This window comes from Aquarana catesbeiana, linkage group LG08, assembly GCF_042186555.1.
Source record: "Aquarana catesbeiana isolate 2022-GZ linkage group LG08, ASM4218655v1, whole genome shotgun sequence".
Lineage (NCBI taxonomy): Eukaryota > Metazoa > Chordata > Amphibia > Anura > Ranidae > Aquarana > Aquarana catesbeiana.
The window spans coordinates 126788697-126932875 of record NC_133331.1 but is presented as its reverse complement, the minus strand read 5'-3'; the positions used below and the strand labels follow the sequence as shown (position 1 = coordinate 126932875).

The 144179-nt window shown below is 43.8% G+C and overlaps 2 long non-coding RNA genes across 3 annotated transcripts; one reads left to right on the top strand and one right to left on the bottom strand.

Moving 5' to 3' along the window:
* Positions 1 to 39349: 39349 nt before the first annotated feature.
* Positions 39350 to 116599, top strand: LOC141105297 (uncharacterized). Of its 2 annotated transcripts, none has more exons than XR_012235556.1 (3): positions 39350 to 39398; positions 57720 to 57903; positions 116317 to 116599. It is a non-coding gene; the product is annotated as an uncharacterized lncRNA (long non-coding RNA). The 2 variants fall into 2 exon arrangements; XR_012235557.1 differs by lacking the exon at positions 39350 to 39398 and adding an exon at positions 54650 to 54708.
* Positions 64089 to 90623, bottom strand: LOC141105296 (uncharacterized). Its single transcript, XR_012235555.1, has 3 exons — positions 90523 to 90623; positions 66028 to 66206; positions 64089 to 64781 (listed from the first exon to the last, which is right to left on the bottom strand). It is a non-coding gene; the product is annotated as an uncharacterized lncRNA (long non-coding RNA).
* Positions 116600 to 144179: the final 27580 nt, after the last annotated feature.

Sequence of the window (144179 nt, the reverse complement as noted above, 5' to 3'; positions counted from 1 at the left end):
GACTTCCTTAGCTCTCAAGGCCCACTTTATCCAGACAGTGTTCCTGCGTGCCCACCGATCACACAGGAAGAGGACGAGGAGGAAGAGGAAGATGTGTCAGTATGGAGGTGGAGCCTGGCACTCAGCATCAGCAGCAGTCTTTAAGGGATCAGTCCCAAGAAACACATGGACTTGTACATGGCTGGGAGGAGGTGGCTGCGGACCATGTCGTCCTTAGTGACCCAGAGGACTCCGGACCGAATGCCTCAGCAAACCTACGCTGCATGGCCTCCCTGATCCTGCAAAACCTGCGTAAGGATTCTCGTATTCGTGGTATCAAGGAGAAGGACCAATACTGGCTGGCAACCCTCCTTGATCCACGTTACAAGGGTAAGGTTGCGGACCTTATCTTGCCATCGCAGAGGGAGCAGAGGATGAAACATCTTCTGGAGGCCTTGCAGAAAGGTCTGTGCAACGCGTTCCCAGAGACTGGGAGGTTACAAACTCCTGTTTCTGGACAACGTGTTGCTGAGGCTTCGGTCAGTCAAAGAAGGAGCGGTCGAGAAGGTGGCCGTCTGACCGATGCGTTCAGACAATTTTTTAGTCCGCACCCCCAAGGTATGATCGGTTCCAGCAACCATCGCCAGCGTCTGTTTTACATGGTGCAGGAATACCTAGGGGCAAGATCTGACTTGGACACCTTTCCCACCGAAAATCCTCTGGGTTACTGGGTCTTGAGGATGGATCACTGGCCAGAGCTTGCACAGTATGCAATTGAGCTACTGGCCTGTCCTGCATCCAGCGTTCTTTCGGAACGCACATTCAGTGCTGCTGGAGGCTTTGTAACCGATCACAGGGTGCGTCTGTCCACCGGCTCGGTCGATTGACTGACCTTCATAAAAATGAATCAGTCTTGGATCACCACTAGCTACCAAGCACCTGATGCTGATGTAACTGAATAATTTTTTTTGAAATCTCAGATCCCTTCAAAGACTGCCTATGCTGATGCTGAGTGACTATCCCTGATCCTCTTCCTCCTCAATAATCACGTTGATAGCTTGTAAGAACATTTTTGGTTCTGGGCGCCACCACCAGTGCCTAAGGCCCAATTTTTCAGCCCCTGTTTAACAGGAGCGTGTAATTACAATTTTTGATGCAATACTTTGCAGCAGGGCTCGTTTCTGCGTTACAACTAGAGTATCTGTGAGGGGTTGCAGTGTTGTGGCACCAGCACCAGTGCCTAAGGCCCAATTTTTCAGCCCCTGTTTAAGAGGGGCGTGTAATTACAATTTTTGATGCAATACTTTGCAGCAGGGCTCATTTCTGCGTTACAACTAGAGTATCTGTGAGGGATTGCAGTGTTGTGGCACCAGTGCCTAAGGCCCAATTTTTCAGCCCCTGTTTAACAGGGGAGTGTAGTTACAATTTTTGATGCAATACTTTGCAGCAAAGCTCGTTCCTGCGTTCCAACTAGAGTGTCTGTGAGGACTTACAGTGTTGTGGCACCAGCACCACCACCAAAGGCCCAATTTTTCTGCCCCTGTTCAACAGGGGCATGTAATTACAATTCTTGATCTAATATTTCACAGCAGGGCCCATTTCTGCGCCCACCAAGAGCGAGTGAGGACTTACAGTGTTGTGGCACCAGCACCACCACCACAGGCCCAATTTTTCTGCCCTTGTTCAACAGGGGCATGTAATTACAATTCTTGATCTAATATTTCACAGCAGGGACCATTTCTGCGCCCACCAAGAGCGAGTGAGGACTTACAGTGTTGTGGCACCAGCACCACCACCAGCACCAAAGGCCCAATTTTTCTGCCTCTTTTCAACAGGGGCATGTAATTACAATTCTTGATCTAATATTTCACAGCAGGGCCCTGTGAGGGCTTACAGTGTTGTGGCCACAACAACACCTAAGGCCCAAATTTCTGCTGAGTATATAGGGCAGGCCCCTACTTTTTTCAAACATCTAACTTACAAACGACTCCTACTTGCAAACGGAGGGAGACAACAGAAAGTGAGATGAAATCTACCCCTGGGAAGGGAAATTCTCTCCTGTAAGAGTTAATATGGGAAAAACATTTCTCCTTTCCACTGATGCTTTCCAATCCTTGTTTCACAAAAAACCCCAAATTTTCAAAAAACATTTGTCATTGGGACAAAAAGTGAGGTGAAATCTTCTGAAGAGGAGGACAGACAGCAAAACAAATGCCACAGGGGTGATAACCCTTCCCTATGTTTTCCAAAAAGCTTAAAAAAGATTTTTTGGCTGGATCTAAACACGTTAAAAATGTACCCATTCAAAATTACAAACAGATTCTGCTTAACAACAAACCTACAGTCCCTGTCTTGTTTGCACCGCCTGTATACTGCTGTTCAGAGTATATAGGGCCTGGTGGCCCCACACCTTTCTTTATTTTAATTTGGGTGCGGGGTTCCCCTTAATATCCATACAAGACCCAAAGAACCTAGTAATGGACTGGGGGGTACCCATGCCGTTTGTCTCACTGATTTTCATCCATATTGCCAGGACCCGACATTACATTAAACCTTCAAGCAGTTTTAAATGAGATTTTTTCCTTTAAAAATGACATTTTGTGCAGGGACTGTTCTAAACACGGGAAACACGCGCCACTTTACAGGCATACTATAGACACCCCCCAGGTACGATATTTAAAGGAATATTTCACTTTTTTTTTACTTTAAGCATCATTAAAATCACTGCTCCCAAAAAAACAGCCGTTTTTAAAAGTTTTTTTTGCATTGATACATGTCCCCTGGGGCAGGACCCGGGTCCCCAAACCCTTTTTAGGACAATATCATGCAAATTAGCCTTTAAAATTAGCACTTTTGATTTCGAACGTTCGAGTCCCATAGACGTCAATGGGGTTCTAACGTTCGTGCGAATTTTCGGTCCGTTCGCAGGTTCTGGTGCGAACCGAACCGGGGGGTGTTCGGCTCATCCCTAACCTTGATATACAAACAGCTGAACAGCAGTGGAAATCTCTGTGGTGTGCATAGTATTGGTGAGTGAAGGAAGTGATCTCAGCCATGTCTCACCCCTGACTTATATCCCTGAAGGGGTCCGGTCCGCTCCGTCCCCAACGGATGGATTGGTGTGCCGACGCCTAGGGTGTCAACTACCAATGGGAGTACGCATGCGCAGTGGACTCCCGTCCATCCAAGATGACAAACTGCACTTGCACTGGTGACAGCGCAACTGCGGAAGCCACCCAATGGGTGTAGGAGCATAGCGCCGATATGGCGGTGGCCCCTTCACAAAGTCCATGGGACGAGGGGGGGACAGCAGGAGACAAGAATCTCCCTTGCCATATCACAGCTTCTATTGAACCCGGGTGGAAGACACCCATTTAGCCCAAAAACTGGCCTGCTGCCACCACCAGCCACTGTTTTCACAAATATATTTCATATACATGTTTTAGCCTTTGACCTTGCCTCCAACAGTGGTGGTGTTCTTTGTCCTTTGTGTCCTTTGCTGTCTCCTCTGGTGGTTGGCGGTTTTTGTCTGGCATGGGAGCTGCGATATGCTAAGGGAGATTCTTGTCTCCTGCTGTCCCCCCCCCCTCGTCCCATGGACTTTGTGGAGGGCCACCTCTGTCTCGGTCTGGTTCATTTATTCTCTTCATTATATGCAAATCCATTGGCTGAGCTATTATGCTACATTATCCATGTATGTACATTAATTTTATTAACCACTTCCCGCCCGCCCTATAGCGGATTGACGTCCGGGAAGTGGTTGTGTTATCCTGACTGGATGTCATATGACGTCCAGCAGGATAACATGCCGCAGCGCGCCCCCGGGGGCGCGCATCGCGGCGATCGGTGGAGCGGTGTGTCAGTCTGACACACCGCTACATTGATCTTGGTAAAAAGCCTCCGGCGGAGGCTCTTTACCACGTGATCAGCCGTGTCCAATCACGGCTGATCACGCTGTCAATAGGAAGAGCCGTTGATCGGCTCTTCCTCACTCGCGTCTGACAGACGCGATTAGAGGAGAGCCGATCGGCGGCTCTCCTGGCAGGGGGGGTCTGTGCTGATTGTTTATCAGCGCAGCCCCCCCTCAGATCACCACACTGGACCACCAGGGATCGCCACTAGGACCACCAGGAAAGGGGCAACATGTGGATGGCCAGGTATGTACCCCAAGGCCATCCACATGTGCCCAGTGTGCCCAGTCAGTGCCAATCAGTGCCCACAAATGGGCACTGATTGGCACAATTATGTTGCAGTGATGCCCAACAATGCCACCCTTAGGGGCATCACTGCAAACAACCAGTGCCGTCAGTGCCACCCATCAGTGTCCATTCATGCCACCTGTCAGTGCCCATCCGTGCCCATCAGTGCCCATCTATCAGTGCCCATCCATGCCCATCTGTGCCAACTATCAGTGCCACCTATGAGTGCCCATCAATGCCACCTATGAGTGCCCATCAATGCCACCTATGAGTGCCCATCAGTGCCGCCTATAAGTGCCCATCTGTGCCACCTATGAGTGCCCATCAGTGCCGCTTACCAGTGCCACCTATCAGTGCCCATCAGTGCTGCCTATCAGTGCCCATCAGTGCCGCCTATCAGTGCCCATCATCAGTGCCCGTCAGTGCCACCTCATCAGTGCCACCTCATTGGTGCCACCTCATCGGTGCCCATCAGTGCCGCCGTATCAGTGCCAGTCAGTGCCCGTCAGTGCAGCCATATCAGTGCCCGTCATTGAAGAAGAAAACATACTTATTTACAAAAAAATTTTAACAGAAACAAAGAAAAACTTGTTTTTTTTCAAAATTTTCGGTCTTTTTTTATTTGTTGCGCAAAAAATAAAAACCGCAGAGGTGATCAAATACCACCAAAAGAAAGCTCTATTTGTGGGAACAAAATGATAAAAAATTTGTTTGGGTACAGTGTAGCATGACCGCGCAATTGTCATTCAAATTGTGACAGCGCTGAAAGCTGAAAATTGGTCTGGGCGGGAAGGTGTCTAAGTGCCTGGTATTGAAGTGGTTAAACATTTATACTGATATTACTCTTGTTACTCAGTGGCTAACTGTGACCACCTCATTTAAAGTCCCATGGCGACTCTTTCTTTTTTTGCATATGTATATAGGGATGGAGGTGTATCACTGGTGACTGCAGACCTTTTATTTTATTTTGCTTCCAGTCTTTCCTTCAGTCCACTCTCTCTGACACACCTCTATCAAGCTATTTTGCTATTTGCATAATTCCTCCTAAGAGCCTGCCCACTCTTTGCATCAGGGCTGAGGGCTGAGGAGTATGAAAGCAGGGTGTTGTTGTATTTTCAGGAAGCTTTATAAAAGGGCCATGCCTGCCCCCTCTGTCAGCCAAGAACTGTCTGCATTGCATAAAAAAGCACAGAGACCTAGTGATGACATCACTCAGTCTAAAATAATGAATGTCATTTACAAAGGGGAAGAGAGAAACCTGGGAAGGCCAAATATAAGCAGATTAGGATTATTATGAATCATGTGGGTGTATTTATGTATTATGCTACTATTTTTACCAGTATGTGATTTACCAATCATGTTTATTTTATTATTTTTTATGTTACTTACTGAGATGAATTTTCCTGTTTGCATGTATGCCGACATGTATCATTAAATATGTCATTGAATATTCATTGATTCATTTTATTCCAGTGCTGTGTTTCAATTAAAGTCCCACAAACTCCTTATTCCCATGTTTCCTTTTTGTTCAAGTAGTAGGGATGGAGACATATGTACTTTACTAGTCATTGTCTCATATAAAGTCCCAAAATTCCTTTTCTTTTATATAAGCAAATTAGGCTTCAGCTGTAATCAAGCCCTACGGCTAAATTTAGGTTTGCATCTAAACTGCCGCTCCCCTGAAAAGTTATCCAAATTCAAATTGCTTTTCAGAAGCGTTTGACAGGCAGTGAGTAGATGATGTGGTGTCTCCTGATTGCCGGTTTTACCCCCTATAATAGCCGCGCCAATGTGCTGGAAACATTGTGCGTTGCACACGGTTGTAGGATGTTTGTGGCACTTCCACTATTCGCCTAAATGGGTTGCATTCATTGGGCTTGCAGCCAACTAAAGGGTGGCATAGCTTCCAACTGTTCCTGATTTCGAGGGATTGTCCCTGATTTGGAACAAAGTCCCTCCGTCCCTCTTTTCTCCATATTTTTCCTTCATTTTGGTCTGATCTATATAGCTGTATCATCCAATTTCTAAATTGCTGCATTTGTAAATTTCACAGGTCAATATAAAGGAATAGTAGTGGTAAAAAAAGCACTTGTGGGTTTAACTAATCATTTTTTTGCATAATTCTCCTTTAAGGGGGATCGGTAGGGGCTGTGTCCTATGCCCACATACTTTTGCTAATAGGTATCCCTCAAAAAAAGAGGGGAAAGGGGATTGGGACTTTGAATGAAGCACGTAGGTATAAAGAATTCAGTTTATTATGTAAATTAACATACAAACACATAATCATGAGTAAGTGTATATGCATTACAATTATAACAACTGATACAATGCATAAAAATGTATATCTATACATACAATGTAGATGGGTTGGCACATGATTTTAAGCGATTAATATAAAAACTATACATACTGACAGATATCAATTGAATCATAGGGACACGGCTTATAATAGCTCTATGCATTTCGTGGATTGATCCACTCTTCAGGAGCATGCGTATTGTCTGATCCTACCCAAGGAAAAAAGAAAAATCATAAAAAAATAAAATAAAATAAACCCAAGTATACGAACCCACTCTCTACCATACTTACAAGGTTGACTATATAATAAAAGTGTGGCACTGTAGATCAGTGCCCCCAAAGGCGGGCATCTCCAACGGGAGCTGAGGTGTTGTGAGTGGCCTGGCCCGTCCACATTGTATGTATGGATATCAATTTTTATGAAGTGTACCAGTTATTATAATTGTATTGCATATACACTAACTCAAGATTATGCGTTTGTATGTTCATTTATATAATAAACTGAATTCTTTATACCTACGTGCTTCATTCAAAGTCCCAATCTCCTTTCTCCTCTTTTTTGACATATAGATAGGGATGGAGGCAATTGACCTTACCAGGTCACCGCCTCATATAAAGTCCCAACTGTTCTCCTTTTTGTAATAGGTGTCCCTTATTCCTAACTCAAGAAGTTGGGAGGTATGTGGGTGGAATACAGTGGCGGCTCGTGCATAAGGGGCACAGGGGAGCCGCCCCCTAATCCATGCTCCCGGCCCCTAATCTACATGCAGGGTGCCGGACGTATGGATTCCAATGTTTTTTTTTTTTTAATTTTTCAAAGCAAATGATTAGAGCCGGAGGCTTCAAAAAGGGTGGGCTTGAGGTGCAGAGCACTGCACCCCGAGCCCATCCAGTTGTGTGACAAAAGTGAATTAATATTCACTGTTGTCTTCCTTATTCTCCTCCTGGCCAATCAGGAAGCAGGTCCTGAGACCCGATTGGCCAGGAGAAGAAGCGACCATATTGGCCAGCAAGGAGGAAGCCACCGAGGATGAGGAGACGCAGGGGAAGCCGCCGAGGAGGAGGAAACACAGGGGAAGCCTACGAGGAGGAGGAGACACAGGGGAAGCCGCCATGAAGCCGCCAAGGAGGATAGGATGCAGGAAGAATCTGAAGCTGCCCAGGACCTAGATGGGGTAAGTGCGGGGCTGGTAGGCGGATAGAACTTCAGATGAAAATTCTTGTAAAGGTCTCAGAACATCCGTTTGTCGTTCGAAAAAACTTGTTTGCGTTTAACATTTAAGCCTCTTTCACACTGGTGGAGTCCGGCAGCGGAACTCTCCACTGATCCCTGCTGAGCAGGTGGATGACAGGTTTGTGTGCGCTCTGCTCATGCAGAGCGGATATGGACATAGCCCGCTCTCCTATATGGGCTGTCGGATGGAAATGAACTGTCTGTCTATTTCCATCTGGCTGTCATCCAATCCAATCCACTATACGGATTAGGAATCAATCCCCATCCAACTGTTTTTAGCGGACAGGATCATATTGAATGTCAGCGGGTGTCAATGGACACATGTCCGTTGACATTTGCCGCTGCATAGACAGCAATGGATGGTCCAATCGGGTCCACCTGTTCGTTGTTCAGGTGGATTTGACCAGACCATCTGTCTGTGTAAAAAGGTTAATCTTGGAATGCATGGACTGTACCAAATGAAAACCACATAAACTAAAAAAAATTTCAAACCTGCTCCTTCAAATTTTCTTGTCACTGTGGTCGAAAACGAATTTCACCCATAGGTGTGCGCAGCCTATTGCATTAGGGTGTGCACTACAAAGCTCAAACCTCTCACTTTTGAGACAGAGAAAGAGACTGAGGACAGAGATTCCTCAGTCCCTTTCTCTGTAGGCTTAGCTGCACCGGACAGTGAATGAATGGAAAGTGCTCTGTGCTGAGCGACTTCCTGGTCACTCACACACTGAAGTATAGTAAACAGAGTTTACTATTCTTCATTTATGAATGAGCACAGTGAGTGATTGATCACTCATTCTGTTTATTTAGAAAAAGAAGGGGTCGGTAACTGATATATTTACTGACCCCTTCCCCTCTCTCCAATCTGAAATGATACCCTGCAGCATTCATTGGGAGAGGAGGGAAGCCGCACAGGATGATTAGGATGTGCCCAGGCACACCCGGCACACCCTGTGCGCACGCCTATGATTTCACCCCAATAATGATTGGAATAGCACGAATGTCCTAAGTCTACTAAGCACAGGTTCAGTCTGTGAGCCGGATTTACTATAGTATAAAATGAGGTGAAAGCGAGTGATATGTAAATCTGATTTTCTTTACAAGAGCTAGTTCTGTTCAGCAGAAGTTTAAAAACAGGAAATTGTCCTTCATATTAAAAGTGATGATAGGATCACAACCATTGATTTCTTTGGGCAGTTTTAGGCGGCATCTGTGGTTCCTGGGTGGGAAATACGCCCACATTTTATGGCCCCAGGTTGTCTAAAGGCTGCATTCCCTCAGCAGCTCTCCTCCATTGTCAACCACTCTGGGTTGTGGTATAGGCCCCTGCCATCCTCCTGTATAATACAGGACTACTGGTTCAACATTGTACGTGAAGATGTCAGGAAAATGTGACCGGTCAGACAGTGAAGTGAAGTAATTTTGGTGGGGTTGTCATATGAAGACAAAGAAGCCTGGGAATTAGGGCCGGATCTAGCCTGTCTGTCTAGGATGCATTAAAAACATCAGGGCAGGTGAGGAGCTTACTGTCAACGCACCATTATCTTATGCTCTTCAGATAGCTCCTACTGTTTTCCTGTCTCTCCAGCCCCCCCCCCAGTGACTTACTGACAGACTGTCACACACTGTGCACAGAATGCGGGGAACCGATGTTTCTTGTTCACTTGGTGCACTTTTGCCCTGAGTCCTAAATTCTATTTATTGCACTGATGAGCTGTGATATCTGCACTGGATGATGATGTAACCCTCTCCTTGGGGGCCATATTGGGGTGTCTCTGCTCCAGATCAGCATTCCCCCTTCACATCAGGGTTGGCAACCATCAGTAAATTTTCTGACAGTTTTGAAAAATCTGAGACTTTTACAACTGTCTAAGTCAATAGTTGATAATCTGTCATGCTGTGTTGACTTTTGTAACTGTTCACCATGCAAATTACTTGTTTTGTGTATTGTCAGCCTTTCCATATCATGTTTATACTGTTTAAATATTGATTGTCTTCGTTTTTAACCTCCCTGGCGGTATGATTATGTCAGATTTTTGAAGCTCAAAGCGGTACATTGTTGCACATGGATATTTGGCGTTTTATATTCTAGGCCTGTAATTCTTAGGAATAACTCACTTAAATCTGTCCAAACCAGAGTCTTGTAGACATCCCGGGTTTGATAAAGTTTAAAACACAAAATCATAAATTATAATATAATAAATAACTATAAATAATAATAAGGTAATAATACATTTGATTCAATAATGTAATCAAATCAAAAACACTGAAATTTGCTCAGTCGCAGAATCATCGATGTTGTCACTTTCAGTGTCTGATGACGAATTTCCCCACGAATCACTATCGCTCAGTTCTGCAAGTGATTCTAATGTACTATCGCTTAAAACTGCTTTTGATGTAAAGGTACACTTTTTGGGTGCCATAGACATTCTCAAGTTTCCAGGCAGAAAGAACAGTATATATAATATAAACTGCAGAAAGGGCACTGGACAAAGCACTAGTGACAAAAGGGAGGTGAAATGATTTGATACAGTAATGTAATCTTACAGTTTACAGTGTATTGTGTGTGTTCTGTATTTTTCACTTTTTTTAATTTGCCACCGGGCTCCGCCCCCATGCATCGTGACCAGGGCTTTTTATCTCAGAAAATAGGTGCAGGAACTCACCTTCCCTGCCCAAATCCCCACCCCCAACCATGCCCAAACCCCACCCCCAGACACACCTTCCTTAGAGGAGAGAAGTACAGCAGTGCCAAATAATTGTAATAAGTAAAGGCTTAGAACTGTATATCACACAAGGCGCATGGTTCAGAAATGTGTAACACACAAAGTACAGGACTCAGGACTTCATAACACACAGGGCTCAGGAGTGTGTATTGTGCAGTTATGAGATCAGTGCATATCACACGAGGCACAGAAAAAAAATCAGTCAACAGGATACTTACATTCAATGCGAAGAGTTCCTTGTTCTCAGAAATATGGAGCATATAGAACTGTGTACAGAGGGCAAGGGTCAGCAATATGTAACATAGAGCCCAGCACAAAGAGAGCAGTGGTAAAGCATAAGTCATATGCAGTCCAGCATACAAAGTGCAGGAGTATGTAACGCAAAACCCATTGTACAGAGTACAGCATTAATAAGGAGTACCATCCAGAGGCCTTTAATATGTAATATACAGCACAGCACACAGAGTATAGCAGTTCTGAGTATGTAATGTACAAGGTGTTACAAAATTCTCACCACTGGACCCTGTATGCTGTGCCACGCAATACAAACTCTTGGTCACTAACTCTGTATGCTTTACTGTCCCCCAGGAAATATCCCTGGTCTTTCCCCTTAAGTATCCCCCCAAAAGTAACCATCAAATAATCACTTCTGCCACAGCCCCCAACTGTCGCTGATTTTGAGGGACTGTCTCTGATTTGGAGCAATGTCCCTCTGTCCCTCTTTCCCCCTCATTTGTTGCTCATTTTGGTCTGATCCATATAGCTGTATATATATATATATATTTAACTTTCAAAAAGTGTTTCCCAGAGCTAAACCTTTCTTTCAAATTCTGAATTGCTGCATTTGTACATTTTAAAAGCCAATATAAAGGAATAGTAGTGGTAAAAAAAGCCCTTGTGGATTTATTTAACCTTTTTCTTGGGTTAATTCTCCTTTAAGGGGGTGTAGCAGAGGGCGTGTCCCATGCCTACATACATTTGCTGGTAGGTGTCCCTCATTCCCATCTCAAAATTTTGGGAGGTATGACTTCTGCTTATCTCTTTGCTTACCTCTGTGTCCCCCATCCACACCTAACCTCTGCAACCCTCATCCACAGCTCACCTCTTCTTTCCCATGTCCACAGCTCTACTCTGCACCCCTATCCACAACTCACCTTTGCCCCCCCCCCGTCAACATCTCACCTCTGTACCCCTCTAACTACAACTTACACCCCAAGCGCACAACTCACCTCTGCACCCCTCTAACTACAGCTTACACCCCCAGTCCACAACTCACCTCTGCAACCCCATCCATATTATTTCTGCTCCCCTTCTGCACCCCCATCTAAAGCTCAACCCCATCCACAGCTCTCACCTTTGCTACCTCCCATGTTTCACCTCTGCCCCTCCGGCTTCCCCTACAGCTCTCATCTCTGCACGGCCTGCCCATTCTCCACATCCCTCACTTTGCACAACCTGCCTTCTGCCCTCTGCAGCTCTTACCTCTGTACAAAGCTCCCTCCTTCCCAGTTCTCCTCTCTGGACAAATTTCCACCCCCCCAGCTGTCCTCTCTGCACAAATCCCCCCCTTCTTTCTCAGCCCTCCTCTTTGCACAAATCCCCCCCGCCACTTTCCTAGTCCTCCTCTCCGCACAAATCCCCCCAACACTTTCCCAGCCCTCCTTTCCGCACAAATCCCACCCACCGCTTTCCAAGCCCCCCTCTCTGACAAATCCCCCCACTTTCTCAGCCCTCCTCTCCACACAAATCCCCCCACCACTTTCCCAGCCCTCCTAGCTGCACAAATCCCCCCCACATTCTCAGCTCTCCTCTCCGCACAAATCCCCCCACGACTTTCCTAGCCCTCCTCTCCACACTAATCCCCACCACCACTTTCCAAGCCCCCCTCTATGCACTAATCCCCCCCACCACCACTTTCCAAGCACTCCTTTTTGCACAAATCCCCCCACCCCACTTTTCCAGCCCTCCTCTCCACACAAATCTCCCCTACCACTTTCCCAACCCTCCTCTCCGCACAAATCAGCCATGCCACTGCTTATTGTTACCTCAGGAAGCCCACCTTTAGCAATGACACACAGTTCCTCCTAGATCACATACAGACAGGAAATAGTTACAAGGAGACTGGAGGCGATCAGCAGTATAAAAAGGTAAAAATCTGTGTTTTCTAAAAGATTAAAGGATAGTCTTAAGCCTCGTACACACAATCGGATTTTCTGCAGACAAACCCTCTGACCTTTGTCCTTAGGACGGTGGCCAAAAACTTGTCTTGCATACAAACGGCACACAATTGTCTGCCAACAAACACAAAAACGTAGTGACGTACTAGAAGTACTACGAGACGATAAAGAGGAAGTTTAACCACTTGCCGACCGCCTCACGCCTATATACGTGAGCAGAATGGCACGAGCAGGCAAAATCACGTACCTGGTACGTGATTGCCTTACCCGCGGGCGGGGGTCCGATCGGACCCCCCCGGTGCCGGCGGCGGTCGGCATTTGTCTGGGAGCGTTGAGAGGCGAGGGGGAGGCCATCCGATTGTGGCCCCCCCCTCGCGATCGCTCCCAGCCAATGAGAAACATCCCCTGCCTCTGTATAGTATACAGAGGTAGAGGATGTGATGTCATCTCTCCTCGGCTCGGCAGTTTCCGTTCCGGCGCCGAGGAGAGAAGACATCTGAGTAAGTGTAAAACACAACACAGTAGAACATGCCAGGCATACATTACACCCCCCCGATCCCCCCCCCCGATTGCCCCCCCCCGATCCCCCCCCCAATCACCCCTCCCTGTCACACTGACACCAAGCAGGTTTTTTTTTTTTTTTTTTTCCCTGATTACTGCATGGTGTCAGTTTGTGACAGTTAGAAGTGGTAGGGCAGTTAGTGTTAGCCCCCTTTAGGTCTAGGGTACCCCCCTAACCCCCCATAATAAAGTTTTAACCCCTTGATCACCCCCCGTCACCAGTGTCGCTAAGCGATCATTTTTCTGATCGCTGTATTAGTGTCGCTGGTGACGCTAGTTAGGGACCCCATATACGCCATCAGCTTTTTATAGCGTCAGGGACCCCCATATACTACCTAATAAATGTTTTAACCCCTTGATTGCCCCCTAGTTAACCCTTTCACCACTGATCACTGTATAACCGTTACGGGTGACGCTGGTTAGTTCGTTTATTTTTTATAGTGTCAGGGCACCCGCCGTTTATTACCGAATAAAGGTTTAGCCCCCTGATCACCCGGCAGTGATATGCGTCGCCCCAGGCAGCGTCAGATTAGCGCCAGTATCGCTAACACCCACGCACGCAGTATACGCCTCCCTTAGTGGTATAGTATCTGAACGCATCAATATCTGATCCGATCAGATCTATACTAGCGTCCCCAGCAGTTTAGGGTTCCCAAAAACGCAGTGTTAGTGGGATCAGCCCAGATACCTGCTAGCACCTGCGTTTTGCCCCCTCCACCCAGCCCAGCCCACCCAAGTGCAGTATCAATCGATCACTGTCACTTACAAAACACTAAACGCATAACTGCAGCATTCGCAGAGTCAGGCCTGATCCCTGCGATCGCTAACAGTTTTTTTGGTAGCGTTTTGGTGAACTGGCAAGCACCAGCCCCAAGCAGCGTCAGGTTAGTGCCAGTACCGCTAACACCCACGCACGCACCGTACACCTCCCTTAGTGGTATAGTATCTGATCGGGATCAATATCTGATCCGATCAGATCTATACTAGCGTCCCCAGCAGTTTAGGGTTCCCAAAAACGCAGTGTTAGCGGGATCAGCCCAGATACCTGCTAGCACCTGCGTTTTGCCCCTCCGCCTGGCCCGGCCCAGCCCACCCAAGTGCAGTATCGATCGATCACTGACACTTACAAAATACTAAACACATAACTGCAGCGTTCGCAGAGTCAGGCCTGATCCCTGCGATCGCTAACAGTTTTTTTGGTAGCGTTTTGGTGAGCTGGCAAGCACCAGCGGCCTAGTACACCCCGGTCGTAGTCAAACCAGCACTGCAGTAACACTTGGTGACGTGGTGAGTCCCATAAGTGCAGTTCAAGCTGGTGAGGTGGCAAGCACAAGTAGTGTCCCGCTGCCACCAAGAAGACAAACACAGGCCCATCGTGCCCATAGTGCCCTTCCTGCTGCATTCGCCAATCCTAATTGGGAACCCACCGCTTCTGCAGCACCCGTACTTCCCCCATTCACATCCCCAACCAAATGTAGTCGGCTGCATGAGAGGCATTTTCTTTATGTCCTCCCGAGTACCCCTGCCCAACGAACCCCCCCAAAAAAGATGTCGTGTCTGCAGCAAGCGCGGATATAGGCGTGACACCCGTTATTATTGTCCCTCCTGTCCTGACAATCCTGGTCTTTGCATTGGTGAATGTTTTGAACGCTACCATTCACTAGTTGAGTATTAGCGTAGGGTACAGCATTGCACAGACTAGGCACACTTTCACAGGGTCTCCCAAGATGCCATCGCATTTTGAGAGACCCGAACCTGGAACCGGTTACCGTTATAAAAGTTACAGTTACAAAAAAAAGTGTAAAAAAAAAAAAAACACAAACAAAAATATAAAATAAAAAAAAATAGTTGTCGTTTTATTGTTCTCTCTCTCTCTATTCTCTCTCTATTGTTCTGCTCTTTTTTACTGTATTATATTCTGCAATGTTTTATTGTTATTATGTTTTATCATGTTTGCTTTTCAGGTATGCAATTTTTTATACTTTACCGTTTACTGTGCTTTATTGTTAACCATTTTTTTGTCTTCAGGTACGCCATTCACGACTTTGAGTGGTTATACCAGAATGATGCCTGCAGGTTTAGGTATCATCTTGGTATCATTCTTTTCAGCCAGCGGTCGGCTTTCATGTAAAAGCAATCCTAGTGGCTAATTAGCCTCTTTTACAAGTAGTGGGAGGGAATGCCCCCCACCGTCTTCCGTGTTTTTCTCTGGCTCTCCTGTCTCAACAGGGAACCTGAGAATGCAGCCGGTGATTCAGCCAGCTGACCATAGAGCTGATCAGAGACCAGAGTGGCTCCAAACATCTCTATGGCCTAAGAAACCGGAAGCTACGAGCATTTTATGACTTAGATTTCGCCGGATGTAAACAGCGCCGTTGGGAAATTGGGGAAGCATTTTATCACACCGATCTTGGTGTGGCCAGATGCTTTGAGGGCAGAGGAGAAACCCCAATTTTTTCAAAAAAGAGTACCTGTCACTACCTATTGCTATCATAGGGGATATTTACATTCCCTGAGATAACAATAAAAATGATTAAAAAAAAAATGAAAGGAACAGTTTAAAAATAAGATAAAAAAGCAAAAAAATAATAAAGAAAAAAAAAAAAAAGCACCCCTGCTCTGGCGCTAAGGCGAACGCAAGCGTCGGTCTGGCGTCAAATGTAAACAGCAATTGCACCATGCATGTGAGGTATCACCACGAAGGTCAGATCGAGGGCAGTAATTTTAGCAGTAGACCTCCTCTGTAAATCTAAAGTGGTAACCTGTAAAGGCTTTTAAAGGCTTTTAAAAATGTATTAATTTTGTTGCCACTGCACGTTTGTGCGCAATTTTAAAGCATGTCATGTTTGGTATCCATGTACTCGGGCTAAGATCATCTTTTTTATTTCATCAAACATTTGGGCAATATAGTGTGTTTTAGTGCATTAAAATTGAAAAAAGTGTGTTTTTTCCCCAAAAAATGCGTTTGAAAAATCGCTGCGCAAATACTGTGTGAAAAAAAAAATGAAACACCCACCATTTTAATCTGTAGGGCATTTGCTTTAAAAAAATATATAATGTTTGGGGGTTTAAAGTAATTTTCTTGCAAAAAAAAAAAATTTTTTCATGTAATCAAAAAGTGTCAGAAAGGGCTTTGTCTTCAAGTGGTTAGAAGAGTGGGTGATGTGTGACATAAGCTTCTAAATGTTGTGCATAAAATGCCACGACAGTTCAAAACCCCCCCAAATGACCCCATTGTGGAAAGTAGACACCCCATTTGCTGAGAGGCATGTCGAGTCCATGAAATATTTTATATTGTGACACAAGATGCGGGAAAGAGACAAATTTAATTTTTTTTTTTTTGGGGTGTCTACTTTCCAAAATGGGGTAATTTGGGGGGGTTTGTGCCACCTGGGCATTCCATGGCCTCCGAAACTGTGATAGGCAGTGAAGAGTGAAATCAAAAATTTACACCCTTAGAAATCCTGAAGGCGGTGATTGGTTTTTGGGGCCCCGTACGCGGCTAGGCTCCTAAAAAGTCCCACACATGTGGTATCCCCATACTCAGGAGAAGCAGCTAAATGTATTTTGGGGTGCAATTCCACATATGCCCATGGCCTGTGTGAGCAATATATCATTTAGTGACAACTTTGTGCAAAAAAAAAAAACAATTTGTCACTTTCCCGCAACTTGTGTCAAAATATAAAATATTCCATGGACTCAACATGCCTCAAAGCAAATAGCTTGGGGTGTCTACTTTCCAAAATGGGGTCATTTGGGGGGTTTATGCCATCTGGGCATTTTTTGGCCTTCAAAACTGTGATAGGTAGTGAGGAGTAAAATCAAAAATTTACGCCCTTAGAAATCCTGAAGGCAGTGATTGGTTTTCGGGGCTCCGTACGCGGCTAGGCTCCCAAAAAGTCCCACACATGTGATATCCCCGTACTCAGGAGAAGCAGCTGAATATATTTTGGGGTGCAATTCCACATATGCCCATGGCCTGTGTGAGCAATATATCATTTAGTGACAACTTTTTGTAATTTTTTTTTTTTTTTTGTCATTATTCAGTCACTTGGGACAAAAAAATGAATATTCAATGGGCTCAACATGCCTCTCAGCAATTTCCTTGGGGTGTCTACTTTCCAAAATAGGGTCATTTGGGGGGGTTTTGTACTGCCCTGCCATTTTAGCACCTCAAGAAATGACATAGGCAGGCATAAATTAAAGGCTGTGTAAATTCCAGAAAATGTACCCTAGTTTGTAGGCGCTATAACTTTTGCGCAAACCAATAAATATACACTTATTGACATTTTTTTTACCAAAGACATGTGGCCGAATACATTTTGGCCTAAATGTATGACTAAAATTGAGTTTATTGGATTTTTTTTATAACAAAAAGTAGAAAATATCATTTTTTTTCAAAATTTTCGGTCTTTTTCCGTGTATAGCGCAAAAAATAAAAACGGCAGAGGTGATCAAATACCATCAAAAGAAAGCTCTATTTGTGGGAAGAAAAGGACGCAAATTTCGTTTGGGTACAGCATTGCATGACTGCGCAATTAGCAGTTAAAGCGACGCAGTGCCAAATTGTAAAAAGTGCTCTGGTCAGGAAGGGGGTAAATCCTTCCGGGGCTGAAGTGGTTAAAATGTCTTGGTACACTATGCTTGTCAATGCCCTTCTCTACAAGGTTACGATGCTCACCAAACCTTTTGCGGAGCGGGCGTATAGTGCGGCCTACGTATAGTAGGCCGCAGGGGCATGTGAGGCAATAGACCACATAATCTAAACCACAATTGAAGAAGTCGGGGATGACATATAGTTTACCCTTATGATGGAAGTCTTTTTGCCTATGTGTAACATGGGCGCATGTGAGGCAGAAGGGCTTCCTACATTGATACATGCCTTTGATGTTAAAGAAGGTTAACGGGGCACTGGCGGTGGGGAGTGCTGTTTTCACTTTGCTTGGTGCTATTTGGGCCCTTATATTCTTTGCCCGTCTGTAGGTGACCAGTGGTTTATCACTTATGGTGGGTTTTAGATGCGGATCCTCACGCAGAATGGACCAGTGTTTGGTGAAGATCTTTTCCATTTGCTTAAATCTGTTGTGGTATTGTGTCACAAATCTGACGGGTTGGGTAGTGTCGTCTGTACTGGTTTGTCTCTTGTCCTTCGCATTTTCACTGAGATAGTATTGGAAGGCATCTTCTATGATGTGGTCTGGGTAACCCTTGTCTTTGAATTTGGCTTTGAGTAGTAGGCCGTGTGTTTCATAGTCCTGTAGGCACGTGCAATTATGTTTTAGGCGGCAGAACTGGCTTTTTGGGATGTTTTTAACCCATCGTGGGTGATGGCAACTGTTAAAGTGTAGGTAAGAATTCCCTGAGGTGGATTTTGTATAATTCTGGGCGCAGATGGTGTTTTCATAGTGGAAGAGCTCCAGATCCAAAAAGGCCAGTTTGTTATTGTCTGTGACTGATGTAAATGATAGACCCATGGAGTTGTTGTTGCAGTGTTGGACGAAGGGTAGGATGGTGGTTTCTGGACCATCCCAGATAATGACCACGTCATCTATGTAGCGCCCGTAATAGACTATGTGGGGCGCATATGGGTTATTGTTGTGTATATATTGTAGCTCCCAGTAGCCCATGGTAAGGTTCGCGTAGCTGGGGGCAAAATTGGCCCCCATGGCAGTTCCTTGTGTTTGAATGTGGAAGTCTCTGTGGGATTCAAAATAATTGTGGGTTAGGCAGAATTCTAATATTTCCAGTAAGAATTGGTTCTGACGTGGGTTGAGTGATGGATCATTGTTGAGGTAGTGTCGTACAGCTTGTAAACCAATGTTATGGGGAATGGACGTGTATAGTGAGACCACATCTAGCGAGAGCCAGCGGTATGTGGGTTCCCAGGAGTAGTATCGTAGCATGTTCAGAAGGTGGATGCTGTCTTTAATGTAGGAAGGTAGGTTCTGTACTATACCTTGTAGAAAATGATCAATGTAGATAGAGAAGTAGCTGGTTACGCTTTCCATGGCCGCCACTATTGGTCTACCAGGAGGGTGTGTGGGGTCTTTGTGCGCCTTCGGAAGGTGGTAAAAGTAGGGCCTTTTGTAAAATTTGTGTTTAAGAAATGAGGCTTCGGATGCAGTAACCATACCATCTGCTTGTGCTCGATCTGTTAGGTTGTGAGCTTCAATAGAGAATTTGGGTAAGGGATCTCCGGAAAGTTTTTTGTATGTGGATGTGTCAGATAGGAGTCTAGTTGTTTCCAGCATGTAGTCTGCATGGTTCTGGACTACGATACCACCTTCTTTATCTGCGGGCTTAATAACCAGTTGCCTGTTGTTAGTGAGTGATTTAAGAGCCGTGCGTTCTGCTGGGGTTAAGTTAGATGGTGGATTGGAACGTGAGTTGGACATTTGACACATTCGTAGTATATCAGCATATACAACCTGATAGAAGGTCTGGACGTAAGGTCCTTTGGCAAATGTGGGATAAAAGATAGATTTCGGTTTGAAATTAGTGTGTAAGATGGGTGGAGAGGTAGGTGGATGTTGAGTTAGAGATTCAATCTGGTCGTCAATGTAGAGATCTTCCAACTGGACTAGGGCTATGAGTTCTGAGGGGCCTAGGGTGGAGGAGTCTTCTGTAGTAGTACTGCATTCAGCGTGGCCATTAGTAGTATCTGGAGTAGTGTTTGGGGTAATGTTTGGGGTACCATTACCTTTCTTAGTGTCTTGAATGTTGAAATATCGTTTAATGGCGATATTTCTAATGAACCTATTGAGATCCAAGAAGGGAGTGAAAGGGTTGGGAGATGCTGTGGGGGCGAAGGTGAGTCCGCGTGCTAGTGGAGATTTTTCAGGCATGGATAAGGTGTGATCAGAGAGGTTGAAGATTTTTACAGTCTGCGCAATTTCTCCCTCCTTTTTGTGTCTGTGTCTCCCCCCTGTCCTGCCTCGTCGGTGAGCTTTCTTTTTGGGCAGGGTTGGGGGGTGATCACTAAAAAAGAGGGGGTAGGGGTGGGAGATATATGTTTATTGGTCGGACTGTAAATGGGGGGTAATGAGATGGCGTGGATACTGGGGTGGTCCATGGTGGGCCCAGATGCATGAGTGATCTTGGGCTGTGCGGTGTGTAGATTCCCAATACCAAAATCCAGAGTGGATGACTGGGGGTCCTCATAAGTACTGTGATCTGATATGGCACTGCCGGTCTGTGTTTCTTTGAGGGTAACCGGTATGGAAGGGATTGAGGTAAGGATGCCAGTGTGGGGTTTTCTTCTTTATACTCCTGGAAGTTTTGGGTGTACTGGAGGAAGAAACTGGCACGGGGGGGTGGTGGACGATGATGGTCCTCTTTTGGTGTGGGTGTGGGCTGTGGCCGTCTGGAAGGTGCCGGTGGCCTATATGGTTTATAAGGCTTGGTGCAGGGGCCTTGACAGGATAAGAGGGCCGTGGTGGGCCTTGGTACACATTCCATCAGGGGGACTGGGGTGTGGTTCTCTTGCCCTGATGGGGTGTGGAGATTGGGGTGGTTGTTAACTTTTGGGGGTGTGTATTGCGTCTGGGTTTTTTCCAACAGTGGATCCTGTTGGAGTTGTAATCGTCAAAGTCTCTGCGTATCTTCTGTAATTTACATTTGATGAGGCAGTCCTCAGGTACTTAGTGTTAAGTTTCAGTTAAATGTGTATATATGTGTATGTGTGTGTGAAGGGATCCTTTATAAATGGTTCTTTGTGTTTACACATGTATATACATTGTACATGTTTTATTCCTTTTCCATCATTGCGTCATTTCCTCTCATATATACCACCAATCTCTCTCTATAATTACGGTATATACCCATTTAATTATATACCATTTTCTGCATTTTTGTATTCCCTTCCCATATCATATATGTTTACGTTTATATATATATATATATATATATGTATATCTATATATAGATATGTGTGTATGTATATATAGATATATATATATATATATATATATATATATTTTGTTCCCGTCCACTATGATCAATACAACATTCCTCTTCATATAGACCGCCTTCTCCTTACCCCACGATCCATATACACACATATATGTTCTTACCACAACATACTCATTTGCATATCTCCTTTTTTTCCCCTCCTCCTCACTCCCCGCCCCGCCCACTCCCCGTCTCCCTTCACTCCCCTTCCACATTGTGTACACCCCATCTCCATGGTTACCTACGCGCCCAATCATTATACATAGTCCCGCCCTCCTCTCAATTACCTCTCCACCCCTCCCATTGCCTATGGTATAAATTCCCACACTGAATATGGCCACCAGCATAGCCTGATGAAGGAGCACGCATGCTCCGAACGCGAAGCACCGCCCGCCTCACCCCGTTCCCGGAAGTGAAGACGCAGGTCAGCACGGCACTCCACGGAGGATCCATGACCGACATCCTGGCCGCCCGGAGGCTCTGAGGACCCTCGGCACCACCGGAACAGCTACCAGGACCCAGGTCACAGGACTCACATCCCAGGAACCCCCCCACTGGCCCGTGACACCCACATCCCCGAGAGCACGCGGATGAAACTACTTTACATGCTGGTTTTTAGCAACTCAAATGTGAGTGTTTTTATCTATTGTAATAAATATTTTTAACATACATGCTGCACTTAGAGGGCGCCGTCCTTCTTTCTTTGTTATTTATTATTGACCTTGGAGTTATAGCTTTGACCCAAGTCCAGGAACAGGAGGAGGAGGAGGATTTCTTGGACCAGAAATTGGTTACTTTATTAATCGTGACCAATTATGTCATATGCATTTGCTCCGGGAGCTCCAGAAGAATAATCCAGATATTTTTCGGAATTATCTCCGGATGACGGACCCCTGCTTTCACCAACTCTTGGCATTGTTGACCCCCTATATTAAGAAGCAGGACACATGCACAAGGCTTTTATTTTATTTTTTGGTTGAATAATGATTTGATTTGTTATATTTTCTATATTTTTGGATGCATAGAATGCACTTTTTGGTTAAGTTCTATTGGCAGATAGCATGTCTAATTGTATTTGTTTTCTTTTTTTTAATGCACAATAAAAAAAAAATTGTGGATAATAATACTTGGCTATGTGTTTTACTTCAAATGACAGTTTGGGAGTAGGCAGTTACATTTAAAAAAATACAATGTAAAATTAACAAGGGACACCAATATAGTTGTATCTTTGATCTTAAAAACTACGGGATAATGGTGTTGTGGTAACTTGCCCAAAAAAACAAAAAACAAAAAAAAAAAACAAGCATAATAATATTATTCTTGATATCTCTAGAAAATAAAAGCCTTTTTAAAATACGTTTGGCAGAACTCCATCAGTATCACCAGCAAAGCAGCTTCATTATCATCCCATTAAAGAAGAAGAGAATTGTGCGCTGCATTTCGAGATTTCATAATTTGCCACGTCACGAATGTTAATTCTGCATTACGAATGCTAGTTTACAAGACCGACCGCTTCTGGCTCATCCTTGCTTCCAAGCATGCGTGTTTGTACTTTGGACTTTTGTCTGATGGACTTGTGTACACACACTCGGAAAATCCGAAAAAAGACATTTGTCCGTAGAAACTTTTGAATCCTGCCATCCTACATTTGTCTACGGAAAATCCAACAACAATTGTCCGATGGGGCATACAAACGGTCAGATTTTCCGCCCACAGCCTGTCATCACACAATTGTCATCGTAAAATCCGATCGTGTGTACGAGGCTTTAGACCCCATACACACTATTAGATTTTCTGCAGTTTTTTGTCTTCAGATTTAACAAAACCATATAATACGAGGTCAAACCTTAATGCCTCGTACACACGTTCGTACTTTCCTCCAACAAAACCGTGGAATTTTGTCCGAAGGATGTTGGCCCAAATCTGCATACACACAGTCACACAAATATGTACTACGTGGTTTTTCAGCCCTTTAGCGCCACCCTTTGGGCTCCTTCTGCTAATTTCGTGTTAATAGAAGTTTGGTGAGTGTTGATTCGTGCTTTTCTTTTTGCGTTTTTCATTTCGCGCTTTTCATTACATGCATTTCAGATATTTTCTGAATGGCCGTTCGTCAACCAGCTATGTTGCGGAATCGGAGGAGTTAACGTGTTATTTATTATTGGCCTTGGAGTTATTGCTTTGACAATTTTTTTTTGGTTGAATAATAATGATTTGATTTGGTATATTTTCTATATTTTTGAATACATAGAATGCACTTTTTGGTTAAGTTCTATTGGCAGATTAGCATGTCTAATTTTTTTTTTTTTTTAATGCACAATAAAAAAAATTGTGGAGAATAATACTTAGCTAAGTGTTTTACTTCAAATGACAGTTTGGGAGTAGGCAGTTACATTTAAAAAAATGCAATGTAAAATTGACATGGGACACCAACATAGTTGTATCTTTGATCTTAGAAACTACAGGATAATGGTGTTGTGGTAACTTGCAAAAAAAAAAACAAAACAAAAAAAAAAACATAATAATATTATTCTTGACATCACTAGAAAAAAAAGCCTTTGAAAATTTGTTTGCAGTAACTCCATCAGTATCACCAGCAAAGCAGCTTCATTATTATCCCATTAAAGAAGAAGAGAATGTGCTCTGCATTTGGAGATTTCATAATTTGCCACGTCACGAATGTTAATTCTCTATTACGAACGCTAGTGACTTGTGTACACACCATCGGAAAGTCCAACAACACACACTTGTTGACGGAAAATTTGAAGACATGCTAGAAAGTCCGACAACAAATGTCTGATGGAGCATACACACAGTCGGATTTTCCGCCAACAGCCTGACATCCAACATTTCCCGTCAGAAAATCCGACTGTGTGTACAGAGCTTAATGCCCTGTACACACGGTCGGACATTCCGACAACAAAATCCATTGTTTTTTTCCGACGGATGTTGGCTCAAACTTTTCTTGCATACACACGGTCGCACAAAGTTGTCAGAAAATCTGATGGTTCTGAATGCGGTGACGTAAAACACGTATGTCAGGACTATAAATGGGGCAGTAGCCAATAGCTTTCGTCTCTTAATTTATTCTGAGCATGCGTGGCACTTTGTGGGTCGGATTTGTGTACACACGATCGGAATTTAACCGATTAGATTTTGTTGTCGGAAAATTTTATAGCCAGCTCCCAAACTTTGTGTGTCGGAAATTCCGACGGAAAAAGTCCGATGGAGCCCACACACGATCGGAATTTCCGACAACACAATCCAATCGCACTTTTTCCGTCGGAAAATCCAACCGTGTGTACAGGGCATAAGAGTTTCAATTTATATGCAATCAGGCAGGCCCTTGCACTACATGATTTTGGCAAATCTGAAGACAAAAATCTGCAGAAAATCTAATAGTGTGTGTGGGGCCTTAAATTTAAATAAAATGTTAACTAGATTTTAAATAAGAGATGAAAACCCAACTCCAGGTAACACTTTTTAAAGTGTCTCTAAAGTCAGAAGGTGACCTTAATGCATTCTATGCAGTTCTATGCATTAAGGTCAAAAACCTTCTGGGTGCAGCCCCCCTTCCCAGCTACCTCTTATACTTACCTGTGCTCCACCTCAATCCAACGATGTACATGAGAGCAGTGGCTCTCACATGTCTCTCTCTCCTCATTGGCTCAGGCAGCAGCGAGAACCATTGGCTCCTGCTGCTGTCAATTACAGCCAGTGTGCCAATGAGGCGGGACTGGGGCTGAGCTGCACTCTGTTTGTGAATGGACAGTGTCTATTCACATGAGCGTGGCTTGTGAGTGAGCCTGCTTGAGTGCCCCCATAGCAAGAGGCTTGCAATTAGGGGTACTCAACAGGGGGGAGGAGCCAGAACCACTGGCGGGGCACCCAAAAAGAAGAGGATCAGGACTATGCAAAACCATTGCAAAGAGCAGGTAAGTATAACATGTTTGTTATTTAAAGTGGTTGTAATGGATGATTTTTTTTTAATTACAACCTTTACAATCACTTTAAGCAAATATAGCAACAGTTTTTTTTTCCATTGAAAATAAAGATGTGCAATAGAAAATTAATAAATATACTGAATATTATCTTTAGGCTTAATGTACACGGAACGTTTTTACAACCTCTCCTGAACGATTTAACTTGCCAGATAGTAACCCATGTTTAAAACATCCGTTTTGCCAGGTTTACATACCATGTTTAGCCGTGTTTAGCCACGTTTGCGTTTAGAAGCTTTTGAAAAAAAATTTTTTTTTTTCAAAATAGCCAAAAATGAAAAACACCTGTAAACGAAACGTGGCTAAACGCGAGTTGCTGAAACGTCAGAAACTTCGGCGTCTGAACTCATTTTTTTGCCTTCAAAGAAAAGCCTATAAACAAAACTGCCTAAAAACGACATTAAACAAGCCTGTATACATGTACACATAAGATAACATTGGATGAGTTCAGGGGCAGTTGAAAAAAGCATCCAACTGCCCCTGAACGTCCGTTTACCAGCAGCAGTGTACATGAGGCCTTACATGTATGGTCAAGTACTTGGTCGAGGTTGAGTTGACAAAATGGCTTCCCTCACTTCTCCTGTCCATCACCCCCTGGATGTGGTAACAGGGTGTAGCAGGACAAAGAGTGGCATGGGTGCCTGGCATGGATCCAGACACAGCAATTGGTCACAAAACTGGGATCTGTTAAGATGCTGAAGATGTTGGCACTGTGGTCGGCACTGGAACCCACAGGTGCAGAAATCAGAGAAGTAGTCAAGGCAAGCAGAGGTCAGCAACAGCCAGGCAACAGACTCAGCAAGCAGTAGCAAAAGGAGAATCAACACAAAGGCCAATACCAGGTGGGCAGCAAAGGTACAAGATCAGAAGGTGAAGTCATTCAGTAGCAGGTAATCGGGTTATCACAAAGTTATCACAAAGTCAGAAGGTTGAACACATTGCTCTGCCCTCACAATGTGTTTGTAGTACAAGGCTTGGCAGACAGCTAACAACTTCCCAATAAAGAGGTTGAAGGGTTGACATTTGTAATCTTTACTGAGAATTAGATTTAAAGAGGAAGTAAACCCTGATGGGTTTACTTCCTCTTTGTTTCCCTGCAAAGGTAAAGCATAATGGGCTACTAGTAGCCCATTATGTGTCACTTACCTGACACAGGGGCCTGCGATGTCACCGCTGTCCCCTCTGCTATGGAGCGTCCATCTTCATTCCGGGTATCGTGGCTCCGGCGCTGTGATTGGCCGGACCCGCGATGACGTCACTCCCGCGCATGCGAACAGGAGCCGCCACTAATGGCTTATCGCCGTTAGCAGCCGCATGCTCAGTACACCTGTGCGCTGCTGTCTATGGTGCATGCGCCGTAGACATCGGTGCCTGTCTTTTGCAAATATCTCCTAAACCAGGGGTCTTCAAACTACGGCCCTCCAGTTGTTCAGGAACTACAATTCCCATTATGCCTAGTCATGTCTGTGAATGTCAGAGCTTTACAATGCCTCATGGGATGTGTAGTTCTGCAACAGCTGGAGGGCCGTAGTTTGAGGATGCCTGTCCTAAACCGTGTAGGTTTAGGAGATATTTCTTGGACATACAGGTAACCCTTAATCTAGGCTTACCTGTAGATCAAAGTGGTCTGTAAAGGTTTACAAACACTTTAAGTTTGTTTCTTAAGTTTTTTAGGTTTAAGTTTTTTAAATATTTTAGGTTGTAAAACTGCAAAACACAAATATAAAGTATGCATTAGCATTGAACATTACATTACAAAATGCAAGTACAGTCAGGCATGCTACATTAGTGTAAAGCATTAACTAACAGAAATTAGGCCTAGCTAAAGGAACTCCCCACTACTTAATTGAATGCTAATGACAGCCTACTTACAGACTTATGCTTCCAAGGCCAGTTTTAAGAAATGGTGGAGCTAATGCCATGCTTCTTCACCGCAGGAGGTATTAAGCAAAATGTCTACTGGACAGGAAGTGGGCATAATATACCACAGTTTCCTGCCAGCAATGGATGCCAATTTAAAGCAACAGTGAGATATATAAATGTATACTGTATGAAGATCAGAACACACATAATAGCAGAACACAGATCAGGTCATAGGTCACTGAAACTGATGAACAATTAGCAACTTCTCCTTAGTTTGCTGTGCTTCAAATAAGGTGATTGGTGCCAAAGCAAGTGTCAGATGTGGGCACTTCCTTATGCTCATGAACATTAACATTAGCACATCCACCAATGCATCAGACATGGGTTGTAATATGCACAAATGCTGATCTTCAGGTATGGCCATGGACTTTATACTTCTTACAGCTTTTGACTACATACAGTTATAAAAACACAATATATTTCACAATAGTGATCCCTTAAAGTTGTTGTAAAGGCTGAAGGTTTTTTTTACCTTCATGCACTCTATGCATGAAGTTAAAAAACCTTCTGTGTGCTGCCCCCCCCCCCCCCCCCATTATACTCACCTGAGCTCCCTCTTGATCCAGCAATGTGCACGAGGACCACGGCTGTCCCTGGACTCCCTGTCCTAATTAGCTGAGCCATTGGCTCCCGCTGCTGTCAATCCCAGCCAGTGAGCCGATGAGAAGAGAGCAGGGGGCGGGGCTGAGTAGCGGGCTCTATGTGTCTTATGGATGCATACAGCAGGGCTCAGGAGTGAGCATGCACCAGTGCCCCTATAGCAAGAGGCTTGCTATTGGGGGCACTGGTCAAGGGGGAGGAGCCAGGAGCCGAGAAGAAGAGGATCGAGGCTGCATTGTGCAAAACCATTACACAGAGCAGGTAAGTATGACATGTTTGTTATTTAAAAAAAAAAGCCAAACCTTTAATACCACTTTACCAATACTATGCGGTAAATCAGACCACTACTTCAGGGACTCATTCACTGCATATTGGGAAAGCTTTCCAAGTCTATAAGTTGCTGCTGCTCTGGATCATCTCTTCCCAGAATGGGTGATCATTTCCAGCTTGACAGAATTACAAGGTTTTCTGTCTGAGCTGCTGAACTTCAGACACCACCAGCCTAATCCTACATTGTGTCAAAACAATTCATGCATATAGGCAATTGAGCCCTAGGAACAGTAAAAGGCTTAACAAAATGTACATTCTTAATATTATTCCAAATATAGCCACATGTTAAGAATTTTGATGAACCTAAGTCAATTGGAAAATGCACACTAGTTTCCAAAGAAAACTTGGAAGACTAACCTGCCCCTGTACGTCAGAGGATGAACTGTACTGTTTATTTATGAGCTCTGTCTGTGGATTTCATGCTTTATAGAAAGGAATCATCTGTCTTTAAAGAATTTTTAAGCAAGAACTGAAGAAAAAAAAACAATTTGAAGAGCAATGGGGATAATAAAGATTTAGTACCTCAAAGCATCCAATCAGAAATATTTTAAAGTGGAACTTTACTCTCTCAGCCAACATTGACTATTTTTAATTCTAACGTTGCTAGCATTAGTAAATACAGTGCCTTGCAAAAGTATTCACCTCCCTTGGCATTTTTCGTGTTTTGTTGCCTCACAACCTGGAATTAACATGGATTGTTTGAGGATTTGCATCATTTAATTTACAGAACATGCCCACAACTTTGAAGATATTTTTTTTATTGTGAAGCAAGCAACAAATAGGACAAAATAACAGAAAAAGTCAATGTGCATAACTATTCACCCCCTAAAGTCAATACTTTGTAGAGTCACCTTTTTGCGGTTATCACAGCTCCAAGTCGCTTTGGATAAGTCTCCGAGAAATATAGTCTCAAAAATTTACAAAGCTCTGATGAAGATTGACCAGCTGGAGATACCCCCATTTATAAGTAAATGGGAGAGGGAATTAGGCACAAAGAAAGAGGAAAACACAATTAAAAGAATTCTTAAAATGATTTGTAACTCAGCAGTTGACGCAGTACGGACAGCAGAAATGAACTACAAATGTATAAGTAGAAGTTACTTTACTCCAGAGATAACAAGTAAATATCAAAATAGGTCGGCTCTTTGCTGGCGGGGCTGCCATGAAATCAGAACGATGGCGCACCTTTGGTGGACATGCCCTAAAATAAAAAACTTTTGGAGTAAGATACTTGACCTAGTAAAGAAAATAACAGGAATAGAAGTGCCAGGAGACCCATGGGAGGTCCTGTTTCATGGGGGAGTCAGAGACATTAAAAAATATAAGCAATCATTGGTTCCCCACCTCCTGAACGCCGCAAAACGAATAATCCCGAAGAATTGGCAGAGGAAGGAGAGTCCTGAGATATGGGAATGGATAGATGTAGTAGAAGAAACTTATCACTTGGAGACTAGGACAAGCTTGGAAGAGGAAACGAGAAATGCGAGCTCAGTGGAGTGGGAACGCTGGGTGAAATTTAAAAAAACGTGGTGTGGCATTTAAGAATTAAAGCCTGGATCAGAGTAGGCGAAAAGGGAAAATTAGACCTTGGAGAGATGGGGGGAGGGAGAGAGGGGGGAAGGGGGGGGAGAGGAGGGAGGGGTGGGGTAAATAGATAAGAAGGTAATTTTGTTGAATCGGCTACTGTAAGATCTCCGTAGGCGATATAGGCATGATATCAGATGTGTTACATATATGGTTTTAATGGTTTTTTGATATGGCAAGAGTCACAATGATGAGACAAAAGAGAGCGGGCTGGAAGATAAATGAACTGCAAAGTTGATTCAATGCCTCTCTAGATGGTCGACTGAACGTGACAAAAAAAAAAAAAAAAAAGGAATCATCTGTCTTTAAAGAATTTTTAAGCAAGAACTGAAGAAAAAAAAAACAATTTGAAGAGCAATGGGGATAATCAAGATTTAGTACCTCAAAGCATCCAATCAGAAATATTTTAAAGTGGAATTTTACTCTCTCAGCCAACATTGACTATTTTTAATTCTAACGCTGCTAGCATTAGTAAATACAGTGCCTTGCAAAAGTATTCACCTCCCTTGGCATTTTTCGTGTTTTGTTGCCTCACAACCTGGAATTAACATGGATTGTTTGAGGATTTGAATCATTTAATTTACAGAACATGCCCACAACTTTGAAGATTTTTTTTTATTGTGAAGCAAGCAACAAACAGGACAAAATAACAGAAAAAGTCAATGTGCATAACTATTCACCCCCTAAAGTCAATGCTTTGTAGAGTCACCTTTTGCGGTTATCACAGCTCCAAGTCGCTTTGGATAAGTCTCTATGAGCTTGCCACATCTTACCATTGGGATTTTTGCCCATTCCTCCTTGTAAACCTGCTCCAGCTCCTTCAAGTTTGATGGCTTGCGCTTGTGAACAGCAATCTTTAAGTCTGACCACAGATTTTCTATTGGATTGAGGTCTGGGCTTTGACTAGACAATTCCAACACATTTACACGTTTCCCCTTAAACCACTCAAGTGTTGCTTTAACAGTGTGTTTGGGGTCATTGTCCTGCTGGAAGGTGAACCTCCGTCCTAGCCTCAAATTATACACAGAGTGGTACAGGTTTTGCTCAAGAATATCCCTGTATTTAGCACCATCCATCTTTCCCTCAACTCTGACCAGTTTCCCAGTCCGACTGCTAAAAAACATCCCCACAGCATGATGCTGGTGATGGTATTCTTTGGGTGATGTGATGTGTTTGGTTTGCGCCAGACATAGCGTTTTCTTTGATGGCCAAAAAAGTTCAATTTTAGTCTCATCAGACCAGAGCACCTTCCTCCATACATTTGGGAGTCTCTCACATGCCTTTTCGCAAACTCAAAACGTGCCATTTTGTTGTTTGCTGAAAGTAATGGCTTTCTTCTGGCCACTCTGCCATAAAGCCCAACTCTATGGAGCGTACGGCTTATTGTCGTCCTATGTACAGATAGTCCAGTCTCTGCTGTGGAACTCTGCAGCTCATCCAGGGTTACCTTAGGTCTCTGTGCTGCCTCTCTGATTAATGCCCTCCTTGCCCGGTCCGTGAGTTTTGGTGTGCGGCCGTCTCTTGGCAGGTTTGCTGTTGTACCATGTTCTTTCCATTTGGTTATGATGGATTTGATGGTGCTCCTAGGGATCATCAAAGATTTGGATATTTTTTTATAACCTAACCCTGACTTGTACTTCCTAACAACATTGTCCCTTACTTGTTTGGAGAGTTCCTTGGTCTTCATGGCAGTGTTGGCTTAGTGGTGCCTCTTGCTTAAGTGTTGCAGCCTCTGGGGCCTTTTAAAAAGGTGTGTATATGTAATGACAGATCATGTGACACTTAGATTGCACACAGGTGGACATCATTTCACTAATTATGTGACTACTAAAGGTTTTTGGTTGCACCAGAGCTTTTTATGGGCTTCATAACAAAGGGGGTGAAAACATACGCACATGCCAATTATTCGTTTTTTATTTCTGAAAAATAGTTTTATGTATATATTTTTCTAATTTTAATTCACCAACTTAGACTATTGTGTTCTGATCCATCAGATATAATTCAGATTAAAAAAACATTGAACTAAAAGCTGTAATGTAACAAAATAGATAAAAAGCCAAGGGGGGTGAATACTTTTACCAGGCACTGTAGATAGGGAAGTACTGGTATATCCAATTTACTTGTTTTTAACATTTTTTTACATTTCTTTAGTTATTTCCTAATTTCCATGCCTAGGCAAATGATGTCATACATCCCAGGGGATTTCAGGTGGGGAGGAGAGGTTTACTCAGCTAAGCACACTCTCCTGCCTGTGACCGTCAGAATTGGTAATGGAAGTGATGTTCCGACGCTGCCATCTTGCTACACAACGCACTCCTCAATGGTAAGGATACACCAAGAAGGGGGCAAGTGAACATCTTGTTATACCCAATGGAGTTTTGCATTTCCCAGTTATTTTTTACAAATAAACAGAGCTTATATGGTGAAATACAGTATTTGGAAATTCATCGGACTGTTTACATGTTGAATTAGAAAAGCAGATGTGTTCTGTCAGATTACCAAACCTGTGTGATCAGCAGGTTTGCAGCTGCTTTTAAAAATAACTGTGACATGAATAACTCTGGTGGGTGTAACAAGATGCCCCCTTCTCACTGTATCCTTACTGTGGAGGACTGTGGGGTGTAGCAAGATGGCAGCGACGGACCGTCGCTTCCGTTACCAATTCTGACAGGTCGCCTAATCTGACGGAACACCTGCAAACCTGAGCTAAGGACAGATGGATTACAGGAAGTAATTGCTGCAGGAATCTTCTGCCCTTACTCAAGAAGTGCTGGGGGGGGGGTTTCTAAGTGAGTTCTCAGCAAAATAAAGCATGGAAACATGGATGGTTGGGGGAATTTGCTTTAAATATTTGTGGTGCTCAGATACAGTGTAGTTCCGCTTTAACTGATCTGATTACAGTTCTCAGAAATCTGAATGTTTTTCTCCTGTGTGCATGTCATCATTGCTTTGTATACTCTCTGATTGGAAGAGCCCGTATTTGGATGAAATTAAGTCAAATTACATAGCACTAGGATTCTATTACTGCAGAGCCCTTTATTAGGGGTATATAGTGTGGTACCTTCATACTTAAAGCTATTAAGAATATATGTAGACAGATTTCAATTTTATTTTTCAAATGAGTACATCTGAATCACTCACCTCTAGTTATGCAAGGCATTCTTTTATTGCTGTGGTAAGTGTAAGCTGTGCAAGAGTGAAAGGGATGGGTAACTAGTACACCTTGTTCATGATTGCCAGGTTTTGGCAAGGCTTTCATATTTATAATATGTAAGGGGACAGGTTCAACTGGTAGTGGCAGTGGTAAACCATACACAAGACAGTGACAGTTCAAGCAGGTTTGTCTTGCAGTTTTGATTAGCAAGGAAATGAACAAACCCAGTTCAATACGGGAGGGCTTTGTACAATATGTCTATTTTTTTAAATAAACATCTGCTTGTCCAAGCCACTAGCAAAATTCAGGTCAGACCCAGGTCCTAAAAAACAGGTATACTGCACTTTTATCTTTTTTAGTATACTGTCAGAACTCAGCCTTTTCACTTAGCAGCAGTATCCCAAAGCAGATAGAGAGCACTGAACATCAGTCAGTTCACATACATGTATAGTGCCTTGAAAAGGTATTCATACCCCTTGAAATTTTCCACATTTGTCATGTTACAACCAAAAACGTAAATGTGTTTTATTGAGATTTTACAGTTGTGCTCATAAGTTTACATACCCTTTCAGAATTTATGATTTCTTAGCCATTTTTCAGAGAATATGAATGATAACACAAAAAACTTTTCTTTCACTCGTGGTTAGTGTTTGGCTGAAGCCATTTATTATCAATCAACTGTGTTTACTCTTTTTAAATCATAATCACAACAGAAACTACCCAAATGACCGTGACCATGAAGCCATGTGGGGGACACAGGAAAAATGTGGAAGAAGGTGTGTTAGAATGGCCCAGTCAAAATCCAGACCTAAATCCAATTGAGAATCTGTGGCAAGACTTGAAAATTGCTGTTCAGACGCTCTCCATCCAATCTGACAAAGCTTGAGCTATTTTGCAAAGAAGAATGGGCAAAAATGTCACTCTCTAGATGTGCAAAGCTGGTAGAGACATCCCCAAAAAGAATTGCAGGGAAAAGTGGTTCTACAAAGTATTGACTCAGTTGGGCTGAATACAAATGCATGCCACACTTTTCACATATTTATTTGTAAAAAAATTTGAAAACCTTTTATCATTTTCCTTCCACTTCACAATTATGTGCCACTTTGTGTTGGTCTATCACATAAAATCCCATATTTTAACATGACAAAAGGTGGAAAATTTCAAGGGGTATGAATACTTTTTCTAGTCACTGTATAAAGGCTTTTGCACAGCTGAGGCTAATAACGAGACCTAAGAATGGAGGCTTTATTTCACCAATAGCTCTACAAAGCCTCTGGGCTCAAGGGCCTAGAACACAATTAAAAGGGAAGTATAGGAATTTTTTTTTAATCATACTTATGTAGCGCTGGTAGATTTTTAATCTACCGCTGATAGGTAAATCTAGTGAGTCACTTGTTAGAGGAAGTTAGATTTGCCTCTGTTCCAGCTTGGCTGAGTTGCATGTAGTTCCACACTGTGCCGGTGGGTGTCGTTGTGGCCATGGGCCAGTGTTGGAAAAGCAACGTGTTGAAGCGTATGGGTGCTCCTCTGTCCCGGGGATAATTCGGTGGAGGTAGTCCTCCGAGTTGCATTCTGGGAGATGGTATTTGTGGGACAGACGCCATATTTTGGGGTTCGTTTTCAGCCACCTGCTGGCCCTCCTGGCCGACAGGTATGTGTTAAGAGTACCACCTCGTGGTCCTCCGTTCCAGAGGCCCACATCGCTGCGGCGTGTGGGTGGGCCCAGAAGCCTGTCTGGGGCCTACCACAGCAGCAGAGGAATGGTCCTGAGCTGTCTATCCTGAGTGAAGAAGCTGGACAACCGAGAAGATCCCAGGGGAGGATCCGTCATGGAAGGATCATGCAGAGTGCTGGTCTGGAGAGGGGCCTGGTGACTTGGTTGGAGGACGTATCCTGAAGTAGTCTTACTGCATAGTAGTACCGGGTTGGCTTATAGGTTCAAGTACTGTGTCTGACATTCATCGCAAACCAATACATCCTGTGGCAGAGGATCGTACGGGTTTCATTCCAAACAAGTCTGTGGCAGAGACTTTTGTTCGTGCTGCATACTGCCTGCTAGGCAAGTGAGAGAGGCCTATCCAGGCGGGCAAAGATTAGATCCTACAAAAAAGGGGAGACTATTCAACTACAAGTGTTCAATTGCAAAGAATGTTCTGAAGAATACTACTGAAAGGTATTTGAACTTCCCTGCAGCTTTCCTTCTGCCTCTTTCCTGCTACTTTTTTATTTGTTCATTAAAGCATTGGAAAAGTATGCTCGAGTGTTCAGTGCTTGCATCGCCCAGAGGTAAACTCAACGGAACCCTAGACCCGGTGCCGGTGCCCGCTTTAAACCAGCAGCTCCACCGAGAGTTATTGCTACACTTACCTAGGTGGATGCAGCAGTCCAATGCTGCTTCTGTCCCCTGTTGGCTCTAAGACTTAGAACTGAGTGATCAAGCACTGCTGATTGCTCGGTTCTCACAGCTCCCTGAGCAGAGAGCTGATAACTGTCAGTCACCGGCTCTCTGCTCTGCCCCCCCCCCCACGCTCACTGGAGCCCTGAGCTGTGGAGGAGGCTCACTAATCGGCTGAGCCGGGTGCCAGTCCAGGCATGTGGGTGGATCCCAACCATATGGCAGCTATCTTTCCAGAGCCTGGACCGGCTCTGTGATGTCAGCCGTCAGCAAGTTTCAGCCTACTGTCTGCTGAAAACTGGTCACAGGAGTGCAGAACAAACTGGTCACTGGTCACAGGAGTGCAGAACACTCCTGTGATCCACAGAAGTACAGCCAAACAAGCCTTGGCTGTACTTCTCCTTTAAGAAAGCAGAAACTTGTTTTCTCCATATAAGTCACCAACTGGAGCCCCTTGCCATGTGTAGGTGGAAAGCTAGGTGACACCTATACAAAGTTCACAACCATGAAAGCCACTGTATTACAGATGTTCTATGACAAAATGCATTAATTAAAGTTCTAAATATGAAGAGCATTATTGCTTGGCAACCAATCAAAGTCCATTTTTTAGAAGTCAGTCCAGCATGTAATGGATTTTGTTGATACTATACACATATGAGCATCAGCAAAGAGGGTAGGCCTTAAAGTGGAACTAAACTGTATCCGAGCACCACAAACCAAAAGTGCTATTCAATTAATTTTTTTTTTCAAAGCAAACTCCCCCATCCTCCATGTTTTATTTTTCTGAAAAAAATCACTTAGAAAAATGCCCCCTAGCATTTCTGGCTGTGGCCATCTTGAACATGACTGAAGTCCATTTATTGAATGTTCCATGCAAACAATGACACACACCACGGTTGCAAAAGCCGGAATAGAGGTGGACTAGTTTCGCACATATACACTGTGCTTACTCATCACCATGATTTGCTTTTGCAAGCGTGGTGTGTGTCATTGTTTGCATGGAACATTCAATAAATGTACTTCAATCATGTCGGTGTGCAGCCAATTTCTTCCTCCATTCAGTCTTCTACGGCAGTTGAGTCGGGGCTTGCACCCGTGTGAGGAGTCCTACAGTATTCAATTGTGTCTGGAGTCTCTCACTTGGATCGGTGATTTTCCTTTGCTGGCTACTTCAGTGTGGCCATCTTGAGTAAGGGCCGATAATTCATGTAGCATTTACTTCCTGGAATCCATCTGCCTATTGCCAGGAATGCAGTTAGGAGGGTGTTCTTAGCTGGGAAAATCCCTCCTCCACTCCTGAAGACTCCTGGGATGTATGACATTATTTCCCTAGAAATGGAAACTATGAAGTAACTAAAGAAATGTAAAAAACTGTTTAAAACAAGTAAATATGATATACTTTTCTAACTATTTACTAATGCTAGCAGCATAAGGATTCAAAATAGTCAATGTTGATTGAGAGAGTGAAGTTCCACTTTAACCCTACACGCCACACATACTGGTCCATGGCAGCCGAGGTTTCTGTGCTGAGAGCGCACTTACTGTGTGCTCCCAGCACGGTGACCAAGATATCATAGAAAGCTCCTGGTCTCTGGTTATGATTAGAGGGCATTGGGATGGCCAGTCACAGTGATCATGTGACAGAAAGTCTGACTGGCCCCCTGGTTACAGACCCAGTTAAAAGGCTGCTGCAAGAAATGTCCTCAGTTGAGACAGCAATAAAAACCTGACAGAGGTTCTAACCTTGTCACCATTCTAAAACAACTGGAGTATGACTTAAAGTATAACTAATAAAAACATTTTTTTTTTGTTTTGGATAGAGTGGAGAGGGAGTAGAACACCTGTCAGGTTCTTATTACTGTCTGTGTCTCCGTTAGGTATTTACACTCTCTATTTTCCATGCTTACCCGTATCACTGAAAATAATTGTGGGTTGTCATCAGAACAGTAATAGAGGGGAAATTTCCCAATGGGGACATTCGTTTTCGGTGATCCTGGTGACAACCAGGGATTTTATCATATTTGGGGATTTCCTCTCACTTCCTGTTTTGGCTATGGGGCAGAAAGTGAAGGGAAATCTTCCTATTTGGAACACAGATGGAAAAAAATCTGATGGGGTTTTAAAGCGGTATTAAACCCAAAAGCGGGGCAGCACAGTGGTTAAGAGGTTAGCACTTTTGCCTAGTGGCACTTGCATGCGAGTTTGCATGTTCTCCCTGTGCCTGTGTGGGTTTCCTGCAGGTATTAGGATTCCTCCCACACTCCAAAGACATGCTGATAGGTTAATTGGCTCCTATCTAAATTGGCCTTAGTATGAATGTGAGTTATGGAATTAGATTGTTAGCTCCTTGAGGGGAGGGACTAATATGAATGTATAATATACTGTATATAAAAAGTACTACGTAAATTGACAGTGCTATATAAGTACCTGTAATTAATTATTGCTGCATTTGTTTTCTTTTTTAAACGTTTTTTCTTTTATTTTCACCTGGTGATGTGCCCATTAGTGCCCTGTGTACACGATCTGACTTTCCGACGGAAAATGTGCTTGTGATCTTGTTTTTGGGAATTCTGACCGTATGTAGGCTCCATCGGACTTCTTCCATCGGAATTTCCGACACACAAAGTTTGAGAGCTGGATCTAAAATTTTCCGACAACAAAATCCATTTGCGTAAATTCCGATCGTGTGTAGACAATTCCAGCGCACAAAGTGCCACGCATGCTCGGAATCAAGCAGAAGAGCCGCACTGGCTATTGAACTTCATTTTTCTCGGCTCGTCGTACATGTTGTACTTCACCGCGTTATTGACGTTCAGAATTTCCGACCAACTTTGTGTGACCGTGTATATGCAAGACAAGTTTGAGCCAACATCCGTCTGAAAAAATCAGATGGATTTTGTTGTCGGAAAGTACGATTGTGTGTACGGGGCATTAAGTCTGTTGTTTTCTAAAAGAACAAGCTGTCTTGCAGGTGTATCAGTTACAGAGATGAGACAAACCATTTACTGCTGACAGGGGTGTTTACAATGATCAGCTCTTAATTATTTATGTGAAACCTTTAGCCCAAAAGGAACACAACAGCTTGCTGTAATTGCTTGGAAGTTAAAGTGATAGCTGGAGTTTGGCTTCAATTTGTCAATGTGTGAACCCAGTAAAAAAGCGAAGCGCCATGTAGTGAAATAGGCAGTTTATTAAAAAGTTATAACAACTAACAAAGTAAATATCTAGTCAAATCCACATCTTCAGTGTCCCCGTCCTGCCGATAATAGCAAGCAATGGCCGCTGAAGGTGCTCACAGGGCTGGAGAAGTTCCGGGACTCTTGTAGGTATAGGGCGGAAGTGATGTCAGCTTGGGGGCGGGCCGCCAGACATCTCTTCCAGCCCTGTGAGCACCTCCAGCGGCTGTGGTTTGCTATTATCAGCGGGATGGGGACACTGTAGATATGGATTTGCCTAGATATTTACTCTTTGAGTTGTTATAACATTTGAATAATCTGCCTATTGCTGCACTACATGGCGCTTCGCTTTCTTTACCGAGTTCACACACACAGGAGCGGTGGGGTAAATGTCATCCGATTCGGACAGGAATTTCACTGCATTCCTGTTCAAATCATATGCCATTCTTTTTGTGCCAGTTGCGTCCATTCATTTTGTATGCATGTAAATCGCACTGCAAAGCATTGGTTTCAGTATCGGGAGCACTCGTGAAAATACGCAGTATCGGCACCAATATTGATGCCGGTAGCGATATTGGTGCATTCCTAGTAAGCTGCAATATGTTACATTTTTGGCTTTGGGTTTAATACCATGTTAAACCTCTTTTACTCTATCCATAACACCTTAAGTTCTACTTTAAACATTTGATTTTAAATCACTGTTCTGCTTTTTTATATAAAGAATACTTCTTTATTGTTTTCTTGTACCTTTTCTGCACTTTTCCTCAGTTCCATATTGAGCTCTTTAAACCTCCCTCTAAATTGCAAAAATGTTTTTGTTTTTTTTTTGTTTTTTTTGCTTGTACTAAGGTGTGTGAGAATGTAAAAAGGTACTTTTCCCAATATGGTTTTTTATTACTTGTGTCTTTGTAATATAAGTCCTCCACCCACTTCCTCTTCCTACACGTTCAGTAATTTTCACCTGGCTGAATGTGACAATTTTAAGCTCCTGTATACTCTTGTCAGGGCATGTGCAACCTGGAATATGCAAATACGATTAGTGATGAAACACAAGAAAGATCACAAATTGAGTAATGTTAGAGGCAGCTATGAAGCAACCAGCTTCCTGTTGCAGGTAACAGGATTTTTTAGAAAATGATGAAAAAATGAGGCTGATTATTTTGTTTCTTTCGCTGATTTCTATAGTACTGCAGCATTAAAGTAGAACTTCACCATAAGTTCACCCTAACACTAAAATCTACCTTAAAAAAAAAGATATGTATAGCGATTTCTTCTTTACAGGACTAGATAGGTTAGTCTTAGATCGTGGATGCTGGTAGATTTCAAGATTTTAGTGTCGGGGTGAACTTCTACTTTAAGTTTCAGGTCTGCAGGCCAGGAGAGGCCATGTGTTGGGCGGTGTTTGAGGGTGTGAAGCACATTTACTATAATAACACAATGGAAATGGCAGCTAATAAATATGGTTTCAAAGTTAATCATTTAGCCACAGAGCCTGATATAGATAATTGAATAGAAATTATATTTTATTTCCTTGTGATGTAACTGCAAACCCAATGCAAGTGTTTCTGAGTGCGAACTATACTAAATCATTGCAAAGTAAAAACAAGGAGAGTTCACATAATACTTTAATACTTTTGAGAAAATGTACGTAGATAGGCCTCCAAAAGAACACAGGGGGGGGGGGGGGGGGGGAATAGCAAAGTGATATATTGGGGTTCATTCACTCGCATGTTACCGCATGTTCTAGCAATGCGCCTGCAAATGTGTGTTGCATTCTGGTGGCCTTCACTGCTATTGGCACGCCATTTCACTATATAATACAGCTAAGAAAGGTCATGTGATTTTTTTTTTTTTTTGCCCTGTGGGGTACATTAGCAACCTATTTATAATGACACACTGTAACAGATTGAGGGCCTATTTAGGTTGGTTTTGAACTACACCACCACAAGCATTGTAATGATCTGTGCTACAAAAAGAAATGCAGCCTGCCTCTTTTTTTTTTGTAGCACTTAGAGGTACATTGCAGTGTATTTTTACCACTTCCCACCCGGCCTATGGTAAAATGACAGCCGGGTGGGAGCACTACTATCCTAGATATATATGTCCTATAATGTCCTCCCGGTGTGCGCCTCATGCACGCAATCTGTCACAAGCTGTCTCCACAGGACACAGCAGAGGAGTGATCATAGTACCGGGCCAGCCATGGTACCATGTGATCACTGTGACCAATCACAGTGATTAAATGTTGATAGTACACAATGGGGTTGATTTACTAAAACTGGAGTGTGCAAAATCTGGTACATCTCTTCATAGAAACCAATCAGCTTCCAGGTTTCTTTGTCAAAGCTTAAAGAGTAACTGCAGTTTGCTCACATAATTTGTAATAAAAAACATCTTTGCCATTCTGAAGCTTCCCTCCAACCACTTTGCATATTATTTTATATATACTGTGATTCTGTACTTGCCAAATATGCTGTAGAAATCCCCCACCACTGAGCCTGGCTGCAATCATTTTAACTGTGGCCAGCTGAAGCTGCTGTTTGTTCACTTCCTGGATTTACACAGACACACAGAGGCACACCTCCAGCTCTGCAGCTCTCATTGGCCCTCTTATGACTCACCTCCCTCCCTTCCTGGCAAACTCTCACAAGAGTGAGAGAGAGAGCTGTGTATGATGTCATAAATTTAGGCTTTTTTCCAGACAAGAAACAGGAAGTGGGCTGTATAAGGTATTTACTGGCAAAAAAAAAAACTTGTACTGCACAAAGTTAAAACAACAAAGGGCCAGGAATGTACTGGCCATCGGGACTACCGGGAGTTTCCCAGTGGGCCGATGGCTCAGTGGTCCGGTTTCAGTGACAGCGGATAGCTGCCTCCCTCCGGTCCTCTGTCCCCCCCACGGCGCTCACCTCCTCTCCCTGGCTAGTTATACAGCGCGACTGAATACAGACATAATACTCAGAAGTCGGCACTGAGAAGCTCATTATATGATCCGGAAGGAGTGAAGCCACACACAGCTGCAACATAACCTTCCTCGGCACTCGTTCTCCTGCTCTTTCCTTCCCCCACTCTCCTTCTAGATTCTCCGTGGCAGCATACAGGATGGAGAGCGGGGGAAGGGGGGGGAGCATATGGGGGACCAGAGCAGCATGAGGGGAGAGGAAGAGATGAGCATGTGGGGGACTAAAGCATCATGAGGGGAGGTGGGAAGATGAGCATATGGGGGACCAGAGCAGCATGAGGGAAGTGGGGGAGTTGAGCATATGGGGGACCAGAGCAGCATGAGGGGAGTGGGGGAGATGAGCATATGGGGGAGCAGAGCAGCATGGGGGGGGGGCATATGGGTGACCAGAGCAGCATGAAGGGGGGAGAGGAGCATATGGGGGACCAGAGCAGCATGAGGGGAGGGGAAGAGATGAGCATGTGGGGGACTAGAGCATCATGAGGGGAGGTGGGAAGATGAGCATATGGGGGACCAGAGCAGCATGAGGGAAGTGGGGGAGATGAGCATATGGGGGACCAGAGCAGCATGAGGGGAGTGGGGGAGATGAGCATATGGGGGACCAGAGCAGCATGAGGGGAGTGGGGGAGATGAGCATATGGGGGAGCAGAGCAGCATGGGGGGGGAGCATATGGGGGAGCAGAGCAGCATGGGGGGGAGCATATGGGTGACCAGAGCAGCATGAAGGGGGGAGAGGAGCATATGGGGGACCAGAGCAGCATGAGGGGGGGAGAGGAGCATATGGGGGACCAGAGCAGCATGAGGGGGGGAGAGGAGCATATGGGGGACCAGAGCAGCATAAGGGGAGTGGGGGAGATGAGCATATGGGGGACCAGAGCAGCATGAGTGGGGGAGTAGCATATGGGGGACCAGAGCAGCATGAGGGGGGTGTACATGGGGGACCAGAGCAGGATGAGGGGGGGTAGGAAAAAGAGAAGCATATGGGGGACCAGAGCAGCATGAGGGGAGGGGGGAAGAGAAGCAAGCGGGGGACTAGAGGATTTTGCACTCTCCAGTTTTAGTAAATCAACCCCAATCAGTTCCTAGCCATTCATTGGGGGTTATTTACTAAAGGAAAATCCACATTGCACTTTAAGTGCACTTGAAAGTGCACTAAAAGTGCACTTGGAAGTAAAGTCGCTGTAGATCCCAAGGGTACATGCAAGGAAAATAAAAAACAACATTTTAGCTTAAACATGATTGGATGATAAAATCAGCAGAGCTTCCACTCATTTCAGATCTACCCCTTAGATTTAGAGCGACTGCACTTCCAAGTGCACTTGCAGTGCAAAGTGGATTTGCCTTTCGTAAATAACCCGCATTGTGTACTATTGTGATCTCTGTGATTGGATGCCATTCACAAAATTGATTCCTTATAATAGTGAGAGCAGTACAGTATCAAAATGTAAAAAAAGAAAAAAAAATAAGGAAAAAAATTTGAAACAAAATTATATATATATTTTTTTTACATACTGTCACCAGTCAGTATCCCTGATAACTGCCACACCAGTCATATGATGACACTGCTCTAGTGACAGTATGTAAAAAAATCATTAAAAGAAATTAATTTAATCTTATAATTTTGACAAAAAAACTGTGACAAAAAATTACAACTTCAAAAAACTTACCGTACCATTCCTCTTTCTAAATATCTTGGACTGTCTACTTCCCAAAAAGCAGTCATGGAGGGGGGGTTGTTTCACTGTCTTGGCATTTTAGGGTCTCAAAAAAAGAGATGGTCCATCAGTACATCAGGATTGATTGATTTACAAATATACTGTATATACCATAGTTTATAGACTCTATAACTTTCATAATTTGGCCTACATTAAGGGCCCTTTCACACTGGGGCGGGGGCGGCATCGGCCGTAAAGCGCTGCTTTTGTAAGCAGCGCTTTACCGTCGGTATTCGCAGTTTTACCCCCCCCGCTAGCGGCTGAGAAATGGTTAAAAACCACTGCAAAGCACCTCTGCAGAGGCGCTTTGCCGGCGGTAAAGCCGCGCTGTCCCATTTCAATGGGCAGGAGCGGTATACACTCAGCTCCTTCACCGCTCCGAAGATGCTGCTAGCAGGACTTTCTTTCCCATCCTGCTAGCGCACCGCTCCAGTGTGAAAGCCCTCGGGGCTTTCACACTGGAGACAAAGCAGCGGCAATTTCAGGTCGGTTTGCAGGCGCTATTATTAGCGCAATAGCGCCTGCAAACTGCCCCAGTGTGAAAGGGCCCTTATGAAGAAAGATTTTTTATTTGCAAAATCTCATAGCAAAAACTAAGAAAAAAAAATTTTTTTTTCTTAAAATGTTGGGTATTTTTTCTTTCATGTAGCAAAAAAAAAAAACAGTGGTGATTGAATGCAATCAAAAGAAAGCTCTATCTGTCTCAAAAAATGATAAAAATGTCATTTGAGTACAGTGTTGCATAATTAAGTAATTGTCATTCAAAGTGTGACAGCGCTGAAAGCTGAAAATTGACCTGGGCAGGAAGGGGGTAAAAGTGTCTGGTATTGAAGTGCTTAAACGGCTGCCTAACACAACACACCACATTGCACTTCAATACACAAAGACACGTGCATCATAGTCCACAATGTTGCAGTGCAGATGCACTATAGAAACACCATTTAGTCCAATTAGTATGTATTAAAAATATAATAACACCATCTGAATTCCTTTTTTTGATATATTTAAAGCGATTTATGGGCAAGAAAACCCAAAAAAACAAAAAAAAGACAAAGGCATAATGAGCTAGTATGCATCGCATACTAGCTCATTATGAAATACTTACCTTAGAACCAAGCCCCCGCAGCATAGCCCGGCCACCGCTGAGGGGGCCGACATGTTGCCACGGCGTTACTTCCGTGTTCACCGGCCTGGCGCTGTGAATGGCCAGAGATGAGATTACGTCACTCCCGCACATGCGCGCGGGAGCCTACGGTTCCAGCAAGGGGCTCTGAATTTCCGGCACGATACACCGGACCTTTTGAGCGCATGTGCCGCTGACGTCAGCAGCTGCATGCAAGGTGAATATCTCCTAAACAGTGAACGTTTAGGAGATATACATTTTACCTACAGGTAAGCCTTAGTATAGGCTTACCTGTAGGTAAAAATCACAAAGCGGGCAATACAACTGCTTTAAATATTTTGCAACCATCTCCTGTGCAAAAAAAAAAAGTCTAAAAATCACTATTACTACAAAATTACTACAGTTCGTATCATAAATATTGCTGTTTAGAGACCGCGTGAAGGCACAAGGTGGGTTTCTCTACTGCATATACCTGCAGTATATAAAGGGACTTCCTAACCAATGCTCCTCTACTAATGCCAAGCTGTCAGAACATGGAGACTACGCCTCTTAACAGCGATCATGCCCACTGAATCAAGAATTAGTAAGAAGTCACTACTTAATCCTATCACTCATAAACAGTCTTTTGATTTGAGATTGAAAGCTTTCCTAAATTCATCAGAATGAATAGGAGGTCATGAACCATGAGTCAATCAATTTGTATGCTGTCAATGATGCATAAGAAAGAGAGGTGTTTAGGCAGGCAAAAAGAGGTGAAGTGCACAAAGAGAATCTCACTAATGTGATAATGGTTGCTCATAACTCAATGACAAAATTACATTTCAAGACTCGAGAATGAAGTACAGGTTAACAAAAATGCTTTCGTGTGCACTGGTAGATCCCTGCAGCTTGGACACAATTGCTTATTAGTGACACTGCCACCTTTTCTATAATGTGAAATAATGGAGTAACAGCTATTTTAAATTGTTCTGGTGTTTTGCATTGCAGAAGAGGCTCCAGTGATTGACAGTGATAAAGTTTATAATTGTGCACTTGGCAGAATATTATAATAAAACTTCACGGTTATGAGCTGATGGCAGGAAATGCTTCCTAACTACCTGCCATAAAATGTTTGTAGTAGGAATGTTTTGATGGCTTTTACAGAGCAGATAACTCATCTAAAGAAAGATTGCTGGTCACATTGAGCTAACAATAAACTTTAGAGTTTCTATTGGTGTGTAGGAGGGAGTACATTCTTGATAAAAGACCCAGCTAGTTGGTTTCACAGACTGAATGGCATAGTGTCTAATGCCTGGTACACATGATGAGATTATCGGGCGAATGATCGTTCGTTTCATTTCTTTGCATGCTAATCTCAGATCGAATCTGATGAGTTTACTAAAGTCATAAAAATTCCCGTACGACAGAAAAAAAATTCGGAAGTGATGTCATGTGTTGTAATGCATTTGTATTGCATTTTCGAACGATTGCTATACTGATTAAATGAAAATCGTATGGTCTGGCATCATACAAATTTTTTTTTCATGCATGTCAGATAGAATAATATCAAATGAACTATCATGATCAGGTTTCTCGAAAGCTCTGTACTAACGAACCGATTATCGTACGATCACTTCGAAAGCGGTATTTTCTGTACAAGTTTCTGATTGTGTGTACGGGGCTTAAGGAAATATTCTGGATGATATTTAGAGTCCACTTCCACTAAGTGTATTTTACAAAGCACTTTATTGCCATGAGACTATAACCCTTGGATGAAAGGCATGCAAAACACATAAAAGGAAAGTATTTTGCACGTGGTATCAAGATACTCAACGGATAAAGTATTTTGGCTTAACCAGAGGGAGCAACATATTATCAAACGGCATCCCACAAAACAAAGAGGGAAACTCTGGGGACATTTCTGCAGAAATGTTCCCAGAGTGGAGAAGGTCACTGAACTCTAACATTATCACTCACTATCACTTATTATCATTTTTAACTGCAATAATGTGCAGGAATGAATTGCCATGGTAGTCCAACAGGCATCATTCAGATCTGTACACTGGTCAAAAAACAAAACAAAAAAACACTACATTTTAAAGAGCACTTTTGGTAGACAGAAAACCTAGTACATCCAAACAACTGTATGTTGGAGGATCAAAGTTGACGTGCCAATAGCTCCTTTCCCTAACATGAGCAAGAATTTTAAATGCACTTTCCAGCTTGGAAAAATGCAAAGATCTGAGCAAGTGTTTATAGATGAGTATGGTCAGCATATTCTGGGGTACACGCCAGAGCAGTCATTTCCAATGTAAGTCTTCAAGTACCCCCAACAAGTCATGTTTACGGAATTTCCTTCACATTGCATGGGTGCTTTAAAGTGTGTGTAAACCCTCACCTTGTAAAACAACCCATTCAAGTTAAAATAGAAATGAAAAGCAAAATACTTGTGTATAGAGTATAAAAAAAAAAACATTATAAACACCCTTTTTTATTTATTTTTTTATAAGTGATCACGTTCCCTCTGTTCTTCGCTGCAAGACCTGGGGGAGGAGAAGCTAAAGCCTGGTAACACTGTCAGCTCCAGTCTGAGCAGCTGTACAAATGATTTGACGTTAGTACAGTGATCTCCGCCACTGAGCATTTCTGTTCTGACAGGGGGGCACCACCTCCATCCCCCGCCAGAACACTCCAGTCAATGCTCTCACCCATCTCACCCAAAAGGCCGGCTGACATACACACAGACCAAATGTAGGCCATTATTTTTTTTTTAACAGGCCGATGTCCCCCGACATCGTGTGTGGGGCTTAAGAGTAGCTTAGTCCTGTTTCCACATCCTATGCACAAAAACATAGGAACTAGGGTGCACAAAAATGGCAGCAGGTGCTCTGGACTGAGTAGTCAAAATCTGAAATATTTGGCTGTAGCAAGAGGCAGTTTGAGGCAGTTTGTTATCGAAGGGCTGGAGCATGGTGGAGGTTTCTTGCATTGGGGCAGCAGGGAGGAGTGTGATTGGCCCAAAATGTATTCTTCAGCAGGACAACAACCCCAAACATTCAGGCAATGTCATTAAGAAGAACAAAGAGTCCTGGAAGTGATGGTTTGGCCCCCACAGAGCCTTGATTTCAACATCATTGAGTCTGTCTGGAATTACATGAAGAGAAGGATTTGAGGCAGCCTACATCCACAGATGATTTATGGTTGGTTCTCCAAGATGTTAGGAACAACCTACCCGCCAAGTTCCTTTACAAACCATGTACATAAGCACTGTGTGTACCAGTGGCAGCCCATCCATAGGGGGCGCAGGGGCGCCACCCCCCACCCCCTATAAACTGTAAAACTCAATTGAAAAACAAACTGAAATCTTTTGGGAGGGGGAGTAAAAATAAAAAACTAAACTAATGTGTTTGCATAAAAGTGTGCACACCATCTTATAACTGGGGATGTAGCGGTGTTTAGAATTAAGCAATCACAGTCAAACTCATGTTAAATAGGAGTCAGTACAAACCTGCCATCATTTTAAGTGCCTCTGATTAACCCCAAATAAGGTTCAGCTGTTCTAGTAGGTATTTCCTGACATTTTCTTAGTTGCATCCTACAGCAAAAGCCATGGTCCACAGAGCTTCCAAAGCATCAGAAGGATCTCATTGTTAAAAGTTATAAGTCAGGAGAAGGGTACAAAAGAATTTGCAAGGCATTAGATATACCATGGAACACAGTGAAGACAGTTATCATCAAGTGAAGAAAATATTACACAACAGTGACATTAACAAGAACTGGACATCCCTCCAAAATTGATGAAAAGACGAGAAGAAAACTGGTCAGGGAGGCTGCCAAGAGGCCTACAGCAACAATAAAGAAGCTGCAGGAATATCTGGCAAGTACTGTTTGTGTGGTACATGTGACAACAATCTCCCATATTCTTCATGTCTGGGCTATGGGTTAGAGTGGCAAGATGGAAGCCTTTTCTTACAAAGAAAAACATCCAAGCCCGGCTAAATTTTGCAAAAACACATCTGAAGTCTCCCAAAAGCATGTGGGAAAATGTGTTATGATCTGATGGTTATGGTCCAAAAGATTTGGCACAAAAACAACACCGCACATCACCAAAAGAACACCATGCCCACCGTGAAGCATGGTGGTGGCAGCATCATGCTTTGGGGCTGTTTTTCTTCAGCTGGAACAGGAGCCTTAATCAAGGTAGAGGGAAATTTGAACAGTTCCAAATACCAGTCAATATTTTCACAAAACGTTCATGCTTCTGCTGGAAAGCTGAACATGAAGAGGAACTTCATCTTTCGGCATGACAGCGACCCAAAGCATACATCCAAATCTACAAAGGAATGGCTTCACCAGAAGAAGATTAAAGTTTTGGAATGGCCCAGCCAGAGCCCAGACCTGAATCCAATTGAAAATCTGTGGGGTGATCTGAAGAGGGCTGTGCACAGGAGATGCCCTCACAATCTGACAAATTTGGAGTGTTTTTGCAAAGAAGAGTAGGCAAATATTGCCAAGTCAAGATGGGCTATGCTGATAGACTCATACCCAAAAAGGCTGAGTGCTGTAATAATCAAAAGGTGCTTCAACAAAGTATTAGTTTAAGGGTGTGCACACTTATGCAACCACATTATTTTAGTTTTTTATTTTTACTTCCCTCCACCTAAAAGATTTCAGTTTGTTTTTCAATTGAGTTGTATAGTTTATAGGTCACATTAAAGGTGGAAAAAGTTCTGAAATTATTTACCTTTTGTCTAATTTTTTTTTACATCACAGAAACCTGACATTTTAACAGGGGTGTGTAGATGTTTTATATCCGCTGTACATTGAAAACAGAATTCCTCTTTCATTGGTCTGAGTGTTGCAAAGTAAAATTAATGGTTCATAATGGTTACTGCAGTTTGCCCTTTAGGTCAGCTCTTTGGTGATCCTGATTTTGGCATTTCTTTTTATAACTTTGAACTACAGCACTTCCCATACTACTGAGTAATGGCTATTTAGGCTCCATTCACACTTGTGCGACATGTCATGCAACTTTGCACATTAAAGTCGCATGACAAGTCGTTCCCCATGTTTTCCAATGATAACCATTCATATATGTGCGACTTAAAGTCGCAGCAACTTCAAAGCAGTTCATGCACTACTTTGGTTCGACTTTCATACAAACTTGAGGGCCATAAACTTCACCGTTAACCCTCAAAAGTTGCATGAAAGTCATACCTTAATTTGATACAGTGCAACAGTTGTCCATTATCACTGATCAAAGCCAAAGTCATATCCAAGTTGCACCCATCCAAAGTTGTGTTAAAGTTGCACATGTACAAGTGTAAATGGAGTCTTGGAGAGCAGAAGCCAGACAGAGAGAGAATGGTAGACTGCTGTCATTTTCTGCTACTCCCTAACACTAAGGATCATGATATAACATTTGTAAAAAAATATTCCACGGAAAGAAAGGTTCCACATTGTGCTGGGTGTATCAAGACCTCTGGAACATAGTCTGCGGTGTTGTGTGGAACATTCAAATGTTCCCTGAGTTTTGCTCAGCATGATGCAGAATGAAAAATAAGAAAATATTAAAGTTCACAATTACAGTACATTTCCTCTTTCATGTAGAGCAGTTCTTATGAAATGTATTTTAAAAATGTCTATTGCCCTTTTTGACTGAATTGTCATTTTACAGACAAATGTCAGCTTGCTGCAGTTAGTCATTTATGTTGAAATGTCGAAATGTTAGGATATGAAAGTGTTGGTTGTGGTAGGGTGAGAAGTTCATTTAGAATTGTCAAAAATGACAAGACCTTGCACAGATCTTATATGTAATCCGTAGCAATAATCTTCTCTTATTTGCTCTGTTTTGGCCTCCTAAATATATGTAGAGGGCACCTACTTTTGGATGGGTGACCCTTCCTGGTGGTTTCTATGTCAGGTAAATTTGGATAGGCTTGTGCTATTACAGCAGGCCTGTCTGTTGTTAATTTCCATTTGAGTGGCAGGTAGTTTGTATGCTAGTCTCGGCCAATCATTAATTTGCTTGGTAACACCCAGGACTCTCATATAAGTGAGGTCACATGGTCAGTAGCGAGTTCCTGTTCAGGAGAGTTCTTCCAGAGTAGGGATGAGCTTCGAGTTCGAGTCGAACTCATGTTCGACTCGAACATCGACTGTTCGCAAGTTCGCCGAACAGCGAACAATTTGGGGTATTCGCGGCAAATTCGAATGCCGCGGAACACCCTTTAAAAGGGAGAAATCAAAAGTGCTAATTTTAAAGGCTTATATGCAAGTTACTGTCATAAAAAGTGTTTGGGGACCTGGGTCCTGCCCCAGGGGACATGGATCAATGCAAAAAAAAGTTTTAAAAACGGCCGTTTTTTCAGGAGCAGTGATTTTAATAATGCTTAAAGTCAAACAATAAAAGTGTAATATCCCTTTAAATTTCGTAACTGGGGGATGTCTATAGTATGCCTGTAAAGGGGCGGATGTTTCCCATGTTTAGAACAGTCTGACAGCAAAATGACATTTCAAAGGAAAAAAAGTCATTTAAAACTACTCGCGGCTATTGCATTGCTGGTCCAACAATACACATAGAAGTTCATTGATAAAAACAGCATGGAAATTCCCCACAGGGGAACCCCGAACCAAAATTTAAAAAAAAAATGACGTGGGGGGTCCCCCTAAATTCCATACCAGGCCCTTCAGGTCTGGTATGGATATTAAGGGGAACCCCGGCTTCTATTCCAACCTTTTTACGGTCCAAAAGCCAAATGGGGATGTCAGACCCATTCTGGATTTAAGGGATCTGAACCTAAGGATTCAATCCTTCCGCATGGAATCAATTCGGACAGTAGGTCCCACCCTGCAGGGAGGAGAATTTCTGGCATCGATAGACATCAGAGATGCATATCTGCATGTGCCTATTTTTCCTGCTCATCAGAAGTTTCTGCGCTTCGAGGTAGGAGGGCGCCATTTCCAGTTTGTGGCTCTGCCTTTCGGGATAGCCACTGCACCTCGAGTGTTCACAAAGATCTTGGCTCCTCCTCTGGCCAGATTAAAGGCTCAGGGTATAGCTGTCATAGCATACCTAGACGACCTGCTCTTGATAGACCGGTCGGTAGCCTCTTTGAATGGAAACTTGAGGACCACAGTCAGGTATCTAGAACACCTGGGTTGGATTCTCAACCTAGAAAAGTCTTTCCTAAAACCAGTAAGAAGACTGGAGTATTTAGTATCTGATTTAGGTCTGATACAAGCCAGGAGAAAATATTTCTACCCCAGGCAAAGATCGCTGCTTTAAGAGAGCTGATTCTGGCAGTCAGGACCAAGAGGGGTCCCTCTGTCCGCCTTTGTATGAGGCTACTAGGAAAGATGGTGGCTTCATTCGAAGCAGTTCCCTATGCTCAGTTTCATTCAAGAATGCTGCAACACAGTATCCTGTCGGCCTGGAACAAGAAGGTTCAGGCATTAGACTTTCCGATGCACCTGTCGCATGCGGTGCGTCAGAGTCTCAATTGGTGGCTCATACCCGAAAACCTGCAGAAGGGGAAATCCTTTCTACCGGTTACCTGGACGGTGGTAACAACAGATGCCAGTCTGTCAGGTTGGGGAGCAGTTCTGGAACAGTCTGTGGTTCAGGGGATATGGTCCAAGACCGAGAGGACCTTACCCATCAACATTCTGGAGATCCGGGTGATATATCTAGCCCTAAAAGCCTGGACTATCAGGCTACAGGGTTGTCCGGTCAGGATCCAGTCCGACAATGCCACAGCAGTGGCTTATGTCAATCATCAGGGAGGCACCCGGAGCCGAGCTGCTCAAAAGGAGGTGAACCAGATCTTAGTCTGGGCAGAGATGCATGTGCCATGCATATCGGCAGTTTTCATCCCGGGAATAGAGAACTGGCAGGCGGACTATCTAAGTCGCCAGCAGTTACTTCCAGGGGAATGGTCTCTGCATCCCGACGTCTTTTGGGCCATATGCCAAAGATGGGGGGTTCCAGATGTAGATCTCTTTGCATCCAGATTCAACAAAAAGATAGACAGATTTGTGGCAAGGACAAAAGATCCTCTCGCATGAGGGACGGATGCGTTGGTGATTCCGTGGCATCAGTTCCCGCCTATTCTGCTACTACCACGACTCCTTCGCAGGATCAGGCAGGAAAGGAAGTCGGTACTTCTGGTGGCCCCCGCTTGGCCCAGAAGGACTTGGTATGCAGAAATAGTAAGGATGACGGTGGGTTCCCCGTGGACCCTACCGGTACGCCCAGACCTGTTATCTCAAGGTCCAGTGTTCCATCCAGCCTTACAAACGCTAAATTTGACGGTTTGGCTATTGAGACCCACGTTCTGAAGAGTCGTGGGCTCTCAGGTCCTGTCATATCTACCTTGATTAATGCAAGGAAGCCAGCTTCCAGGATGATTTATCATAGACTCTGGAAAGCTTATGTATCCTGGTGTGAATCCAGAGGTTGGCATCCCAGGAAATATGTCATAGGTAGAATTCTTGATTTTCTACAATTAGGATTAGAGATGAAGCTGGCCTTGAGTACCATCAGGGGCCAGGTCTCTGCTTTATCAGTATTATTTCAGCGGCCACTTGCTTTGCATTCTTTGGTCCGAAGCTTTATGCAGGGGGTGATGCGTCTTAATCCTCCGGTTAAAGCGCCCCTAAACCCCTGGGACTTGAACTTGGTCCTGGCTGTGTTACAGAAACAGCCTTTTGAACCAATAAGTCAGATTCCTTTGGTCTTGTTGACAAGGAAGTTCATTTTTCTGGTGGCCATCTCTTCTGCTAGAAGAGTTTCATAATTAGCAGCCCTTTCCTGTAAGGAGCCTTATTTGATTATACACAAGGATAGAGTGGTACTGCACCCTCATCCTAGTTTTTTACCGAAGGTGGTTTCTGATTTTCATTTAAACCAAGACACTGTTCTGCCTTCCTTTTTTCCAGATCCCTGTTCTCCAGAAGAGAGATCTCTACATTCGTTGGATGTAGTAAGAGCAGTTAAGGCCTATCTCGGGGCAACTGCTCAGATCCGCAAGACGGATGTTTTGTTCGTGCTGCCAGAGGGTCCCAATAGAGGACAGGCAGCGTCAAAAGCTACCATTTCTAAATGGATTCGACAATTGATCATTCAAGCTTACGGTTTGAAACAGAAGATTCCTCCGTTTCAGATCAGGGCACATTCCACAAGAGCTATTGGTGCTTCTTGGGCAGTGCATCACCGGGCCTCTATGGCTCAAATCTGCAAGGCCGCAACCTGGTCTTCAGTTCATACATTCACCAGATTCTATCAGGTGGATGTGAGAAGGCATGAGGATATCGCCTTTGGGCGTAGTGTGCTGCAGGCAGCGGTACAGGGTCCTCAGGTCTGATTGCACCCTACTTGGTCGTGGTTCCCCCACCTCAGGTAGCATTGCTCTGGGACATCCCATCAGTAATTACTGTGGCTCTGTGTCCTGTGATGTTCAAGAAAGAAAATAGGATTTTTTAAAACAGCTTACCTGTAAAATCCTTTTCTTTCGAAGGACATCACGGGACACAGAGGTCCCGCCCCTCTTCTAATACACTATATTGCTTGGCTACAAAACTGAGGTATCCCTGCAAGGGGAGGGATTATATAGGGGGTTGAACTTCCTGATAGGGTGTGCCAGTGTCCAATCCCTATACCCTATATAACCCATCAGTAATTACTGTGGCTCTGTGTCCTATGATGTCCTTCGAAAGAAAAGGATTTTACAGGTAAGCTGTTTTAAAAAATCCTATTTTCTATCTAACTTTCCTGTAATATGATTATCTCAATTTAAACCTGTATAGAGCCCATGGTAGTCTCTGAACAGAGCGCTCCATCCAATCCTCCCTCATTCTCTATGAGAGAATCCCAAACACCGCGTTGTCTGCACATCAGGAAATGTTTGTTGAAACGGTAACCCGCCTCAGGTAGATTTCATTTTCAGAGCAGGGGTGGTTTTTATTCAGGGGGAATGTTCATTTCAGGGGATATGTTTGCATGTTCGATTGGCTCGGCCCCACTTTGGCGCTGAGTCTCATTTCTCCTGCTGCGTTACAGATGTTCATGTTCCAGCATGTTTACATTTCAGGCTACGGCCAGCAGGGCACCCCTTTCAGGTCAGGGAGTCGTGTAAGCATGCGTGTTTTTTTTGTTTTTTTTCCACGGCATACCTAGGGTAGAGGAATCCTGGTCCTAGATTGATCGCTTTCATGTTGTACGTATTGGTACTAAATGGTAGTTTTGTATGCTTATGTCCCTTTTTTCCATAGTTGGTTTTTCTACACATCAACAGGATGCAAAATGTTGTTTTTGCAGTCTCAAGTTTTTGCAGACACTTTTCAGGTAGGTATCGTCTGTTTTCCTCATGACGGATTTTCAGGGGTGGTTGTTTTCATTTCTTGAACCTGACTCGGTACGTACGTGTTGTTTCTAAGTGGTAGCTTCGTGTTTGTTTTTTTTCCATAGTGGTGTTACCTAATTTCAACAGATTCTCTGAGTTATTTTGTCTTGTTTTTCTTCCCGGTTCAGTTCATTTTAGGTTGGTTTTCTTTTACGATACATTTCGTTCTTACAGCTTAAGTCTCACGGCCTTACACCACTGTAGCATTCACCCATCACGTCTATGGGTGCCAACGGATTGAGGTGATCATTTTTAATTGGCTTGTACAGTGGCAAGTCTCCTCATTCGTTCTACGCTGCTTTCGGTTAGGTTTTCTCACACTAATGCCTCATACACACGATCGGACATTCCGACAACAAAATCCATGTTTTTTTTCCGACGGATGTTGGCTCAAACTTGTCTTGCATACACCCCAGAGGATGCCTTATTAGGACGAAACATTGGGACGGGCTCTGCTGATGCCACTGCGTTGCTTTTGCTTTGATTTTATCCAATTCTTTTAATGTCTTCTCAAATGGGGGTGACCATTTTATAATTTTTTCAATAAATGTTTTATATTTTACGGTATTAAACTATGTGGCCCTATTTTTTCTCCTTTTGCCATATGCCATATTGAGAGGAATCGCTCACGAATTCCGGTCACTATTCCTATGGTAGACAGCTAGTGATGTCAAAATGGTCACGGATCCCTATCTGATTTGGTCTATTTTGGAAGTCGTGGTTGCTGTACCTCCTTGGGTGTGTTACACCAAAAGCTTGGTTGACTCATCAGGCATATGCCTAGTTGGGTTCAACCTGTCTGGTAAGCCCCTTTCCTTACGGTGGTGGATTATCTACAGACAACCAGTTCACACAGATTCACAGTCACTATATTTGATGTCATATATGTCAGACATATATACTTTATGTACTTTATATGCACTGACACTGTTGGTTTATACTATTTTATCATTATTGTTGTGATATTTTATTGCTGTGCATTTTTGTTTTGAATATTCATTTATTATATTCACTTTATATTGGTATCATTTTATTGCTTATTTCATCTTCATCAGCGCTGCACTATACTACTTTATTTGCATACACACGGTCACACAAAGTTGGTCGGAAATTCTGAATGTCAAGAACGCGGTGACGTACAACACGTACGACGGGACTAAAAAAGGAAAGTTCAATAGCCAGTGCGCCACCCTTTGGGCTCCTTCTGCTAATTTCGTGTTAGTAGAAGTTTGGTGAGAGACGATTCTTGCTTTTCAGACTCGTGCTTTTCCGATCGTTACTTCAGTTTGTGCTTGTGGGTTTGTATCTGTTCTTCAGTGCGTGTAGTCAGTTCACATTTGTTTGTCAGTGCGTATTATTATTATAGTACGTATTTGATTCCCAGTACGTTCTTGTCCGCTCGTTTCTGATTTTCAGCTCACTCTTCTCAGGCCTTGTTGTTTTTCAGTGCTTTCTGTTAGTTCGTTCTGACCAGCCGACCATTTTGAAGCCATGTTGCAGGTACGTACTCGTAGAGTTCGTGCTGTGCAGGGGCTTGGTATTGGGGTTCTTACATTGACCCAAGTCCAGTTCATTCATGAACAGGGCGAGTCGGAGTTCATGGACAAAGAATTGGTTGCTCCAGCGTGACCAATTCTCTCATATGCCTTTGTTGCGGGAGATCCAGGAGAATAATCCTGATGATTTCAGGAATTATCTCTAGATGACGGACCCCGTTTTTTACCGTTTGTTGGCTTTGCTGTCCCCTTGTATTACTAAGCAGGACACCTGTATGTGACAAGCCATGACTCCTGAGCAGAGGCTAGTCGCCACGTTGTGGTACTTGGCGATGGGGAGAAGTCTGCAGGACATCAAGTTCTCGACAGGCATCTCCCCCCAGGCTCTGGGGATCATTATTCCAGAGACCTGTTCTGCCATCATACAAGTCCTGCAGGAGGACTATATTAAGGTAAGTTTTCTCCTTTAACATCACATTATATGTATTTAATGTTTGCTAATGTATTGTATTTATTTCATTATTCCCTAATTACAATGATTGTAATGTGCTGTGAATGTCCTCTTTATCCTCATGCATGCTGGAAGTTTTTAATGCTCCTTTTTTGTCCTTCATGCATATTTGCCTTCACTAACCTTCCCAGCATGCTATCCTGGGCCCATACACACCTAGCCTAGTCACTTAACAATGTATTTTGTCAGCTCCATAGTAGTGCTTTACCCTAAACACCCCCTAAAATGTGTACAAATGTTATTTGTATGCTTAAATTCATGCAGAGTGCAAGAGGCTTTTTTTTGGGTCCCAAAATCATTTGGAACCCTCCCTCCCCCCAACCGCTAAGTCAACCGATACCAATCCTCTATCTGCTGACTTTGCCAAACCCATACACACTATACCTACCACTTTTGTGGTCATATTTATGGATGCTGCTGGATTTATATACTGCTTATAGATTGAGGCCTACATTGGGTCAAGATTAGGAGAGTTTCGCCTGACATTAGGGTTTGTCTTGTGTTGTGTCTTGCAGAGAAAATGAATGGGTTCAAAGACCACAGCTTCCTCCCAATATTCACAGATAAGTACAGGGAGCTGCCCTGCCTGTGGCAGGTCAAACACCCGCATTACAATAACAAGATAAAGAGGCAGGCAGTGCTGGAGAAATTGCTGGAGTCGGTGAAGCCGCAGGTCCCCACGGCAGACATCAACTATTTAAAAAAAAAATTGGTGGCCTGAGGAGTACATATAATCGTGAACGTACTAAGGTCCAGAAATCCATGAGATCAGGAGCAGCAGCAGATGACATTTATGTCCCCAAGCTGTGGTACTATGACAGACTTCATTTTCTGGCAGACCAGACTAAAGTCAGGGAATCCCGCTCAACCCTTCCTTCCACTCTTCCTTACACTCTTCCTTCCACCCCAGCTGAGGCTTCCGACGCCCACCCTGGGCCTTCCAGCCAGGGAGAAGTGGAGGAGCCCAGCTTGAGCCAGGTATAGCATTGTTCAACATATTTCTTGTCATAAAATACATTATGTGAAATAGATGTTATTATTTATCACTAATTGCTGATTTAATAAAGTGTTTTACCTATCAATAGACAGTAGTAGCCAAAAAGGTTTGGGACAAGAATGAAAAATGCTGGGGTCAGAATGATAATCTTTTCTATTTGCTAACATTCAAATTGCAACAGTCATGAGCTGAAAATTGTGTGTGATTGATGACCAAAAAAATAAAACTATGTCCATTTTTCTTACACAGGAAAGCCTCAGCCAGGAGGAGGCTGTGGAATGTGGCAGCCAGGAGGAGGCTGTGGAATGTGACACAGGGCAAATGGCTGAAAAGGACACAGGGCAAATGGCTACAAATGGTCACTGATTATTATGCAATGATGGACAAGGCTGCAGATGGACACTGATAAGGCTGCATTGATGGCCATTTAAATGTAAGTTTTTTTTTCCTTAAACTTCCCTCCTAAAAGTTTTTTTCCTTAAAATTCCCTCCTAAACTTGGGGTGTGTGTTATACGCCGATAAATGCGGTATATATTTTTTATGTTTGATGGATTTTTCTCTCGATATAAGAGAGTTGAAAACATTTGATATTGCACTTTTCTCATACAAGACGTGATACTGGAACCTGAGGAAAATAACTCTTGGTAGCAAAAATTATAAAACTTGTTAGACTAGTTTTTACTTTTATTTCAGTATTATAAAGGAGTGTCTGTGTTAAAGGGAAAAGATTGGTATTGGCCTTGTGCTATCTTATTACACTGTAGGTGTTTTGTATTGTAGATGTGTTTTATGTAAACTCGAGAGCTTCTATGAAAATTCCTTTAGCAAGCAATCTGCATGCAGTCATGGAGTTTCTAGTGAAAAAAAACAGGATGTTCAACCTTATCAGCGGAAAGAAAAGTAAATTACGTAGCTACTATATAAAATAACGTCATTTTATTTTATTTATATATTTACTTTCAATTACTTTTTCTCTAGAAAACAAAGGTGTAATGTATTTCAGCATACCAGTCCTAAGACGTGGCTACATTAGTTTTAATTTTTCTGATTTTTTTCCTTTATTACACCTGGTAATCCTATGAATAACACACTTTCTGTCCCTGGGTGGCTATATCCACTCTTCCACTGTATCTATAGAAGGAGCCTTTGGTTGTTATACAGGCTGGACTTCAAACATGTCTGTCTTTGATTATCGTCAATACACGGTGCATTGATGGGATTAGAAGTTCACAAAAGAAAGATATCATTCTTTTGCTGTCTTTTAAGCTCACAGAAAGTGACAAGGACACTGCATTTCTGGCAGGATCAACAGGTGTTTTCTGTATTTGTATTTAAAAACTTTCTTAACTTGAGACAGAATACAAATGCAGTCAAACATTAGGAGGCTGCAATATATTTGTTTTTGGTTTTAAATACGTTCTAAATGTTAATGGAAAAAAAGATAATTTCCATAATTGGTAGACCCTGTGAGCTAAAAGGTAAATATTCCCTCTCTTCTATATAGGTATCTTGATTATTTCAGCTTTAATTTTTGCTGCAGAGTTGGTCACGGCATAAGCTTTCATTTTGTAACATCAACATTGTAATAGAACGGCAAACAATAGTTATTATTGACAATCCAATATAACTTGAAAAATCTTCTTTCATGTTGTAAAATGTAAATGATGCCAGTCTGCTGGCCATCTCTTTCCACAACTTCCTTGATTCCCTGCATGCTTTGCAGCTTCTCCTCTACTGTTTACTTTTAATGACTAAGGACTACATATCCCAGGGTACTTTGCTGCCTTCAAGCAGTGAGTCCTGAACTGACCCCGCCTCTCGGAACTCCTCCGCTCAGCACCTCTCTAGTTCAGAAGGCAGGCTTTGTGAAATGTGTGTCCTACTCACAGGGCATAATTATTATGTATCACAGAATTCAAGGAAGTAAATGTGTGGGGATCTTCACAAAGTAAGTTTACAGACTTCAAGATCTTTCCAATTAATAGCAGTAGACTAGAAAAAAAATGTAATTAATGGCATTGAAATTAACGGGACTCTGACCTAAAAGGGGTCTCTAATTTAAGGGGTGACTCCTGATCCAAGGGGAGTTTTGATCCAAAGAGGGACTCTGATCTAAAGGGGGACCTTGATGGAAGGAGGCAATCTAATATGGGGGGGGGGGCTCCTGATCTAAAGGGGAGCTGATCTAAGCCTCCATGCACACTAGCTTAATAAAAAAAAAAAACGCTCCTAGTGCCAGCTTTTAAGCATTTTTTTTCTGCTTCCAGAAGTAAATAGTATTATCCTATGTGTCCATGCACACTATTTTAGTCTAGAGGTATTTTTCCAGCAAAAAACTGCTGCTAAAAGCTGGCACAAAAATGCTATCATATGTGTTTTTCATCTAGCATTTTTTTTTAGCTTATAGTGTGCATAGGAACCTAAGGGAGAATTTTTATGTAGCGGAAGATCCTAATCTACGGGGGGGGGGGGGGACTGTTACCCTAAGGGGGACTCTAATCTAAAGGAAGATTCTGATCTGAAGGGGGACTTTTAAGTGGGGAACTCCTGATCTAAGAGGACTCTGATCTAAGGGGGGACTCTCTTCTAAAGGGGGATTCTAATCAAAGGGGGAGATTGGGGACTGATCTAAGGAGGGACTCTGATGTAAAAGGGGACTACTGTAAGCCTCGCTTTCAGATCACTTTAGTGCAGGGTAGTCTTCCCGGTCAAGATTGCAGGCTGACAGCGGTGAGGGCCGGCGGTGCGGAGGACGGTCTATGTGGACAGCTTTACCTCAGATGCCTGCATACATAGATGTGACTCTTTAAATCATCAACCATGTGAGTTGCTAAATTTTGTACCTTCATTAAATGTAACCATATTGCTACACGAAGGCTCCATGCACACTGGGCTTAAAAAAACATCTGTTCTCTTGGGAGTAAAAAATGCTCATATAGAACGTTTTTTGTACAAAGTTTAGAGGAGTTTAGGAGAGTTTTACATTTTTTCTGCCAGTAAGCTCCAATCAGAAACGCAAATGAAAAATATATTTTTTCATGACTCTAAACATTGAACTGAAAACACGCCTCTAATCGTCCTAATGTATATGGACACATAGGATAACATAAGTTGCTTCTACAGGCAGAACACAAAACTCCTGTAGAAGCAACATTTTTTAAGCCAGTGAGCATTAGAGGCGCCTCTCTTCTCTTTTATACTCTGTAGCACCTGGTGGATTTTGCTTCTAATCCCCTTGTGGAGGCTGCCATTTGTGGATGAACATTTTATGGTTATACAACCTATCACATTGCTATAATCTTTTTATATGGACTATAAACTGAAGGACTTATGAATAAATGGTTGTGAGTTTCCATTATTTCTTATGGGGAAATTTGCTTTGATATACCAGTTCTTTGGATTACAAGCATGTTTCTGGAACGAATCATGCTAACAATCCTGTAATGGTAAAACTTTCCTGAAAATGTATATTGTTGCTGTATATTGTGACATATCAGGAAATGATTGAGGCAAACTGAAATTACTGAAAGGTTCGCTTTAAGATCTTTTCAGCAGCCCAATAAATTTCTCATATGGCATGAGTAAACATTTTTAGCATAAGGTTTGACTGAAGGGTAAAGGTGTGCCTTTAAAAAATGTCAGGATACCCATTGTTTATTTCTGGATAACAATTTATTATGCAATCCTAATGAGTTACCTTAAGAGCCCTTTCACACTGGGGCGGTTTGCAGGCGCTATTGCGCTAATAATAGCGCCTGCAAACCGACCCGAAAGTGCCGCTGCATGTATTCCTGTGTGAAAGCCCCGAGGGCTTTCACACTGGAGCGATGCGCTGGCAGGACGGTAAAAAAAGTCCTGCCAGCAGCATCTTCGGAACGGTGAAGGAGCGGTGTGTATACCGCTCCTTTACCGCTCCTGCCCATTGAAATCAATGGGACGGCGCGGCTATACCGCCGGCAAAGCGCCTCTGCAGAGGCGCTTTGCGGTGGTATTTAACCCTTTCTCGGCCGCTAGCGGGGGGTAAAAACGCCCCGCTAGCGGCCGCATACCAACGGTAAAATAATAATAGCGGCGTTTTACCGCCGACGCCGCCCCCCGCCCCAGTGTGAAAGGGCTCTTAAAAAATGTGTGGAGTTAAAGAACTCCAGCCTAATGTCAAGCCAAGATATTGTATTGTTCAGATGTGTCAGAGATGTGCTCCAGCATGACATAGTATGTTTATAGTATAGTATGTTTAGTGGATTGATATACCTGTATATGATGTGTGAGATATATGAAGTATGCAGTATATATATATATATATATATATATATATATATATATATATATATATATAAGGGCATAAACATGTTTGTTGTAAGGGGACCAGTACAGTAAAAATACAGGCAATAAATTATCTTTAATATTTAACTAAACTTTTTTTGTAGCATGGATTACAGCAATGTTGACTTTGAACAACGTATTGGGAAGTACCTTGCTGCCCAGGTGATAACAAACCTTACACTGGGTCAAGGTCACATATGCTTATATATCTTCAGTAAATACAAGGTGTGTTCGAAGAGTATGGCAAATAGTAAGCAAGTACACATGTGAAAAAGTAAAGCGGTATTAAACCCAAAACCAAAGATGTATTATATTTCAGCTTACCAATCATTAGATGGGGTGGCTGCATTCGTTTTAGTTTCTTAGGCTTTTCCGTCTCTGTTTTCTCCTGGTGATCTGACCAGTAACACACCTCCTGTATTAGAGTGCCCCCACTCTGGATGAAGGAGCACAGGGGGACACAGCAGACAGCAGCACTGTCACTCTGGGGGGAGGCTAGTGTTAAATGTATTAGCAGATTTAAAAACACTAACAAACTGAAGCCAAACTCCAGCTCACACTTTATAATCAGTTACAACAAACTGTTTTTTTTTCCTTTTGGTATAGAGGTTTTAAATGAATAAATATTGGAAAATATCATATGTTGAAACCCAGTGGACCATACTGATCTCATTTAGAGACACCCGGAGGGGTCCATTATTTCTCACGTGTGTTTGATCTTATAATTGAGGATCACAACCATCTGGTAAGAAGCTTGATTACGGTGGAGGGCACGTGTTTTATTACTTAAAAAGTCACGTGGTTTGCCACCTGGTGGGATATATCATTATCTTGAGATATACCTTCATTCCACTATATGTTTTAATTGCTATTGGCACATGGACTTATTTCCATATTGAACCTTATAGACTTGAATTCACTGTTTGATTGTACATCAGAGATGTGCGGTGAGGTCAGTGGCTGGAGAGGCACTGGCTAGTATCAGAGCCAGATACACACAGGTTACATACGCCGCAATCGTTAGAGTGAGAGCAATAATTGTAGCACTAGACCTCCTCTGTAACTCCAAACATGTAACCTGTAAATATTTTTACAGCATCGCCTATGGAGATTTTTAACTACTGAAGTTTGGCCTCATTCCACAAGTGCTCAATTTTAAAGCGTAAAATGTTAGGTATCTATTTACTCAGCGTAACATCTTTCACATCATACAAAAAAAATTGAGCTAACTTTAGTGTTTTTTTTTTATTCATGAAAGTTTCTTTCCAAAAAAATGCATTTGAAAAATTATCGTGTGACATAAAAAGTTGCAACGACCACCATTTTATTCCTTAGGGTGTCTGCTTTTTTTTTATATATATATATATATATATATATATATATATATATATATATATATATATATATATACATATACACACTGTTTGGGGGTTTGGGAGTAATTTTCTAGCAAAACAATGATGATTTTTACATGCAGGAGAGAAGTGTCAGAATTGGCCTGGGTGGCAAGTGGTTAATTACCATAATTAATATACAATCAATATACAAATATTTATTATATATTGTTTTTAAAGTAATTTACTATATTTTCAAAAACTGTACTCAAGCAGGTGGCTTAACGGACAAATTACTGAAGTTTGAAGTTATAACTTCAAACCAGTAATTTCACCGTAAATAGATAAATAATAAATTAATATGTTAAAAAATATAGCATAATAATATATGACTTAACTTGATTAAAACAGTACCTTTTCAGCAGCTTCTCATTCTCCCTCTTAACTGTGTGAGAAAAGCATGGGATTATGGGTAAATCCTATACCCATAAACCCATGTTTTTTCCTTCTAGTTAAGAGGGCTGGGCTGGAAAGGAGCATGTGTCTTTTAGACACATGCCCCCTTCTATGACACTGCAGTGAGAGGACAGCCTCAACTGCAGCATTTTTATTGGACAGCTTGTTCCAATGGTGCTTTACCATTGGTCCAAGGCTTCAAGCTGTCCATTGATCTCAGTGCTTCTGACAAGAAGTGAGAGGCACTGTGAGCTCATCCTCTCAGTCTGCTGCAAACAGAGTGTGCCAGCTTGTATTTAAACTGGCCGTGCTATATGTAGATTCTGACAGGCTGCGCAAGGAGCCCCCTATCTCCGGAACCATTGGTGGCAGGAGCCCCAAATGTTGACCAGTGATGGGGTAGGACTTTGGCTGAACCCAGGTCGCCGAGCTACGACTCATTATTTATGTATATTTATGTTTTCACATAACGTTTGGTATTTGGGTGCAGCTCTTTGATAACTCATTACGCTTCAGTGCACAAACACACTTTTGTTTTTAAAAAAATGAATAAACAATAGCTGATAATTTTAAGCACTCCTTTAATGATTTGTCTCATCCTTGTAAACTGATACATTCTGCAGCAGAGCTTGTGCTTTTGAAAAACAACAGACATACTGGCTGGATCACCAGATGAACATTAAGGAAAGAAATCCTAAAAAAAAGAAAATGAATGCAGCCTTCACATTGGTATTGTAACATGCAAATGTTTTCTTTTGAGTTTAATACCGCTTTAAAAATTCAAATATAAAAAAAAGGGGACCAAAAGAAAAGATCTGCATATTTGGCAATGGTGCCAAAAGAACAAAACAATCAGAAATAGAATTCATGAAGGATAAGTACATGAATTGTTTGCTTGAAAAAAAAACAGTACTTTCTTAAATCTGCATTGGGGTCTTACATTTTGGACTTCAGTATTTTTATACATTATGAACTTTAGTGAAAAATCTTAGATTTTTTTAAGTTGCATCCCAGGCTCAATCAAAAATGTATTTATTTCTTCCTGTATTTAACACTTGGCTTTGGTAGAGGATCCCCGGAGAAGTAAATGGAGGCTGCCATATCCGATGTTTCCACATACTCTGTGTTGAAGAACATTTAGTAAGGTGCTAGGCATAAGGTATCTCAGCTGTGTGATTCCATGATATTCAGTTTTGTCTGGAGGAAAGCACAATGAAAATAAAAACCCCACATAATTATATAGCTAAAGCAGGAAATCACCAAAAAAAAAAAAAAAAGTATTTTTTGGTTAATAGAAAAGGAGTTGGTAATGACTACTTTTATTATCACATTTTCAAGGTAAGAAACAATATCCACACACTGGAAGACTGCTCATCCAAGACCTTCATAATTATAAAGATAATTACATTACATTAAGACACAAGGCTGACATGTTTCATACAAAACTATGTTTAATTACAGAACAATGTTAAAAGGGAACAGGCTGACTATATACTGTACGTGTAGCCAGTGCCCATTTAAACCACAAGTAGCCCAATTTTTAAGGGGAACTTTTAGGTTTTTTTTTAAATATTAGAATATTAATACAGTGGAACCTCGGATTACGAGCATAATCCGTTTCAGGAGTATGCTCGTAATGCAAAGTACTCGAATATCAAAGCGATTTTTCCCATTGAAGTCAATGGAAATGAAAATAATTTGTTCTGCATTGACTTCAATGGGATGTAATACCGCATGCGGCCAGAGGCGGGGGGCGCCGGAGAGCCTCGGAAACGGCCGAAAAGGCCGAATACACTTCGGCTGACCACGGCAAACCTCGGAAAGACTTCCTACCCCAGATTTGCCGAGGTCAGTCGTGCTGTACTCGGGTCTTTCCATGCATTTCCGAACGTGAAGTTCGGCTCTGCTTGGCTCCGGCGCCCCCTCACCTCAGGCCAAAAGCGGTACTGCACACTGCTTTGGCCTGAATCGTGCTCATTTTGCGAGACAACACTCGCAAACCGAGGTTACGACTTTTAAAAATACAGTGCTCGTATTGCGAAACGCTTGTTAACCATGTTACTCGCAATCCGAGGTTCCACTGTATAATATAAATATTATAAAATAATCTTATCAATGTCTGGTAATGTATCAATAAGGCTGCCCATAGCTATATTGCTTGTTTTTTTTTTCGAAAAAAACAAGCAAAGAAACAGATTCTTCATCCACCCAAGCAAGGTGGAAGGAGGAATCCTCTCCACTGTACTATTTGATTCTGACAGTGGGACTCCTCTGCTGTCAGAATACACAGATCAGTGTTTGGCTGTAGCCATTGATTAAATGAAAAATTTCCAACAGTCCTGTTCAAAAGAAGTTGATTGTTAGATTGACTTCTGCCAAGCCGGACCAGCTATTGATGAATCGAAATTTGGTTGGTCCCACAGTCCATCTATGGCCAGCTTACCTTGGTATCTGTGGAAAAATTGTACTTGTGTACATGGAGATAGTCATTCGTAATTACTCATTATCTGATGCCTTTGCATATTCCTTTGGTAGTCCACCAGTCTGGGTTTGTCTGATTGAAAACAATAGACATTGCAGTCTCTCATGATTGATGCTCAGAAACCATGTGATCTAGGCTCCCTAAGATTCAAGGCACAAGAGGAAACATTTATTTTTTAATTGCAAGAAAGAGGCATGGTTTGGCTCAAAACATAAAAAGAAATTTGATAAGTCATATGAACTGTGAATTTTAAACTTAAAGACAATCAGTCATGTTTGGGTACAAGTAATAATCTATTATTAATTTTTTAATTGGTTTAAAGCTACAGCCCTAACTCTTATTACTTGATGTTTTACTATTTTTGGTATTTTTTTGGCACAACTAGGATGTCTGATTTTTCATGAGACTATTGCCAGCGGCTAGAGCCCCTACCAATAATCATCGTGTGTTCTCCCGGCAGGGATGACATTTCAGGCCAAACAGCCCCCGCCCCCCCATCAGGAGAACACAATAGCTCCATGGTTGCAAGAAAGAAAATTGCACCATCTATTGCTGGCTTTATGCTTGGATCACACTACTGCGATGCAACTTTGATGCGATTTACAGTGCAATTATATAGAGTGTCTGTGCATAGTCTATGGAGCCAAGTCGCACTGTAAATCGCACCAAAGTAGTGCAGGAACCTTTTCCAAAATAGCACAGTTCTGAGTCGCATTGATTAGAACGGACACCATTGAAAACAATAAAAATTTCCCTTTTCATGTGATTCTGTGTGGGCAACTGTGTGGCAAATGAGGTTTAATGTAGACAAATATAAAGTTATGCACTTGGGGGCTAAGAATATGTATTCCTCCTACATATTAGGGGGGAACAGCTGGGGGAATCAATGGTGGAGAAGGATCTGGGTGTTGATCATAAGCTTAATAATAGCATGCAATGCCAAGCTGCGGTTTTCAAAGCGAGCAAAGTCCTTTCTTGTATTAAGAGAAGTATGGACTCCAGAGAGATAGAGATATAATTTTACCCCTGTACAAATCATTAGTAAGACCTCTTCTGGAATATGCAGTTCAGTTTTGGGCACCAGTTCTCAAAAAGGATATCGGGGAACTGGAGAAAGTGCAGAGAAGGGCAACCAAACTAATAAGAGGCAGGGAGAAGCTCAGCTATGAGGAAAGATTAGAGGAACTGAATTTATTTTTTCTTGAGAAGAGGAGATAAAGGGGGGATCTGATCAATACATAAGTGGTCTATATAGCATACTTGGTGTTGGCTTATTCACATTAAGGTCATCACAGAGGACAATGGGGCACTCTTTATGTCTGGAGGAAAAGGGATTTAATCTACAAATACGGAAAGGTTTCTTCACAGTAAGAGCTATGAAAATGTGGAATAGATTCCCTCCAGAGGTGGTTCTGGCCAGCTCAGTAAATTGATTTAAAAAAGGCCTGGATTATTTCCTAAATGTACATAATATAACTAGTGGGGTGTGTAATAATAACACTTATAGGTAAAGTTGATCCAGGGAATATCCGATTGCCTCTTGGGGGATCAGGAAGGAATTTTTTGCTCTGCTGGAGCAAATTAGATCATGCTTTGACCTCTGCCGGGTTAGCCCGGCCCATATCAAAATTTTTGAAAAAATCTTATGCAGTTTGTTAGATTTTTGTTAGATCAAGTTAGATCAACTGTTGTTTGCCTTAGATCTCACCCAGAAGAAGCAATATTAACAGTTATTTGCTGGGGGGGCTAACCCGTCATCAGCCCCTCCTTATCAAAAAATTGACCAAAAAGTTAGCTATTTTGGAAGCTATTTGTTAGATCCGGTAAGATCAAGTGGTTTTAACGTTAGATCTCACATAGTTAGAAACTTATTAAGTGATTAATGAGGGGGGGTAGCCCCCCCTTATCAAATTTTCTGGCCAAAAATCATTCAGGCTAATAGATATTCGTTAGATCCGGTAAGATCAAGTTGTTTTAACTTTAGATCTCACATAATTTCAGAGATATTCCACATAAAAATAGAGATATTAGGTGGTACATAAGGATGGGTTGGCCCCACCTTATCAAATTTTCTGGCCAAAAATCATTCAGGCTAATAGATATTCGTTAGATCCGGTAAGATCAAGTGGTTTAAACATAAGATCGCACATAATTTCAGAGATATTCCACATAAAAATAGAGATATTAGGTGGTATATAAGGACAGGCTGTCCACCCCACATGCAATTTTCTGGCCAAAAATCATCTAGGCTAATAGATTTTCCTTAGATCCGGTAAGATCAAGTGGTTTTAACGTTAGAGATATTAGGTGGTGGTACATAAGGATGAGAATAGATCTCACATAATCAAATTTTCTGGCCAAAAAATCACCCCGGCTAATTGATATTAATTAGATCAGGTAAGATCAAGTGATTTTAATGTTTGATTATCCATAGTTAAAGGGATATTATGGATATTTGGTAGCGATGCATGGATATCCATACTAGTGACTATATCGGAGCCGATAATGAGCATTTTCACATGTACCAGTGAGGAGTGCCATTGAACATACTGAGATTTGCTGAAATTATGTGGGACATTAATCGACAGGTGTGTCCAAGCCCAGTGAGGCCTGAAGCACAGTGCCAGAAACCAGAGGGAAACTTCGGAGGGTTCTGGCGAAGGAGCGCCCATCTACAGTAGCTGGCTCAAAACCAATGACATGAAGAGACAGCAGCGAAAGTCCAAACCCTTGCAGAGGGCCCCCCGTTGTTGCCTCCAAGCAACCCAGTGTCCCGTTTTCCTTTGACACATGCTGCCTGGTGTCGGAGAGTCAATGCACACCAGACTCCCAGAACGTAGCACAGACTTAAGTCCAATCAGAATCTCCGCAGAGAGGAGTGTGGATACAAACCACCGAACAGGCCAGGGCCACCACTTCCTCCATGCTCTCTGACAAGCTGGCGGGACCTTCTCCTGTTGTTCCCATCCAAGTAAAAGGAGTCTACACCAAGGCCCTTCTGGATACTGGAGCTTAAGTGACCCTTCTCTACAGAGACTTCTATGACAGGCACCTCAAACACCTGCCTTTGCAGAAGTTGGAAGAGCTGCAGATATGGGGCATTGTGACTTACAACTTCCCCTATGATGGCTATCTATCAAGCTGACCTGCGATCCCTCCATGGCTGGGAAAGCCAAGACTTTTGACACTCAGGCAGTGGTCTGTCCTCGCCCACCAGGAGCCAGTAAGAGTTTTCTCATCATAGGGACCAATACTGATCTTGTCAGAAGGCTGTTGACACCTCTTGTTCTGGAGCACTTCAACTACAAGTGTGCACCCCATGCTGAGACAAGCCTACCAGCACCTGGTACAAAAACAGAAGGCTCCAGCTGAAGGAGTGGGAAAGATCTGGCGCTTAGACCAGTGTGAGAAGGTGTTACAGCCTGGTAAAGTGGCCTAATTACGTGTATCTGTCAAGCTAAATTGTAAGCAACCAGGCCCTTTCATTGCCCTTGAATCGGACGGACAGAGAGGAGACATGGAAGTAGAGATGATTCCTGAGGTGGTTTCAACCAAAGGGTTGCAAAGAAGTCACGGGAAGATATTGGTTAGTGTCCACAACATAACAGCCTCGCCAGTGAAGATGCCGGCTCAGATGTTGCTGGGACAAGTGAATCTGGCCAACCCAGTCCCGCCATCTGATTTGGTGGGGGGAGCAAAGGCTGGGATCTCTATGGAGGAGTTCTATCCGAAGAATACTCCCCTTTTGCCTGAATGGAAAGAAAGGGCCAAGACTCAGCTCCTGAGATGGCAGGCTGCATTCTCCAAGAGTGAATTTGATGTGGGGTGTGCAAAAAGTGCCCAATACCAGATCCATCTCTTCTAATGCATAAGCCGTTCAGGGAAAGAGTTTGATGGATTCCTGTAGGGGACTTAGAGGATCTGCGTGAACAACTGGCAGAGTTGAAGAGGGCAGGTATCATCTGAGAGTACCAGAGTCTATATGCTTCCCCAATAGTGGTGGTACGGAAGAAGAATGGGTCACTGAGGCTGGCTATTGACTACTGGACGCTGAACCTAAGGACCATTTCCGACCAATTTACCACCCCAAGGATAGAAGATGCCTTGTAGAGCTTGTCAGGAGTGAAGTGGTTCTGCATGCTGGATTTGAAGAGTGGGTATTACCAAGTCCCCATGCACCCTGAGGATTGGGAGAAGACCATTTTCATTGCCCCGGAGGGGATCTTTGGATTTGATCGTATGCATCAAGGCCTGTCTGGTGCCCCAGCCACCTTCCAAAGGCTAATGGAGAAGACCGTGGGTGACATGAAACTGATCGAGGTGTTGGTGTACTTAGACGACATCATCGTTTTCGGCAAGACCCTGGAAGAGCATGAAGAGCGTCTGCAGAAGGTCCTGAAGAGACTCCATGATGAGGTGGTTGAAGCTGTCTCTGGAAAAGTGCCAGTTTTATCAACCCTCAGTCAACTACCTTGGCCACATTGTGTCTACTGAAGAAGTGGCCACTGACCTCCAGAAGCTGGAAACTGTCACCTCTTGGCCGAGGCCTACCAACGTGACTGAGCTTACATCATTTCTGGGATTCTGCTCTTATTACAGAAGATTTGTCAAGAGATTCGCTAAGACGCTGACCCTGATCTGGCGAAGCCTGTCAGACCAGCTGGAGGGCCCAGAAAACTAAGAGAGTCCATTCAGGAACAAAGGACTCTGAAGTGTGAAGGGGTTTTAGGCAGCTGAAGTGAAGCCTAACAACCGCTCCAGTCATGGCCTATGCAGATCCAACCAAGCCATACGAGCTACACTTTGACGTCAGTCGAGATGGGTTAGGTGGGGTGCTATATCAAGAGCATGACGGCCATCTACGGCCTGTTGCCTACGTGAGTCGGAACTTGGCCCCCCCCCCGAGAAGAACTACCCCATGCACAAACTTGAGTTCCTGGCCTTGAAGTGGGCGGTGGTGGATAAGCTGAGGGATTACCTGTATGGAGCGGAGTTCGTGATCAAGACCGACAACAATCCTCTCACCTACATCCTCACTACCACCAAGTTGGACGCAACGGGTCACAGATAGTTGGCTGCTCTATCAGGGTTTATTTTCAGCCTGAAGTATCGACCGGGGTCGGGAAACAAGACACGGATGCTTTAACAAGAAGGCCCCATTGTTCCAGAGACCCTCCAGAAGAATAGGCCCAGCTGACACCTGAAGGGGTACGAGCCTTATGTCAAGGAGCAGAACATCAACCTGGAGTAGGATCCAGGACCTAAGAGGTTGGAGTGTCAGCCGCTGGTGTCCCCAGATATTACTGAAATGTCACCCAAGTCGGGGATGAAGGTCTGCCAAAGCTGTCAAAGAAAGACCTGCGGAGGTACAAGTTGGAGGACCCTCCTTTTAGCTTAGCATTGAAGGCCTTGGAGAGCCAACGCCCTGACTTGCTCCTCACTGACTCCCTGAAGGAAACCCATCTGCTGCACCGAGAGTGGGATCGGTTTCAGGTGCACAGAGGGGTGATCTACCGAAGGGGCCCCTCTGACAATTCTGAAGAAAAATGGCAGCTATTCCTACAGTACCTGACCGCGAGATTGTGTTTCCAGCGCGATGCTGGTTCTCGGCGACAGGGTACTGTGCATGTCGCGCTGGCTCGCTCATCGGGAAAAGAAAACTTTTTTCTTTTCGCGATGAGTGACAGGCAGTGCTGACAGCTGCCTGGTATGAATCCTGAGGGGGAACGCCGTGCCAAATATTAAATAAAAAACCGGCGTGGGTTCCCCCCAGGGGCATACCAGGCCCTTAGGTCTGGTATGGATTGTAAGGGGAACCCCCTACGCCAAAGAATCGGCATGGGGGTCCCCCCCAAAATCCATACCAGACCCTTATCCGAGCACGCAGCCCGGCCTGCCAGGAAAGGGAGTGGGGACGAGCGAGCGCCCCCCCTCCTGAGCCGTACCAGGCCGCATGCCCTCAACATGGGGGGGTGGGTGCCTTGGGGGAGGGAGGAGCCCTGCGGCCCCCCCACCCCAAAGCACCTTGTCCCCATGTTGATGAGGACAAAGGCCTCTTCCCGACAACCCTGGCCATTGGTTGTTGGGGTCTGCGGGTGGGGGCTTATCGGAATCCGGGAGCCCCCTTTAATAAGGGGGCCCCCAGATCCCAGCCCCCCACCCTATGTGAATGAGTATGGGGTACATGGCACCCCTACCCATTCACCTAGGGAAAAAAGTGTCAATAAAAAAAAACACAGTACACAGATTTTAAGAGTAATTTATTAGGCAGCTCCGGGGTCTTCTTCCGACTTTGGGGGGTCTCCTTCCGACTTCTCCCGGTGTTCGGCCTCTTCTCCCGGGCCCCTCCGCTATCTTCTTCCAGCTCTTTTGCCAGCGGGGGGCCCGGTCTGCTGCCGCTGTCTTGTCTCGTTGCTTCTTCTCCCGGGCCCCTCCGCTATCTTCTTCCAGCTCTTTTGCCAGCGGGGGCCCGGTCTGCTGCCGCTGTCTTGTCGCCGCTGTCTAGCCGCTGTCTCGCCGCTGTCTCGCCGCTGTCTCATCGCTTCTTCTCTTCTTCTCTTCTTCCGATGTTGACACAACGCTCTCTCCGGCTGGAATGCTGTGTGCGAGCTGCGGAGCCATTTATATAGGCGGTGACCCCGCCCCCTTGTGACATCACGGTCCCAGCATGCGCAGGGACTCTGGCGTCACGCCCCTTTATGACGCCAGGGTCCCTGCGCATGCTGGGACCGTGAAGTCACAAGGGGGCGGGGTCACCGCCTATATAAATGGCTCCGCAGCTCGCACACAGCATTCCAGCCGGAGAGAGCGTCGTGTCAACATCGGAAGAAGAGAAGAAGCGACGAGACAGTGGCGAGACAGCGGCTAGACAGCAGCGACAAGACAGCGGCAGCAGACCGGGCCCCCACTGGCAAAGGAGCTGGAAGAAGATAGCGGAGGGGCCCGGGAAAAGAAGCGACCAGACAGCGGCAACAAAACAGCGGCAGCAGACCGGGCCCCCGCTGGCAAAAGAGCTGGAAGAAGATAGCGGAGGGGCCCGGGAGAAGAGGTGGAACACCGGGAGAAGAGGCCGAACACCGGGAGAAGTCGGAAGGAGACCCCCCGAAGTCGGAAGAAGACCCCGGAGCTGCCTAATAAATTACTCTTAAAATCTGTGTACTGTTTTTTTTTTTATTGACACTTTTTTCCTTAGGTGAATGGGTAGGGGTACCATGTACCCCATACTCATTCACATAGGGTGGGGGGCCGGGATCTGGGGGCCCCCTTATTAAAGGGGGCTCCCGGATTCCGATAAGCCCCCCGCCCGCAGACCCCAACAACCAACGGCCAGGGTTGTTGGGAAGAGGCCCTTGTCCTCATCAACATGGGGACAAGGTGCTTTGGGTTGGGGGGGCCGCAAGGCACCCACCCCCCCATGTCGAGGCGCTCGCTCGTCCCCACCCCCTTTCCTGGCCGGCCGGGCTGCGTGCTTGGATAAGGGTCTGGTATGGTTCCCCTTACAATCCATACCAGACCTAAGGGCCTGGTATACCCCTGGGGGGAACCCACGCTGTTTTTTTTTTTATTTAAAATTTGGCGCGGTGTTCCCCCTCAGGATTCATATCAGACAGCTGACAGCACTGCCTGTCGCTCATCACGAAAGGAAAAAAAAGTTTTCCTTTCCCGATGAGTGAGCCATCTCGGCGCTGGCTCCTGCGACGGGGCTCGCAGGTGTCAAATCTCGCCGAGAAATGGGGAGACAGTATTAACTGCCCTACAAGACAACCATGGCCACCTATGGCCCAAGAGAACTTTTCACCTGGTGAGGGACCGGTTCTACTGGCCCTGCATGCAGGCTGTAGTTGAGGACTATTGCCACTCCTGCATCAGATGTATCCAAAGGAAGACTTTGCCTCACCGAGCTGCCCCAATGGGTCATCTTCAGAGTCAGGGACCCATGGAGCTGGTGTGCATTGACATTCTGTGCTTGGAGCCTGATCTGAGCGGGCAGGCAAATCCTGGTAGTGACTGACCATTTCACTCAGTATGCCCAGGCATTTTCCACGAGGGACCAACAAGCATCCACGGTGGCCAAGATCTTTGCGGAGAAATTCTTTGTGCACTATGGTCTGTCCTAACGCATCCACTCTGATCAAGGGAGAGATTTCGAGAGTAGCCTCATCAAGAGACTTTTAGACCTGTTGGGCATCATGAAGTCTAAAACCACCCTGTATAATCCTCAAGGAGATCCTCAACCAGAGAGATTCAATCAAACCCTCCTGGATATGCTTGGAACTCTAAATTCAGAACAAAAGCAGCACTGGAGCAAGCATATAGTGGCTATTGTGCATGCTTATAACAGCACCGCCAATGATGCCACAGGTTACTCTCCCTATAGTTTGATGTTCGGACTGTAGGTTCGGCTGCCAGTAGACTTGGCCTTCGGCACATCCCTCGACCATACCTCAGCAATTTCCCGCAGAGGGTATGTGGATCGCCTGCAGAGACGTCTGAAAACCACCTATGATAAGGCTCAAGCTGCCTCATATGCCCGAGGACAGAGAAACAAAATAAACTTTGACCTCAGGGTACGAGTGCAGGACCTACAGCCGGATGACAAGGTACTGCTGAGAAACCTGGGTGTCCCTGGAAAGCACAAGTTGGCTGACCACTGGAAGTCGCAACCCTTTGTTGTTTGCCAGCATCTGCCAGGACACCCAGTATATCAAATCCAGCCAGAGGGCAGCACAGGCCTGCTGAAGACTTGGCATCGCAACCATCTGTTGCCTCTATCAGAAGCAGTTAATGTGCCACCACAGCCAGATTTACAGTCCACACCTACGGCCTCTCAAAGATCCCGGCCAGTGACTAGATCTCACTCTGTACCCCTTGCTGAAGATGAAAACACAGAGGATGAAGAGAAAGATTGTCTGTGGCCATCTCAAATGCCAGGGCCCGCCAACCTCCCCTTTTTCTTCTCCTTCCAAGGTGACTGAGGTGACTCTCAGGCCATAGGCTCCTGAGTTTGTACCTCAAAGTCCACCTTTTGAAGAGTTGGAAGACCCTCAGTCTTCCCTGCTGACAACAGACCCCTAAGACTTTCCATCCTTCATTGAGGAAGCTGAAGCTGATATGCAGGAAGAGGAAGAGACCAGTGTGTCTGTAACCCCAGAACCTAAAGAACAGCGAGAGCGAAGGGTTATTCACCCGCCCAAAAGACTAACATATGATACTTTGGGTGAAAGCTCTGAGGAGGTCCTTCTCATTGCAAAAAGGACTCTTGAAGTAACTGACCCTTCCACCGCAGATTTGGTGGTGGACAATCCCAATTCATTGTCAGGGCTGAGCTCAGCCCTTCCTTCTCTGAGCTGGCCGCTCAGCTGTCGGCTAATTGCCAGCTCCTATCTCTCCACAGTTACTCAGCTGTTGATGATATCCTGCTCGCCAGTCCTGCCTACTTAAGCCGTCCAGTCCAGAGGATCTCTGCCTTCGCCTTGGTCAACATCACAGAAACAATCTCCTGCGATCCTGTTCAAGACTTGCTTTGCTGACATCCCTTCTGGCTCCAGATCCTGCTTGGTGTTCCACTACATTGATCCCTGACTTCTGGCTTGGCTGACTATCCGTTACGGTTACTGAACTTTGGCTATGTTTTGACTACATTTGTTCTTTTTACTTTTATTATTAAACAAGTGCGATTTAACTACTTCTGTCTCGGCCTGATTTCTCGGTTTCTGACACTCACCTGCTGGCACATCTAGCTGGGCCATTCCAGTTAAGGTGGCCTGTAGGCAGGACAAGCTCCCCTCCTATGCTAATTGGTGGGATGTTCCTCTGCCAGGGTTTTATGCAGATGAAATTGTATGGTTTCCTGTTTTTTTTTTTTCCGTGTTTATATCAAAAGCATGTAACAGGTCATAGACTCTTTACCTCCTTTGGCGGACCTTTGGTGGGGGGAGTGTGTAGCGCTGGTTACTCTATCACCCACGGTCCCACACCTCCTGCCATTCCCACCAGCGAACGCCGGACTGAATAGACACTGACACAGGCACTCACTGAGGGAGAGCACGCCTGTCAGTCCCTGTGGGGGATTTCTTCCCCTCCCTCTCCTCTTCTTGTGTCCCTATTGGCACGGAGAGGGAGCCAATCAAGCAGCAGCAGAGGACAACGGGACTTGAAGTCTCATCACAATACAGCCCCATTGATTTCTAAAGGGGGTGGAACTACCAAGCCCAGCCTGCTTTGCAAGAATTGGGGTTAGCTAAAGACTTAAGTTTGTTGGTCTGAGGAGAGATTATCATGAGGCAGGGAGGTGAACGGTGTGAGGAGAGACTACAGGCACCCGCTGAAGAACTATCCAAAGACGGTTCCAGAGACCATCCAGAGACAGTTGAAGATGAATGTACCTTCTGTACCACCTAATATCTCTATTTTTATGTGGAATATCTCTGAAATTATGTGAGATCTAAAGTTAAAACCACTTGATCTTACCGGATCTAACGAATATCTATTAGCCTGAATGATTTTTGGTCAGAAAATTGCATGTGGGGGGGCTAACCTGTCCTTATGTACCACCTAATATCTCTATTATTATGTGGAATATCTCCAAAATTATGTGAGCTCTAACCTTAAAACCACTTAATCTTACTGGATCTAACGAATATCTATTAGCCTGAATGATTTTTGGCTAGAAAATGTGATAAGGGGGGCCAACCCATCCTTATGTACCACCTAATATCTCTAACTTTATGTGGAATATCTCTTAAATTATGTGAGATCTAACCTTAAAACCAGTTGATCTTACCGGTTCTAACAAATAACTATTAGCCTGAATGATTTTTGGCCAGAAAATTGCATGGGGGAGCGGCAACCCGTCCTTATGTACCACCTAATATCTCTGTTTTGATCTGGAATATCTCTGAAATTATGTGAGATCTAACATTAAAACCACTTGATCTTACCGGATCTAATGAATATCTATTAGCCTGAATTATTTTGGCCAGAAAATTTGATAAGGGGGGCTAACCCGTGCTTATGTACCACCTAATATCTCTATTTTGGTGTGGAATATCTCTGAAATTATGTGAGATCTAACGTTAAAACCACTTGATCTTACCGGATCTAATGAATATCTATTAGCCTGAATTATTTTTGGTCAGAAAATTGCATGTGGGGGGCTAACCCGTCATTATGTACCACCTAATATCTCTATTTTTATGTGAAATATCTCTGAAATTATGTGAGATCTAACGTAAAAACCACTTGATCTTACCGGTTCTAACAAATATCTATTGACCTGAATGATTTTTGGTCAGAAAATTGCATGTGGGGGGGCCAACACGTCCTTATGTACCACCTAACATCTCTATTTTTATGTGGAATATCTCTGAAATTATGTGAGATCTAACGTAAAAACCACTTGATCTTACCAAATCTAATGAATATCTATTAGTCTGAATGATTTTTGGCCAGAAAATTTGATAAGGGGGGGCCAACCCGTTCTTATATACCACCTAATATCTCTAACTTTATGTGGAATATCTCTGAAATTATGTGAGATCTAACGTTAAAACCACTTGATCTGACTGCATCTAACTAATATCTATTAGCCTGAATGATTTTCGGCCAGAAAATTTGATAAGGGGGGGCCAACTGGTCCTTATGTACCACCTAATATCTCTATTTTTATGTGGAATATCTCTGAAATTATGTGAGATCTAATGTTAAAACCACTTGATCTTACCGGATCTAACAAATAGCTTCCAAAATAGCTAACTGTTTGGTACATTTTTTGATAAAGGGGGGACTGATGATGGGTTAGCGCCCCCAGCAAATAACTGTTAATATTGCTTCTTCTGTGTGAGATCTAACACAAACAACGGTTGATCTAACCTGATTTAACAAAGATCTAACAAACTGCATAAGGTTTTTTAAAGAATTTTGATATGGGGGGGCTAACCCGGCAGAGATCATGACTGCTGAGGCGCAATGGGCTTAGGTCCCACTTAACGTAACACCAAGGGATAAAATCCCCCACCACCCTTGCCCTTCACTCCATTAAATAAGACACTTACAACCATTAGGTTGGAAAGGGCAAGGCCACAGCTTTATTAAATTCCAACACATAACATGTGAACATATTTAACCAGTACCAGTCACAGTCGTACTGTGAGCACTTAACCAAAAGAGGGAAGTGGGGCCTGTCCTTACCATAAGTGCTGGACAGACAGCCTATTTCCAATTTTCCATCAAGGGCATAGCCCATTACAGCAACTTTAACTGCTGGCAAGGTCAAGAAAACCGCAGCAAGCTGTGTCATACCAAACATAGGAAAAAAGGGGTGGGAGGGTGGGCAGCTCTTCCAACGACTCCTCCGAAAGACCCAGAATTCCCTGGGGCACACGATTTCCTGAGGTCAGGCCCATCCCATCCCCATGTCCCAACCAATCGTTCCCCTTGACACACACCTAGCCATGCCCCCATCAGTCAAGGCTCTCTTTCCCTAGGGGGCTCAAGAGGCCTTCATGACTGCTGAGGCGCAATGGGCTTAGGTCCCACTTAACGTAACACCAAGAGATAAAATCCCCCACCACCCTTGCCCTTCACTCCATTAAATAAGACACTTACAACCATTAGGTTGGAAAGGGCAAGGCCACAGCTTTATTAAATTCCAACACATAACATGTGAACATATTTAACCAGTACCAGTCACAGTCATACTGTGAGCACTTAACCAAAAGAGGGAAGTGGTGAACATATTTAACCAGTACCAGTCACAGTCGTACTGTGAGCACTTAACCAAAAGAGGGAAGTGGGGCCTGTCCTTACCATAAGTGCTGGACAGACAGCCTATTTCCAATTTTCCATCAAGGGCATAGCCCATTACAGCAACTTTAACTGCTGGCAAGGTCAAGAAAACCGCCAAACGCCCGTCAGTTAATAACTGACGAGCGCCCCACCGCAGCCAGCACCTGTTCCACACCTCCCTGCAGGCCAAGGTTGAATATATCCAACCCAATGTAATTAAAGTGATCACCATCCGGTCTCAACAGATCATCATTATTACCCTCCAGGTCCTTGTGACTGATGATGAACCCCCCTATTTCCCAAACAAACTTGGCGACCTGAGCGTTCACTTTCTGACGGAAGCTGGGGGGGGGGCCGGGAAATTCCCTTTCCCACAGCAGGTGAGGCACAATTTCCGACCAGATGGGCACCAAATTAGTGTAAGCTGCATAGCCTTGAGCAATGTCCCGCTTGATGGCAGAGATCAAGTCACAGAACGTGTATAACCCAGATAATTCCCCCCAGCGTGAAGAATCAAGATGATGGGGCCAGACACATGGGACCGAATGCGTAAACCCTCTGGAAGGACCAGAGGCCAGCATAAACTGTGAAGCCCAAGCCAGCAGAGTCGGTCGAGATCATAGGTAAAACCCCAATTCTTCCCATAGCTCCGAACCTCTGCCCGATGCGCGGCCCGGTAAATGAAGGAATCTCCCACAATCCAAAAGAACAGGGTCTCAAATGGGGGAACAAACGGACGGTAACAGGGAAATGATACCGGAGAGAATAGGGAGGGAAACCGGATGCCAGGAATCAGGGGAATAAGCTGCACACCTCCAACCCCGCAGGACCCGACGGGTTGGAAATGCTTTGTGATGTCCTCCCACCCAAGGAGCTGAAACCAAAAAGGACAAAGAAGGAATGGCCAACGAAACCGTGGCAACCTGAAGAACCTTTTGTAGTAAATAAACAAGGTAAGAAATAAAGCCACACGTATTACCTTTTTTGTGAAGACGAGATGGAAAAACTGACCGCCCAATGCCTGGACCTAGTTGTCCCACACGCGGCAGTACAACGCCCACGTCTGAAGGGAAGGCGACACCCAGAGGACTGGCAAACCTCGAAAACGAGGTTCCACAAGTAGGCCGGACAGGGGAGGCCCTCCGGGGCAGCTGACGGGGCGAGGGTGCGGAAATGATGGAGCTGTGAACGAGAGGGAGCATCAACAATATCATTAGCAGTTCCAGGGACATGCCTAGCTCTAAAGCAACGTTAAACTGCAGGCACTTTAAAACCAAAAATGCAGCAACGACATGACCAGAGGGGATCTGGCAGACTGTTGAATGACCACCTGCACCACGCTCATGTTATCCAGAAAAATCCACCTATCGATTGCGCAATCGCTCGCCCCACAGCTCAGTGGTGACAATAATCGGAAAGCGCTCCAGCCGTGTGAGGTTGCGCAAAAAATCCATGCGGGCCCATGAGGCCGGCCAACATTCAGCAGACCACTCCCCTTGGAAAAAACACAGAAACCACAGAAGCCTGCCGCATCAGTGTATAGCTCCAGCTGTGAGTTCATTACCTCCTCCAGCAACCAACATGACTGGCCGTTGTAGGACTGGAGGAAGGACAGCCACATCCCCAAGTCATGGGCTTGGTGATATAATGGTGGGGGGCAGCCACCCCCTTTGTGGCCCATGCCAGATGTCTACAAAAAGCCTGTCCCATGCGGGTGACACGGCAGGTAAAGACCAATTGACCCAGCAAAGACTGAAGTTGTTTCAACTGCAGAAATTTTTTTTTTTCTCTTCCCCTATTGCCAACCGAACCAGGGAGAGTAGCCTGGCCAGCTGAAAACCATCTCCACGGTGTCAATTACAATACCCAAGAAGGCCAGAACTGTCACAGGGCCCTCGGTCTTGTCGGCTGACAGTGGGATGGCACTCACAGCTGTCAGCTGGGCCCGCGAAGAGGAAGTTATCCAAATAGTGCAACATGGACTGCAAACCAGCCGCCTGGACAACTACCCGATCAAGAAAACTACTGGAGAGTTCAAAGACATACCAAGAAATGGCACAGCCCAAGGGAAGGCACATGTCAAAAAGTAACTTCCCTAAAAGTAGCATCCCAGCAGATGAAAGCATTGCGGGTGGCCGGGAGGAGGCGGAAGGCGGACGCAATGTCCGCCTTGGCCAGAAAAGGGCGAAGGCCAAGCCATCCTGATCAAGTGGAGCGCCTTGTAAAATGAGGCGTAGTGGACCCTGGTCTCCTCCTTGTCGAGACCGAGGAGCCAGAAGGATAGGACAAGTGGTGGATAAGGCGAAATTTTTTTTTTTTTTTTTAATTAGGTGCCATGGTCGGCACACCTGAAGGAGTAAATGTGGGGGGGGGGTCCAAAAACCACGGTCTAAACCATCCCTCAAGGCCAAGGCCCCTCTATGAAGGGGGGGGGAGTACCGGTCTAACCAGGGAAGCATCTCTGAGATGATTACTGGGGTCTTCTGGTTTAGAAATGTCAAGCTTGGCCCCCGGCCGGGAAAGAGCATAAGCAATAACCACAGGCTACCATCCTGGCAATCCAAGCAGAACTCCCCGTCCCCGTACGCCTTGTAGGCACCCCAAATGTGAGATCAAGATAACAAAAATTATGTACCAACTCTGGAAAACGCTCGCAAAGCACTCCGGCGTAAGCATGGAACCTTGGCAGCCAGTTCCTGAATGTCCGAGGAAGCTGCTTCGATTTTTCGCACCACCACGTCAACCCGACTGGATTTTTCGATCGTTTCACGGTCGGGGAGGGACTGAGGCGAGGAAATCCATAAATTCGCATCACCAGATTTTATCCTTGATGTCTTCCGACAGGTGTGTGCCGCTAGGCTAAACCGCCCACAAAGCGTCACCCGCGAAAGAGGCTGGACTACATGTCGAAACCCAACACACCCATGCGAGACTGGACTGATATTACAACCGTGACAATGCGTTAATCCGGTGGACCCGATACGGCAGCGTCACCGGACCTACCTACCAAATCAAAATCATACTCACTGAGTCGCAGATGTGCAGTTAAAGAAGAAGGGCGACCAACAGCAAGTCCAGGAGGAAAACCCGGTACAGGATCGTCTGTGAAGGATAGTGGAAGGAGGTCCAGGGGTGGCGGTCTGGCCACCGAACCTGAGGAGCCCGGGGGGTCCGAGGACAGCAACCGAGCAGCATCCGGAGCAACCAGGTGTAGGACTCATGGCAGATGCAGCCCACATCCCGGGCGTGGCGTGCGCATCTCCCACCCTGCCAGGCGCAGGGAGATGTTGCCGAGCCGCAGGCAGGGGCAAGGCCACAGCAGCAGGCATCACATGGGCATCTCCCGCCCTGCTGGGCGCAGGGAGATGGTGCAGGGCAGCAAACCACCAGGGCAAGGCTGTGTCAGTGGACGTCTGGACGGAATCTCCCGCCCAGCCGGGCGCAGGGAGCTGATAGTAGGCAGAGGTCAGTGATGAGGGGAGGGGAGCAGGTGACCGCAGGCCATCCCCCGCCCAGGTGGGCGCAGGGGGATGTAATAAGGCAGGGAGTGGGGTGAGAGGCCTGAGCAGCGCAGCCATCCCCCACCCGGCCGGGTGCAGGGGGATGCGGGATGGTAGGGGGCAGCGGCAGAGGGTGAGTGGCATGTGCCGCCCCCGCCATCCCCCACCCAGCTGGGTTCAGGGGGATACAGGAAGGCAGGGGTCAGTGGCAGGGGGTGAGCAGCCTGTGCAGCCCTGCCATCCCCCACCCAGCCGGGTGCAGGGGGATGCGGGACGGTAGGGGGTGAGCGGCATGTGCTGCCCTGCTATCCCCCACCCAGCTGGGTGCAGGGGGATGCGGGACAGTAGGGGGCAGTGGCAGGGGGTGAGTGGCATTAGCCGCCCTGCCATCCCCCACCCAGCTGGGTGCAGGGGGATGCGGTAATGCAGGGGTTAATTGCAGGGGATGAGTGATAGGTGCACCATCATCCCCCACCCAGCTGGGTGCAGGGGGATGTGGATGCACAATGGCCACGACAGAGGCAGTATGGACTGTGCCGAAATTTGAATCTCCCGCCCCACTGGGCACAGGGAGAGATGCTGGCTGTGACACACCAGCTTTGAGAGACAGCATGGAGGAAGGAGCAGGAGGAGGGGCTGCACGTGCGGAAACTCCGGGCTGGCGTGCCCGGCGTCTGGCACTGCGGGACTCCCCCCGAGTGCACACCCCACCCCGCCGGTCACCGGCGGGGCGGGGGGACCATGGACAACGGTAGCTGACACCCGCGATCGGAGGCGGGAAGCGCCGCGGCTCCCGCTTGCGCCACAGAGCGGGCGCCCGCAGGGGGGTAGGTGGCTGGAGAAGCCCGTACCGACCGCCGGACTCTGGCGAGACCAGACCCGGCCCGCGGTGTGCACTGATGGCGGGGGACCCGCCGGGGAGGACTCTGGCGACGGATGGCAGCATGAGCGGACGGAGAGGGGGAGGGGCGGGACCAGTGGCCTCAGGGGCTCCGGAGGGACGTGGAGGCAGTGTATGAAGGCCTGGAAGGGGGGGAGGTACGTCTCCTGAGCCTGGAGGCGGGGGGGGCCCAGGCGACAGCGGAGAAGGGGGGGACATCTCAGGGGTGAGGAGGGAGAATACCCAGTCAGCCTGTCCCTGGAGAGCTAGCTCGTGGACCCCGGCCAACAGGAGGTCATTGTCCATGATAGAGGGTGCAGGGTCCACAGCAGCTCTCAGCTCTTCCAACGACTCCTCCGAAAGACCCAGAATTCCCTGGGGCACACAATTTCCTGAGTTCAGGCCCATCCCATCCCCATGTCCCAACCAATCGTTCCCCTTGACACACACCTAGCCATGCCCCCATCAGTCAAGGCTCTCTTTCCCTAGGGGGCTCAAGAGGCCTTCATGCTTTGCTGTTTTTTTTGCCTTCCTCTGGATCAACTGCAGGTAAAGGATTGTGTATATAGGATTGTATGATATACATATATATTTTTTCCCTTTTATAGCTTGAACTAGATGAACTTGTGTCTTTTTTCAACCTGACTAACTGTGTAACTATTTACCTATATTTACTTGTCAAATCAGAAGTGTTTAAGTTATTTAGAATTTTGATCCATGTGTGGCTAGGCCTAAGACCACCATAGAGGCTATCCTAGCTGTTATCTGAGGTTAGTGCTGAAAAAAAAAAACATTCATAACTAAGGTGATATCAGAATTACATACGTATGTCCTGACTGCCTGCAGTGTTACTGATCACTAGACCACAGCCCCTAACAAAATAATTTTTACAATGGAAGAAGTGGCCACAATGCATCACAAACACGTTGATAGTGTTACATACATAATGCTTTAACTAGTTGTAAATATTTCCTCTGTCAAGATGTAAGCCCTATTTCCTTTCATTAGGGAACCTTAATATTGGGAGACTTCTGTTATAAACCTCCAAAGGGGTTCATATCCCACCTCTCCATAGAATTTAGAAACATCTCTTTTCCGAATTCAGAACACATGGACATTTCATTTTTTGTAAGGTAAAATCCCAAAACACTTCCTGCAAAAATATTAGGCCCTAACCCTTTCATTGCCCTGTGCTGAAACCACAGTATTGAATAAGTTATGTCAAGCCACACACTGGTTTGCTACATGCATGTTTTTTCACACTGATGTCATATGATTAAAGCGTAACTTCACTTTTGTTGATCTATGTACGTTGCAAGGATTATAACAACCTTTGTTGCAGATTCCTACCTTTTGTTATACTGAAGTAATACATGTGTGTTTGCCTGTGCCTCTGTACTGAGTGGGTCTAATGGGAGTGGTTTTATAATTAACTGTCAGGTGTGCAGCTGCACGGCACTAATGAGGAAATCTGCTGGACCTGCATCCCTTTAGCAATGGCGACCCTAGGGGGGGCCAGAGGGGGCCCTGACCCCCCCAACATTATGCTGGGCCCCACCATGTGCCCCCCCCCCCAAAAAAAAAAAAATTTATTTTTTTTTTAATTTTTTTTTTTTTTTTTACAAAAAGGCAATTTCTTTTTGTTTGTATTCATATTGGATGTGCCGCATCTTACTCGGGCCACCGCTGGGGTAACACAGTCTCTAATGAGAGGAAGAACGTCCCCAGTCAGCTCCTGCGGGTGATTCCTCCCCCCTCCCTCTGCTCGCTGACACTGCATAATGCAAGCGCTCACACAACCACGGCCGCCCGATCTGCTCCTTCCCCTGCATCCTCATTGGCAGGGAGAAGAGCGAATTGCAGGAAGGACTCCACCAGGACTCTCAGTTACTGAAAAAACAGACTGATTTCTCCCGTCCTTAGGACAGGAGAACGAGCCTGTAAATTCCAAGAAATGCCAGACCAGCGCTGTCAATAGCAGGGGCAGGACAGCAAGAGGAGGCTGGGGAACCCCACAGTGACAGAACACCAGGGCCCGGTGGCAAGACAACCTTTGCAACCCTGATAGTTCTCCCACTGCTTTGGACCCTTATATTTTCTTGGTATGCTGGTGACATATATCTCTTGTTCTCTGTCACCCTGGGGGGGCCCCAGTAGGAAGGGAGCTCACTGCAGAACATGTGAAAGGGCCGTTGTGGGATCGTAGTAAAGGGGTAAAGGGCCCCAGGATAGATAAAATATATATATATATTTGCATTTTATATTGCCCCCCTATTTTTGTCCCTGTCCCCCCATGTGCCCTCCCTAAATATGAAAGCTGGAGGCGCCACTGCCCTTTAGACGGCTCCTATTAAAAGTATCTCTCCAAAAATGACATTTTTGTTGCAGGGGATGCCTGAAATCTCACTTGTATCTTAGGCCCCTTTCACACTACCGCTACTGCAAAGTCGCATGATTTTGATACGATTTGTACGCGATTTTTGCTGAGATTTTGGGGAATGCCTATGTAACTCGCATCAAAGTCAGACCAAAGTAGTGCAGGTACTACTTTGAAGTCGGCACGACTTGAAGCCGCACTAATCTGAATGGTTGTCATTGGAAATCATGGGGAATTACTTTTCATGCGATTTTGCAGTCCCAAGTCGCAGGACAAGTCGTACAAGTGTGAAAGGGGCCTAAGGCAGACTTCTGGGAAAATTGGTGAGCCAATTACACAAGCAGGAAATTATGTTTCTGGGAAGTGGTCAGTACACACTCTGTGTACAGAACAACTCCATGTAGCCAGCCATATTGCAAAGCATTCTCAGAAAATTACAGTGGCTGCAAATTGAAAAGGAAAGGTAATTTTCAGTAACATTCAAACACAATATGATTGGTGTCGCAATTATAAGTTACCTTTAAGTGTTGCCCTTTAAGCATGCACTTTCTCAGAGGTACAATCTATATACAGAATCCTATAAAATTAAGTACAATAAATCAAATGTAAAGTGTTGCAGGTAACATCATGTAAAATTGTATACACCTTGGTTAAAGAGGTGGAAGCTTCCCCCTAGGTAATTCTTGGATGATTACAACATAAACACTACCAAAAGGCACAATAGCGTTCTTTCATTTGGTAATTAAGTGGGATGATAATAATTTAGCTAGCTAACAATTTCCATGACAAAATCTTGGTGGGAATCTTTGGCAACAGTTTTAATTTCACTTTGCAATCTGGCAGAAATGTCCTTTCAGAATACCTGCTAAATTCTAACTTGTACCCAGCAGTAAATATAGTCAGTTCTGCCAGTAGAAATGATGGGTCCCCCGTACAGCTTGCCTGACAGCACCCCCTTGGAAGTTGCTGGGAGCCACAGCCCATGGGATCATTTAAAAAGTCACTTTTCTGCCCCTAAGCCCCTTGCTGAACTGGTGGTGCCTGGGCGTGGTACAGGAGAGCTGGCTCTTCCCTCCCTTCACAGCACTGAATAGAGTCATCAAAATTTCCATTCCTGATCTAACAGGACGCTCCCTATTATTTACGTCAAAGGGCAACTATTTGATTTACAGCATAACTAGAGAGTTGAAAAAAAGTGGAGCACCCATCTGACTAATGCAGAGTGGAAATTACACACAAGAAGCCCAAACATCTAAGGAATCACTGGCTTCCAGTTTGGGGATTCAGATATAAACTGGTAAGTGGTTCTTTGGATCATTCTATCCAATTGCTAAGGGCACCTCTGCTTGTAGTTAGCCAGTTAAAACTGCTGCAAGGTCTGGCTTGTAAAAAGCAGTTCACCCATCCTCGGTAGCAGACATTCAAATTACATTTCAAATACCTGTTATTCTCTCAGACAAATAATCCAGCCTTAAAGCACAACTTTATCTGTAACAACTTGTTAACAATGATGCAAAAAACATACATCCCACATAAATAATTATGCTATCAAAATTAGGATGTGTTGTAAATTTCCTCCAGCATTGCTCCTGTTTCTTCTTGCTGGAGGCCTCCATTTTGTTGAAGCCCAGAGCAGTTACTTTCTTACTGAGACAGGAGAGAAAACAAAAGGAAAAGCGCCTCTGAGTGCAAGTATTTATTAAAGCGGGGGTCCACCTATCTATCGTTTTTTTTTTTTTTTGGAGTTCATTCACAAACTTTTCTTCTCAGCATTACATACTCACATATTGTGTGTAATATGTCCGCCTGTGTCAGATTTAGTCGGAAAGAATAACTTATATTATTCACTGCAGGCGGTTTCCATCTTCATTGTGGGCATTTGAAGCCCACAAGCATTTATTTCCTGGATGTGGTGAATGCTGTGCTCCCAGCATTCACCGCCCGTTCCCGCACATGCTCAGTGGCATCCTGGGAAGCCTGAGACTAGCTCCCAGGAGTCTGGGAGAGGCTAGAAACACGCCTACTCCCATGGGAGGAGAACCAGGAAGTGCAAAGAAGAATAGAAAAATAAAAGGTAATTACGGCGATTTACATTTTTTTAAACGGCATGTCAGCATCTAGGCAAGGAAGAGAATACATACAGATATTGTTCAAAATTTGGGTGGAACCCCGCTTTAAGTACAAAAACATGTAATCCACACTTACATGGAAGTAAGGGGTAACAGGCTCCAGGGAAGAGAAGGCTCCTGGCTCAGTCCACAGCGTCGCTGAGTAGCCTATACAGTCGGAGTCTCCAGCTGGGATGGCCGCGATCTCCTGCAAGGAAGCCGGCTGGTTGTTTCGCTTGCTGGACTAGATGGAAGTGAACAGTAATCCTTTTGCCAAACATTTGGTGTTTTATGGCAGGTATATAGACAATATTATCACCAGTTGGGACGGTCCTTCGTCTTCGATTGACGATTTTGTCCTACACTGCAATACAAATGACTTGGGGCTTTCCTTTACATCTGTATGCAACAAGTAAAGTTTATCCTTTCTAAATCTTGAACTCTTTCATGAAAACAACTGTATTCTTGCTCGTAATTACACCAAACCCACTGTGGGGAATTCATATTTACACTTTGATAGTTGTCATCATCCCCAGTGGGTTACCAACATACCTAAAGGACAGTTCTGCGGATTAAGACAAAATTGCACTAGAGACTGCGATTACATTTCTCAAAGTGCACACCTCAAAAATAAATTTCTAGAAAAGGGATATCCTAAAAAACTAGTGGATCAGGCCTATACCACTTTTCTCCCAGGTAAAAGACCAAAAACCAATAAACCATCTGAAAATGTAGCTGCACGTTTTACTACTAGGTATCATGGAAAATATAAGAAAATGGAGCATATTCTCAACAAACACCGGAATATTTTAAAACAAGACCCTCTTTTGAACAACATCCTTAGTGCCCCTACACTAAAAAACCAAATAGCGCCAAGTAAACTAAAAAGCACTAAAAAAGATAACCCTTTATGTTTAATCCCTCTCACAGGGATGTACAGATGCAATAAACCTTTATGTAAAACCTGCGCTTTTGTGAGACACGGACAACATAGTTTTCAGCACAAGGACAAGACCACCTAGATAAATTTTACAACTGTTCTACTGACTCTGTCGTTTATTGTCTGACATGTCCTTGTAAGATTTTATATGTTGGTCGCACCATCCCCCCACTAAGATAACGTTTTGGCAAACATTGTTGCTTTGTGGAGGTTGGTTGCAATCAACACGGTGTGCCTCACCACTTTTTTGAGCACCACAATCAATCCACCGCAGGTCTACAGGTGTGGGTTATAGAATCCCTAACTCGGTGCATAATCCCTATATATTTTATCCATATAATTTGACATTTTTTAAGGAACAACCAATTATTATTGTTATTATTATTCATTTTATTTCTAGTGTATATATATATATATATATATATATATATATATATATATATATATATATATATATATATATATATATACACATACACAAAATATATTTTTCCTCTTCATTATTATAATTATTATTAATTTTCCTTTCTTTTTTTTTGTTCCTTTATAGCAACTAGCATCATTGCTCTCCCTAATTGAGTCGTAATTGTTTACTAATAATTTATGGGTAATAATTCAGAATATATACTGTATCTGGTTTTATCATTTTTTAATTACTTTTTATGAATGAATTTCTGATTATCCTTGCATATTTTTGCATATGATTCCTTGCATATTTTTGCATATGATTCCTTGCATATATTGATACGCTGACACTGTTTTAGTTCTAAGTTTTAACTATTAATAAACATACGTCTTTAGCCATTTTTTAAATTATGTTTTCATATTAATTTTGATATATACAATTTATATAAGAATTTCAATATGATATGATATACTTATTATAAATTCTTTTTATTAATAATTTCTATCCATGATAATTTTCCACATAATTTTCCTATGTAGCAGCTTGTCAGCCCGCCAGTTATCCCTATTATCCAATTGGCCAGCTGTTGTGTTGTTTTTCCCTAAATGCAGAGCCTTTAAAATTTCCCTCTCTCCCTCTCGCTATACACTTGACAAAGGAGCACGCATCCTCACTGTGAGTCTCGCGCATGCTCTGAAATGCGCTGTGGTTTCCCCCACACTCCGGTGACGTCACACGCCAGCGCGCGGCCCTTCAGAGCAGAACACTTCCATCTAGTCCAGCGAGCAAAACAACCAGCTGGCTTCCTTGCAGGAGATCACAGCCATCCCAGCTGGAGACTCTGACTGTATAGGCCACTCAGCGACGCTGTGGACTGAGCCAGGAGCCTTCTCTTCCCCGGAGCCTGTTATCCCTTACTTCCATGTAAGTGTGGATTACATGTTTTTGTACTTAATAAATACTTGCACTCAGAGGCGCTTTTCCTTTTGTTTTCTCTCCTGTCTCATTTATCAGAGCTGACTTCGCTCACATGAAAAGCTGTGCCCTCAGTGCTGGTTATACTACAGAAATGTTATAGACATCAAACCCGCAAAGACTGCCTTGTCATGGACAATTTTTAAATCTGCATCCATGGACATTTTTATCTCAAATATATGTTATCATCACCATTATTCTTGCTAACTTTTTATTTCCATGTCCTGAGCGCTAGCATATGTATATACTTTCTTACTGAGAACGTCCCCTCTCCTTAGTCTCAAAAACTATATTTCACATTCTGTAAATAAAATGTGTGCATTTCCAGCCCTGATTGTATGTCTTAGATCATTTAGAGGGAAGGCTGTAGTAGCTAACAGTGATGAAGTTCATAGTGCTGCTTTTGCTTAGGGAGAAAGTAGGGAAAATCAGGGAGATAATATGAGACACTACTATCCTTGTAAGTTTAACTATTTTATGTCACCTTGGCAGCAGAGTATGTCCTGTCACCTCTCCTGCTTTTCTTTTCTCTGTCCTTAATCTGTCCTTCCTTGGCACAGCCAGTGTTATTCCTGATGTTTCCCCCCCCCTCCCCGCCCCACAGCAGTAAATCTTTAGGTTTTCAGCAGATCAGCCTGCAGTGACTCACTGATTATTGGCACAGTGCCGAGAATACAGGACAACTGAGGATGTGCAGAGCTGGGTGAGACAGGCCCTTACTGGATTTTAAACGGGGTATGTAAACATTTTTTAATTGAGCCAGCATGAAGTAATCTATCATTACTTAATTTTCTGAGTAAAGTTCCACTTTAAAGCGACACTAAACTCTGGTTTAAAAAGATTATATTCAAGAATGCATTCTTAACCGAAATATTGACTTTATAGTTGGAGGCAGATGCAGTTAGTCTTCCCGCCTATAGGGGGCTTTGTGCCAATGTTGCACAGGAAGGGGAGTCTGTAAGCTGGGGTCTGTACCCCCTGGTGATGTTAGTGGGTGGAATACTGTGCACTTTATATTTCAGTATTGGTGGAGCCTGGGGCAGAGGGGAGCAAGGGAGAAGATCACCCCTGACCAACATCATGTAGGTCTTTGATTTGTGTCATATAGCCATATAGGATTGAACTGTCGGGAGGCTTAAAATGAGGACTCACAAGGGAGAAGAAGGAGAAATTAGCTACCCCTGACCCTTGTTTATCAGTTCTGTAGCATGAAGTGGAGTAGCTTTTTTGGGGCTTTGATCAGAAGAGACTCTATAGGGGAGGACTCACTGCTGGGAAACTCATGAGAGAGCAAGGGGAGAGATGGCTGGACTCAAGGTGTTGATGATAGCTGCAGCAAAGTGTTCTTCACTGTAAAGACTACTGTTCAGGAGTTGTGTTATGGAGATAATGTGTTTTGCACTGTAAAGACACTGTTCAGGAAATCAGGTTATGGACTGTATTCCCATGTTCTACAGTAAAATGTTCAAAAGCCTCTTGGGTAGACATTTTCTTTTTCTGGGTAACAGACCTCAGGCTGGTATTATGTAAGAAGGAATGCCTCAGGAGTAAATGACACCATGATGTGGATTCTCTCCTAAAAGTTATGTGATATCCTATCCGGAGAAGAAGTCAGGTGGGACCTGGGACAGCTTAGCCGGTGTTTCATCAGATTAGGCGACCCGTCAGATTTTTTAACGGAAGTGACGTTCCGTTGCTGCCATCTTACTACACCCCACACTCATCCACAGTAAGAGCCCTTGCACACTGGGGCGGGGGCGGCGTCGGCGGTAAAATGCCGCTATTAATAGCGGCGTTTTACCGTCGGTATGCGGCCGCTAGCGGGGCGGTTTTACCCCCCGCTAGCGGCCGAGAAAGGGTTAAAAACCACCGCAAAGCGCCTCTGCAGAGGCGCATTGCCGGCGGTATAGCCGCGCCGTCCCATTGATTTCAATGGGCTGGAGCGGTAAAGGAGCGGTATACACACCGCTCCTTCACCGCTCCGAAGATGCTGCTAGCAGGACTTTTATTACCGTCCTGCCAGCGCATCGCTCCAGTGTGCAAGCCCTCGGGGCTTTCACACAGGAATACATGCAGCGGCACTTTCGGGGCGGTTTGCAGGCGCTATTATTAGCGCAATAGAGCCTGCAACCCGCCCCAGTGTGCAAGGGCTCTAAGGATACAGTGAGAAGTGAGAAGCAGACATCTTGTTAAACCCACCAGAGTCTGGCATTTCACACTTATTTTTACCAGTAAACGGAGCTTATATTGTGAAATACAGTATTTGGAAATCCGTATGACTGTTTTGATGTTGAATTGTAAGAGCAGCGCTGTTCTGTCAGATCAGCAAACCTGTGTGATCAGCAGTCTTGCTGCTGTTTTTTCAATTTAACATCAAAACAGTCAAACGGATTTAAAAGCACTGAATGTTACTATATAAGCCCTATTTAGTGGTAAAAATAAGTGTGAAATGGCAGACTCCAGTGGGTGTAACAAGATGTCCGCTTGCCACCTTCTCCCTGTATCCTTACTGTGGACGAGTGTGGGGTGTAGCAAGATGGCAGCGACGGGACGTCACTTCCATTACAAAATCTGATGGGTCGCCGAACCTGACGAAACACCGGAACCAATTTCCAATTTAGTTTGCTTACATATTGCTCTATCTCCAAATCTCCAAATATTTTTTTTTAGCTGCTGTGATCTAACTTCCTGTTAGAGTGTTAGGAAGCTATGTTTATTCTACCTGATTGCACTGTATTTGTTAACCTAGCTACCCTCTTGTTCAATTCCAAGATGGACTAGGGGACTATAGACTATGGGATGTGTATTGTGCATAGAGCATTGCACATGACAGCAGTATTACATGCACTGCTTGTTTCAAATAGATGGGGCAGAGAAAAGGAGAAATTTGAGAGCTCACTGAGAATGTTACAAAGAGGCAGAAAAACACAGTAAGAAACAATTTCAGGAAAATAAATTACAGGGCCATTAATTCCTGGTTAACACTAGTTACATAGTTACATAGTCTGGTTGAAAAAAGACACAAGTCCATCTAGTTTAACCAATAAGAAAGAGAAAAATGTTTTTACAATCCTATATACACAATCCCATACCAAAAAACAAACAAAAAAAAAAACAGCAAAGCATGATCCAATTAGCTCCAGCAGGGGGAGAAAAGGTCCTTCATGATCCCCCAAGAGGCAATTGGATGTTCCCTAGATCAACTTTACCTATAAATGTTAGTATCCAGTTATATTCTGTACATACAATTTTAGCAAGTGCAGCGCTGGACTAATTAATATATATAAATGGTGAAATTTGTAAACTAATTATTATGGATAAATAGTGAAAAATTCTGTTAATCAATATAACAAAACCTAACTAAATATAACAAAATAGTGACAAAATCGCAATCATTCGTGATTAAACAATATATAAGTGCTCCACAGTACTTAAACACACAGACTGTAAAAAAGTGGATAAAAGCATAAAAGTCCAAATTAGTGTGTTTGTTGTAAATATTCTATGCAGGTTTCAGGGATGAATCTTCACCATTCAGTGTTTGCCCACCACCGAATAGATAAATTGAAGGATTACCAGAAAGCCTGTGACCACCCTTATTCAGGGGGGTCAAAACAAGCTTAGTAGATGTAAATGGACCACCACAGGGATACTTCAAAGGACACCGCTGGGCCAATGCATCGGATCGCTTCCCGGGCAGCCAGCCGACAGCAGCTATGGATACCTTCCACGATCCTATCCCTGGATATCTTCTCATAGGGCAAAACATAGTAACACCCACGGATCCAGCACAAAAAATGGTGTTATGATGCCAAAAAAGAAACAGCGGGAGATGCTCCACTGGTGCAAATAACTTTTGGCTTGTTTATTTGGCAAAATAAGGTATAAAACATAAAATTTGGTAAAAAAGATAAAAAACGACACTACCGCCATTTAAATTGAAAGCGCGCATGCGCGGTGCGTTCGATGTTGTGACCCTATGGCCGTTTCGTCACAACCGACGTCATCAGGGGTACGCACCGACGCACGCGCATGTGCAATAAATACCCGGGCATCATACTGGAAAGCGCTGTGATTGGTTTATAAGAGGCAAAGCTTCATTGTAAGAAAGATCTGCTGAAGGGAGTAATCGCCACGGATATAAGGGCCATTAATTAATAATAAAGGAAAGCTGTCAGATCGTTAAGCCTAATTATATAGAGGTAGCAGCATTAGAACTTGTCTCTGGTGCCATCTAATGGAGTATTAAGGGCGTTACACCAAAATTACCGACGGCCTTAATCCAGGCAATTACATGGAAAGAATAAAAAATTCTATAGGCAATTCATTATTATTATGAAGAAATGTTAATTAACACTCTATAAATATGCAAAACTGAATTACCAATACCAAAAAAAAAAGGGGGGGCATTAGAACATATATATGCCTATTATAAAACCAATGACATAACTCGCTCCCAAAATCAATTTAAAATAACATAAAATATTACATTTAAAATAACAAAGCCTAATCCAATACCAAAAGGATGAAAAGTTGGAATAGTTTATAGACCATATTCAATAAAAATTTGGAATCTGTTCATCACAGAGGAAAATGTACTTGATATCTGGAATCTAATCATCACAAAGGAGGATGTGCTAGAGGGGGACATCAACTGCCATCAACAAAACAGCCGATGTGTTATAAGGACATCAACTTCTGTTAATAAAACAGTTGATGTCCCACTCTATGTTCAAACCATTGGGGGCATGGGAACCAAGCCTATAAATCCAGTTAGTTTCTCATCTGGATATGGTTCGCTTCCCATTACTGCCAAATTCAGTTCCTCTAATCCAGGAGTCTGTAACCCGCGGGCCGCACCTGTCCCGCCACCGCTGAATGTCTGGCCCATCAGTGCCCGTGATTAATTCACGGCAACCGGTCAGTATCACAGGGCTGGGAACTGCTGGAGTTAACTTTTTACACTAAACAGTAGATGATTGGTTGCTGGGAGATCCTAGCAACCAACCACCAGCCTGTTAATGTGAAAAGTTAACTTCAGCAGTTCCCGCCCCATCCAGCCCTGTGAGGCTGATCTCTGCTGCTCTGCTTGCTGTACACCTGTGTAAGGTAGGAGAGTTCTACCTACACAGTGTGTGTGGGGTGGTGTGCAGGGAGACAGAGGATGCTACAGTGTGGGGGGGTGCAGGGGACAGAGGACACTACAGTGGGGGGGTGCAGGGGACAGAGGACACTACAGTGGGGGGGGGTGCAGGGGACAGAGGACACTACAGTGGGGGGGGTGCAGGGGACAGAGGAGACTACAGTGGGGGGTGCAGGGGACAGAGGACACTACAGTGTGGGGGGTAAAGGGGACAGAGGACACTACAGTGGGGGGTGCAGGGGACAGAGGACACTATAGTGGGGGGGGGTGCAGGGGACAGATGAGACTACAATGAGGGGGTTCAGGGGACAGAGGGCACTACAGTGGGGGGGTTCAGGGGACAGAGGACACTACAGTGGGGAGGGGGTTTCAGGGGACAGAGAACACTGCAGTGTGGTGTGCAGGGGGCAGAGGACACTACAGTGGGGGGCACAGGAAACTTGCTATGGGGGGAGGGGGCAGAGGACACTATGGGAGTGATGTGAAGAGGAACAGAGGACACCATTGGGTCGGCCAGCCCGTCCCACACAAGTTATAAGGACCCTTCGGGAAGCACCTTTTGAACTCTATACACATCCTTGTTTCTTACAGATAGGGTGTTTCTCTTGTGCTTTGTTTTTCTATATAAGAAAAGAAATGAAAAACTGCGCAAAGATAAAACTAAAACTAAAAAATGGCTGCGAAACTGACTCCCAACCATTCAATTGCTCAAGAGCTGCAAATCACATGTATAACATCAATACAAAAAAAGAAATTTGGAAAAAATTAAAAATCGCGCTACCCATAAGATTCTGACCCAGACTAAAACAGTAAAGTGTATGGACCAAATCTTATAAAAAGTCCTGTGTAGGAGTGATCATCAATATAAAGTGTGATTAAGAATCAAAAAATGAATATAAATCCACAGACAACTAATCAAATGATAACCAAAAACAATGATAAGTCCATGTAGGATAAATTGATGAAAGTAAACATCAATAATAGTGAAATAATAAGTCCATAAGTGCACAAAATAAATGAATTAAACTTAAAAATCAAAAAAAAAAAATGCACCAGTGCACTGTGAAATAAAAGTCCATAAATTGTGAACAAGCTGTCCTCAAAATCTATGAGCAGGAAGCTGTGTTGAATCCACTACCAAATCAGCAGGAATACATCCTTACCAAATCACCATGATCCCCCATAACAGAGGATTAAGGAATGCATGTAATGAACCGCAACTTGGCTCCAAAAAACAGCAGGCACGATCACAGATTCTGAGAGACCACCTCACAGCCAATCAGACCATCACATAGATATAGTGGTACATAGAAGAAATAAACGCTCCATATAATGTAAAACCTAACAATTGTTTATTGTTAAAAAAAAGTAGTACACTTACAATGCTGCAGTAAAAAAAGGCCTGAAGTCTGATGCGCCGGCCGGAGCACAAACAGACAACCCGTCCTTCTGGGTAAACGAATGGAGCACGAGGTGACGTCAGCGCGTCGCTCCGCCCTACGCATTTCGTAATAACTTACGTCGTCCAGGGGCCCTATATGTATAGACACATACATATTTGTGTACTTCCTTCTAGAGCTTTATACTGCTTAAGGCATGAGAAACCGCTATTTGGGGGATGATCCCGCCAGGTTTGCCTGCATATATTGTTTTGTATATATGCACCGTAAGCATGCTTCCTCCCTGTTTTTATACTAGCTGTTACTTGACTTAGAAGATCACATTTGTACAGTTTTATATGCCCCTGCAATTGGGTTGTGTCCACCTATGATCACATACTTTCTGGGTTGGTTGCTTCCCAAGGGTTTTTGGGGGGTAGGGGTGAGGGGCAGACTCCTTGACATATTAGTTTTTGTCTACACTATTATTAAATGATTGTTACATTCTCAGTTCTGATCCATTATTCGGCTGTCTTTGTTTTTTAATTAGAAACAAAAATAGATGCAGCGCTAAGTAACATATAATATGTGTATGTGAATACAGGAATATATCACCTTGTGTACATAAGTGATATGTATATCTATCAGGTAAGTGTATAGTGATATTTAACAATCACATTAGATCTCATAAAGCATAAATAATGTCCACAAGTGAAAATAAAAAACCATTGAGAAAAAACACTGTGTAGTATATGACGAGAAGGAAATCCAATATGTGTTGCTATATCGGGTTGATGATCTTCATACATTCAAACTTCATGCAGAAGTGAGAGGGTAAATGCGCTTACCAGATGTGATGGACACTCTCACTGTACGGCGGGGTGTCAAACGAGCTTATGGATCCACTGATCCTAAAGATGTTCACTGGAAACTTGCTGGAACGTGCCGATGATGGATACCGGTGAGCACACCCGGAACAGCCTCAGGAGCGGGATGGTCTGCAAACCTCAAGCGCATGGATGGATAGATTTCCCTCTTGTGGTAAACAGATGGTTAAAAGAGATAGCTCCCACCATTTCAGATAGAGTCCATATGAGGAAAAAAAGGGAATCTCCACATAGTGCATGAATCAATAAAAGCAGGTTTATTCAAAACCATCAAAAACAGAGCAGATGCTTCACATGCATCAAGTAGTATAGATAAAACAAGTGATCACAAGTCCAGATAAAAAGGTAATAATGCGTGGTAACGGGGTAACAGCAATCAGCAACCCGACATGTTTCGGACTAGTGTCCATCTACAGGGGCATATATGATATCATCCATAATTTCCTTTTGGTGAATTCGGTTTACACATATTATATGTTACTTAGCGCTGCATCTAGTTTTTGTTTCTATTCACGTCTACACGGTTCTATACTGGTGATGCTGGCTGCTATCATGTATCATTAGAAAAGAAAAGCAATTCATTTTTGAGTAGCACAACAATACGATTGTTTCTGTTTTGTTTTTTAAAGCGGGGTTCCACCCAAATTTTGAACATTATCTCTATGCATTCTCTTCCTTGCCTAGATGCTGACATGCTGTGTAAAAAAATTTAAATCTCCGTAATTACCTTTTTTTTTCTAATCTTCTTAGCACTTCCTGGTTTTCCTCCCATGGGAGTAGGCGTGTTTCTAGCCTCTCCCAGACCTCCCACAGTCCCCTGGGAGCTAGTCTTAGGCTTCCCAGCATGCATTGTGCAACAGCGTCATCACAACATCTCGGTGAATGCTGGGAGCACAGCATTCACCGCATCCAGGAAATACATGCTTGTGGGCTTCAAATGCCCAAATGTGGAAACCGCCTTCAGTGAATTTTATAAGTTATTCTTTACAACGAAATCGGACACAGGTGGACTTATTATACAGAACATGTGAGTAGATAATCATGAGAAGAAAAGTTTGTGAATGAACTCCAAAAAAAAAAACGATAGATAGGTGGACCCCCGCTTTAATTATTTTTATTGTTTTCATGTATATATTAGACTGCAAGCTTCTGAAGAAGCGCTTAAGGGCGCGTAACATGTAAAGCTTACTTCACTATGTCTCTACCTCCAACCAGCTGCTCCTTCCATTTGACATCATCTCATTTTGAATCATTATTGATCAATCTGTTCCACTGTGGTAATAGTTGGTTGTGTTAGGTGGTGTGAACGTCGTTTAGACCAAACACCATGTTTTGTTTTTAACATGTCATGTCAATAATGTGAATTTTAAAGATTAATAAAAGTTCATTTTGTATTTCAACGCTACAGATGTGACTCTAAAGTCCATGTTTCCTTATTTTGAATACATTTTACTAAGCTAAGCAGGGCAAGAACTTCTCCGCAGGATGTGGAAACCTTATCTAACAAAAAGGGGAAGGGTAAAAATGACCCAACGGCTACACCTATGTATAATAATTGGACTCAAGGAAAAATCATGATGATAAATCCTCATATAAGCCATCACATGCCGTCACCTCAGGAAGTGTCTTCCTAAGAAGTCTGAGGTGTGTTCCTCTAAATTGAGGCAAGCATATAGAAAAAATGGGGGGAGAAGAATTTCCCAAAGCAATTCTTCAGAAAGGAACAGGCAAATTTATCAAAAAATGTAAAGTATTTATTACAACAATTCACTTAACACTAATCGCTTTTAAATGATATGACATACCTCCACCAAATACAATAAAATTAGACAATGTTGCCTAAAGACACATGTGGAAACTTGCAAGAAGATCTGAACAAATTAATGGGGTGGGCAACTACATGGCAAATGAGGTTTAATGTAGAAAAATGTAAAATAATGCATTTGGGTGGCATCTACTCACTAGGGGGTGAACCTCTGGTGGAATCTAGTATGGAAAAGGACTTGTAGAGTGGGAGGATAATTCTCCCACTCTACAAGACTCTGGCCCGGCCGCACCTGAAGTATGCTGTCCAGTTCTGGGCACCAGTCCTCAGGAAGGATGCACTGGAAATGGAGCGAGTATAAAGAAGGGCAACAAAGCTAATAAAGGGTTTGGAGGATATTAGTTACGAAGAAAGGTTGCGAGCACTGAACTTATTCTCTCTGGAGAAGAAACGCTTGAGAGTGGATATGATTTCAATTTACAAATACCATACTGGTGACCCCGCAATAGGGATAAAACTTTTTTTGCGGAAGGGAGTTTAATAAGACACGTGGCCACTCACTAAACTTAGAAGAAAATAGGTTTAACCTTAGACTGCGTAGAGGGTTCTTTACTGTAATGCCCTGTACACACGGTCGGATTTTCCGACGGAAAATGTGTGATAGGACCTTGTTGTCGGAAATTCCGACCGTGTGTAGGCTCCATCACACATTTTCCATCGGAATTTCCGACACACAAAGTTTGAGAACTTGCTATAAAATTTTCCGACAACAAAATCCGTTGTCGGAAATTCCGATCGTGTGTACACAAATCCGACGGACAAAGTGCCACGCATGCTCAGAATAAATTAAGAGATGAAAGCTATTGGCTACTGCCCCGTTTATAGTCCCGACATACGTGTTTTACGCCACCGCGTTCAGAACGATCGGATTTTCTGACAACTTTGTGGGACCGTGTGTATGCAAGACCAGTTTGAGCCAACGTCCGTCGGAAAAAATCCATGGATTTTGTTGGCGGAATGTCCGATCAATGTCAGACCGTGTGTACAGGGCATAAGAGAGGCAAGGATGTGGAATTCCCTTCCACATGCGGTGGTTTCAGCGGGGGGGGGCATTGATAGTTTCAAAAAACTATTAGATAAGCACCTGAACGACCGAAACATATAGGGATATACAATGTAATACTGACCTATAATCACACACATAGGTTGGACTTGATGTACTTGTTTCTTTTTTCAACCTCACCTACTATGTAACTATGAAACTATGTAACAGCAGGCAGGGCAGCATACACCAGAACAGGCTGGACAGTGGGCACTGGAACATCAGCCTAGGCAGCAGGCACTGGAACATCAGGCTAAACAGCAGGCACCGGAACATCAGGTTGGACAACAGGCACTGGAACATCAGGCTGGGCAGCGTGCACTGGAACATCAGGCTGGGCAGCGGGCACCATAACATCAGGCTGGGTAGCGGGCACCAGAACAGCAGGCTGGGCAGCGTGTTTAAGTCTGTCAGATGAAGGCCAAACACAATTAGCCACCATGGAGGTAAACTAAAACAGGTTGACTGGTGTAGAGGCAGATTGGAACAGATCAGCCGGCGTGGAGGCAGGATTAGACAGTGGCAGGATTGTGCAGGTTTGAAAAAACTTCTGTTTCTTCTTAGGTTTAGCTACTGAAGATCTGTAAGCATCTGCAGGGCTGTAAGCAGGAGGTGCAGCTAATGGAAGAGAAGAGTGGGAGGATGGTAAACAAGAGGTAGCAGTAGCTAAGGAGGATTTGTGTGGGATGGTTGCAGATAGCGGAGAAGAGGTTAAAGGCAGGTAGGTGCAGCAGGTGGAAATAGGATACTGATACTTAGTTGGTAGCAGGGTATATTTGGCTGTGACTGTGGTTGCTGTGGATGATGAAGAGAGAGACCACTGAGCAGGCAGATCTCTGGCAGCAGGAATGGGCTGTTGCAATCTGACTGAGGCTGAGTGCAATAGATCTGACCATGTCTGTAGTAAAGGTTGAACAAAATTCAGCTTACACGCTGCCTGCACTACACTGCAAAAATACACTCCACTAATACCTGCTGAGAACATGAGGAATAGTGCTCAAAGAAATAAACTGAGTCATCCTCCAATAACCGCACCAGAGATTGAACCTGATCCATACTGAAGGGGGAGAAAAATCATCAATGCCTTTCGGGGTACTGGACAAAGCTAACTCTGCACACACCTGAATCAAAGGCTGAACATCTCCAAACAATATACTGCCCTGATCAACTAGGGAATGAGCAAGTCAGATACATTGCAGTAGCTGGTCACTGGTCCACTCCTTCAATATCTGGTGGCAGTATTTACTATACCAGCAAAGAAAAATAAATAACTTCCTCCAGATGCATTTTACCTCAAAACGACAGAACCAGGATGGCTTCCCTTGCAGCCACTTCTGGTCAGGACTGGCCTTGGTATTATGTCAGGGACCAATGTGACCAGAAATGTCACAGAAAATGCCAAGCACAGGTTCAGTATAAATAATGTAATTTATTAAAAGGTAAGTGAATACACAAAAGTAAACGCACCTCTAATATGGCAAACAGTGAAACAAACCAGCAACCAAAACCACAGTGACACACAACAAATGATTACCTAAACAAAATGTACATATAGGTGTGGGATACAATCGTGATCGTAACAATCCAGAGTCATACACGGGAGATCAAGCAGATAGGGCTCGGAGCAAGACAGGACAGGGAGAGGGTAACAGGAGAGAGAACAGCCGGGAAGGGATTCGGCTGCAGGGCAGGGGTCCAGGAATAGATGCAGGGTTCAGGATACAGGCTCCAGGAACACAGGAACACAGGTCAGGGCACATGGATAAAATACCAAGGCGAGGTGTGCTAGTAATCACCAGGTTAACGTATACTTCCTGCAATCAGTATCAGGTGATGCCTGATTGCAGGAGATTATGTCAGCTCCTAACTGCCGAGATCCACTCATTGGTGCACACCGGAATTGCAGCCCATAGGTCTGGGAGCCACAGTGTCACCAACAAGTGAAATCTTTATTGACAACATGTTACTAACATTAAATATTAACCACTAGGCGTCCGCGCTATAGCAGAAAGACGGCTACAGCGCGGACTCCAATTGCCGGGAGGGCGTCCCTGGACGTCCTCCTGTTCACTTCCGCGATGTGCGCTCCCGGGAGTGCGCATCGGGGAAATTCTGCTCTGGCCGTGTCCCTTGGACACAGCCAGTCACACATCGCCGTAAATGGCCAATCACAGCGGCCGTTTACAGCGCGATCCAAGCTTCCAATGAGAGATGATCTCAAATGTAAACATATGAGATCATCTCTCATTGCCGGCTTTCTCTCCTCACACAGAGACCGTGTGTGAGGAGAGAGAGCGATCTGTGAAAACTGTGAGTGCCAAGCTTTTAGTGAAACACCCTACAGTGCCCATACAGTGCCACATCAGTGCCCATACAGTGCCATATCAGTGCCACAGTGCTCATTACTGCTTCCATTTGTCATCAGTGCCATCTGTCGTCAGTGCCATCTGTCAGTGTCACCTGCCACATCAGTGCCACCTGTCAGTGTCACCTGCCACATCAGTGCCACCTGTCAGTGTCACCTGCCACATCTGTGCCACCTGTCAGTGTCACCTGCCACATCAGTGTCACCTGTCAGTGTCACCTGTCACATCAGTGTCACCTGTCAGTGTCACCTGCCACATCAGTGCCACCTGTCAGTGTCACCTGCCACGTATCAGTGCCACGTATCAGTGCCACGTATCAGTGCCATCTGTCAGTGCCATCTGTCGTCAGTGCCACCTCTCTGTCACCTGCCACATCAGTGTCATCAGTGTCACCAATGTCTCCTACCACATCAGTGTCACGTATCAGTGCCATCTATCACCAGTGCAATCTGCCAGTGTTACGTGTCATCAGTGCCACATATCTGCCATTTTTCATCACTATGTCACAAAGAGTATATTCAGCCGAGGAGGCATATAATATTCTTGCAGCCGACGAGAGCAACGGGGAGCTCTCCACTTCAGATTCCTATTCAGATTCTGAGTCTGACGTGGACTACGAGCCTGTCCTCAGCAATGGTACACAGACAGCCTCAGAGGAGGAGGATGAGAGTCCGCCCGCCAGACGAAGACGTACTGGTGAGGATGCAGTGCCATCCACCAGCACCGCAATGCCATCCACTATCACCACAATGCCATCCACCATCACCGCAATGCCATCCACCAGCACCGCAGTGCCATCCACCAGCACCGCAGTACCTCGACAAAGGCCACGTACCAGTGGGGTGTCACCTCAGGCCCAAAGGGTTAGGTCCCATGCCAGCCTTCACTACTCCTTTAAGAACCCCTTATGGCTGCCACCTAATTCAGGAGAAGCTATCATTCCCCCTTTTACTGCCCAGCCAGGAGTCCAGGTGGACACAGAAAATTTTTCACCAATAGATTTTTTCAACCTTATTTTTACTGAGGACATGCTTGCATCGATTGTGGCCCAGTGCAATCTATATGCCCAACAATACATAGCAAGTAACCCAACGTCCTATTATGCCCGTCCCTACGAATGGAGAGCCCTAACAGTGGAGGAGTTTAGAATCTTTTTGGGCCTCACATTCTGTATGGGACTAACCAAAAAAAATGTATTACGTTCCTATTGGTCTACCCTCCCCATCCACCACATGCCCATCTTTTCCTCTGTAATGCCCAGTAATTCGCCCACTACTAAAATATTTTTCTGATATCTTCCCCCAGTTATTTACCCCAGACCAGCACATATGTGTGGATGAGTCCCTGGTCAAATTTAGTGGCAGGTTGGGCATAAAACAATTTATTCCCACCAAAAGGGCCCGCTATGGGGTGAAAATGTATAAATTATGCGACCGAGCTACAGGATATACCTATGCCTTCATGGTATACGAAGGGAAGGACACCCAGCTACATCCCCCTAATTGCCCAGAATACATTGGATCGAATGGGAAAGTCATTTGGGAACTCATAAACCCACTCCTGGAGAAAGGCTACCATCTGTATGTGGACAATTTTTACACTAGTCTGCCCCTGTTCCGAAATCTTCACAGACAGAAGACTCCAGCATGTGGCACCGTAAGGAAGAACCGGAAGGGCTTTCCTCAAAGCCTCGTGAACAAAAAGCTAAGAAGAGGGGAGATGGCAAGCTTACGGCATGAGGAAATTCTGGCTGTGAAGTGGAGGGACAGAAGGGACGTCTACGTGCTTTCATCAATCCACAATAACACCGTCGTGGAGATAACCAGGAGGAATGGGGTAATCCAAAAGCCAACATGCATCTACGAATACAACAAGTATATGGGGGGTGTCGACTTCAACGACCAGATGCTCGAACCCTACCTTGCCACGAGAAGAACATACCAGTGGTATAAAAAAGTTTTGATTTATTTGTTCAATTTGGCCATATATAACAGCTATGTTATTTATCATAAATCCACTGCAAGCCCCAAATCCTTCCTTGGATACCAAGAGGAAATCACCACTGCCCTTGTATTCCTGAACGGCCCACCAGAAACCATTCGATCCGATGTGATTAGTAGACTCTCCGAACGCCACTTTCCCAAAAAAATCCCCCCCCAGACCAACAGGCCAAAAACGGCAGAAAAAATGCCGGGTGTGCACCAAAGGAGGAGTGAGAAGAGACACTACTTTTTATTGTCCCCAATGTCCTTACCAACCAGGCCTCTGTATAGTTGACTGTTTCCGCCGTTACCATACTTCACTAAATTATTAGTGAAGTATGGTAAACATAACCCTCATTTCCTGCCATTTACCTTCACACCCCTTATGCCTCTGTTTGCTCTGTAACTGACCCTGGCTTGTTTTTCGACCACGCTTCTGCCTACCGATTCTGTTGATATCTCTGCCTGATCTGGAACTGACCCTGGCTTGTTTTTCGACCACGCTTCTGCCTACCGATTCTGCTTATATCTCTGCCTGATCTGGAACTGACCCTGGCTTGTTTTTCGACCACGCTTCTGCCTACCGATTCTGTTCATACCTCTGCCTGATCTGGAACTGACCCTGGACTGTTTGACCATCCTTTTTGCCTGCCTCTTGGACTGATCTTGTACCCTGCCACTGGACTAGTGGGATTCATAACACAGGGGTCTCACATATGTGAGGGGCTCCAGAATTGTTTTTCTGGATGAAGAAAACATTTTTTTTGTTTTCTCATTCCTAGAATAGGGTCTGGAGACTCGGAGGCTTCAAAGAGATTTGGGTGGGAGAAGCCTCTACCCCTGTCCCCATTCTGTCCTGAACGAGGCCCTACTTCTGCCTGCTGCCTGTAGGACCTATGCCATCATGCCTCTGCCTGTCGCATGAACTGACCACACCACATGGATAGACCATGTTCCTGCCTACTACCAGGATCAATATTTTGGCACTGCTGACAATCTCTGCCTGCACTGACCCTGGACTGTATAAGGACAGTATCCCTGCCTGCTGCCTGTACTGACTATGGACAGTGTTCCTGCCTGTTGCCTGGACAATTGCGTTCGCTTTTGCTGAACAAGTCCCTGCCTGCTGCCTGGACCAGTGCTATCTTCCTGTGGACAACTGTGCTACTAAAACCACAGGTAATCTTTTTTTTTACCCTTTGCTCAGCAGAATGTATTTTGGGATGTAATTCTTGGTATGTGCATGCTATGTGTCCCTAGAACACCTGACGGTGTTCCTTGTATGTGGCCAGGCTGTGTAAAAGTCTTACACATGTGGTATCGCTATACTCAGGAGGAGTAGCAGAATGTATTTTGAGGTGTCATTTTTGCTATGTACATGCTATGTGTTGGAAATAGCTTATAAATGGACAACTTTGTGTAAAAAAAAATGCGTTTTCATTTTTTCCCACATTTTCCAAAAACTTCTGGAAAAAATGAACCGTTCAAAAGACTCATAATGCCTCATAGATTATACGTTGGGGTGTTAGCTTTCCAAAATGGGGTCATTTTGTGGGCGTTTCCATTGTCCTGGTGCTCCAGGGCCTTCAAAAATGTAATAGGTAGGTGAGAAATGAGATGTGTAATTTATTTTTCTAATACCCTTGAAGGTGCTATTTCAGTATTGTGCCTCTGTATGTGGCCAGGCTGTGTAAAAGTCTCACACATGTGGTATCGCCATACTCAGGAGGAGTAGCAGAATGTATTTTGGGGTGTCATTTTTGCTATGTACATGCTACGTGTTGGAAATATCTTATAAATGGACAACTTTGTGTAAAAAAAAATGTGTTTTCATTTTTTTCCACATTTTCCAAAAACTTCTGGAAAAAAATGAACCATTCAAAAGACTCATCATGCCTCATAGATTATACGTTGGGGTGTTAGCTTTCCAAAATGGGGTCATTTTGTGGGCGTTTCCATTGTCCTGGTGCTCCGGGGCCTTCAAAAGTGTAATAGGTGGGTGAGAAATGAGATGTGTAATTTATTTTTCTAAAATGCTTGAAGGTGCTATTTCAGTATTGTGCCTCTGTATGTGGCCAGGCTGTGTAAAAGTCTCACACATGTGGTATCGCCATACTCAGGAGGAGTAGCAGAATGTATTTTGGGGTGTCATTTTTGCTATGTACATGCTACGTGTTGGAAATATCTTATAAATGGACAACTTTGTGTAAAAAAAAATGCGTTTTCATTTTTTTCCACATTTTCCAAAAACTTCTGGAAAAAAATGAACCGTTCAAAAGACTCATTATGCCTCATAGATTATACGTTGGGGTGTTAGCTTTCCAAAATGGGGTTTTTTGTGGGCGTTTCCATTGTCCTGGTGCTCCAGGGCCTTCAAAAGTGTAATAGGTAGTTAACAAGTTAGATGTGTCATTTATGCTCCTAGAACACTTGATGGTGCTCCCTGCATGTTGGGCCTCTCTATGTGGCTAGGCTGTGAAAAGGTCCCACACATGTGGTATCGCCATACTTAGGAGGAGTATCAGAATGTATTTTGGGGTGTCATTTGTGGTATACACATGCCATGTGAGAGAAATAACCAATTACAATGACAATTTTATGGGAGGAAAAAAAAATCTTCATTTTGCAAAGAATTGTGGGAAAAAATGACAACATCAAAAACCTCACCATGCATCTTACTGAATACCTTGGAATGTCTACTTTCAAAAAAGGGGTCATTTGGGGGGTATTTGTACTGTCCTGACTTGTTCGGGTCACAAGAAATATGATAGGCCACCAGTACATCAGGTGTGATCAATTTTTTATGATTTGCACCACAACTTGTAGACTCTAACTTTCACACAGACCAAATAATATCCACTAATTTTGGTTATTTTTACCAAAGATATGTAGCAGTATAAATTGTGGCCAAAATTTATGAAGAAAAATTAATAATTAATAATTTGCAAAATGTTATCACAGAAAGGTGAAGGTGCTATTTCAGTATTGTGCCTCTGTATGTGGCCAGGCTGTGTAAAAGTCTCACACATGTGGTATCGCCATACTCAGGAGGAGTAGCAGAATGTATTTTGGGGTGTCATTTTTGCTATGTACATGCTACGTGTTGGAAATATCTTATAAATGGACAACTTTGTGTAAAAAAAAAATGCGTTTTCATTTTTTTCCACATTTTCCAAAAACTTCTGGAAAAAAATGAACCATTCAAAAGACTCATCATGCCTCATAGATTATACGTTGGGGTGTTAGCTTTCCAAAATGGGGTCATTTTGTGGGCGTTTCCATTGTCCTGGTGCTCCGGGGCCTTCAAAAGTGTAATAGGTGGGTGAGAAATGAGATGTGTAATTTATTTTTCTAAAATGCTTGAAGGTGCTATTTCAGTATTGTGCCTCTGTATGTGGCCAGGCTGTGTAAAAGTCTCACACATGTGGTATCGCCATACTCAGGAGGAGTAGCAGAATGTATTTTGGGGTGTCATTTTTGCTATGTACATGCTACGTGTTGGAAATATCTTATAAATGGACAACTTTGTGTAAAAAAAAATGCGTTTTCATTTTTTTCCACATTTTCCAAAAACTTCTGGAAAAAAATGAACCGTTCAAAAGACTCATCATGCCTCATAGATTATACGTTGGGGTGTTAGCTTTCCAAAATGGGGTTTTTTGTGGGCGTTTAAATTGTCCTGGTACTCCAGGGCCTTCAAAAGTGTAATAGGTAGTTAACAAGTTAGATGTGTCATTTATGCTCCTAGAACACTTGATGGTGCTCCCTGCATGTTGGGCCTCTCTATGTGGCTAGGCTGTGAAAAGGTCCCACACATGTGGTATCGCCATACTTAGGAGGAGTATCAGAATGTATTTTGGGGTGTCATTTGTGGTATACACATGCCATGTGAGAGAAATAACCAATTACAATGACAATTTTATGGGAGGAAAAAAAAATCTTCATTTTGCAAAGAATTGTGGGAAAAAATGACAACATCAAAAACCTCACCATGCATCTTACTGAATACCTTGGAATGTCTACTTTCAAAAAAGGGGTCATTTGGGGGGTATTTGTACTGTCCTGACTTGTTCGGGTCACAAGAAATATGATAGGCCACCAGTACATCAGGTGTGATCAATTTTTTATGATTTGCACCACAACTTGTAGACTCTAACTTTCACACAGACCAAATAATATCCACTAATTTTGGTTATTTTTACCAAAGATATGTAGCAGTATAAATTGTGGCCAAAATTTATGAAGAAAAATTAATAATTTGCAAAATGTTATCACAGAAACGAAGAAAAATGCGTTTTTTTCTAAATTTTCGGTCTTTTTCCATTTATAGCGCAAAAAATAAAAAGCCCAGAGGTGATCAAATACCATCAAAAGAAAGCTGTATTTGTATGAAAAAAAGGACACAAAATTCATTTGGGTACAGTATTACATGACTGAGTAATTGTCATTCAAAGTGTGAGAGTGCTGAAAGCTGAAAATTGGTCTGGTCACGAAGGGGGTTTAAGTGCCCAGTTGTCAAGTGGTTAAGAGAGAAAATAAGAAAAGATTTTTTCTTATTTTTTTTCTTTCAACAGCTTATTAGATGCCCCCTACTTATTCCTATATGGTATTGCAGTGTTAATTTTTTCAGTTTTAGTTATACTTTTTGAGAGGATACCCACTCTCAAAATGACAAGTGTGGTGTCAATGCGATCGTCGCAGTCCCACACGTTTTCTCTCTCTGCTGCCTTCCGGCCTTGAGCTCCAGTCCTTGCTGGCTTGGCCTACTTGTGTTCTGTGGGCACATAAGCAGATGTGTTCTGGCACCAAGAAGGCAAAACCCTCCCCTTAGTCTCTTTAAAAACCTCTTCCTGGTCTTATAGGAGTTGTAGTGTGTGTGCCTATGGGACATATAATGCCATGGATATCCTGAACTTCAACTCCGATGATCTCCAGATCCCTGTAGGCTCTCCTGTGTAGTTCTCCCCCTCCTCGCCGGAAGGCATAGTACGTTGCAATGTCTGGCATATCAGTGAAGAGTAAAGTAACATAGTGCGGAATCAATGTCTCTTCCTACATATTGCTGTTGTCCAGCATTTGGCTACACCCTTAATATTGAAAACTGAGGATGACCAGGAGAAAATGTAAATTGGTGCCCACACCTGTCCTTCCACCACTGCACCTAGGATGGTTAAAAACACCTGTAAGCTGCCACTTAAACTGAAGATACTTATAAGCCTGAAAAACACCCTGTGGATGAATAGTGGCGTTATATGCCTAATGAATAAAATTAAAAGGCCAATCAATACAATCTTGCTAAAGAGTGCAGAACTGGTTTAAAAGAGTCCAGTCTACCTATAACCATATATTACTCTGGTGTATACAGTGATGAACCACAATACACTTCCCTAGTGTGGTGTAACCTCCACTTGGGACACTGCGAATCTAAAGTGCTATAAATGTATGTACAGCAAATTAACAAAAAATAAATAACATTAAATAATGCATTTTACACGATCATTTTACACAGTGACCATCATTAACATGGTGAAAAAATGATCAGCATTAGTGAATAAGCTCCAACATATTAAAAACGAAAAGCCAGAAAAAAATAATAATAAAAAAATGTGATATGCATAAAAAATGTTGGTGAAAAGTCCAATGTATTCGTGCCAAACAACGCAAAAGAGAAGAGATTCCAAGAAGTGAGTGTCTCTATTTCATAATCCTGTGCCGCACTGTCCACCACACCTCAGTGACATATATCCACACCCTTACGGATGGCAAACTCACTAGCTGTTGAGGCCTTACACTCGCGTGTTTGGCCGGACAAGGCTTTAACCCACTAACATGGGGGTTACCATGTGAGCACAGTCATCCACTGCTCAATGTGCCGAACACCATTCATGGGATAAGGATTCCACATAAAGAATAAAAGAATTGCTCCAGATAGTGTATTAACGTTTTAAAAGATTTAATTACAAACTGAAACTAAAACCAATACACTCACATGATCCATAAAAATACAGGGCATGAAAACTCCACAGCAAATCACAGTAGGCAGGTAAATGTAGTCACAACACTTCACAGCAAACAGGATGATGTAACACATGCAGCGGAACTTGAAAGACACTATAACCACTTAAACGGTCACGGCGGACCCAGGGAGTGTGGAGCCTGAAGACCTGCGGGTCACCTCACCGGTTCTCTGCTATTGCTTCCTGGCTGCTCACAAACGAACTCTGCTCACTCCGCCGACTCTCCTCACTCAAATGTTAGTAAGGGATTATGAAGATTTTTCTTCATAAATTTTGGCCACAATTTATACTGCTACATATCTTTGGTAAAAATAACCAAAATTAGTGGATATTATTTGGTCCGTGTGAAAGTTATAGAGTCTACAAGTTGTGGTGCAAATCATAAAAAATTGATCACACCTAACATTTGAGTGAGGAGAGTCGGCGGAGTGAGCGGAGTTCGTTTGTGAGCAGCCAGGAAGCGATAGCAGAGAACCGGTGAGGTGACCCGCAGGTCTCCAGGCTCCACACTCCCTGGGTAGTAAGGGATTGCCGCGGCAATCCCTTACTAACATTTGAGTGAGGAGAGTCGGCGGAGTGAGCGGAGTTCGTTTGTGAGCAGCCAGGAAGCGATAGCTGAGAACCGGTGAGGTGACCCGCAGGTCTTCAGGCTCCACACTCCCTGGGTCCACCGTGACCATTTAAGTGGTTATAGTGTCTTTCAAGTTCCGCTGCATGTGTTACATCATCCTGTTTGCTGTGAAGTGTTGTGACTACATTTACCTGCCTGCTGTGATTTGCTGTGGAGTTTTCATGCCCTGTATTTTTATGGATCATGTGAGTGTATTGGTTTTAGTTTCAGTTTGTAATTAAATCTTTTAAAACGTTAATACACTATCTGGAGCAATTCTTTTATTCTTTATGTGGAATCCTTATCCCATGAATGGTGTTTGGCACATTGAGCAGTGGATGACTGTGCTCACATGGTAACCCCCATGTTAGTGGGTTAAAGCCTTGTCCGGCCAAACACGCGAGTGTAAGGCCTCAACAGCTGGTGAGTTTGCCATCCGTAAGGGTGTGGATATATGTCACTGAGGTGTGGTGGACAGTGCGGCACAGGATTATGAAATAGAGACACTCACTTCTTGGAATCTCTTTTCTTTTGCGTTGTTTGGCACGAATACATTGGACTTTTCACCAACATTTTTTATGCATATCACATTTTTTTATTATTATTTTTTTCTGGCTTTTCGTTTTTAATATGTTGGAGCTTATTCACTAATGCTGATCATTTTTTCACCATGTTAATGATGGTCACTGTGTAAAATGATTGTGTAAAATGCATTATTTAATGTTATTTATTTTTTGTTAATTTGCTGTACATACATTTATAGCACTTTAGATTCACAGTGTCCCAAGTGGAGGTTACACCACACTAGGGAAGTGTATTGTGGTTCATCACTGTATACACCAGAGTAATATATGGTTATAGGTAGACTGGACTCTTTTAAACCAGTTCTGCACTCTTTAGCAAGATTGTATTGATTGGCCTTTTAATTTTATTCATTAGGCATATAGCGCCACTATTCATCCACAGGGTGTTTTTCAGGCTTATATATACACCCTTAATATATGAAAAAAATGACAAATCATTTCTTATAATCACTTCCCTAGCCACTCCCCCTTCCATCCTGATCCCAAATTTAAAATTTTAATGAAGATTAAATATAATGATAGATTGAGAGTAGTTATACAAAGATTGGCATGCTGTGTATTTTGCCTATTTGAAACATTTTGTTCTTCAGTAAAAATAGTTTATTGCATCAGACACCTTCATCAGACTTGACTTCTGTTTCTGAGTAAAATAGTTGATTACATCAGACACAATGATACTTGAGATGTTATTCTCAAAATAAACAGAGGAAGTTCTTTAGATTCTGTTTTTATGAAATATGGAAATCCAAATTCATCTTCTGAATGCAAAGATGCTCATTTCCCTTAGCGGAAGTCTATGTTTGTCTTCTATCACATACAAAAATATAAAGGTGCCAATCACTACTTGCATGACACAGAAACCCTATCAGATAAGGTCCCACAACAAGATGTCCGCCAAAGATCTAGAGAGTTTGCGGCATCCAATGCGACAGCTGGTTCCTCTGAGTTTTGGATGATTTCCCTAACAGACATCACTCTATCTCTAATAACTTTGTTGGTATAGTGTGGGGTTCCCACTGTTTAGTCTGTACCATCTTGTTATTGTATGGAAACAATTTTTATATATTACTTGTAATAATGTGTATCAATTTTGTTTTCTATATTAAAATATATTTTTTTTATACCTAATTGTTCATTCCCTGGGTACTGAGATAGTCCATAATCCCCTTTGTCATGGGGCATTTTTTTGGAGTAGCTCCTGATATCCCCCATACCTTCATCACTGTAAGCTTATGGATGATGGTACCTGCCCCTACCTCTATTTACCTATTCAGATTGAGGAATTATTTTCATTATATTAGAGTGTATAACACACCCCAATCTTCGGATCAAATTCCCTCTTTGCCTCCTTTTTATACTTACTAAATCCAATTTTATGTATTAAAAATTTCCAGTCAATATCAGTCTATCCTCCATTAAGCTTTCAATCTTTACCCCTTGGTTGGGTTCCATTAGCAGTTCTTAGCCATGGATGTTCTCGGTACAGCATGGGGGGGCTTCATGTCCACCATCAAGGCTAGCTGTTTGACAGACCAGAAAATGATACCAAAGTATTTTTGGACAGGATGTTTAATCGTCTTAAGAGGAAATCCCATCCTCATTGGCATACCCAAGATTTCAAAGAGAAAGTTTGTCCTCTAGGTTTACGTATTCAAGTATTTCCAACCATTAAAGACCCTTCCCTCGATTTAAAAAAAAAACTTGCATTTTCAGAAGGATATGCCCATAAGTGGGTGGGCAAACCTTCCAATAGGAAGAAAAATTTGCGAACACATCCACTACCAGAGACGACTAACCTGATGGACTTAACTGAGTCTGACTCTTCTATTTCCTCTTCCCTTTCCTCACAGGTTTTGACACGTTCAACACAAGCACGTGTACTGGGTATACCCCGTAAGAGTTCATTCACTCGTGAGGGACATCCTGTGAAGGAGTCCAAAAGGGTTAAAAAACATGGCAAATCACACAGACCCACACCCCTCGGGGGCCCAAGCCCCAACAAGTGGGATACTTCCCCCCACTTTACACAATATTATCCCGAAAGTACTCCAACCCAACACCAAAACCCTTTTTCCCAACTCGGATTTTTTAGTCCCAATGACACCAGAACCCCCCCCCCACCAGGGCAATCTGGATGCGTTCGTTCTAAAAACTCCCATGCCAAGCACATCCCAAAACCTACTTCTGTAATTACTACTAACACCCCTCAAATGTTTAACTTTGTTAATCTCACACCGTTCACGCTGACCCCTGGAGAGGAGATAGTTTTACAGTTGGGCTTAGGTTTCTGTCCCTCTGAACCGTTTTCAAAACCATTAAAAAACTTTATCTCTTCGTCTGCAATCTTACCTTTCGTTTTATCTTTGACAAGGACAGGCAAAAACTTAATTTGGAAAAGGAACTAGCTGAAAGAGCCAAACATTGTTTAATGCAGGAATTCAGAGCTCTGCATGATCTGATGCTCCTCTTTGATGAGGGGGAGACGGATTTACCTAGCTCTGCAGTTCCTGCTGCTTCATCTTCACTAACCTCTCAGGCTTCTCAAATCCCCAAGTCCCCCCATGATGAGATCAATAGGAATACTGGTAAATTTAAACTAAAGTCTCGCACTTTTCCAGATTTGATGATCTGTCCAACAGTGTGGGCCTTTCTTCATGCATCGATTAAATCTTGTGATTTGGGGCATTTTGGGAGGACCTCATTGATGAGGATACTATCAGATTCATCAATACCCAGACTCCTCGGTTACCCACATTCTACACATTACCCAAAACCCATAAAAACCTGTTAACACCACCTGAGAGACCCATTGTCTCAGGCATTGGGTCCCTCACTGAAAACGCAAGTAAATTCATAGATGCATTCTTAATGAAACATGTTTTGAGCTTACCTTCATACATCTGGGACACAACGGATCTGCTACGACATATCGAGGGGGTCCAGGTCCCAGGTCCCTCCAAATGCCCTCCTCGTGGCTATAGATGTCGAGGCTCTATACTCGAGCATCCCTCACAAGCGGGGCATCCGGATGGCTGGTACCTTCCTGATGGAGCAGGATCGTAATACTTGGCCTTTCAATCATTTCCTTCTGAAACTACTACACTTTATTTTGACAAAAAAATATTTTACATATATGGACCAAATCTATTTACAAACACAGGGGGTGGCTATGGGCACCTCCTGTGCACCCTCTTATGCCAATCTCTATTTGGGGGCATGGTAGAGATCTATCTTTGGGGATGAGTCCTTGCAACCTTTTCTAGACCATGTGCTGTGTTGGTACAGGTTTATCGACAATCTATTTGTCATCTGGACAATTGCTAATTAAATTTATTGAATGTTTAAACATCAACCAATGTAATTTACACTTTACATTTACCTTCAGTGACAGTGATATCTCCTTTCTTGACCTCAACATTTTCAAAAACTCTATTGGCCAAATTGCAATGGATCTTTATCATAAACCCACAGCGGGCAATACATAATCCCTTTTGTCATGGGGCATTTTTTGGAGTAGCTTCTGACATCCCCACATTCAATATGTTACCAACATTAAATATTAAAGCGGAGTTCCACACAAAAATGGAACTTCCGCTTTTCTGAACCCTCCCCCCCTCCGGTGTCACATTTGGCACCTTTCAGGGGGGAGGGGGGTGCAGATACCTGTCTAAGACAGGTATTTGCACCCACTTCCATCATAGACTCCCATGGGAGTCTATGCCTCTTCCCCTCCCGACCGCGCTGTCTGCTGGGAACACACAGCTCCCAGGAGAGAGCGGGGACCACTAGGGACGTGCAGCGCGACTCACGCATGCGCAGTAGGGAACCGGGAAGTGAAGCCGCAACGCTTCACTTCCTGATTCCCTCACCTAGGATGGCAGCGGCAGCTGCCGAGAACCGAGCGGGTTCTTGGTGTCCCCTGCCGACATCGCTGGACCCTGAGACAGGTAAGTGGCCATGTATTAAAAGTCAGCAGCTGCAGTATTTGTAGCTGCTGGCTTTTAATATTTTTTTTTTTTGGCGGTGTGGGTGAACCCCCGCTTTAAGAAAAAAAATAAGAAAAGTTTTTTCCTTTTTTTTTCTTTCAACAGCTTATTAGATGCCCCCTACTTATTCCTATGTGGTAGTGCAGTGTTAATTTTTACATCAAATTTCAATTTAGTTTTAGGTATACTTTTTGAGAGGATACCCACTCTCAAAATGACAAGTGCCGTGTCAATGCAATTGTCGCAGTCCCACACGTTCTCACTTCAGGATACAGGCTTCAGGAACACAGGAACACAGGTCAGGACACATGGATAAAATACCAAGGACAGGTGTGCTAGTAATTTCTAGGTTTAAGTATACTTCCTGCAATCAGTATGTCAGGGCTGGGCTCAGACCTTCGTTCTCTGAGCTGGCCACTCAGCTGTCGGCTAATTACCATCTCCTTTCTCTCCACAGTGACTCAGCTGTTGATGATCTGCTCGTCAGTCCTGGTTACTTAAAGCCGTCCAGCTCACTTCATCTCTGCCTTCACCTTTTGGTCACATCTCAGAGACTTTCTCCTGTGTTCCTGTTGAAGACTTGCTCGGCTGACGTCCCTTCTGGCTCCTGATTGCTGTACTACTACATTGATCTCTGGTTCACTGACATTGGCATTGGCTGACTACCCGATCTGGTTACTGAACTCTGGCTATGTATTGACTACGCTTACTCTGTTTACCTTTTTATTATTATTAAACAAATGTGATTAACTGTACTTCTGTCTCGGTCTGAGTCATGGTTTCTGACACAGTATCAGGTGGTGCCTGATCGCAGGAGGTGATGTCAGCTCCTAACTGCCAAGATCCACCCGTTGGTGGACACAGGAATTGCAGCCCATAGATCTGGGAGCCACAGTGCCACCAGCAGGTTACCAACATTAAATATTAAGAAAAAAATAAGAAAAGTTTTTTTCTTATTTTTTTCTTTTAACAGCTTATTAGATGCCTCCTACTTATTCCTATGTGGTAGTGCAGTGTTAATTTTTACATCAAATTTCGATTCAGTTTTAGTTATACTTTTTGAGGGGATACCCACTCTCAAAATGACAAATGCGGTGTCAATGCGATCATCGCAGACCCACGCATTCTCGATCTCTGCTGCCTTCCGGCCTTGAGCTCCAGTCCTTGCTGGCTTGGCCTACTTGCGAAACCCTCCCCTTAGTCTCTTTAAAAACCTCTTCCGGGTCTTATAGGAGTTGTAGTGTGTGTGCCTATGGGACATATAATGCCACGGATGTCCTGAATAGGGATGAGCCTTATGTTCGGGTCAAACTGAGCTGTACGCCCGCTCGCCGAATAGCAAACAATTTGGGGTGTTCGCAGCAAATTCGAAAGCTGCGGAACACCCTTTAAAAGTCTATGGGAGAAATCAAAAGTGCTAATTTTAAAGGTTAATATGCATGGTATTGTCATAAAAAGTGTTTGGGGACCTGGGTCCTGCCCCAGGGGACATGTATCAATGCAAAAAAAGTTTTAAAAACAGCTGTTTTTTTCGGGAGCAGTGATTTTAATAATGCTTAAAGTGAAACAATAAAAGTGAAATATTCCTTTAACCACTTGCTTACTGGGCACTTAAACCCCACTCCTGCCTAGACCAATTTTGAGCTTTCAGCGCTGTCGCACTTTGAATGACAATTGCGCGGTCATACAACACTGTACCCAAATGAAATTTTTATAATTTTTTCCCACAAATAGAGCTTTCTTTTGGTGGTATTTAATCACAGCTGGGGTTTTTATTTTTTGCTAAACAAACAAAAAAAGATGGAAATTTTTGAAAAAAAAAAATCATGTTTAATAGTTTGTTATAAAATTTTGCAAACAGGTAATTTTTCTCCTTCATTGATATGCGATGATGAGGCGGCACTGGTGGGCACTGATAGGCTGCACTGATGGGCACGGATAGGCACAGATAAGGCGGCACTGATAGGCACAGTTAAGACGGCACTGATAGGCACAGTTAAGGCCGCACTGATGGGGACAGATAAGGTGGTACTGATGGGCACAGATAAGGCGGCACCGATGGCCACTGATGGGCGCTGATGGGTGGCACGGATAGGTGGCACGGATGGGCACTGATAGGTACCACTGATGGGGGGCACTGATGGGTGGCACTGATGGGTGGCACTGATGGGTGGCACTGTGGGCACTGATGGGTGGCACTGATTGATGGCACTGTGGGCACTGATGCCTATTGTTGTGTGTCAGAAGATCGGCGTGATCGGGACTGATGTCCCAATCACGGCCGCCGCTGTCAGCGCAAGGAGGAAAAATAGCCGATTACCGGCTCTGTTTACATCACATGATCAGCTGTCATTGGCTGAAAGCTGATCATGTGGTAAGGGGTTGGGACAGACCCCTTACTCTGATCCGTGATCAGGCGAGTCTCATAGACTCGTTAATCACTGAGTGCGCCGCGCACCCTGCAGGGGGCACGCAGGCCGATCATGCACGGGACAACGTCAATAGAAAAAAAAAAATCATGTTTAATAGTTTGTTATAAAATTTTGCAAACAGGTAATTTTTCTCCTTCATTGATATGCGATGATGAGGCGGCACTGGTGGGCACTGATAGGCTGCACTGATGGGCACGGATAGGCACAGATAAGGCGGCACTGATAGGCACAGTTAAGGCGGCACTGATAGGCACAGTTAAGGCCGCACTGATGGGGACAGATAAGGTGGTACTGATGGGCACAGATAAGGCGGCACTGATGGGCGCTGATGGGTGGCACGGATGGGTGGTACGGATAGGTGGCACGGATGGGCACTGATAGGTACCACTGATGGGGGGCACTGATGGGCGGCACTGATGGGGGGCACTGATGGGTGGCACTGATGAGCAGTGATGGGCGGCACTGATGGGCACTTATGGGCACTGGTAGGTGACACTGATGGGCACTGATAGGTTGCACTGATGTGGGTGCTGATGGGTGGCACTGATGGGTGGCACTGATGGGTGGCACTGTGGGCACTTATGGGTGGCACTGTGGGCACTGATGGGTGGCACTGATTGATGGCACTGTGGGCACTGATGCCTATTGCTGTGTGTCGGAAGATCGTCGTGATCGGGACTGATGTCCCGATCACGGCCGCCGCTGTCAGCAAGAGGAGGAAAAATAGCCGATTACCGGCTCTGTTTACATCACATGATCAGCTGTCATTGGCTGACAGCTGATCATGTGGTAAGGGGTCGGCACCGACCCCTTACTCTGATCCGTGATCAGGCGAGTCTCATAGACTCGCTGATCACTGAGCGCACCGCGCGCGCCCTGCAGGGGGCGCGCAGGCCGATCATGCACGGGACAACGTCAATAGACGTAGTCCCGGCAATTTAGATTGCGCTGTTGCCGTCATTTGGCAATGGCCCGGATCTGAAGCGGTTAAATTTCGTACCTGGGGGGTGTCTATAGTATACCTGTAAAGTGGCGCATGTTTCCCATGTTTAGAACAGTCCGAGAGCAAAATGACATTTCTAAAGGAAAAAAGTAATTTAAAACTACTCGCGGCTATAATGAATTGTCGGTCCCAGCAATACACATAAAAGTCATTGGAAAAAACGGCATGGGATTCCCCCACAGTCCATTACCAGGCCCTTTGGGTCTTGTATGAATATTAAGGGGAACCCCGAACCAAAATCAAAAAGAAAATTGCGTGGGGGTCCCCCCAAATTCCATACCAGGCCATTCAGGTCTGGTATGTATATTAAAGGGAACCCCACACCAAAATTTAAAAAAAAATGGCATGGGGGTCCCCCTCAGAATCCATACCAGACCCTTCAGATCTGGTATGGATTTTAAGGGGAACCCCACACCAAAATTTAAAAAAAAATGGCGTGGGGGTCCCCCCAAAAATCCATACCGGACCCTTATCCAAGCACGCAACCTGGCAGGCCACAGGAAAAGAGGGGGGACGAGAGAGCGCCCCCCCTCCTGAACCGTACCAGGCCACATGCCCTCAACATGGGGAAGGTGCTTTGGGGTGGCCCCCAAAGCACCTTGTCCCCATGTTGATGGGGACAAGGGCCTCATCCTCACAACCCTTGCCCGGTGGTTGTGGGGGTCTGCGAGCGGGGGGCTTATCGGAATCTGGAAGCCCCCTTTAACAAGTGGACCCCCAGATCCCGGCATCCCCCTCTGTGTGAAATGGTAACGGGGTACAAATGTACTATTTCACAAAAAAGTGTCAAAATGGTAAAAATGACATGACACGGCTTGGGGACAAGTCCTTTATTAAAAAATAAAAAAATAAAACTGTCCCACGAAGTCTTCTTCTTCTTCTCTTGCTCCGCCGACAGACCGAAAAAGAAAAAAAAAGCCGCACCGACGTATGATGCGTCCTTGCAGGTGACAGTTCTTTTATAACTGAGGGCGGGGCCACGCGGTGACGTCCTCGGGTGACCCCGCCCCCCTCTAACGCACGGGAACATCCCGGGGACATCCCTATGGCTTCACCGTAGCATCAGAGGGGGCTGGGCCACCCAGTCCGCCCCCTCTGACGCACAGGGACATCCCTATGGCTTCCCCGTAGCGTCAGAGGGGGCGGACCGGGTGGCCACAGTGCGGAATCTATGTCTCTTCCTCTATATTGCTGTTGTCCAGCACTTGGCTACACCCTTAATATATGAAAAAAGAATTACAAATAATTTCTTATAATCACTTCCCTAGCCACTCCTCCTGATCCCAAATTTAAAATTTTAATGAAGATTAACTATAATGATAGATTGAGAGTAGTTACACAAAGATTGCCATGCTGTGTATTTTGCCTATTTGAAACATTTTGTTCTTCAGTAAAAATAGTTTATTGCATCAGACACCTCAGATTTGACTTCTGTTTCTGGGTAAAATAGTTGATTACATCGGACAAAATGAGACTTGAGATGCTATTCCCAAAATAAATAGAGGAAGTTCTTTAGATTCTGTTTTCATGAAATATGGAAATCCAAATTCATCTTCTGAATGCAAAGATGCACATTTCCCCTTAGCGGAAGTCTATGTTTGTCTTCTATCACATACAAAAATATAAAGGTGCAAATCACTACTTGCATGATGCAGATACCCTATCAGATAAGATCCCACAACAAGATGGCCACCAAAGATCTAGAGAGTTTGCGGCATGCAATGAGACAGCTGGTTCCTCTGAGTTTTGGACGAATTCCCTAACAGACATCACTCCATCTGTAATAACAGCACAGTAGCACCTACAGAATGAAGGGGACCCCTACACCTGTCTACAAGTATATGAAACCCACCATATGATAATTCATGTGCCACTGGGGAGATTTCACATCACTTCTGGTCTTAGAGACACAACATGAATTCTCTACTAAGAGAAGGGAAATTCCCTCTTAGACAGTTGTATCTGGTAGAAGTGTCCTCATTGGGATAAAGCTGAAGCTCTGGGAAAATCCAAATCTTCCCTTTTAGTGGGCTTCCCCTGTACTGCAAGAGTTAAAGGCTAAGTACACCTTTTGGAAAAAAATGATAATTGCACATATATTTGCAGCAAAAAATATATGCATCCATTATTCTTTTGCATATGAGCCTACAAAGCGTTGCAACCAGTTGATCAATGGTGCAATGCACAGGCTCCTGCAGAATCTTCCTCTAGCTTAAAATAGAAGTTTACCTGAAGCCGCTCTGGTCCAGCCCCACGCTGAGCTTTCAGGGCGGCTTCTCTTTGGAGGCAAGTGCAGAGGAGGCAGCCGACAACGAAACTTTAGTAACTCTATGGGTACTTCTCAGGCATATCCCAGCCATTGTTGGTTGTCTCTTCTGCAGAGCTTCTGCCGCTGGAGACCGGACCGGAGCTGCTTCATAAAAGGTATGTATACTGATTGGATAGGTTAGTCTTAGATTGTGGATGCCTGTAGATTTTGAGATTTTAGTATTAGGATGAACTTCCACTTTAAGTTACATGCTTCCAGCTGGAGAACTGGAGGAAGTAGCAATGGTCTACTTCTTAATTTATTTCTAAGAGAACTACAAGTTCATCTGCCACAGCGCTGCCACAAGTTTGTCTGCAAATTAATGACACAGCTCTGCAGGCAGAGCTCTGCACAGCGGTGCAAAATTCAAAAGTTACAGCAACTGCTGGGTAAAAGAACCTCCCCCCATGGGCACTCTGACGTCTTTACATACAATGCAGGACTAGCAGCCCTGCATGGTAAGTGAGGATGCCAAAGGCCTGAAGCATCTCAAGGGGAGAAAGCTGACTGCCGGTGGAGCGAGGAACAAGGTAAGCAAAGCTGCTTTTTATTGTTACCCTTGACAAAAATGACTATTCACTCTCTGTAGTGTGGGGGAACGGGTACCATTGAAATTCCCCTGGAGTTCACCTTTAACCTCACCTCTTATTCTGGCAACAGCTTTAAAATTTTTGATTTCCCTTCCTTCTAGTACAGATGACAATGGTCACCAGGACAAAAAGAGCAGATAATCTCCCCAGCAGGGACAAATTTGAGAAGGGGTTCAACCCCTTTCTACTTTATCCAACCAAAAAAAAAAGTTTTGGTTATACATGCACTTTAAATACAAGTTGACCATAGTGGAACAGTGTAATTTTGTTAGCTAAGAGGGGGGTCTTTCCAGTGGTGTCTCGTCCATAGGGGGCCCTTTAAAAAAAGAAATAGAAAAAAATGTCCTTTAAGTGCACTGTGTTCGAGCGCCGGACACAGTGCACTATGGGAAGCGCCATGTCAATGCAATCATGACGGGCGCTTCATTTGCAGGATTTTGACCTGTTTTGTGGCGCATTCCATCGCGCCGAACAACTTCGTTCTTCCAGTTAAGATGTTACATCCGGTTTCCCTGTTCCAGAGGTAAACCAGAAGTGACGTCAGCAGCTCAGTAGAACGCACGGCCTGAGCTGAGCTATTTTGGCAAGGTAAGTAATGTCTCAGCACGCTGTACCTCACTTGAAAAACCTAAAATGTCACACTCCAGCCTCCATTCACATAGTCAAGCTTACAATAACACTAGTAGTCACACAGGTGAATTGAATTGAGGATGCTTAAGTTTGGGGAGACATTGTGATGCATGAAGCATTAGTTTGGTGCCACCTATGGACATACAATACTGTCTGTGCTCTATACATAGAGTGGCAGGGATTAATCCTCCATCATTAATGTATGTCCTATGGACTGGCAGCATTTGATGGGCACAGTGGCTGCATTTGATGGGCACAGTGGCGGCAATTGATGGGCACAGTGACTGTGTTTGATGGGCACAGTGGCGGTGTTTGATGGTCACAGTGGTGTCATTTGATGGGCACAGTGGCGGCGTTGATGGTGCAGTGGCTGCGTTTGATGGGCACAGTGGCGGCAATTGATGGTCAGAGTGGCAGCATTTGATGGTAGAGTGGCTGCGTTTGATGGCACAGTGGCTGCGTTTGATGGCAGAGTGGCTGCGTTTGATGGTACAGTGGCTGCGGTGGATGGTACAGTGGCTGCATTTGATGGCACAGTGGCTGTGTTTGATGGCAGAGTCGCTGCGTTTGATGGTACAGTGGCTGCTTTTGATGGCAGAGTGGCTGCATTTGATGGTACAGTGGCTGTGTTTGATGGTACAGTGGCTGCGTTTGATGGCACAGTAGCTGCTTTTGATGGTACAGTGGCTCCGTTTTATGGCAGAGTGGCTGCGCTTGATGGTACAGTGGTTGCGTTTGATGGCACAGTGGCTGCATTTGATGGTACAGTGGCTGCCTTTGATGGTACAGTGGCTGCGTTTGATGGCACAGTGGTTGCGTTTGATGGGCATAGTGAGGCTGCAATTGATGGTTTTTTTTCCAGGATTTTTCAGTTTGTTTACGCCCCCCCAAAAAAATTTTGAGCACCAGCCACCACTGGTGGTGTTGCTATGGGGATGCGGACCGCACCTGGGTGACACCCACCAGAGGGGTGACACCAGGGAACAGAGTTCCACCACCTTTGGTGCTGTGTTTTCCACTCAGTACTGTCACTTCTAAACACAGAAGCCAGGCTTCTGTATTTAGAAGTCACAACGCTCCTGTCCAGGCTGCTGCACTGAACCCTCCCCAGGTGCAGCTGGTGTACTAATGCTGGGCATGTACCAATTCTCGGCACCCGCTGCACCATCTCTCGCCACCGCCTGTCACACTAAGCTGGGGAAACTTTTGCTAGGTGGCTCCTCCTCAGCTCTGACGTGTCTTATGACAGGTCATGAGGAGCCTGGGAGGAGGGGCATCTCACGTAATGCATAGAGCCGCGCTGTACCTGAGGTCTGTGTTCGGAGGGGGGAGAAATTAAAGCATAAACATATAGTGTGCTAGTTGAATAGGAAGGGGGATGGGGGTCTGGAAGACAGTCCTGTCAAGGATGGCGATTTGGGGGTGGAACTCTGCACCTGGTACCCACCTGAACTCTGCACCTTGCACCTAGCACCCACATGAACTTTGCACCCTGCACCTAGCACCCACCTGAACTCTGCACCTAGCGCCTACATGAACTTTGCACCCTGCACCTAGCATCCACCTGAACTCTGCACCCTTTTCTCTTTTCTCACTTCCTCCCAACAATGGGTGTTCAAACTATAATATAGCAATATTTAGGATTATATGAAATATAAGGCCCCGATCACACCTGAGCATTTTGGAGCTCAGAGCTCCAAAATGCTCATCATACATGAATTTCAATTCTACCTGTTCACACCTAGCGTTGTATCGCTTGAAACTTGTAGCTCCAAACAGTACATGAGCTTCTTTTAAGCTCCAAGCTTCAAGCATTTTTTGACACTAAAAAATGTAAATAGAAGTGTAGCAGGCATGTTGTAATACAATTTCTCCTTTTAGCCACAAGATGGAGAAAGGGGGATTCTGACTTGTCCTTCCAGAAAACTCAGAGACACAGAACACACTGGGAAAAAGGGGAGTTTCAGGAAGTGCTGAGGTGATGGAAGAGAGGGAAGCGCTGAGGTGATTGTTAGAGAGAGATACAGATTTTCCACACAGCACTACAGAGAGAGCGCTGACAGGAGACTGGAGAGAGGGAAGACTGAGGTGATTGAAAGAGAGAGAGACAAACTTCCACACAGAACTACAGAAAAAGTGCTGTCAGCAGAAGAAGAGATAGTGGAGGAGAGGTGACAGGACTGTGTGGTGAAACTCCATCTTTAACCACTTTCCGACTGCCTCACGCCGATATACAATGGCACGTGCAGGCAGAATCACGTATATATACGTGATCTGCCTCCCACGGGCGGGGGGTCCGATCAGACCCCCCCGGTGCCCGAAGGGGTCGCCTTGTGACTGGGAGCGATGAGAGGTGAGGTGGAGACCATCTGTTCGTGGCCTCCCCCTTGCGATAGCTCCCAGCAAATGAGAATCTTCCTTTGCTGCTGTATGCTAAACAGCAGCAAAGGAAATGATGTCATCTCTCCTCGGCTCGGTATTTTCCGTTCCGGCGCTGAGGAGAGAAGACATCACTGTGAGTGTAAAACACACACACAGTAGAACATGCCAGGCACACATTACACCCCTGACCCCCCCCCCCCAATCACCCCCCAATCACCCCCTCCCCCCCCCCTGTCACACTGACACCAAGCAGTTTTTTTTTTTTTTTTTTCTGATTACTGCATGGTGTCAGTTTGTGACAGTTAGTGTGGTAGGGCAGTTATTGTTAGCCCCCTTTAGGTCTAGGATAGCCCCCTAACCCCCCCTAATAAAGTTTTAACCCCTTGATCAACCCCCGTCGCCAGTGTCACTAAGCAATTTTTCTGATCGCTGTATTAGTGTCGCTGGTGACGCTAGTTAGGGAGCTAAATATTTAGGTTCGCCGCCAGCGTTTTATAGCGACAGGGACCCCCATATACTATCTAATAAATGTTTTAACCCCTTGATTGCCCCCTAGTTAACCCTTTCACCACTGATCACCGTATAACTGTTACGGGTGACGCTGGTTAGTTCGTTTATTTTTTATAGTGTCAGGGCACCCGCAGTTTATTACCGAATAAAGGTTTAGCCCCCTGATCGCCCGGCGGTGATATGCGTCGCCCCAGGCAGCGTCAGATTAGCGCCAGTACCGCTAACACCCACGCACGCAGCATACGCCTCCCTTAGTGGTATAGTATCTGAACGGATCAATATCTGATCCGATCAGATCTATACTAGCGTCCCCAGCAGTTTAGGGTTCCCAAAAACGCAGTGTTAGCGGGATCAGCCCAGATACCTGCTAGCACCTGCGTTTTGCCCCTCCGCCCGGCCCAGCCCAGCCCAGCCCACTCAAGTGCAGTATCGATCGATCACTGTCACTTACAAAACACTAAACACATAACTGCAGCGTTCACAGAGTCAGGCCTGATCCCTGCGATCGCTAACAGTTTTTTTGGTAGCATTTTGTTGAACTGGCAAGCACTAGCCCCAGGCAGCGTCAGGTTAGCGCCAGTACCGCTAACACCTACACACGCACCGTACACCTCCCTTAGTGGTATAGTATCTGAACGAATCAATATCTAATCCGATCAGATTTATACTAGGGTCCCCAGCAGTTTAGGGTTCCCAAAAACGCAGTGTTAGCGGGATCAGCCCAGATACCTGCTAGCACCTGCATTTTGCCCCTCCGCCCGGCCCAGCCCACCCAAGTGCAGTGTCGATTGATCACTGTCACTTACAAAACACTAAACGCATAACTGCAGCGTTCACAAAGTCAGGCCTGATCCCTGCGATCGCTAACAGTTTTTTGGTAGCGTTTTGGTGAACTGGCAAACACTAGCCCCAAGCAGCGTCAGGTTAGCGCCAGTACCGCTAACACCCACGCACGCACCGTACACCTCCCTTAGTGGTATAGTATCTGAACGGATCAATATCTGATCCGATCAGATCTATACTAGCATCCCCAGCAGTTTAGGGTTCCCAAAAAGGCAGCATTAGCGGGATCAGCACAGATACTTGCTAGCACCTGCGTTTTGCCCCTCCGCCCAGCCCAGCCCAGCCCACCCAAGTGCAGTATCGATCGATCACTGTCACTTACAAAACTCTAAACGCATAACTGCAGCGTTCGCAGAGTCAGGCCTGATCCCTGCGATCGCTAACAGTTTTTTTTGGTAGTGTTTTGGTGAACTGGCAAGCACCAGCGGCCTAGTACACCCCGGTCGTAGTCAAACCAGCACTGCAGTAACACTTGGTGACTTGGCGAGTCCCATAAGTGCAGTTCAAGCTGGTGAGGTGGCAAGCACAAGTAGTGTCCCGCTGCCACCAAGAAGAAGACAAACAGGCCCGTCGTGCCCATAGTGCCCTTCCTGCTGCATTCGCCAATCCTAATTGGGAACCCACCACTTCTGCAGCGCCCGTACTTCCCCTATTCACATCCCCAACCAAATGCAGTCAGCTGCATGAGAGGCATTTTTATGTCCTCCCGAGTACCCCTACCCAACGAACCCCCCCAAAAAAGATGTCGTGTCTGCAGCAAGCGCAGATATAGGCGTGACACCCGCTATTATTGTCCCTCCTGTCCTGGCAATCCTGGTCTTTGCATTGCTGAAAGTTTTGAACGCTACCATACACTAGTTGAGTATTAGCGCAGGGTACAGCATCTCCCAAGATGCCATCGCATTTTGAGAGACCCGAACCTGGAACCGGTTACAGTTATAAAAGTTACAGTTACAGTTACAAAAAAAAGTGTAAAAGAAAAAAAAAAACACAAACAAAAATATAAAATAAAAAAAAATAGTTGTCGATTTATTGTTCTCTCTCTCTCTATTCTCTCTCTATTGTTCTGCTCTTCTTTACTGTATTCTATTCTGCAATGTTTTATTGTTATTATGTTTTACCATGTTTGCTTTTCAGGTATGCAATTTTTTATACCTTACCGTTTACTGTGCTTTATTGTTAACCATTTTTTTGTCTTCAGGTACGCCATTCACGACTTTGAGTGGTTATACCAGAATGACGCCTGCAGGTTTAGGTATCATCTTGGTATCATTCTTTTCAGCCAGCGGTCGGCTTTCATGTAAAAGCAATCCTAGCGGCTAATTAGCCTCTAGACTGCTTTTACAAGCAGTGGGAGGGAATGCCCCCCTCCCCCACCGTCTTCCGTGTTTTTCTCTGGCTCTCCTGTCTCAACAGGGAACCTGAGAATGCAGCCGGTGATTCCTTGTCAAAAGAAGTTTATTGAGTATACAATATTATAAAGATACATAAAGTAAGTTTACAAGGATCTATAAAGTAAGCTCATTGTTTTACAGTAGGGATTATATAGGTAAATATCATGAAATTTCAAATATTAAACATTGGGTTCACGTAAACCTAAATTAATGATATATATCATTTCCTTAGTTACTTTTGTAGGTATTTAAATGATTTATACCTACTATATATATTGTTTACAGGTAGAGTGTATATAGGTCAAATAAATTCTGATAATGAGCTTTAATCGTAAGGTGGAGAAAAGGAAAGAGAAAGAAGAAAAAGGGTAGAAAGGCAGAGGTATGGTCCACAAGGTTGTCCCGCTCGTCAGTTTATTATTCTTTTTAGTTCTCTTTGAAGCCTTAGAATGGGTGTCTCTGTAAGTCATTTAATCTGTTACCATGGCAACAGGACAGAGTCATTGAAGTTTGACAGGAACTGTTGTTTTATCCAAGGATGCCAAAGTTTTTCAAATTTTGGAATTTGATTTTGATCGATGGCTACCATCTTAGCATGGGACATTGTATTATTCATTCTGTGAATTGTTTCTGCTAGTACCAACATAGGAGATTTCCATGCTTTGGCCACTGTTTGTTTTGCAGCCGTTATTAGTTGGATCATAAGTTTGAATTGAGAGAGTGTTAACCATTCCGGTTTTAGATTAAGTAAAGTTATATATGGATCTGGTTGTATTATTTTTTTAAATATTTTAGATGCAATCACGAAGACTTCCTTCCAGAAGGTTTGGATTACTGAGCACGTCCACCATATGTGTAAATGTGTGCCTATTTCTGGGCATCCTCGAAAACAAAGAGCTGAGGTATTAGGTGAATATTTTGCCACTCTAGCGGGTACAAGGTACCAGCGAGTTAGGACTTTGTAATTTGTCTCCAGTGCTAAGATGTTGGGTGAGGATGACTTAGATGTGAGCCAAATGTTAGACCAGTCCATGTCTTCTAAAGTTCGTCCCAGGTCCTCCTCCCACCTCTGAACGTAAGAGGGTCTATTAAGATTTACTACTCCATATAATTGATTATAAAGTGATGAAATTGTACCTTTAGCAAATGGATCTTTTGTACAGATTGATTCAAAAATGGATAATTGGGATAATGGTGTATCCCCCTTTAGGAATGGTGTATAGAAATTTTTGATTTGGAGATATCTAAATATCTCAGAGTTTGGTAGATCATATTTTTCTCTAAGCGATGGGAATGAAAGGAATGATTTAGATGCTATGAAGTCATTTAGTGTCTGAATGCCTGATGTTGTCCAAGCTTTAAAAGAATTTGGGTAGATCCATGCCGGATAAAAGGCCGGATTTCTGATAAAAGAAAGGAGAGGATTGTGTTGAGATTGTAACTGATATTTGGTTTTTAGTTTATCCCAGAGAGATAAGAAGTGTTTAGTTATGGGATTATGAATTTTAAAGCGGTCTTTAGGATCAAGCCATAACAAGTTTGATATTAATAGAGGGTCATTTTCTGAAGCCTCTATAAGTACCCATAATGGGATTTCCTGTTTTGCATGGTATTTGGACAGACTGGCCAAATGTGCTGCTCTGTAGTAGTTAGTAAAATTAGGGTATCCCAGGCCTCCTTTATTTTTGGGAAGCTGTAGTGTGTGTATAGGTATACGTGGTTTAGAAGAGCCCCATATTAATGAAGTTGCTCTTTTTTGTACTATTCTCAAAAAATAGGAAGGAATTGGAATAGGGAGGACTCTGAATAGATAAAGCAATTTGGGTAGAATAGTCATTTTGATTGCATTAATCTTCCCTATCCAGGATAAAGGAAGTTGCGACCATTGTTTTATTAGATTTGTGATCTGTCTTAATACAGGAGGATAATTGGTTGAGAATAAGTCAGAATGAGATGCTGTTAAATGAATTCCAAGATATGGGATTGATTTTTCTGCCCATGTGAATGGGAGTGCAGCCCTAGCCGGGATCAATTCCATGTTTGTGAGCGAAATATTAAGCACTAGGCATTTCTTAGGATTAATCATAAGGCCGGATAGGGCTGCAAATCCATCAAGTCCTAAGTTAGGACCAGAGACCTGTGGTGATGATAGAAAAAGTAATATATCGTCTGCAAATATACATAATTTGTGTGTAATACCTCCTACTTCAATGCCAGTTATAGTTTGGTTTGTTCTGATGTATTGGGCCATGGGTTCGAGTATAAGGGCAAATAATAAGGGAGATAATGGGCAACCCTGTCGGGTACCTCTTTCGATATTAAAGGCATCAGATTTGTATCCAGCGTATTTTATATAGGCTTTGGGTTTATTATATAATGCTTTGATCCATGTTAAAAAGCGGGGTCCAAAACCCCATTTTTGTAATGAATATTGCATATATTGCCAGGATACTGTGTCAAATGCCCTCTTAATATCGAGAGATAGAAAACATAAAGGGATTTTCCATTTTTTAGCAATATGTGCCAATAACACTGCCCTGCGTATATTATCGCCTGCCTGTCTATTTGGCATGAAGCCTACTCGATCTCTATGTATTAATTTTCCTATAATGCTATTGAGGCGTTTTGCTATTATTTTTGCTAATAATTTAATATCAAGGTTTAACAGAGAGATAGGCCGATAATTCACACAGGAAGTATCATCAGAAAGGGGTTTTGGGATCATACAAACAATTGCCATTAGTGTTTCTTGCCGAAAAGAATGTCCTTCTAGAAGTTTGTTAAAAGTTTCAGTGAGAATGGGAGAGAGTATTTCTGAGAATGTTTTATAGTATAAAGCCGAGTAGCCGTCTGGGCCTGGTCTTTTGTTAAGTTTTAGGTCTTTTATGGCGTTAGCAACTTCATCTATAGTTATAGGCTCATCCAAACTGCTTTTTTGATTCTGAGACAACTCAGGTAAGGTTATTTTTGAGAAGAAGGATTCAGCCTCTGTAGGATTAAATTCATTGTTTGTCTTGTATAAAGTTGCAAGATGTGAGTGAAATTTATGGACTATTTTAACTGGATTACAAGTATAAACATTTTTTGATAATTTCAAACGTATTGGTTTGAAAGATTTGTTAGTTGAATTTAATGCCCGAGCCAAATATGTACCTGGTTTGTTTGTATTCATGTAGAAATTGTGTTTGGAGCGTTTGAGGGATTTATCAACTGACTCAGTGAGAAATAGATCGTATTCCAATCTAGATTTTTCCAGATGAGATTTTGTACTCTGAGATGGATTATCTTGGAATGATATGTAGGCTGCATTAAAATTGAGTTCAGTGGTGCCATGGCAGCAGATCAAATAGTTTTGACTTACTTTTTGTTATGCAGAGCTGACTGCGCAGATCAACCTGTGTGGACTGAAGAGATGAAAAGATAGAAAAGAAACCAGTGAATTCTGGAGTAGAGAGTAAACAAAAAACATATGAGATTAGATGATACATTGTATAAATTATTTTTTGCAAATAATCACAATTTACCCGTGAAAGAGAATAAATATCTCTCTCAGGGGAATAAGTGCCTTCGTCACACTCCCACATAATATGGTTGGGAGAATGAGGAGGGCTAATGGGGGTACACGGATCTTCCGCTTACAGGAGAGAAGTGCTATGTCAAAAGACATCAAAATGATGTTTCATTAATTGGAGTGCAGAATATAGTTTTTGTTGAAATTATTTATTCCAGGGTGGTTGTATATGGTTAGTCTTGCCCTAGGCTAAATAATTCAGTTAGAAAGGTACTGTTAATAACTTTGGTATTGATGAAGATAGTTTGAATTATTTTGGGATTTTAACCCTTTTAGAGTAAACAATTACATATTTTATTCATATGCAACTGTTTAGATATGTTAACTCATAAAATTGAGGTTGTATTGCTTCAGATTAGAATAAACAAAAACATAATTCTAGGAACTAGTTAGGTAATAATATATTTGTTTTAAGAAAAGAAAGAAAAAGCTTCCATTACTTCTGGATTATTGAACATATTTGTCCTAAAAAGTAATAAATCTATTGTTATTACCTGAAAATATATAACTGAACAAGAATTTCCTTATTTCACTTATATATTCTAAGGCTATATGAATCAGAAGTAATAAGAAATATAACTGGAATGTAACTTGATCCCATACAGTGTGTGACTATCAGAATGCAGTTACATTCAGTTATAAATACAGGTTTTTTATAGAGAACCATCTCTTAGTATAATAAATGAAGAGATATCAGGAATTAGGATGTCAGTCCATTGAATCTTCTTGGTCCATGGATGATGTGGCATAACGGCCTCTTTTGTGAGAATGATGATTCCCATTTTGTTCTGAAATTTTCTGGGTGCTGCCTGAAGGTGAAGATGATGCCATTCTTCTGCGTGTGGGAGAGTTGCTGCTTGTGGGTTCTGTCAGATTTAATTTTAAAAGGGTTTGTTGTAGTTCATCTGCTGATCTGCTTCTGTAAATTGTACCTTGGTATTTAAATCTGACTGAAAAGGGGAAGCCCCATTGATACATAATGTTGTGGCGTTGCAGTTCCATTAGTTGGGGTTTCATGGATCGTCTTTTAGTAATAGTAAGTTGGGATAGGTCAGCAAAAATTTGATAATTGTGTCCTTGAAAATTAAGTTCCTTTTTTTCTCTTGCAGCAATTAGTATTTGTTCTTTCGTTCTGTAATAATGAAATTTTGTGATTATATCACGTGGGGGTCCGTCTTTCTTTTTGGCTGTGAGGGCTCTGTGTACTCTGTCCAGTTCTAAACGTTCAATAGGGATATCTGGCTTTAGTTCTTGTAATAGAGCAGTAATAGTAGATTGCAGGTCTGTCACAGTTTCAGGTATTCCCCTTATACGCAAGTTTGAACGTCTGGCTCTATTTTCGTAATCTTCGAGCTTAGTTTGAAGTATTAAATTCTCTTCTTTTAATTGTTCCAATTCTGTTATATTTTCTTGGGTTGTAATTTCAATTTCATCAATTTTTATTTCTAAGGCTGCGGTGCGGTTTCCCAGCTCTCTTATTTCTTTGGTTAGGCTTTTTGTTATTTGGTCTGAGGTTTGTTTTAAAGCCTTATGAAGCATCTTTTCAAATTGTAATAATATTACTGGGGATGCTGAGGAGGCTTGTGGAGAAGTTTGTTAGAGGATTTGTTCTGTATCTGACTCAAATGGAGAGTCTTGCTGTGACATTTTCTGTCTGTGAGAGCGCCCTGATGCTGTATCTTGTGAGGTGACTGGAGCTGCTTTAGTTGCAGTGAGTGCCTGTGAGCTCTTTGTGAGGTGATTTTTATTTCTGCCACGGTTTCCTCCCAGTACCATATTTCCTGCCCAAACTTTCACAGTTTGTTCCCTGGGGCAAAAAGGTTCAAATGGATACCTTTTGAGCCTGCAGGCTCCGCTTTGTCCTTCTCTTCTCTCCTCAGCGGTGTGGAGCTCTAACAATGCATGTCTGCTCCGCTAGGCTCCGCCTCCTGTCCCCGCAGCGGGTGATTCAGCCAGCTGACCATAGAGCTCATCAGAGACCAGAGTGGCTCCAAACATCTCTATGGCCTAAGAAACCGGAAGCTACGAGCATTTTATGACTTAGATTTCGCCGGATGTAAACAACGCCATTGGGAAATTGGGGAAGCATTTTATCACACCGATCTTGGTGTGGTCAGATGCTTTGAGGGCAGAGGAGAAATCTAGGGTCTAATAGACCCCAATTTTTTCAAAAAAGAGTACCTGTCACTAACTATTGCTATCATTGGGGATATTTACATTCCCTGAGATAACAATAAAAATGATTTAAAAAAATGAAAGGAACATTTTAAAAATAAGATAAAAAAGCAAAAAAATAATAAAGAAAAAAAAAAAAAAGCACCCCTGTCCCCCCCTGCTCTCGCGCTAAGGCAAACGCAAGCGTCGGTCTGGCGTCAAATGTAAACAGCAATTACACCATTCATGTGAGGTATAACCGCGAAGGTCAGATTGAGGGCAGTAATTTTAGCAGTAGACCTCCTCTGTAAATCTAAAGTGGTAACCTGTAAAGGCTTTTAAAGGCTTAAAAGTGTATTTATTTTGTTGCCACTGCACGTTTGTGCGCAATTTTAAAGCATGTCATGTTTGGTATCCATGTACTCGGCCTAAGATCATCTTTTTTATGTCATCAAACATTTGGGCAATATAGTTTGGGCATTAAAATTTTAAAAAGTGTGTTTTTTCCCCAAAAAATGCGTTTGAAAAATCGCTACGCAAATACTGTGTGAAAAAAATGAAACAAATACCATTTTAATCTGTAGGGCATTTGCTTTAAAAAAATATATAATGTTTGGGGGTTCAAAGTAATTTTCTTGCAAAAAAAAAAAATAATTTTTTTCATGTAAACAAAAAGTGTCAGAAAGGGCTTTGTCTTCAAGTGGTTAGAAGAGTGGGTGATGTGTGACATAAGCTTCTAAATGTTGTGCATAAAATGCCAGGACAGTTCAAAACCCCCCCAAATGACCCCATTTTGGAAAGTAGATACCACAAGCTATTTGCTGAGAGGCATGTTGAGTCCATGGAATATTTTATATTGTGACACAAGTTGCAGGAAAGAAACACATTTTTTTTTTTTTTTTTTGCACAAAGTTGTCACTAAATGATATATTGCTCAAACATGCCATGGGAATATGTCAAAATTACACCCCAAAATACATTTTGTTGCTTCTCCTGAGTATGGGGATACCACATGTGTGAGACTTTTTTGGAGCCTAGCCTCGTACGTGACCCCGAAAACCAAGCACCGCCTTCAGGCTTTCTAAGGGCGTAAATTTTTGATTTCACTCTTCACTGCCTATCACAGTTTCGGAGGCCATGGAATACCCAGGTGGCACAAACCCCCCCCCAAATGACCCCATTTTGGAAAGTAGACACTCCAAGCTATTTGCTGAGAGTTATAGTGAGTATTTTGCAGACCTCACTTTTTGTCACAAAGTTTTGAAAATTGAAAAAAGAAAAAAAAAAAATGTTTCTTGTCTTTCTTCATTTTCAAAAACAAATGAGAGCTGCAAAATACTCACATTGCCTCTCAGCAAATAGCTTGGGGTGTCTACTTTCCAAAATGGGGTCATTTGGGGGGGGGGTTGTGCCACCTGGGCATTCCATGGCCTCCGAAACTGTGATAGGCAGTGAAGAGTGAAATCAAAAATTTACACCCTTAGAAATCCTGAAGGCGGTGATTGGTTTTCGGGGCCCCGTACGCGGCTAGGCTCCTAAAAAGTCCCACACATGTGGTATCCCCATACTCAGGAGAAGCAGCTAAATGTATTTGGGGTTAAATTCCACATATGCCCATGGCCTGTGTGAGCAATATATCATTTAGTGACAACTTTGTGCAAAAAAAAAAAATGTGTCACTTTCCTGCATTTTGTGTCAAAATATAAAATATTCCATGGACTCAACATGCCTCAAAGCAAATAGCTTGGGGTGTCTACTTTCCAAAATTGGGTCATTTGGGGGGGGGGGGTTATGCCATCTGGGCATTTTATGGCCTTCAAAACTGTGATAGGTAGTGAGGAGTAAAATAAAATATTTACGCCCTTAGAAATCCTGAAGGCAGTGATTGGTTTTCGGGGCCCCGTACGCGGCTAGGCTCCCAAAAAGTCCCACACATGTGGTATCCCTGTACTCAGGAGAAGCAGCTGAATATATTTCGGGGTGCAATTCCACATATGCCCATGGCCTGTGTGAGCAATATATCATTTAGTGACAACTTTTTGTAATTTTTTTTTTGTCATTATTCAATCACTTGGGACAAAAAAAATAATATTCAATGGGCTCAACATGCCTCTCAGCAATTTCCTTGGGGTGTCTACATTCCAAAATGGGGTCATTTGTGGGGGTTTTGTATTGCCCTGCCATTTTAGCACCTCAAGAAATGACATAGGCAGTCATAAATTAAAGGCTGTGTAAATTCCAGATAATGTACCCTAGTTTGTAGGCACTATAACTTTTGCGCAAACCAATAAATATACACTTATTGACATTTTTTTTACCAAAGACATGTGGCCGAATACATTTTGGCCTAAATGTATGACTAAAATTGAGTTTATTGGACTTTATTGGACTTATTGGATGCAGTGCCAAATTGGAAAAAGTCCTCTGGTCTTTAGGCAGCCAAATGGTCCGGGGCTGAAGTGGTTAAGAAGAAGAGAGATCCACACTGTCTAGTGGCACCTGCTAGCCACACTTTTCCTGAGACTACTGTGAGAGTGCTGACAGGGGACTGAGGGGAGCCAGGAGACATTGACAACTACACGGTTCGCCACCGTTCAGCCCAGGCACCCTGCTCAGCAATCCAGTGACGCCCAGCAGAGACAATCAACACCGCTTCAGGGATCGCAATATCCATCCAGGTGTTCAGTCAGCCACTGTCCGGTCACCTTGCCAGTTTAGCTACCAGCCACCCTGATCGGCCAACAGGAGGTGATCCGGTGCCTTACAACATTGCTAGGAGCCTGAACCAGCATTTGGAATTTCCATCGTGTCATTGCACAGAAGATTTGTAAGTGGGTGAAAAATCAAAACATCCTTCTTAACACAGTACAGACACTGCATGCAGACACCTATTCCCTTTTATAGTGTCAGAGGATTCTTGTTTGGAGCTACCAATTTTTGGCATTCTGTTCTTACCAACCACTAGCTAACGGGATTTCCTAGAGGATTACTGTCTCACTTTGCTTGATTAAACCTACTTTCTTTTCAAAGGGCCCCAACATTTGCTAGCAGAATATACTAGTACTCTTCAACCCAGGACCCCCTTACAGAATTGTACTTACTGTAACTGTTAACCCATTTGTTCTTTTTGTGTTCTTAGTTTCAATGGTGCTTGGGGCCCAGAAGGAGCTGAGAAGTTGACAAATCTTCTCTCCTCCCTCTCAGCGTCTGTGTTATGGGAATATAGATTACTGCCCTTTTCTAAATTTACAGTTGCTAAGTATTGAAGGTTGTCTTTTTTAATGTGTTCATTTTTTGCAGAAAGGTTTAACAGTGTTGTAAGCTTCCATATGCTTTAAACTGTGATAATATATTCAATTTGTTTATCACTACCAGGTGTGTGTCTGTTTTTGGTGATAATCCACAGCCAGGATAACAGTATTTTCCACGTGTGTCCTTAAATGTGTTTACAGTAATTTTATTTAACCAGGTGTGCCAGAGGGGCTGAGGTCATTCTTGGAGTTGAGAAGGAGATCAGAGAATCCAAAGTCACCAAGTGGCTCCTTCGGGGGTGGCGCTACAGAAGTATCTAAAAACACGTGAATACGTATGAGAAAAAAAAACTCCCTTATTGTGTTTTTTTTTTTGTTTCCTATTAACTCATTTTCCATTGGCTAAAAATAAGTTTAAACAAATTGCTAAAGCCTCAGAGGCCCAAAAAAACATTTATATAAAAGCCTGCAAAATGACAAAGATACTCAAGTGGGATTGCAGCCTAAAATGTCATGCAATATTCAAATTAATTAAATCATAACCGTTATTGAAAAAAGAAATACAAAATTATAATTTTAGCAGTTCACAGCCCTTGACCTCTATGTCTATGGCTATAATTAGAGAATGAGAGTTAGAAAACATCATCTGGAAGGACAAAAATAAATGATATAAGTGGGGTATTCATTTTCAGAAAGCATTATGTCAGTGGCGCGGTGAGATACCAGAGTTCACTTGAAACTAGAGACGTGGGGCTTGGTTTGGTTTCCATTGCAAAATAGTCTGATGGTGAACACGAGCTTGCTTCTATGTCATCTATTTTAGGTAGTCAGTAGGAAGTTTCAGTAGCTGTGGTTGCCCAGTCTTTCTTTTTGCTGTGTCGCTATGGAAACATTTTTCTTTCCACTTACCACTGCACCATTTGTATATGTACAATGGGTATAGAAAGGAACCACCCCCTTTAAGATAATCACATTTTGTTGCTTTGCAGCCTGAAATGAAGGCAGGCACAGTTTTTGTTTTATCCGCTGTATCTACTCAGTGTAACTTATCACATCCAAGTGAAAGATAAAACATCAACATGTCAGAAAAAAATAAAAACATTCAAAAAGAGAATCACAGAGTTGAAAGAAGGATCACCTCCTTATGTCAGTAATTTGTTGAACCACTTTTTGCTTTAAATACAGCCTTTAGTCTGTTGGGCTATGTCTCTACTAACTTTTCACATCTAGACTTATATTAATATTAATATAATAATATTGGCCAAGTTTTCTTTGCAGAACTACTTAAGTTCAGTTAAATTTGATGGTGGCCGTTTGTGGACTGCAGTCTTCAAGTCATTCTACAGATTTTCAATGGGGTTTAAGTCTGGGCTCTGACTAGGCCATGCAAGGACATTCACTTTTTTCTCCTTCAGTCACCATGTGGTCATTTTTGCTGTGTGATTTAGGTCATTGTCGTGTTGGAAGGTAAACCTTCTTTCCATTGACAACTTTCTGGCAGAGGGCAGCAGATTTTCCTCAAGAATTTAATGGTATTTTGCCCCATCCATTTTTCTTCTATCCTGACAAGTGCTCCAGTCCCTGCTGCAGAGAAACACCCCCATAACAGGATATTACCACCTCCATGCTTTACTGTAGGAATGGTGTTATGTTTGGCAGAAATCCAATACAGCTCACCATCCAAATATCGTTAGGTGTTGAGGCCAAATAATTCAATTTTAGTCTCATCTGACCATAACACCCTTTTCCATGTGGCCTCAGAATCTTCAAGGTGGCCTTTCTTGAGGAGTGACTATTTTCTTGCAACCCTCCCATACAAACCACATTTGTGGAGAATTTGTGATATTGTTGTCACATGCGCACAATGATCACTCTTTATATAAACTTTAAAAATATATACTGTCGTGCTTATGAGGATAATTTTCCTGCACCGTGTTTATGAATATTTTTAATTACGGGATCAATCAATATGAACACAGACTAACAAATAGGAGATTTATTCACCAGACATGTATCCATACAAAATAATTATATATATATATATATATATATATATATATATATATATATATATATATATATATATATATATTGGTTGACAAAAACAAACATTACATAAAATTAAAACTGCTGATTGTGCTACCTACAATTAGGAATATCAATTGAAACACCCGCTAATGGGAGTGTTGTACTTTTTAACCTCTTCAGATCCGCGCTATTGCCAAATGACGGCAACAGTGCAGATTTACATTGCCGGGACTACATCTATTGACGTCGTCCCCTTTCCTCGTTCCCAGCGCGCTCTCATGAGCGAGCCTCGGGGAAAATCTGTGTTGGCCATGTCCCTTGGACACAGCCAATCACAGATCGCTGTAAATGGCCAATCACAGCGGCCGTTTACAGCACGATCGCCGTGGCCAATGAGAGATGATCTCAAATGTAAACAATTGAGATCATCTCTCATTGCCGGCTCTCTCTCCTCACACAGAGACAGCGTGTGAGGAGAGAGAGAATCTGTGAACAGTGTGTGAGTAAATTTTTCTGTATAAAACACAAAGTGTGCCCAAAAAGTGCCCAACAGTGCCCACAGTGACATCTATCTAGTGCCATCTGTGCCCACCTGTGCGCATCAGTGCCCACTTGTGCCATCAGTGCATCATCTGTGCCATCAGTGCTCATCTGTGCCATCTGTGCCATCAGTGCCCATCTGTGCCCATATGTGCCCCTCTGTGCCCATCTGTAATCAGTGCGCATCTGTGCAATCAGTGCGCATCTGTACCACCTCATCAATGCCCATCTGTGCCACCTCATCAGTGCCCATCTGTGCCATCTTATCAGTGCCCATCTGTGCCATCTCATCAGTGCCCATCTGTGCCACCTCATCAGTGCCCATCTGTAAAAATCAGTGCCCATCTGTGCCGCCTCATCAGTGCACATCTGTGCAATCAGTGCACATCTGTGCCTCCTCATCAGTGCCCATCTGTGCCGCCTCATCAGTGCCCATTTGTGCCACCTCAACAGTGCACATCTGTACCAATCAGTGCACATCTATGCCGCCTCATCAGTGCACATCTGTGCAATCAATCAGTGCACATCTGTGCCACCTCATCAGTGCCCATCTGTGCCGCCTCATCAGTGCCCATCTGTGCCATCTTATCAGTGCCCATCTGTGCCATCTCATCAGTGCCCATCTGTGCCACCTCATCAGTGCCCATCTGTAAAAATCAGTGCCCATCTGTGCCGCCTCATCAGTGCACATCTGTGAAATCAGTGCACATCTGTGCCTCCTCATCAGTGCCCATCTGTGCCGCCTCATCAGTGCCCATTTGTGCCACCCCAACAGTGCCCATTTGTGCCACCTCAACAGTGCACATCTGTACCAATCAGTGCCCATCTATGCCGCCTCATCAGTGCACATCTGTGCAATCAATCAGTGCACATCTGTGCCACCTCATCAGTGCCCATCTGTGCTGCCTCATCAGTGCCCATCTGTGCTGCCTCATCAGTGCCCATCTGTGCCACCTCACCAGTGCCACATCAGTGAATATCTGTTCCCACCTGTGCCACCTCATTAGTGCACATCTGTGCAATCAATCAGTGCACATATGTGCTGCTTCCTCAGTGCCCATCTGTGCTGCTTCAGTGCCCATCTGTGCCACCTCATCAGTGCTCATCTGTGCCGCCTCATCAGTGTCCATCTGTGCGATCAGTGCCCTTCTGTGCCACCATCAATCAGTGCACATAAGTGCACATCTGTGCTCATCAGTGCCACCTCATCAGTGCAGGCTTAGCACACACCTGTGCAATCTCATAACCACCAGCAGCCATGTCCAAAAAAAGCTTTTCCACCGAGGAGGCATACCAAAATCTTTCCATGGCCGACGAGAGCAACGGGGAGCTCCCTTTTTCAGATTCCCTTTCCAATTCGGATTCTGAGTCTGACGTAAATTATGAGCCAGTCCTCAGTAGTGGAACACTAACGGACTCAGAGGAGGAAGAAATTCGGCCCGCCAAACGAAGGCGTTCTGGTGAGGAGGCAGTGGCATCCACCAGCACCGCAGTGGCATCCACTAGCACCGCAGTGCCATCCACCAGCACCTCAGTGCCATCCACCAGCACTGCAGTACCTCGGCAAGAAAGGCCAAGTACCAGTGGGGTGTCACCTCAGCCCCAAAGGGTTAGGTCCCATGCCAGCCTCCCCTATGCCCTCCAGAACCCCTTGTGGCTTCCTCCTAATTCAGGAGAAGCTAGCGTTCCCCCTTTCACTGCCCAGCCAGGAGTCCAGGTGGACACAGAGAATTTTACCCCAATTAATTTTTTTAATTTAATTTTTACGGAGGACATGTTGGCGTCAATTGTGGCCCAGTGCAACCTGTATGCACAGCAATTTATTTAGCAAAATCCCACATCATATTATGCCCGTCCCTACGAGTGGAGAGACCTAACAGTGGAGGAGTTCAAGGTTTTTTTGGGCCTCACATTTAATATGGGACTCACCAAAAAAAATTTATTATGTTCCTATTGGTCAACCCACCCCATCCACCACATGCCGCTCTTCTCCGCGGTAATGCCCAGAACCAGGTATCTGATGATAATGAGGTTCCTACATTTCAGTGACAATACCCAGTGCCCTCCCCGAAATGACCCAAATTATGACAGGCTTTACAAAATTCGGCCAATATTAAATTATTTTTCTGAAGTATTCCCCCAGCTGTTCACCCCGAACCAACACATATGTGTGGATGAGTCCCTTGTTAAATTTAGCGGCAGGCTTAAAATTAAGCAATTTATCCCCAGCAAAAGGGCCCGCTATGGGGTGAAGGTGTACAAATTATGTGACCGAGCCACAGGGTACACATATGCCTTCATAGTGTACGAAGGAAAGGATACCCAGCTGCAGCCCCCTAATTGCCCGGACTACTTGGGAACCAGTGGGAAAGTTGTTTGGGACCTCATATACCCCCTACTGGAGAAAGGCTACCACCTGTATGTAGACAACTTCTACACATCTCTGCCCCTGTTCCACAACCTTCATGGGAAGAAGACGCCAGCATGTGGCACGGTAAAAAAGAATCAGAAAGGCTTTCCTCAAAGTCTTGTTAATAAGAAGTTGAGAAAAGGAGAAACGGCAAGTCTGCGTAACAAAGAGATTCTGGCAGTGAAGTGGAGGGACAGAAGGGATGTGAACATGTTGTCTTCCATCCACAATAACACCTATGTGGAAATCCCCAGAAGGAATGGCCCCATCCAAAAACCAACATGCATCCATGTATACAATTTGTTTATGGGGGGAGTCGACTTCAACGATCAAATGTTGGAACCATACCTTGCCACAAGACGGACATATCATTGGTACAAAAAAGTAGCAATTAATTTTTTTCAATTGGCCATATTCAATTCCTATATCATTTACCGCAACTCCACCCAAAACCCCCAACCCTTCCTTGGCTACCAGGAGGAAATTTACACTGCCCTTATATTCCCGAACGGCAAACCAGAAAACATCCGATCAGATGTTGTTAGGCGATTCTCCGAACGCCACTTTCCAGATAAACTCCATCCCAAACCAGGCCAAAGACGTCAAAAAAGATGTAAGGTGTGTACCAGAGCAGGAGTCAGAAGAGACACATCTTATTATTGTGCACAATGTCCTTCCCAACCAGGCCTCTGCATAGGTGAATGTTTCCGCCGTTACCATACTTCACAAAATTATTAGTGAAGTATGGTAAACGTAATCCTCAGTTCCTGCTTTCACACCCCTTATGCCACTGCCTGCTCTGTAACTGACCCTGGCTTGTTATTCGACCACGCTTCTGCCTGCCGATTTTGTACATACCGATGCCTGATCTGGAACTGACCCTGGACTGTTATTCGACCATGCTTCTGCCTAACGATTCTGTACATACCTCTGCCTGATCTGGAACTGACCTTGGACTGTTTGACCACGCCTCTTGCCTGCCTCTTGGACTGATCTTGTACCCTGCAACTGGACTAGTGGGATTCAACACAGGGGTTTCACATATGTGAGGGGCTCCAGAATAGTTTTTCTGGATGAAGAAAACAATTTTCTTTGTTTTCTCATTCCTAGATTAGGGTCTGGAGACTCAGAGGCTTCAAAGAGATTTGGGTGGGAGAAGCCTCTACCCCTGTCCCCATTCTGTCCTGAACGAGGCCCTACTCCTACCTGCTGCCTGTAGGACTTACTGCCATCATGCCTCTGTTTGTCGCACTGACCACAGCACATGGACCATTTTCCTGCCTACTACCAAGACCAATATTTTGGCACTGCTGACAATCTCTGCCTGCACTGACCCTGGACTGTATATGGACAGTATCCCTGCCTGCTGCCTGTACTGACTATGGACAGTATTCCTGCCTGCTACCTGAAAAATTGTGTTCGCTGTTGCTGACCAAGTGCCTGCCTGCTGCCTGGACCAGTGCTATCCTCCTGTGGACAACTGTGCTACTAAAACCACAGGTAATCTTTTGTTTACCCTTTGCTCAGCATAATGTATTTTAAGGTGTAATTCTTGGTATGTGCATGCTATGTGTCCCTGGAACACCTGACGGTGTTCCTTGCATGTTAGATCTCTGTATGTGGCCAGGCTGTGTAAAGGTCTCACACATGTGGTATTGCCATACTCAGAAGAAGTGGCATAATGTATTTTGGAGTGTCATTTTTGCTATGTAAATGCTATGTGTTGGAAATATCTTATAAACGGACAATTTTGTGTAAAAAAAAATGCGTTTTCATTTTTTTCCACATTTTCCAAAAACTTCTGGAAAAAAATGAACCGTTCAAAAGACTCACTATGCCTCATAGATTATACGTTGGGGTGTTAGCTTTCTAAAATGGGGTCATTTTGTGGTGTTTCCATTGTCCTGGTGCTCCAGGGCCTTCAAATTGTAATAAGTGGGTGAGAAATGAGATGTGTAATTTATGCTCGTAGAACGCCTGAAGGTGCTACTTCAATATTAGGCCTCTGTATGTGGTCAGGCTGTGTAAAAGTCTCACACATGTGGTATCGTTATACTCAGGAGGAGTAGCAAAATGTATTTTGGGGTGTTATTTTTGCTATGTAAATGCTATGTGTTGGAAATATCTTATAAACGGACAAATTTGTGTAAAAAAAATGCGTTTTCATTTTTTTTCCACATATTCCAAAAACTTCTGGAAAAAAATGAACAATTCAAAAGACTCATTATGCCTCATAGATTATACGTTGAGATGTGTGCTTTCCAAAATGGGGTC